The sequence below is a fragment of the Bombina bombina genome, chromosome 5, assembly GCF_027579735.1.
Source record: "Bombina bombina isolate aBomBom1 chromosome 5, aBomBom1.pri, whole genome shotgun sequence".
NCBI lineage: Eukaryota > Metazoa > Chordata > Amphibia > Anura > Bombinatoridae > Bombina > Bombina bombina.
In genome coordinates this window covers 1,165,186,819-1,165,330,997 of record NC_069503.1, presented here as the reverse complement: position 1 = coordinate 1,165,330,997, position 144,179 = coordinate 1,165,186,819, and the positions used below count along the sequence as shown (strand labels likewise).

The 144,179-nt window shown below is 39.5% G+C and overlaps 1 protein-coding gene across 1 annotated transcript; it reads right to left on the bottom strand.

Moving 5' to 3' along the window:
- Positions 1 to 73,548: 73,548 nt before the first annotated feature.
- LOC128661772 (fucolectin-1-like) lies at positions 73,549 to 139,377 on the bottom strand. Its single transcript, XM_053715992.1, has 3 exons — positions 139,302 to 139,377; positions 98,150 to 98,426; positions 73,549 to 73,711 (listed from the first exon to the last, which is right to left on the bottom strand). Exons 1-3 carry the CDS (start codon positions 139,375 to 139,377, stop codon positions 73,549 to 73,551), a joined length of 516 nt encoding a protein of 171 aa, XP_053571967.1.
- Positions 139,378 to 144,179: the final 4,802 nt, after the last annotated feature.

Sequence of the window (144,179 nt, the reverse complement as noted above, 5' to 3'; positions counted from 1 at the left end):
CAGCCACCCAGCACTTATATCTATTCTTCTTCACCTTAATTTTAATATAAAAAAAAAAAAGTTTAAATTTGTTTGATAGTGTAATCTAATATAATTTTCTATCCAGCCTGTGTGTTTTGCTGACATACAGAGCCTACTGTGTTTACTTGCTGCCCTCCCTAGTCTATTGTTGCCAATTGTTGCCAGCAATCATATTTCTTTTAACAGTATTGCAAAAATTGTCAATCATCACTGTTTTTACTGTCAGTAATCAGTCTCCTAGTGTCCTTGAATTGCATCTACCTCCTGCCTGCCAGCCTTTTGTGCCAGGCCGTCTTGCCAACTATTTACACCAATCATAATTTTTTGTCACAGTATAGTTACTAATTAAAATTAAAAAAATCTTGATTGTTGATGATCTTAATCCTCAGTTTGCTCGTGCCCTAGAATTGCACTTTTCTACTGCCTTCCAAGCCTGTGTGGCAGGCCTACTTGAAAAATATTTACACCAATCATATTTGTTGTGACAGTATTCTTAATAATTAAAAATTAAATTTTTTGGTAATAGTTGTTGTGAATCCTCAGTTTGCTGGTGCCAGTGAATTGCACTTTCCTCCTGCCTTGCAGCCTGCTGTGTGCCCGGCCCACCTAGCCAATTATTGCCAGCAATCATATTTCTTTTAACAGTATTGCAAAAATTGTCAATCATCACTGTTTTGACTGTCAGTAATCAGTCTCCTAGTGTCCTTGAATTGCATTTACCTCCTGCCTGCCAGCCTTTTGTGCCAGGCCATCTTGCCAACTATTTACACCAATCATAATTGTTGTCACAGTATAGTTACTAATTAAAATTAAAAAATTCTTGATTGTTGATCTTAATCCTCAGTTTGCTCGTGCCCTAGAATTATACTTTTCTACTGCCTTCCAAGCCTGTGTGCCAGGCCTACTTGAAAAATATTTACACCAATCTTATTTGTTGTCACAGTATTCTTAATAATTAAAAATTAAAATTTTTGGTAATAGTTGTTGTGAATCCTCAGTTTGCTGGTGCCATTGAATTGCACTTTCCTCCTGCCTTGCAGCCTGCTGTGTGCTAGGCCCACCTAGCCAATTATTGCCAGCAATCATATTTCTTTTAACAGTATTGCAAAAATTGTCAATCATCACTGGGGTCATTTTTTAACTCTTTTAGTGTAGACCTTTCTTTTCTTTTCAAGTATTTAGTTTTAAATAGGAATTATTTAGTTAATGATAGTAATTTTCATTTAGATTTATTTTAATTATATTAAAGTTAGGGGTGTTAGGGTTAGACTTAGGGTTAGGTTTAGGTTAATAACTTTAGTATAGTGGCAGTGGTGACGTTGGGGTAAATATTTTTATTTTAGTATTTGCAATGCGGGAGGTCCTCAGTTTAGGTGTTAATAGGTAGTTTATGGGTGTTAGTGTACTTTGTAACACTTTAGTTATGGGTTTTATGCTACAGCTTTGTAGTGCAAAACCCATAACTACTGACTTTCAGTTTACAGTACGGATCTTGTAGTTATGGGCTGTACTGCTCACTTTTTGGCCGGACAGGCAAACTCGTATTACTGGCGCTATGGAAGTCCCATTGAAAAAGGACTTTTTAAAAAGTGCGGTAGTTATGTTGCGTGACGGCCAAAAAAGTGTGCAGTACAGCTATACCTAAAAGATTCGTAATAGCAGCGGTAGTGAAAAAGCAGCGTTATGAGGCTTTTTTACTCATAACGCAAAACTCGTAATCTAGCCGAGTGAGATTGAGGAGGTCACGGAAGACATCGTTGACAAACGCCTGGAAGACTGCAGGGGCGTTACACTGCCCAAAGGGCATTATGAGGTATTTATAATGCCCTGATCTTGTGTTGAAGGTGGTCTTCCATTTGTGGACTGAGATGATACGGATCAGATTGTATGCCCCACGTAAGTCCAGCTTGGTGAAGAAGCGAGCATTCTGGAATGAGTTATAGAGTTCAGTGAACAAAGGAATGGGATAGCGATTCTTGATAGTGATGTTGTTCAAGGCCCTGTAGTCGATGCAGGGTCTGAGCCCACCATCGTTCTTACTGACAAAAAAGAAGCCTGCCACATCAAGAGAGTAGGAAGGGCAAATGAAACCTTTAGCTAGGTTCTCTTGGATATACTTCTCCATGGATTTGGTTTCAGCTTTGGAAAGAGGATAAGTCCTCCCTTTAGGAAGTGGGGCTCTGGGAAAGAGGTCAATTTTGCAGTCATAAGGACGGTGGGGTGTGCTTTTTTCTCAAACACATCTGCGAAGTCTGCATATACTGAGGGAAGGTTTGGAGGAGTCTGTATACTGGCTATGGGGATGGGGAGCAGAGGAGTTACTTTAGCAAGGCAAGAGTGGAAACAGGAGGTACCCCAGGAGGCCAGTTGTCCTTCAGCCCAGTCAAACTGTGGATTATGTATACAAAGCCAAGGAAGACCAAGGATGACAGGTTGTCCTGGGGAATGAATGACCTCGAACTGCAGCTGTTCGGTATGAAGGACTCCCACAGTCAGGTTCAGGGGTGCTGACTCAAAATGGATCAACCCCGAACCAAGGGGGGTGCCATCCAGAGTAGTTATTTTGAGACAATATCTTTTCTGCAGAAGAGGCAAGCCAGCTTGAATCATAAAATGGTGATCCAGAAAGTTTCCAGCTGCCCCTGAATAAATAAAGGCTTGAGTGTGGACAGTATTCTGAAGGAAGGTAAGGGTTACAGGTACCAGAATCCGAGAAGAGTGAGGGGATTTAGTAGTGATCATGCTTAGAGGTACCCCAGTGTTATCCCCTAAGCATTGGCTTTTCCCAGCCGAATGTCACAATTCTTTAGTTGGTTGGTGTTTGATCCACGAAAAAAGCATAGTCTCAATCTCCTTCTTCTCTGTCTTTCATACTCTGAGGGTTTGAAGGAGGAAAGTTCCATGGGTTCCTTTGTTGGGGTAACTGGAGCTGTTGAAGGGGTAGAAGATACTGCAGAAACCAGATGAATAGAAGGATGGGAGGGAAGGACCCTCCGAGTTTTGTCTCTCTCGGCTTGTCTCTCCTGAAAGCGAGAGTCCAGACTGATGCAAAGCATTATAAAGTCATCCAAAGAAGAAGGAATATCATGATAAGTGAGTTCATCCTTGATGCGTTCATGCAGACCCCTCCTAAAGGCTGCCTTGAGAGCACTGCCATCCTAAGTGGTTTTCAAGTGCCAAGGTGCGAAACTTGATGGCAAATTGTGCCACAGTTCTATTGCCCTGGCGGAGACCCAGGAGAGAAAATTCTGCAGAAGAGGTTCAGCCATAAGTCCCAAAAAACAGAAGATAATGCAGAAATGAAAGCATCAGCATCATGCAGGAGAGTGGAGTATGGTGTTTCAAAAGGGTAGAGACCCATTCTAGGGCCTTGTCTTTCAGTAAGGAAATGATAAAGGTAACCCTTGATTGGTGAGACTGAAAGATGCAAGGATCGTTACGGAAAATCCAGCCTGCACTGGTTAAGAAAACCCCTGCAATCAGTGGTACCTTCATATTTGTCAGGCAATGGTATCTGGGGAATGCTTCCAGAAGCAGGGGAAGAAGCCGCAGTTCTAGGAGCAGAGACTGGTGGTACAAAAACAGGAGCGGTATTCCTCGCTGCAACTAGTGCAGAGAGATGAGCGGTTATAGCCTCTAGTTTGGAATCCAGACTCTGCAACTGTGTGGTATGGGTTCCCAACATCTGTTCCTGAAGATAAAACGCTCTTACTACCTCATATGGCTCCATGGCCTAAGTATAATGTAATGCTTGTGGGATATTCCACTATCAGACCGGACTCAGCCAGTAGTCTTCTTATCCCAGCGTCAAGCTCAAATCATAGGGAATATCCCAGAGCAGAGAAAGTTCGCAAGATGAGGTAAGTGGCACTCACCATGGCAGGGTAGTCTTGGGTGGCAACAGGCAGGGAGTCAGAGCAGTCCAAGGGTAAACCACTAGGATGGTCAGGCAGGCAGGGTTTGGCAACAGTAAAGCAGTCTAAGGGTAAACCACTAGAATGGTCAGGCAGGTAGGTTTTGGCCACAGAGAGGCAATACAGAACAATAGGGGTTCAAGCAGAGTGGTCAGACAAGCAGAGATCAGCAGCAGTATATCAATCCAGCAATAAGGGGTTAACAGGCAGAGTGGTCAGACAAGCAGAGTTCAGCAGCAGTATATCAATCCAACAATTAAGGGGTTAATAGGCAGAATGGTCATACAAGCAGAATTCAGCAGTAGTATATCAATCCAGCAATATAGCAACAATAACATCCAGGAAAAAAGAAAGTAACACCTATACTTGGGCACAGGTGAATGTAAGTGAAGTCCTTACATAGCTGCAGGGTTCGCGCCACAGGAGGAATCCAGACCGGCATCAGGAAGGAGGGAGCGCGCGGCAATAACATCACGCCGCACGCAAACAGGAGCCAACTCCCCACTAGGCAAGAGCAGCAAATGCCGCGTCCCTAGCAACAGCTAGAGCAGTGCGGCGCAACAATTAGGGGTTTAGGAATAAAGATATGTCTTAATAAGACTGTTTTTCAGGTATTATATAACTGTAAACCCCTGCAGACTTTCATATGCAGAAAAGTTCCAATCATTACAACATCAATCTATTTCTTCAGGAAATAATTAAAGTGCGACCATTTTCCTTTTGCCTTTAGCACTCTGTAAACTAAAGAAGTCAGGACCATGTTCTGGGGGTTGTCAGGAAGTTTTATTTTTATTGTACAAAATCACAGTGAGGTATATGATATAGATAGATTCAGTCAGCCATAATCTTAGCGCGACAAATTATATTGGACCCCAATATGTATTAGACATGGTTACCTCAATACTATATGGTCTACCTGCTATGATCGCAGTGCTGCAGTCGCGGATGGCTAACAAGATGGCGCTCAGTGCGCTGTGGCGCTGCAACAGTTGCTCTGTCATGCTTCTAAGAAAGGGCTCCAATTTTATTTGTGTGTACAAGTAAGTGTTCCAGGGAAGTTTCGCTTAAATGTGCATAAATTTCATTCACTCTCGCCAACGTTTTAGCGTCCGTCCTGAGCCCCTCAGAGCTCCCTTACTGATTGGCCATGTTTCATCGTGGCTAAGCTCCGCCCCCTCATCATGCTTCTTCTTTAAGGGAAAAAATGTTTTTTTAACTTGGGGAGGTTTAAGTCTAGAAACAAGATAAATAATCATGCATAAAAATGTATGTCGCTTTCTACCATTGAAACTAATGAACTGCTTTATTCTTACAAAACTGTAGTTTCTGACTTTACAAGATGTAATTTCTGTTTTTACAAACTGTAATCTCTTCCTTTACAGGCTGTATTCTCTCACTTTACAGGATGTAATATCTCACTTTACAGGCTGTAATCTCTCACTTTACAGGATGTAATATCTCACTTTACAGGCTGTAATCTCTCACTTTACAGGATGTAATATCTCACTTTACAGGCTGTAATCTCTCACTTTACAGGATGTAATATCTCACTTTACAGGCTGTAATCTCTCACTTTACAGGATGTAATATCTCACTTTACAGGCTGTAATCTCTCACTTTACAGGATGTAATATCTCACTTTACAGGATGTAATATCTTACTTTACAGGCTGTAATCTCTCACTTTACAGGATGTAATATCTCACGTTACAGGCTGTAATCTCTCACTTTACAGGATGTAATATCTCACTTTACAGGATATAATATCTCACTTTACAGGCTGTAATCTCTCACTTTACAGGCTGTAATCTCTCACTTTACAGGATGTAATCTCTCACTTTACAGGATGTAATATCTCACTTTACAGGCTGTAATCTCTCACTTTACAGGATGTAATATCTCACTTTACAGGCTGTAATCTCTCACTTTACCAGATGTAATATCTCACTTTACAGGATGTAATATCTCACTTTACAGGATGTAATATCTCACTTTACAGGCTGTAATCTCTCACTTTACAGACTGTAATATCTCACTTTACAGGCTGTAATCTCTCACTTTACAGGCTGTAATCTCTCACTTTACAGACTGTAATATCTCACTTTACAGGCTGTAATCTCTCACTTTACAGGATGTAATATCTCACTTTACAGGATGTAATATCTCACTTTACAGGCTGTAATCTCTCACTTTACAGGCTGTATTCTCTCACTTTACAGGATGTAATATCTCACGTTACAGGATGTAATCTCTCACTTTACAGGATGTAATATCTCACTTTACAGGCTGTAATCTCTCACTTTACAGGCTGTAATATCTCACTTTACAGGATGTAATATCTCACTTTACAGGATATAATATCTCACTTTACAGGCTGTAATCTCTCACTTTACAGGCTGTATTCTCTCACTTTACAGGATGTAATATCTCACGTTACAGGATGTAATATCTCACTTTACAGGATGTAATATCTCACTTTACAGGATGCAATCTCTCACTTTACAGGATGTAATATCTCACTTTACAGGCTGTAATCTCTCACTTTACAGGATGTAATATCTCACTTTACAGGCTGTAATCTCTCACTTTACAGACTGTAATATCTCACTTTACAGGCTGTAATCTCTCACTTTACAGGATGTAATATCTCACTTTACAGGCTGTAATCTCTCACTTTACAGGATGTAATATCTCACTTTACAGGCTGTAATCTCTCACTTTACAGGATGTAATATCTCACTTTACAGGCTGTAATCTCTCACTTTACAGGATGTAATATCTCACTTTACAGGATGTAATATCTCACTTTACAGGATGTAATATCTCACTTTACAGGCTGTAATCTCTCACTTTACAGACTGTAATATCTCACTTTACAGGCTGTAATCTCTCACTTTACAGGATGTAATATCTCACTTTACAGGCTGTAATCTCTCACTTTACAGGCTGTAATATCTCACTTTACAGGCTGTAATCTCTCACTTTACAGGCTGTAATCTCTCACTTTACAGGCTGTAATATCTCACTTTACAGGCTGTAATCTCTCACTTTACAGGCTGTAATCTCTCACTTTACAGGATGTAATATCTCACTTTACAGGCTGTAATCTCTCACTTTACAGGCTGTATTCTCTCACTTTACAGGATGTAATATCTCACTTTACAGGCTGTAATCTCTCACTTTACAGGATGTAATATCTCACTTTACAGGCTGTAATCTCTCACTTTACAGGATGTAATATCTCACTTTACAGGCTGTATTCTCTCACTTTACAGGATGTAATATCTCACTTTACAGGCTGTAATCTCTCACTTTACAGGATGTAATATCTCACTTTACAGGATGTAATATCTCACTTTACAGGCTGTAATCTCTCACTTTACAGGATGTAATATCTCACTTTACAGGATGTAATATCTCACTTTACAGGCTGTATTCTCTTACTTTACAGGATGTAATATCTCACTTTACAGGATGTAATCTCTCACTTTACAGGATGTAATATCTCCCTTTACAGGCTGTAATCTCTCACTTTACAGACTGTAATATCTCACTTTACAGGCTGTAATCTCTCACTTTACAGGATGTAATATCTCACTTTACAGGCTGTAATCTCTCACTTTACAGGCTGTAATATCTCACTTTACAGGCTGTAATCTCTCACTTTACAGGCTGTAATCTCTCACTTTACAGGCTGTAATATCTCACTTTACAGGCTGTAATCTCTCACTTTACAGGCTGTAATCTCTCACTTTACAGGATGTAATATCTCACTTTACAGGCTGTAATCTCTCACTTTACAGGCTGTATTCTCTCACTTTACAGGATGTAATCTCTCACTTTACAGGCTGTAATCTCTCACTTTACAGGATGTAATATCTCACTTTACAGGCTGTAATCTCTCACTTTACAGGATGTAATATCTCACTTTACAGGCTGTATTCTCTCACTTTACAGGATGTAATATCTCACTTTACAGGCTGTAATCTCTCACTTTACAGGATGTAATATCTCACTTTACAGGATGTAATATCTCACTTTACAGGCTGTAATATCTCACTTTACAGGATGTAATCTCTCACTTTACAGGATGTAATATCTCACTTTACAGGCTGTATTCTCTCACTTTACAGGATGTAATATCTCACTTTACAGGCTGTAATATCTCACTTTACAGGATGTAATATCTCACTTTACAGGCTGTAATCTCTCACTTTACAGGCTGTAATATCTCACTTTACAGGCTGTAATCTCTCACTTTACAGGCTGTAAATCTCTCACTTTTACAGGCTGTAATCTCTCACTTTACAGGATGTAATATCTCACTTTACAGGCTGTAATCTCTCACTTTACAGGATGTAATATCTCACTTTACAGGCTGTAATCTCTCACTTTACAGATGTAATATCTCACTTAACAGGATGTAATTCTCTCACTTTACAGGATGTAATCTCTCACTTTACAGGGCTGCTAATCTCTCACTTTACAGGATGTAATCTCTCACTTTACAGGATGTAATATCTCACTTTACAGGCTGTAATCTCTCACTTTACAGATGTAATATCTCACTTTACAGGCCTGTAATCTCTCACTTTACAGATGTAATATCTCACTTTACAGGATGTAATATCTCACTTTACAGGCTGTAATCTCTCACTTTACAGGCTGTAATCTCGCACTTTACAGGATGGTAATATCTCACTTTACAGGATGTAATCTCTCACTTTACAGGATGTAATATCTCACTTTACAGGCTGTAATATCTCACTTTACAGGATGTAATATCTCACTTTACAGGCTGTAATCTCTCACTTTACAGGATGTAATATCTCACTTTACAGGCTGTAATCTCTCACTTTACAGGATGTAATCTCTCACTTTACAGGATGTAAAATCTCACTTTACAGGCTGTATCCTCTCACTTTACAGGATGTAATATCTCACTTTACAGGCTGTATTCTCTCACTTTACAGGATGTAATATCTCACTTTACAGGCTGTAATCTCTCACTTTACAGGATGTAATATCTCACTTTACAGGCTGTAATCTCTCACTTTACAGGATGTAATCTCTCACTTTACAGGCTGTAATCTCTCACTTTACAGGATGTAATATCTCACTTTACAGGATGTAATATCTCACTTTACAGGCTGTAATCTCTCACTTTACAGGATGTAATATCTCACTTTACAGGCTGTAATCTCTCACTTTACAGGATGTAATCTCTCACTTTACAGGCTGTAATCTCTCACTTTACAGGCTGTAATCTCTCACTTTACAGGCTGTAATCTCTCACTTTACAGGATGTAATATCTCACTTTACATACTGTAATCTCTCACTTTACATACTGTAATCTCTCACTTTACATACTGTAATCTCTCACTTTACATACTGTAATGTCTCACTTTACAAACTAGAATCTCTCACTTTACATACTGTAATGTCTCACTTTACATACTGTAATCTCTCACTTTACAGACTGTAATGTCTCACTTTACAAGATATCAATTTTCACTTTACAAATTGTAACCTCTCACTTTCCATACTGTAATGTCTCACTTTAAAGATTGTAATCTATCACCTTACATATTGTTACCTCTCAATTTACATACTGTAATCTCTCACTTTACATACTGTAATGTCTCACTTTACAGACTGTAATGTCTCACTTTATAAACTGTAATCTCTCACTCACATGCTTTAATTTCTCACTTTAAAAAACTGCAATTTCTCACTTTACAGGCTGTAATTTCACTTTACAGACTAAGGCCTAGATTTAGAGTTTGGCGGTAGCCGTGAAAACTAGCGTAAGAGGCTCCTAACGCTGGTTTTTACCGCCCTCCGGTATTTAGAGTTTAGTTACCGACACTCAAAAATCACCCAACGCACAAATCTCTACCGACAGCTCAAACCCTGTAGTAAACATATACCGACAAAATAAACATCCACGAATCACAAAACAAATATTACACAAACTACACTTACACTCATACAAACACAACACTATTTTTATTTTTATCATTTTATAATTTTTCATCCAAATACAAAGGATCAAAGTTGCGAGATCTCGGGTGTTATAAAAAAAAACAACACAAATCCAGTTTCCCATTGACTTACATTGACACACGGGAAAAGACCCTCATATAGCTTAATATAACTAAGAAGATTATCACAAACATACACTCATCGATGCATACAAACAATATACACCACATTACATACACAAACAAGTTTTTTTTAATAAAATGAACAAGATTTAGCTACTTTTTCACACAAGCTCATGACGTCACTCACTTTACGAGGAAAACCAGTCTTTGAAAAAAATATTGACCAAAATTTGGAGCCTCCATTGACTTCTATGGGGAAGACGTGCTCGTGCACGCGACAGACAGATTTCCATAACGCACGCAAATAGCGTAGACAAAAAAACTCCAAATACCAGCGCTAGAAATAGGAAAAAAATACATGCTTTTCTGCGTTAGACACAGCTATGATAAATACATCAAGAAATGACTATTTCCTTATGGTGGACTTATGGATTTTAATTATTGAATATTCACAACACCATTAAATTGTTTCACACTTTTAGATTACATCAACTACAAATCAACATCACTAGTAACAAATTTTTATTAAAAAAATATTACATTTAAACGGACAAAAAAAGTAATTAAACTTTTCTGGATTCACAAACAGTACACAATGGGAAACACCTCTCATTTACCTTTATCATTGCATTTCATTTATTCAACTCATATGCTTGCAGCAACTGCATATCTACATAGGCTTAACACATGATCAGTCATGGAAGCACATACATTATCTCACTTTACAGGATGTAATATCTCACTTTACAGGATGCAATCTCTCACTTTACAGGATGTAATATCTCACTTTAACAGGCTGTAATCTCTCACTTTACAGGCTGTAATATCTCACTTTACAGGCTGTAATCGCTCACTTTACAGGCTGTAATCTCTCACTTTACAGGATGTAATATCTCACTTTACAGGCTGTAATCTCTCACTTTACAGACTGTAATATCTCACTTTACAGGCTGTAATCTCTCACTTTACAGGATGTAATATCTCACTTTACAGGCTGTAATCTCTCACTTTACAGGATGTTACAGGATGTAATATCTCACTTTACAGGCTGTATTCTCTCACTTTACAGGATGTAATATCTCACTTTACAGGCTGTAATCTCTCACTTTACAGGATGTAATATCTCACTTTACAGGATGTAATATCTCACTTTACAGGCTGTAATCTCTCACTTTACAGGATGTAATATCTCACTTTACAGGATGTAATATCTCACTTTACAGGCTGTATTCTCTCTACTTTACAGGATGTAATATCTCACTTTACAGGATGTAATCTCTCACTTTACAGGATGTAATATCTCCCTTTACAGGCTGTAATCTCTCACTTTACAGACTGTAATATCTCACTTTACAGGCTGTAATCTCTCACTTTACAGGATGTAATATCTCACTTTACAGGCTGTAATCTCTCACTTTACAGGCTGTAATATCTCACTTTACAGGCTGTAATCTCTCACTTTACAGGCTGTAATCTCTCACTTTACAGGCTGTAATATCTCACTTTACAGGCTGTAATCTCTCACTTTACAGGCTGTAATCTCTCACTTTACAGGATGTAATATCTCACTTTACAGGCTGTAATCTCTCACTTTACAGGCTGTATTCTCTCACTTTACAGGATGTAATATCTCACTTTACAGGCTGTAATCTCTCACTTTACAGGATGTAATATCTCACTTTACAGGCTGTAATCTCTCACTTTACAGGATGTAATATCTCACTTTACAGGCTGTATTCTCTCACTTTACAGGATGTAATATCTCACTTTACAGGCTGTAATCTCTCACTTTACAGGATGTAATATCTCACTTTACAGGATGTAATATCTCACTTTACAGGCTGTAATTTCTCACTTTACAGAATGTAATATCTCACTTTACAGGATGTAATATCTCACTTTACAGGCTGTATTCTCTTACTTTACAGGATGTAATATCTCACTTTACAGGCTGTAATATCTCACTTTACAGGATGTAATATCTCACTTTACAGGCTGTAATCTCTCACTTTACAGGATGTAATATCTCACTTTACAGGCTGTAATCTCTCACTTTACAGGATGTAATCTCTCACTTTACAGGATGTAAAATCTCACTTTACAGGCTGTATTCTCTCACTTTACAGGATGTAATATCTCACTTTACAGGCTGTATTCTCTCACTTTACAGGATGTAATATCTCACTTTACAGGCTGTAATCTCTCACTTTACAGGATGTAATATCTCACTTTACAGGCTGTAATCTCTCACTTTACAGGATGTAATCTCTCACTTTACAGGCTCTAATCTCTCACTTTACAGGATGTAATATCTCACTTTACAGGATGTAATATCTCACTTTACAGGCTGTAATCTCTCACTTTACAGGATGTAATATCTCACTTTACAGGCTGTAATCTCTCACTTTACAGGATGTAATATCTTACTTTACAGGCTGTAATCTCTCACTTTACAGGATGTAATCTCTCACTTTACAGGCTGTAATCTCTCACTTTACAGGCTGTAATCTCTCACTTTACAGGATGTAATATCTCACTTTACATACTGTAATCTCTCACTTTACATACTGTAATCTCTCACTTTACATACTGTAATCTCTCACTTTACATACTGTAATGTCTCACTTTACAAACTAGAATCTCTCACTTTACATACTGTAATGTCTCACTTTACATACTGTAATCTCTCACTTTACAGACTGTAATGTCTCACTTTACAAGATATCAATTTTCACTTTACAAATTGTAACCTCTCACTTTCCATACTGTAATCTGTCACTTTAAAGATTGTAATCTATCACCTTACATATTGTTACCTCTCAATTTACATACTGTAATCTCTCACTTTACATACTGTAATCTCTCACTTTACATACTGTAATGTCTCACTTTACATACTGTAATCTGTCACTTTACATACTGTAATCTCTCACTTTACATACTGTAATCTCTCACTTTACATACTGTAATGTCTCACTTTACAGACTGTAATGTCTCACTTTATAAACTGTAATCTCTCACTCACATGCTTTAATTTCTCACTTTAAAAAACTGCAATTTCTCACTTTACAGGCTGTAATTTCACTTTACAGACTAAGGCCTAGATTTAGAGTTTGGCGGTAGCCGTGAAAACTAGCGTAAGAGGCTCCTAACGCTGGTTTTTACCGCCCTCCGGTATTTAGAGTTTAGTTACCGACACTCAAAAATCACCCAACGCACAAATCTCTACCGACAGCTCAAACCCTGTAGTAAACATATACCGACAAAATAAACATCCACGAATCACAAAACAAATATTACACAAACTACACTTACACTCATACAAACACAACACTATTTTTATTTTTATCATTTTATAATTTTTCATCCAAATACAAAGGATCAAAGTTGCGAGATCTCGGGTGTTATAAAAAAAACAACACAAATCCAGTTTCCCATTGACTTACATTGACACACGGGACAAGACCCTCATATAGCTTAATATAACTAAGAAGATTATCACAAACATACACTCATCGATGCATACAAACAATATACACCACATTACATACACAAACAAGTTTTTTTTAATAAAATGAACAAGATTTAGCTACTTTTTCACACAAGCTCATGACGTCACTCACTTTACGAGGAAAACCAGTCTTTGAAAAAAATATTGACCAAAATTTGGAGCCTCCATTGACTTCTATGGGGAAGACGTGCTCGTGCACGTGACAGACAGATTTCCATAACGCACGCAAATAGCGTAGACAAAAAAACTCCAAATACCAGCGCTAGAAATAGGAAAAAAATACATGCTTTTCTGCGTTAGACACAGCTATGATAAATACATCAAGAAATGACTATTTCCTTATGGTGGACTTATGGATTTTAATTATTGAATATTCACAACACCATTAAATTGTTTCACACTTTTAGATTACATCAACTACAAATCAACATCACTAGTAACAAATTTTTATTAAAAAAATATTACATTTAAACGGACAAAAAAAGTAATTAAACTTTTCTGGATTCACAAACAGTACACAATGGGAAACACCTCTCATTTACCTTTATCATTGCATTTCATTTATTCAACTCATATGCTTGCAGCAACTGCATATCTACATAGGCTTAACACATGATCAGTCATGGATGCACATACATTATCTCACTTTACAGGATGTAATATCTCACTTTACAGGATGCAATCTCTCACTTTACAGGATGTAATATCTCACTTTACAGGCTGTAATCTCTCACTTTACAGGCTGTAATATCTCACTTTACAGGCTGTAATCGCTCACTTTACAGGCTGTAATCTCTCACTTTACAGGATGTAATATCTCACTTTACAGGCTGTAATCTCTCACTTTACAGACTGTAATATCTCACTTTACAGGCTGTAATCTCTCACTTTACAGGATGTAATATCTCACTTTACAGGCTGTAATCTCTCACTTTACAGGATGTAATATCTCACTTTACAGGCTGTAATCTCTCACTTTACAGGATGTAATATCTCACTTTACAGGCTGTAATCTCTCACTTTACAGGATGTAATATCTCACTTTACAGGATGTAATATCTCACTTTACAGGATGTAATATCTCACTTTACAGGCTGTAATCTCTCACTTTACAGACTGTAATATCTCACTTTACAGGCTGTAATCTCTCACTTTACAGGATATAATATCTCACTTTACAGGCTGTAATCTCTCACTTTACAGGCTGTAATATCTCACTTTACAGGCTGTAATCTCTCACTTTACAGGCTGTAATCTCTCACTTTACAGGATGTAATATCTCACTTTACAGGCTGTAATCTCTCACTTTACAGGCTGTAATCTCTCACTTTACAGGATGTAATATCTCACTTTACAGGCTGTAATCTCTCACTTTACAGGCTGTATTCTCTCACTTTACAGGATGTAATATCTCACTTTACAGGCTGTAATCTCTCACTTTACAGGATGTAATATCTCACTTTACAGGATGTAATATCTCACTTTACAGGCTGTAATCTCTCACTTTACAGGATGTAATATCTCACTTTACAGGATGTAATATCTCACTTTACAGGCTGTATTCTCTCACTTTACAGGATGTAATATCTCACTTTACAGGCTGTAATCTCTCACTTTACAGGATGTAATATCTCACTTTACAGGCTGTAATCTCTCACTTTACAGGATGTAATATCTCACTTTACAGGCTGTAATCTCTCTCTTTGCAGGATGTAATATCTCACTTTACAGGCTGTAATCTCTCACTTTACATGATGTAATCTCTCTCTTTACAGGATGTAATATCTCACTTTACAGGCTGTATTCTTTCACTTTACAGGATGTAATATCTCACTTTACAGGCTGTATTCTCTCACTTTACAGGATGTAATATCTCACTTTACAGGCTGTAATCTCTCACTTTACAGGATGTAATATCTCACTTTACAGGCTGTAATCTCTCACTTTACAGGATGTAATATCTCACTTTACAGGCTGTAATCTCTCACTTTACAGGCTGTAATCTCTCACTTTACAGGATGTAATCTCTCACTTTACAGGATGTAATATCTCACTTTACGGGCTGTAATCTCTCACTTTACAGGATGCAATATCTCACTTTACAGGCTGTAATCTCTCACTTTACAGGATGTAATATTTTACTTTACAGGCTGTAATCTCTCACTTTACAGGATGTAATATCTCACTTTACGGGCTGTAATCTCTCACTTTACAGGATGTAATATCTCACTTTACAGGCTGTAATCTCTCACTTTACAGGATGTAATCTCTCACTTTACAGGCTGTAATCTCTCACTTTACAGGATGTAATATCTCACTTTAAAGGCTGTAATCTCTCACTTTACAGGATGTAATATCTCACTTTACAGGCTGTAATCTCTCACTTTACAGGATGTAATATCTTACTTTACAGGCTGTAATCTCTCACTTTACAGGATGTAATCTCTCACTTTACAGGCTGTAATCTCTCACTTTACAGGCTGTAATCTCTCACTTTACAGGATGTAATATCTCACTTTACATACTGTAATCTCTCACTTTACATACTGTAATCTCTCACTTTACATACTGTAATTTCTCACTTTACAAACTAGAATCTCTCACTTTACATACTGTAATGTCTCACTTTACATACTGTAATCTCTCACTTTACAGACTGTAATGTCTCACTTTACAAAATGTCAATTTTCACTTTACAAATTGTAACCTCTCACTTTCCATACTGTAATCTGTCACTTTAAAGATTGTAATCTATCACTTTACATATTGTTACCTCTCAATTTACATACTGTAATCTCTCACTTTACATACTGTAATGTCTCACTTTACATACTGTAATCTGTCACTTTACATACTGTAATCTCTCACTTTACATACTGTAATCTCTCACTTTACATACTGTAATATCTCACTTTACATACTGTAATCTCTCACTTTACAGACTGTAATCTCTCACTTTACATACTGTAATCTCTCACTTTACAAACTGTAATCTCTCACTTTACATACTGTAATATCTCACTTTACATACTGTAATCTCTCACTTTACAGACTGTAATGTCTCACTTTATAAACTGTAATCTGTCACTTTACATACTGTAATCTCTCACTTTACATACTGTAATCTCTCACTTTACAGACTGTAATGTCTCACTTTATAAACTGTAATCTGTCACTTTACATACTGTAATCTCTCACTTTACATACTGTAATCTCTCACTTTACAGACTGTAATGTCTCACTTTATAAACTGTAATCTGTCACTTTACATACTGTAATCTCTCACTTTACATACTGTAATCTCTCACTTTACATACTGTAATGTCTCACTTTACATACTGTAATCTGTCACTTTACATACTGTAATCTCTCACTTTACATACTGTAATCTCTCACTTTACAGACTGTAATGTCTCACTTTATAAACTGTAATCTCTCACTCGCATGCTTTAATTTCTCACTTTAAAAAACTGCAATTTCTCACTTTACAGGCTGTTATTTCACTTTACAGACTAAGGCCTAGATTTAGAGTTTGGCGGTAGCCGTGAAAACTAGCGTAAGAGGCTCCTAACGCTGGTTTTTACCGCCCTCCGGTATTTAGAGTTTAGTTACCGACACTCAAAAATCACCCAACGCACAAATCTCTACCGACAGCTCAAACCCTGTAGTAAACATATACCGACAAAATAAACATCCACGAATCACAAAACAAATATTACACAAACTACACTTACACTCATACAAACACAACACTATTTTTATTTTTATCATTTTATAATTTTTCATCCAAATACAAAGGATCAAAGTTGCGAGATCTCGGGTGTTATAAAAAAAACAACACAAATCCAGTTTCCCATTGACTTACATTGACACACGGGAAAAGACCCTCATATAGCTTAATATAACTAAGAAGATTATCACAAACATACACTCATCGATGCATACAAACAATATACACCACATTACATACACAAACAAGTTTTTTTTTAATAAAATGAACAAGATTTAGCTACTTTTTCACACAAGCTCATGACGTCACTCACTTTACGAGGAAAAACAGTCTTTGAAAAAAATATTGACCAAAATTTGGAGCCTCCATTGACTTCTATGGGGAAGACGTGCTCGTGCAGATTTCCATAACGCACGCAAATAGCGTAGACAAAAAAACTCCAAATACCAGCGCTAGAAATAGGAAAAAAATACATGCTTTTCTGCGTTAGACACAGCTATGATAAATACATCAAGAAATGACTATTTCCTTATGGTGGACTTATGGATTTTAATTATTGAATATTCACAACACCATTAAATTGTTTCACACTTTTAGATTACATCAACTACAAATCAACATCACTAGTAACAAATTTTTATTAAAAAAATATTACATTTAAACGGACAAAAAAAGTAATTAAACTTTTCTGGATTCACAAACAGTACACAATGGGAAACACCTCTCATTCACCTTTATTATTGCATTTCATTTATTCAACTCATATGCTTGTAGCAACTGCATATCTACATAGGCTTAACACATGATCACTCATGGATGCACATACATTACTTTTAACATTCACTCATACATGTGCATTCAAATGATGGGGGAAAAACACATTACATTCTCTATAGGAATCACAAAACACAACATATGGATTTTAATGTACTTTTAACATCATGATTCCATCACAATAAACCATTAGGAATTACGTACAAGAACAACATCATTACACCAGATTACAGATGTCACTTTATGGGAAGGAACAACAATGCCACACCGCTATATAGAAGTCAGCATATGTGGGACACAATCACAATATATACTTATATGTACATAACACGCATCACCCATCACGCAACCACAAAGCACACATTTATATTTTATTCAGCACACAATAACAATGTAGCACAATACAACAACACAATGAGGATTTCAGAACTACATAGGCAGGTTAATAATATCATGACGTCATTAGAAGATTCAACCATACACATCACAGATTCACGACTGTACCGCCCCTTTCTGAACTTTAACACTCAATACTACAATACAACATATACGTAAATAACAGTTTGGAACAGCATTATTAGGGAGATTTGAATGGGACAATTAATAAATATTGTCAGATCGCAAATCACTTATATATATAATACTACAGATGACAGCCGGAAGTTATTCAGTATTAGTGCCATTTTTATGGGACGCATACAATATTGACAGCTCGGCAATCACTTATATATACAACACTACAGATGGCAGACGGGAAGTTCTGAATAATTATTGCGATTTTAAAGGGACGCATACAATATTGACAGCTCGGCAATCACTCATATATACAATACTACAGATGGCAGACGGGAAGTTCTGAATTATTATTGCGATTTTAAAGGGACGCATACAATATTGACAGCTCGGCAATCACTTATATATACAATACTACAGATGACAGATGTTACTTTATCGTTTACAAACAATATTGCAGCAACATTGATCGATCACATTCGATGCACATTATACACAACTATGCACTTTCATTCATGTTAGCCTGGACGTGTGCTTGTTACTATAAGATCGCGTTTAAGAAATATTGATTACGCATATGAACATGCACTGTATGTGTGATATTTGACACTTTCACATTGAGATTCATTGGGGGAAAACAACATTTCAGCAAACAACAAAAAAAACGCCCACTGTGAAAGCATTCGCGCCGCTCACATACAAACAAGTGAATACAATTAGCAATCATTACAAACTCACTACCATTGGACTAATTGTACTATAAATCCCCCAAACAACATGGCCAAAGCATCACTTGTGATCCACATCAGATCAAGTGTTTACCTTGTTACGCTGTTTTCAAAGATGGATGATGACGAGGACATGGTAGACGCTGCTGGTGCTGCTATTGGCGAACTAGCTGTTGATCGAATCAGGCAGCCTCGGCGGCTCAGACTGAGACGAAGGGGTCGTCTGGTTCGAGGTCCTTGTGTCTACAGGGTGAGACCCACCTTGGAAAACATGAGCGACTTTGAGGTTTATGATAAGTATCGGCTCAATCGCGAACAGCTCATTGGCCTTTACGATCTTCTTAAACCTCATTTGGAGCCACGTATAAGAATAAGGACTGCTTTTCCCGCCATGAGTAAGATGCTAAGCTGTCTATACGTCCTGGCCTCCGGGAGTTTTCAATCCGGAGAACTGTACATGCATGGCCTGGCTCAAGGTACATTCTCTGTGGTGTTTGATAACTTTCTGGACGCCATGGTACGTATCAGTAAGCAATACATAGGATTCCCACAAAATGATGGTGATTGGAGGCGCCTGAAGCGGGAATTCTTTGATATTGCTCAATTGCCCAATGTCTTGGGAGCCATTGATTGTACCCACATTGCGCTGCGTGCTCCAATTGATGACTTGCCCTTCAGAAATCGCAAACATTTTCATAGCCTCAACGTGCAGTATGTTTGTGACGCTCAGATGAGGATTATGCATGTGTGTGCGAATTTTGCAGGAGCTTGTCATGATGCCCGCATCCTCTTTCAGTCGTCCCTGTGGAGACAGTTTGAGGAAAGACAAATGCCCCCTGGTTATCTCGTTGGTGAGTATTTGTGCACAACATGGTTAATTAGTTAGACAATTGCCACTGTAGTTTTAAAATGTTAGCGTCATGTTCAGCTATAGGATGCAATTTAACCATGTCATTGTCTCTTTCCGCTAATGTCTAGTTTTAGTTCAATGCAGATATGTAGCTTGTCTTACCTTAAATGCTCAGATAGAGAATGCAATGTAACCATTTAGTTAGCATTTTACACAAGGTTTGGTTTAGGCGAAATACGCATATGTAGCATGTCTTAGCTGAAATGGGAAGATATTAGCTAATGCAATTTAACCATGTCATTGTCTCTTTCCGCTAATGTCTAGTTTTAGTTCAATGCAGATATGTAGCATGTCTTACCTTAAATGCTCAGATAGAGAATGCAATGTAACCATTTAGTTAGCATTTTACACAAGGTTTGGTTTAGGCGAAATACGCATATGTAGCATGTCTTAGCTGAAATGGGAAGATATTAGCTAATGCAATTTAACCATGTCATTGTCTCTTTCCGCTAATGTCTAGTTTTAGTTCAATGCAGATATGTAGCATGTCTTACCTTAAATGCTCAGATAGAGAATGCAATGTAACCATTTAGTTAGCATTTTACACAAGGTTTGGTTTAGGCGAAATACGCATATGTAGCATGTCTTAGCTGAAATGGGAAGATATTAGCTAATGCAATTTAACCATGTCATTGTCTCTTTCCGCTAATGTCTACTTTTAGTTCAATGCAGATATGTAGCATGTCTTACCTTAAATGCTCAGATAGAGAATGCAATGTAACCATTTAGTTAGCATTTTACACAAGGTTTGGTTTAGGCGAAATACGCATATGTAGCATGTCTTAGCTGAAATGGGAAGATATTAGCTAATGCAATTTAACCATGTCATTGTCTCTTTCCGCTAATATCTACTTTTAGTTCAATGCAGATATGTAGCATGTCTTACCTTAAATGCTCAGATAGAGAATGCAATGTAACCATTTAGTTAGCATTTTACACAAGGTTTGGTTTAGGAGAAATACGCATATGTAGCATGTCTTAGCTGAAATGGGAAGATAGAGAATAAGATTTAACGAGATTATTCATTTAAAAAAAAAAAATTGTTAGTGGATTATCGTGTAATTTTTTTTATATTGGAATAAAAATAATATTTTGAGGATTCAGTTTTAATTATGTTCTGTTCATAATTTATAGGTGATTCTGGGTACATGAGCCGACCTTGGCTTATTACCCCCTTGCGTAGCCCGACTGATGTGTCTGAGGAGCGCTACAATAGGGCTCATAAGAGAACCAGGGTGGTGGTTGAACGGATGTTCGGGCTCCTGAAGATGAGGTTCAGGTGCCTGGACCGGTCGGGAGGAGCCCTCCAGTACAACCCAAAGAAGGTGGCTAAGATCGTTGTAGCCTGTAGTGTCCTGCATAATATTGCACAGCGGGCTGGGATGCTGCAGGGCGTCCAGGCGCACCCAAACCTCCTCAGAGATGAGGAGGATGATCCTGTTATAGAGGGGCCATTCCGGGACGAGGGGCTCAATGTCAGAGCAGAAATCATCAACCGCCACTTTAGACGGTAAATAATAGAAGTTAGACTGGAGTATTTTTAATAGATGTGAACTCTAGGGAAATGACAAGTAGAGAATTGTGCAAACATGTTAGGATTGTTCATCAAATGCTAAAAATGTGTTTCAATTATTAATATAGGTGATGCTCTGGTCATTGGGTCCTGTAGCGAGTCTTTGCCACCTGGTTTTTAAAGAGGACATCAGCTGGTAAGTATAAATGTATGGACTGTTGCTGGCATGAATTTTACACAAATACATCATATGGCATACATTTTAAAAACTAGTATTTAGTTTACACATTACTTAAAATGTACATACTCAGAAAGGGATCCTCTAGCATCAATATCCTCTAGCATGGCTATGGTTCAATGTCACACATTAGAGGTTCGTTCTGCTCAATATGACTCCTCTTCACACTTGATAGAACAGAACACAAGATGCTACACACGCTTAGTAAGCTAGTGACAGAAATTGATTCAGAAATGGGGGGTGGGAGAGGGGTACAGAACTGATTCACACACTTGTAGTAATATTTTTTTTTAAAAATGTTCTGCCATTAGGGAGTTGACTTAATCTAAAGACTGAAAGGGAAGAATTTGAAGCCTGACAGTGAAGATTGCCCAGACTGACAGTGTGAAAAAGCCAAGATTGAAATTAAAGTATACCAACGGGATCATGTCTGGCATTATATTTCCAATATGCTGACCTTGAAAACCATACAAAGACATGTTCACACAGTAAGTGCCAACTATTTGATAGAATAAGGCTGTGGAGGCATCCTATTGGAGACACTTATATATATATATATATTTTTTTTTTTAATGGTATTTCACAGTCCTCTATTTTTGAAGTGATGAATAAGACACCTATTGAAGATCAACAGTTTACCCCTGAATTGACTTTCAAAGACCATGCATTATCCAGGTTGGTGTACCAATGCATGCTAGTGAAGACTGTTGAATATTAGTAGCTTACATACATTAGTCATGTTTAGTTCATAATTAGATATTTAGACATCACAATCAGACACTTAGATGAATTTCTAATTTTTAGATTGGATTTTAATCCTCTATTTTATGAAGTGATGAATAAGACACCTATTGAAGATCAACAGTTTACCCCTGAATTGACTTTCAAAGACCATGCATTATCCAGGTTGGTGTACCAATGCATGCTAGTGAAGACTGTTGAATATTAGTAGCTTACATACATTAGTCATGTTTAGTTCATAATTAGATATTTAGACATCACAATCAGACACTTAGATGAATTTCTAATTTTTAGATTGGATTTTAATCCTCTATTTTATGAAGTGATGAATAAGACACCTATTGAAGATCAACAGTTTACCCCTGAATTGACTTTCAAAGAGCATGCATTATCCAGGTTGGTGTACCAATGCATGCTAGTGAAGACAGTTGAATATTAGTAGCTTACATACATTAGTCATGTTTAGTCCATAATTAGATATTTAGGCATCACAATCAGACACTTAGATGAATTTCTAATTTTTAGATTGGATTTTAATCCTCTATTTTATGAAGTGATGAATAAGACACCTATTGAAGATCAACAGTTTACCCCTGAATTGACTTTCAAAGACCATGCATTATCCAGGTTGGTGTACCAATGCATGCTAGTGAAGACTGTTGAATATTAGTAGCTTACATACATTAGTCATGTTTAGTTCATAATTAGATATTTAGACATCACAATCAGACACTTAGATGAATTTCTAATTTTTAGATTGGATTTTAATCCTCTATTTTATGAGGTGATGAATAAGACACCTATTGAAGATCAACAGTTTACCCCTGAATTGACTTTCAAAGACCATGCATTATCCAGGTTGGTGTACCAATGCATGCTGGTGAAGACTGTTGAATATTAGTAGCTTACATACATTAGTCATGTTTAGTTCATAATTAGATATTTAGGCATCACAATCAGACACTTAGATGAATTTCTAATTTTTAGATTGGATTTTAATCCTCTATTTTATGAAGTGATGAATAAGACACCTATTGAAGATCAACAGTTTACCCCTGAATTGACTTTCAAAGACCATGCATTATCCAGGTTGGTGTACCAATGCATGCTAGTGAAGACTGTTGAATATTAGTAGCTTACATACATTAGTCATGTTTAGTTCATAATTAGATATTTAGACATCACAATCAGACACTTAGATGAATTTCTAATTTTTAGATTGGATTTTAATCCTCTATTTTATGAGGTGATGAATAAGACACCTATTGAAGATCAACAGTTTACCCCTGAATTGACTTTCAAAGACCATGCATTATCCAGTTTGGTGTACCAATGCATGCTGGTGAAGACTGTTGAATATTAGTAGCTTACATACATTAGTCATGTTTAGTTCATAATTAGATATTTAGACATCACAATCAGACACTTAGATGAATTTCTAATTTTTAGATTGGATTTTAATCCTCTATTTTATGAAGTGATGAATAAGACACCTATTGAAGATCAACAGTTTACCCCTGAATTGACTTTCAAAGACCATGCATTATCCAGGTTGGTGTACCAATGCATGCTAGTGAAGACTGTTGAATATTAGTAGCTTACATACATTAGTCATGTTTAGTTCATAATTAGATATTTAGACATCACAATCAGACACTTAGATGAATTTCTAATTTTTAGATTGGATTTTAATCCTCTATTTTATGAAGTGATGAATAAGACACCTATTGAAGATCAACAGTTTACCCCTGAATTGACTTTCAAAGACCATGCATTATCCAGGTTGGTGTACCAATGCATGCTAGTGAAAACTGTTGAATATTAGTAGCTTACATACATTAGTCATGTTTAGTTCATAATTAGATATTTAGACATCACAATCAGACACTTAGATGAATTTCTAATTTTTAGATTGGATTTTAATCCTCTATTTTATGAAGTGATGAATAAGACACCTATTGAAGATCAACAGTTTACCCCTGAATTGACTTTCAAAGACCATGCATTATCCAGGTTGGTGTACCAATGCATGCTAGTGAAGACTGTTGAATATTAGTAGCTTACATACATTAGTCATGTTTAGTTCATAATTAGATATTTAGGCATCACAATCAGACACTTAGATGAATTTCTAATTTTTAGATTGGATTTTAATCCTCTATTTTATGAAGTGATGAATAAGACACCTATTGAAGATCAACAGTTTACCCCTGAATTGACTTTCAAAGACCATGCATTATCCAGGTTGGTGTACCAATGCATGCTAGTGAAGACAGTTGAATATTAGTAGCTTACATACATTAGTCATGTTTAGTTCATAATTAGATATTTAGACATCACAATCAGACACTTAGATGAATTTCTAATTTTTAGATTGGATTTTAATCCTCTATTTTATGAAGTGATGAATAAGACACCTATTGAAGATCAACAGTTTACCCCTGAATTGACTTTCAAAGACCATGCATTATCCAGGTTGGTGTACCAATGCATGCTAGTGAAGACTGTTGAATATTAGTAGCTTACATACATTAGTCATGTTTAGTTCATAATTAGATATTTAGGCATCACAATCAGACACTTAGATGAATTTCTAATTTTTAGATTGGATTTTAATCCTCTATTTTATGAAGTGATGAATAAGACACCTATTGAAGATCAACAGTTTACCCCTGAATTGACTTTCAAAGACCATGCATTATCCAGGTTGGTGTACCAATGCATGCTAGTGAAGACTGTTGAATATTAGTAGCTTACATACATTAGTCATGTTTAGTTCATAATGAGATATTTAGGCATCACAATCAGACCTAGATGAATTTCTAATTTTTAGATTGGATTTTAATCCTCTATTTTATGAAGTGATGAATAAGACACCTATTGAAGATCAACAGTTTACCCCTGAATTGACTTTCAAAGACCATGCATTATCCAGGTTGGTGTACCAATGCATGCTAGTGAAGACTGTTGAATATTAGTAGCTTACATACATTAGTCATGTTTAGTTCATAATTAGATATTTAGACATCACAATCAGACACTTAGATGAATTTCTAATTTTTAGATTGGATTTTAATCCTCTATTTTATGAAGTGATGAATAAGACACCTATTGAAGATCAACAGTTTACCCCTGAATTGACTTTCAAAGACCATGCATTATCCAGGTTGGTGTACCAATGCATGCTAGTGAAGACTGTTGAATATTAGTAGCTTACATACATTAGTCATGTTTAGTTCATAATGAGATATTTAGGCATCACAATCAGACAGATGAATTTCTAATTTTTAGATTGGATTTTAATCCTCTATTTTATGAAGTGATGAATAAGACACCTATTGAAGATCAACAGTTTACCCCTGAATTGACTTTCAAAGACCATGCATTATCCAGGTTGGTGTACCAATGCATGCTAGTGAAGACAGTTGAATATTAGTAGCTTACATACATTAGTCATGTTTAGTTCATAATTAGATATTTAGGCATCACAATCAGACACTTAGATGAATTTCTAATTTTTAGATTGGATTTTAATCCTCTATTTTATGAAGTGATGAATAAGACACCTATTGAAGATCAACAGTTTACCCCTGAATTGACTTTCAAAGACCATGCATTATCCAGGTTGGTGTACCAATGCATGCTAGTGAAGACTGTTGAATATTAGTAGCTTACATACATTAGTCATGTTTAGTTCATAATTAGATATTTAGACATCACAATTAGACACTTAGATGAATTTCTAATTTTTAGATTGGATTTTAATCCTCTATTTTATGAGGTGATGAATAAGACACCTATTGAAGATCAACAGTTTACCCCTGAATTGACTTTCAAAGACCATGCATTATCCAGGTTGGTGTACCAATGCATGCTGGTGAAGACTGTTGAATATTAGTAGCTTACACACATTAGTCATGTTTAGTTCATAATTAGATATTTAGGCATCACAATCAGACACTTAGATGAATTTCTAATTTTTAGATTGGATTTTAATCCTCTATTTTATGAAGTGATGAATAAGACACCTATTGAAGATCAACAGTTTACCCCTGAATTGACTTTCAAAGACCATGCATTATCCAGGTTGGTGTACCAATGCATGCTAGTGAAAACTGTTGAATATTAGTAGCTTACATACATTAGTCATGTTTAGTTCATAATTAGATATTTAGACATTACAATCAGACACTTAGATGAATTTCTAATTTTTAGATTGGATTTTAATCCTCTATTTTAAGAAGTGATGAATAAGACACCTATTGAAGATCAACAGTTTACCCCTGAATTGACTTTCAAAGACCATGCATTATCCAGGTTGGTGTACCAATGCATGCTAGTGAAGACTGTTGAATATTAGTAGCTTACATACATTAGTCATGTTTAGTTCATAATTAGATATTTAGACATCACAATCAGACACTTAGATGAATTTCTAATTTTTAGATTGGATTTTAATCCTCTATTTTATGAAGTGATGAATAAGACACCTATTGAAGATCAACAGTTTACCCCTGAATTGACTTTAAAAGACCATGCATTATCCAGGTTGGTGTACCAATGCATGCTAGTGAAGACTGTTGAATATTAGTAGCTTACATACATTAGTCATGTTTAGTTCATAATGAGATATTTAGGCATCACAATCAGACAGATGAATTTCTAATTTTTAGATTGGATTTTAATCCTCTATTTTATGAAGTGATGAATAAGACACCTATTGAAGATCAACAGTTTACCCCTGAATTGACTTTCAAAGACCATGCATTATCCAGGTTGGTGTACCAATGCATGCTAGTGAAGACTGTTGAATATTAGTAGCTTACATACATTAGTCATGTTTAGTTCATAATTAGATATTTAGACATCACAATCAGACACTTAGATGAATTTCTAATTTTTAGATTGGATTTTAATCCTCTATTTTATGAAGTGATGAATAAGACACCTATTGAAGATCAACCGTTAACCCCTGAATTGACTTTCAAAGACCATGCATTATCCAGGTTGGTGTACCAATGCATGCTAGTGAAGACTGTTGAATATTAGTAGCTTACATACATTAGTCATGTTTAGTTCATAATTAGATATTTAGACATCACAATCAGACACTTAGATGAATTTCTAATTTTTAGATTGGATTTTAATCCTCTATTTTATGAAGTGATGAATAAGACACCTATTGAAGATCAACAGTTTACCCCTGAATTGACTTTCAAAGACCATGCATTATCCAGGTTGGTGTACCAATGCATGCTAGTGAAGACAGTTGAATATTAGTAGCTTACATACATTAGTCATGTTTAGTTCATAATTAGATATTTAGGCATCACAATCAGACACTTAGATGAATTTCTAATTTTTAGATTGGATTTTAATCCTCTATTTTATGAAGTGATGAATAAGACACCTATTGAAGATCAACAGTTTACCCCTGAATTGACTTTCAAAGACCATGCATTATCCAGGTTGGTGTACCAATGCATGCTAGTGAAGACTGTTGAATATTAGTAGCTTACACACATTAGTCATGTTTAGTTCATAATTAGATATTTAGGCATCACAATCAGACACTTAGATGAATTTCTAATTTTTAGATTGGATTTTAATCCTCTATTTTATGAAGTGATGAATAAGACACCTATTGAAGATCAACAGTTTACCCCTGAATTGACTTTCAAAGACCATGCATTATCCAGGTTGGTGTACCAATGCATGCTAGTGAAGACTGTTGAATATTAGTAGCTTACATACATTAGTCATGTTTAGTTCATAATTAGATATTTAGACATCACAATCAGACACTTAGATGAATTTCTAATTTTTAGATTGGATTTTAATCCTCTATTTTATGAAGTGATGAATAAGACACCTATTGAAGATCAACAGTTTACCCCTGAATTGACTTTCAAAGACCATGCATTATCCAGTTTGGTGTACCAATGCATGCTGGTGAAGACTGTTGAATATTAGTAGCTTACATACATTAGTCATGTTTAGTTCATAATTAGATATTTAGACATCACAATCAGACACTAAGATGAATTTCTAATTTTTAGATTGGATTTTAATCCTCTATTTTATGAAGTGATGAATAAGACACCTATTGAAGATCAACAGTTTACCCCTGAATTGACTTTCAAAGACCATGCATTATCCAGGTTGGTGTACCAATGCATGCTAGTGAAGACTGTTGAATATTAGTAGCTTACATACATTAGTCATGTTTAGTTCATAATTAGATATTTAGGCATCACAATCAGACACTTAGATGAATTTCTAATTTTTAGATTGGATTTTAATCCTCTATTTTATGAAGTGATGAATAAGACACCTATTGAAGATCAACAGTTTACCCCTGAATTGACTTTCAAAGACCATGCATTATCCAGGTTGGTGTACCAATGCATGCTAGTGAAGACTGTTGAATATTAGTAGCTTACATACATTAGTCATGTTTAGTTCATAATTAGATATTTAGGACATCACAATCAGACACTTAGATGAATTTCTAATTTTTAGATTGGATTTTAATCCTCTATTTTATGAGGTGATGAATAAGACACCTATTGAAGATCAACAGTTTACCCCTGAATTGACTTTCAAAGACCATGCATTATCCAGGTTGGTGTACCAATGCATGCTAGTGAAGACTGTTGAATATTAGTAGCTTACATACATTAGTCATGTTTAGTTCATAATTAGATATTTAGACATCACAATCAGACACTTAGATGAATTTCTAATTTTTAGATTGGATTTTAATCCTCTATTTTATGAAGTGATGAATAAGACACCTATTGAAGATCAACAGTTTACCCCTGAATTGACTTTCAAAGACCATGCATTATCCAGGTTGGTGTACCAATGCATGCTGGTGAAGACTGTTGAATATTAGTAGCTTACATACATTAGTCATGTTTAGTTCATAATTAGATATTTAGGCATCACAATCAGACACTTAGATGAATTTCTAATTTTTAGATTGGATTTTAATCCTCTATTTTATGAAGTGATGAATAAGACACCTATTGAAGATCAACAGTTTACCCCTGAATTGACTTTCAAAGACCATGCATTATCCAGGTTGGTGTACCAATGCATGCTAGTGAAGACTGTTGAATATTAGTAGCTTACATACATTAGTCATATTTAGTTCTTAATTAGATATTTAGGCATCACAATCAGAAAAAGGAATACATATTATAGTTGATATAGAGGTATTTGAATGGACATGAAATATTACATTTATGTTCAGCATACATATGTATTATTGGGATGTGATATACATTATTATGTATAATTCAAAATTCTGATATTTAAATGTAATTTTTCTAACACAATATAATGGTGTATGTTTATTTTATTTAGTTTAAAATTTAAATCATAAATATCTTTATAAAATGTTGAACAAAGTTAGAGCAAAGACACAAGATGATTGTAAATGTATTTTATGAATATTTTACAACGTGTGTATTAACTTTGTAAAAATTTCTTTTTTAATTTCAGATTGTCATCTGATGACTTCCAGGAATATGTTTTTGTTTCAAAAAGTTTAAATTTTTTAAATGTTAATAATCCACATTTTATTATTAAATACACTCTTTTGAACAGATTATAATAAATATCAATATAATCTGTCAATAAAAACAATTTGACTCCCATGACTGGTAGTTGTCTATTTGACAAGCACATGCATAAGGTCAAATAATGCATTAATTTTACAAAATCCACTGATTCAGAGAATATTAAATTAAACTATCTTTTTTAAATTAATTGGGGAGTGAGATCCATCGATGCTTTTCTTTTGAAATTCTTAGATGTTCAAATAATTTCGGATATGTATTCAAAATTTGACATTAATTATTTCGTTTCACTTTTAAGAAGTGGAAGTGGTTCACTTACATTAAAGTGACAGTGTTGTTGAATGTAAAATTAATTTTATAAGATCTTGTATCTTCCTTAGGTATCTCAAAACATTATTCTATTAAATGTATCAATTTTTACATTTCTAAATGGTAGGTCATTTAACGTCATATTTTTCATAAGCTAGTTATTGGATGCCATGTTAATAGATTTTATTTTCTTGTGGAGTCATTTAAAGGGACATTTTCCTATAGTTATTAATATTATGTAGTTTTTAAAATCTTACCTCTTGGGTTTGACATCACATATGTATATATAATTTTCATTCCCCTTTAGTTTCTTTTGTCAATGTTAAATCAACATTCAAAATGTTTTGGTCCTTAAAGGGACATTCACAAAGTATATTGTGTCTTAATTTTTAAAAAATCTTATAAGAATTTAAACATATTTAGAAAGTACTATAGAATTACATTCAGTCTTTAAATATACTTTGAAAAATATACATCAATGCACATATCTTAGTCAATTACATAAGGCATCTATGTGCAACCAACAATCATAATCATCATCATCAAAATAGCCTATGTAGATATGTATTTAATCCAAGAATATATATAATTACAATCTAATTATTGAATAACAAAACATATTAAGGTGTTAAAATATTATAATCTTATCCAAAATGCATACATAACATATAGCTTAATGTCCCTCTAAGCTAAAGACTGCGAAATACATCCATTACAATATATATTTCAGGCAGTGTGTAAAACAATCCAGAAGTAAATATAAATATGCTTTACTCATATGTTATACTAATTTAGCAAAAGGAAGGTGCCTAGGTTTATGATTTTTCAAGCATTATTGTGAAATGTCTCTTTAAAGGGACATGAACCCAAAATATACTTAAAGGGAGACAGTTAAAAAATTATTGATTTATACATTCTGAATGAGTATTGTATTTTAAGCTACTTTTAAATTTGTCTCAGATTATCAATGTTCCTCGTGATGTTGCTATCATTATTTTAAAAATAAGGCATTAAATAGATAATTTATTTGCTTCAGTACTCTGGACAGAACTTGTTTTTTTTGGGTTGGATTAATTGATCCAACAATCATCAAGGACAACCCAGGTTTTTTTGCAAAAATTGTCCGTAATCTAAAATATCATTATTGATTTGAAAAGAAAAATAACAAGATATTTCTTAACATTTGAGAATCGGATTAAATTATAAAGTTGATTAACATTTCATGCCCAATCGGAATCACGAACGCTAAATTTGTTTGGACAGTGTCCCTTTAAGAGATTTAAAGAGTGTATTTACTTCTCTTCTTATCTTGACATACTTTGCTTGAAAAGCATATCGAGATAGGCTCAGTAGATGAAGATTGGTGGATGCACAGAGATGCCTTATGTGATTGGCTCAACCATGTGCATTTAAATTTCTTCTGTTGAGGATATCTAAATACTAAGATAAATTGAGTTACATTTTAAAGTCTAAAATTTTTTCCATCTCTACAGATCATTTGATACAATTGTTTGTTTGTAATGTCTATTTAAAAATAAAGACGCCATTGCACAATAACATATATGAGCACTTCAGACAAATACAAGCTCGAGGTTTATTTACTAATAACAAACAAACGTGTAGTTTAACATTTATAAACAGATTATCCAAGTTAATGACATTATAACCTGAATTTTTTATTTGAAAATAATTTTTTTAATGAAGTTAAAACATATATCATCACAACAAAAGCTCGCCCTAAGGCCAAAGTTACAACAAAGAGAGTAATACATTGTCTATCCAAAGGTATTATTGAGAAAGCAATATGCACATACAGCAAGAAAAAATACATTTCAAATCTGGTTATGAAGATAGACAGTATCTTAGGCGAGATAAAATAGAACTTCATTTTATATCATAACGTCAGCGTATGAACTCCACATTCTAATAGTATTTTACCTAAAACCAAAATATCAACCTGCGGAGAGTTAGCAAAAATATCAGCCACTCTTGGGCCGAGATATATAGGGGGGAAGGGGATATTCAGCGGGTAAGCACCGCTATACGCATAGGGAAAGGGGGTGGGGGGACGGAGCCATAAATAAATGTAAGTAGTATAGGGTACCTGGATATATCATTCCTTAAACTTTTATAGATTAACATTTTCAGCCGTGTAACTTATGGTCTAATACTAACCATCTAGACAATTACTGTCACATAGCACAATATCAGGGTCAACTGGGTCTCAGGCCACCATATAAGCAGGAATTGTGTATATAAAGTATAATAACCAACATTTTAAAGGGTGTGAAGTTAAAGAATGCCACTCTATATGCACCCATAAATGCGTATAAGCTGGTAAGTAAATCATGAAGCAGCCAATAAAAAAAAAAAAAAAAAAAAAGGGCCCGATCGTAGAGACCGTAGGCCTGTCAGCGGGGTTACTAAAAAAGACAAGTTCGAAATGTTCTTGGGGAGTTAGTCTACTTAGAAATAAACAGTGGGATATAGTGACATTCTAACACAAAATGGAGTAGCTAATTAAGGACTTCAGGCCACTCTGCTGGTTAAACATTAGCTTGCATCATGTGTAGTAATTCTACCTGGCACTGAAATAGAAGAGTTGTACATCTAAAGTTGGTGTGGTGTGTTCACATAGTTGCAATGTATCCAGTGGAGTGGGTATGGATGCAAAACAATATCCCTGTAGGGGCATCATCCCAACCTTCACCGTAATGCTCAAGGGCAGGGAGTCTATCTTACTCCAGCTTTTTGCATACCAATAAATGTTAAGTGCAATAGTCCCCCATGGTAATAAGAATAATAATAAATACAACTTCTAAAATAAACAGAATAATTTGTCTTAGACCTCAATATATCTCCAATGTCTCTATCATTCAATGCAACAGGCAGTTTGACTATAGCAGAAACATAAAACATACAAATAATAACAACCATCTAAATATGTCTTTCTTAAACTTAGAGTTTGTCAGTCTCAGTGTAGACTTAGACTGAAAAGAGTAATTAGTAGATATGATAGTGTAAAACAACTTGTAGATTGACTGATTGTATTTCAACATCATACAGGATCAGCCCTGTCAGAGCGCACCTAGTGCATGAGATAGCAGACAGCTGTGTCTAACACAAACAACTTTGCTTAATGTGGTACTCTGCAATATATAAGACCTCTTATGTAACCAGTTAATATAGGAGTACAAACAGTTTTGATGGTAGCACAAATTCTACTTGACGTTTATGTGTAATAGCGCCACCCTGAACAGTGGCATATATATAGAAAATGCATAGAAATTCAGTGCAATAAAGAGTTCTACTGTTGTAGTATATATTTAAAACCAGCATATCACTAGTTACAGGGAGTACAGAACAATTAGACCATAATACATGAGAATCAATCAATATAGAATTCTGACAGGGAAGGAAAACTATAATGAAGCAAGGTGACAATTTTAAACCCTGATAGGGACTATCAAGTTACACTTAGAATCTTCAGCAAATGTTGTGCATTTTGATGCTTCAAGTGATACAACAAAAATCAAAAAAAGAAAATTTATATTGTGTGTAAAACTAGCAGTATTAGACATATGTTCTGTAGGAGAATAAAACCAGATCCCTGATTATAAGTTGCACTTAGAGCTGCCTGTCTAATTGCAAATTTTATTTATATAGAGCAAATCCACCCAACCTAGGAGCCCCAGTTTACTGGCTACTATCAATAAGGTTACAGGCTATATGCAGTGTTCAATATCATGACATATGTTGCAGAGAGCCCTCTGTTTTTGTACCGGATATAATCACAAGTAATTGTGCAAACATTTCAGGCAATGGGATAAGAGCATTAAAAGGTGTATATCCCATGACTAAAAGGCATAAGTTTCAAAGCTACAACAATACATATAAGAGAAAGAATCCATGAGTATACATATAGAATCGCTAGATCTCTATGTCTTGGGGAAATGTGCCACATGTTCTCTCACAGACCGTGTAGAGGGGTCATAGCAGTGGGAGTAATGAGAGCTGGACAGGTTATAGAGTCGTGAAACTGCGGCTGGGCATAATCAAACGTGAGTCACACTCCAGCCCAACCTCACACTCGATTACCCCACTCCGGTTTTGTGGTCTGGTGACCAAAATGAAAAGACCCAGATAACGTGCTGTAATAGAGGGTAGTTCTTGCCCTGAGCGAGTGTCATGTAAGGTGAGGCTGGACATAAAGGTATAGGGCTGTTCAACTGTTCAGAGAGTTCAGCGTTGCTAGGGAGAGGTTTAACGAGGCAGATTGAGCTCTGAGATTCTGGAGTGAGGTATTTGATGCGGGGGCCTAATCGCGCTGTAGATCCACTTTGTGCCACTTTCCCTTGTTCCATCTTTTGCATTTCTGGAGCTATAGGACCCTTTATGCTAATACCTCCCAGTGCGAGGAGCGAAGTAAAAACACATTCAAGCATGTCTCCGCCGAGGGTAGCCAAGAGAGAGCGCTGTGTCTCAATTACCATGTAGAAGTCCCGGGTGTCAGGGGTCAAAGTGTAGGTAGTAAGGAAGGAGACCGGGTAAATGGCATTTGCGTGCTGCTGCTTGGGCCCAAGTGTGCTCACCTCCATAGACTGAAGCCTCCATGATGTCGGTATCGGACATATCTCAGCCGCATCTCTCCGCTGGTATGTCTGCGCGTGAGTCACAATCTCTCCCGGTTGTACATCCGCCCCAGTGGAAGCGGAGTCTTCTGAGTCTTCCTGCGGTAGAGCTTCCAGCAGTACAGGCCAGCCCGCCTCAGCCTTAGTTAGTGCTGCGGGTTCAGGTGTCGGCACAGGAAAAAGGAGAGCGCCATCTTGGAGACTGTTGGCGCCTCGTGTTCCAGTGAGACATTCTGAAATCTGGGCATAGTGGTAATCCAGCTTGTCACTCAATCCCTTTAGAGCCAGAAGTAGTGTAGGCTCCATATCTCTGCAGCTTTCGCCCATAGCGGATGATAATAAAGGACAGTGTTATAGATATTTTACAAATACAGCGCTGTTTGTATTCTGAGAGTCCATGCGCTTCTGCTCTTAGTTGCGTGGTGTATAGGCCGCAGGTTCAGCCATCGATTTTTCACTGCTTCCCAAGCCTCTACTAACTGTAGGCGATATATGAGACAGCCTTGTCTATTTAATTGAAAAGAGACTGAATTTAAATTAGAGTTTTATCTAGCTATAGCAGGAGCTCAGCTTAGGTACGTCTGCTCTTCTTGAGAGTTGGCTCCGCCCCCCTTATAACCTGAATTTGAACATTCGGAAATGTTGCGTGGGAAACGGATCTTGAAACACCAGATTTGCATCTTTAAACATTAGAGTCTAATGTCACGCAATAGCACACAATCAATTTTCATTATGAAATACATTTAATAGAGCAATGTCAATACTTCACAATAAGTCAAGAAATTGATTTTATGAACAATAAAGACATACAATATTAAATGTGTATTTGTATTAAAGAAACATACCGTTATTAAACCGAAAAATGTCTACAACATTTAATAATGTGACACTATTAGATTTTAAAGAGAATTTAAACATTAATATTTAACGGATCACGGATATTAAATCTGCGTCACACATATCCGCATGACAGGCCCATGAGTTACAAATAAGTCTACATGAAAAATGAAGTAACAGCACCACCAATCGGTATGTGTAAGGAAGTTACTAAGATATGAAACATTAAGGAACGGCCAATCCGAGTTCATCACACAAACACAACTTGAGTCAGGATGGTCTCACAGACATTCTAACAATATTTCAAACTTTTATCCAATCAGATGTACAGATAACTTGTCCCATGGTGCATCTCATGTTTACTTCACCATATAAAAGTCCATTACACGTTGCCATCTTTGTCAGTTCTCTAATGCCTGCAGGCAGTTATATATTTATAATATAAATATTTATATTAGACAACCCAGCAGGCATGTCACCTCCCAGGTTCACCAAGCAGGAGAGCGCTGCACTGGTCCACGCCGTCAAGAACTTTTATCCCCAGCTGTTTGGGAACAAGAGGAGGTCGACAGATGCGCCTGTTAAGAAGGCCCTCTGGGAGTCTATCACCAATGCGGTTAGATTGGTGTGTGACGTCCAGAGGAGCCAGGATCAGATCATGAGGAGATTCGGAGATATGAGGTTGCGATTGTCCAAAAAAGTCAACCTCATAAGGGAGTGGGTACAAGCCCGTAAAAGAGGGGGCCAAAGAAAGGCCCCGCTGAAACTCTACCTACTCCCTTATGAGGTGACTTTATGCGAGCTCCTCAATCTCCGGGTCCCCAAAAGATTTAGATCCTCGCCATCCTCGGCCTCCTCTTCTTCCCTCCCAGCTGCGGGATCTGAAATTCCTGACGCGGGGGCCAGGGCAGCTGCTTCTCCGTCCGGTGGCCTGGGAGGAGCCGATAGAGAATCTGAACCAGGTAACTATCCATCTTCATATAATATCTTAATATTTGATTATTTATTTAAAAATGTGTATATAGTCAGATCCTAAACCTATCCAGATCTCACAACATACACTACATATGATGTTTAGATATCTGATTTTAGATTAGTGACACATGAAATAGGAATGATGTTTCTTGCGCTCTACAGAATATGCGCAATGATCGCGAAAATGGAATTGCGCATCCACGTTAACATGGCTTTGCTGTAAGTGGCATTGCTTTATACATGTTGGTCAAATGATGGATGCGTTATTCCGCTTGGAATCATTGCACAATGATCGCGAAAATGGAATTGCGCATCCACGTTAACATGGCTTTGCTGTAAGTGGCATTGCTTTATACATGTTGGTCAAATGACGGATGCGTTATTCCGCTTGGAATCATTGCACAATGATAGCGAAAATGGAATTGCGCATCCACGTTAACATGGCTTTGCTGTAAGTGGCATTGCTTTATACATGTTGGTCAAATGACGGATGCGTTATTCCGCTTGGAATCATTGCACAATGATTGCGAAAATGGAATTGCGCATCCACGTTAACATGGCTTTGCTGTAAGTGGCATTGCTTTACACATGTTGGTCAAATGACGGATGCGTTATTCCGCTTGGAATCATTGCACAATGATCGCGAAAATGGAATTGCGCATCCACGTTAACATGGCTTTGCTGTAAGTGGCATTGCTTTATACATGTTGGTCAAATGACGGATGCGTTATTCCGCTTGGAATCATTGCACAATGATCGCGAAAATGGAATTGCGCATCCACGTTAACATGGCTTTGCTGTAAGTGGCATTGCTTTATACATGTTGGTCAAAATGAAATGTGAATTATTATATATGTGAAGAATACAGTATTCTTATTTTCAATAGTATACATAATAAAAAAAACAGAATCCAAAAAAAAAAAAACATATGCCCATCAATTGATGAGAATGAAATAACAACAATAAATAATTAAAGCTACAGTAAACAACACAACTGATTGAAAATAAGAGTACAGGATATATTTATCATGAATTTAATTGAGGAAACAATTAACTCGTGGGACTACCAAAAGATTAATAGTTTTTAATTGATTTGCTAATAATGTAAAGATTTTAAACATGGCATGATTTGTATTAATGATATCCAATCCTCATTTAATATATTACAGATCTGGATGTTGGTGCTGGATCTTCAAGCCAGGGCTTGTCACAGTATGGTATGTCTCATTTTAATTGACATTTGTCTTAGAAACATGGACAGAACATTACATACTAAATCCACATTGTTCAAGATTTATATGTATCTGCAAAATGGATTAATAAAATATTTACAAATAAGAATTTTTAAAAAATAAACAGAGGATTACATTGTAAGACTACTCTGAATTTTTTTCAAATTTAAAAGATCCCATCTATTCTGGATATCTTAATTTTAATGTAAGATTCTTTGAATGTCCAATTTATATTCTTCGCTTGTGTATTGCTTAATCTTCTTTGTATACATTTTTTAAAAACTCACACACTTTTGCATGTGATGTTTTTTTTGAGATATAGATTCCATTTTTGAAATTGATCATGTCATTTAAGGGACATGCCAACGAAATGTTACATAGAATGATTTTTAAACGTGATTTTATTGTTTTGTTTAAACATTTTATGATCTACATTGGTTCAGTCTATTGTTTTAGTTCTTCTAAAAACATATTGATTTTGGTTTATGTTAAACAATGCATTACTGGTATTATCCGGCTGTTTTTTTATGCCTAAATTTGCATTGGGTCAAAAGTTAAAATCATGTGTTGAGATAACAGTAGTACATAGTTTCAAAAAGTATACAATTACACATTTAGAGCTTCATGTAAAAAAAAATCAAAGGATATCCTTAAATAACATATTAGATGCATGATCAATCCCATTCATTACATCAACATATGGAGTAGAGAATTCATTAACACCAACATTGTCAAATCAATATAATTTTATATTAAAGGGATACTGAGCTAAAATTATTAATGTTGTCATTCAGATAGAGCATGCAATATTAATCAACATTTAAATATAATACTATAATCATATGTGAAATTTTCTATTGCTAAATGTGTTTTAAAATCAAGAATGTACGTTTATCTGCAGCTCAATTTTGGTTGACCAACCAGGGTTTTGATTGATGATTGGTGGATACCTTCAACAAACAATATTTATTGAATCCAATATTGCTTATCTGCCTTTAAGATTAAAATGTAGCAACATTCAAATTATAATAGGAATCAATGTGAAATCATTTTTAACAGTTTGAACAGTGAAATCAATGATTGAAATAAATCATGTCAGTGTCCCTTTAATAAACAATAGATTCATTCATCTTTACATTCTTTGGATTAGACAATATTGATATATAATTCACATATTCACTGTTGGAGTTACTTTATAGATATCAGCATACTCTAACAGCACCATGATTACATATTTGTACTAATCAATTTGGTTTTGTATTGTGATAAATATGTGTTGTGTCCTAAACAAGATTACTGTACATTGCACAAATGGCTCGATGTGCAACATGTCTTTGTTTATATTTGTCAACAGCTGATATTCAAAATGTGGTTTGTGTGTATTCTTTTAAGAACATTGATCAATGGGTATATTTAGATATGCAATAGCATCGTATGAGATGAGTTTGATGTCTAATATAGTCAGAAATTAAACATATGTTCAATACATCATTTTTAACAGAATCCCCTTGATTCAATCAAGCATTTTTTTTGTTTAATGACTGCTCTATTCTTCACATTTTCAAGTTGATTATTCTTAAAATTCGCTACAGATGTGATTTAGTGCTATCCCAAATGTGTTCACTAATATATATCTATATCATTCATAGAGAGAGTTGGTGTGGGGAGCCCAGAAGAATCCAGCACTGACACAGAGCCACCTTTGCGGTCTCCTGGTAAGTCCATTGACTCATTTATATGTCATTGAAGGTGTATTGGTAATCAATATTATGAGCATGATTCTGATGAAGCATAACATTTGAAACAAACATATAATTTACTCCTCTGATTATATATTAATTTTCTTGGAATATTGAAAGATTAAGAATTAAAACTTTATTAGTCTACACCTTTGTTATTCAGAAGATGTATAGCATATGTTTGTTTCCATGTTCATTTTTGACAACAGTCATCAAGTGATACACACATGAGAAATCTTAAATGTTCTATGTACTATGCTTTTATGATTTTAAAAATAATACAAACAATACATCGAAAATCTGAATCATTGAGAATAACAAATCTAATGTCATTTGTATGCTCCATCAAAATGATGTAAATCATAACTTTGGGTGTGTATATCTTTAATGCAACATTGATGTGTGTCTTTGATCAACAGTAACATATGTTATAATATCTGATCTTAACGTGTACACAACATGTTATGTTTTACAGAGATTGATTTAACATATGTGACGGAGGAGGAAGAGGCTGCCTTGGAGTCTGATGGTATGTGAAATATATCTATCATGTTTCCAACATGTTGCTTTATTGGAAATCATTTTATTGAAGACATTCAAAGTCTACAGCTTTTGCACTTTAAAAAGGAATATTATTTGTCTGGTCAAATACTCTACTGCCCCCTTTCTATATCAGGCAGCATGAAAATATGCTTGTATGTTTTTTTTTTTTTTTAAATTTATAATTCATGCCATCATTATGTCACATGCATATTCCAGGCCAAAACACAATAATAATGTTATAATTGTACAGACAGTAATTGATATTCATCTGAGTGCCTATATGCATACCATATCCTCATTTCATAATTGTTTAGAAATTCAAACACACTTCTAAGTATATTGAAAACATAATCAATTTGAAATGCGTTGATTTGATTTCATGATGTATGAGATGTTAATATATTTGGATTATTTTTTTCAGATGGATCCTCCACCTCTGGTCATCTGGTTTCCGCCCCTGCCCAGTCCCCTGCCCAGTCACAGACCCCTGCCCAGGCCCAGACCCCGACCACTGCCCAGGCCCAGACCCCTGCCCAGGCCCAGACCCCTGCCGGCCCTTCCCATTTGTCATCTCCTGTCCCTCCCAAAAAACGCCCCTTCCCTGTCCCTCCAAAAAAACGCCCCTTCACCCCCCTTCGCCGCTCTCCCCGTATTATGGGCTGTACAGCTGCCCAGACCCCAACTCACCACTCCCCAGCTGTACGGCCTACCCCGGAGCAGCAGCTCATCCCTCCCCAACCCAATCCCATCCCTCCCCAACCCAATCCCATCCCTCCCCCCTGTCTCAACCTTCATTGTCCTGGGTGTCGGATTGTCCTTCCCAGGCACAGCTGTAAGTATCATTCAAAATCAACATTATAAGATACTTAAAGGTACACTGAAGTCAAATTGTTTCTATTGTGATTCAAATAGAGCATGCAATGTTGATCAAATCTATAATTTACTACTCTTATGAATTATTCCTCATTCTCTTGCTATCTTTATTGAAACAAAGAAATGGCTAGAATTAATTTTAAATATAAAATAATTGTGGACATCATTTCTTTATTGTTGGATGAATGTATCCATCAACCAGCAGGGACAACCAAAGTTGATAAACAAATATGGCCTGCCCTATAAACCTACATTCTTGCATTCAAAATCTAGCTAGAGAATTCTAACATTTAAAGAATATGTGTAATTTTTTCATATTTGTAATGTCATGCTCTATCTGAATCAGTCAATTAAATATTTAGGTTCAGTGTCCCTTTAATTTGATATCACTACATATACCAGTCACCACTACTTGGATCCAACAATTTATGTACAAATGTTGATACATTATCTCTTGTCTAACCCAGTGGGAATGTAATGTCTTCAGGTTGCTATGTTTACACAGCTTGTCCTCAACGCCAAAATGTTTAAGGATAGGTGTGCCTACCACAGTATAATAAAAATATTTAAATTGCTAATGTAAGTACAATGTAAATCCTTTTACAAGATTTGATACACTCAAGCTGTATAAGTGGATCATCGAAAACCAATTAAAGGGAACAACATGTTTGAGTAAACTGTCCCTTTAATGATTTTGGTCTGTCTGAATAACATATTTAATGTGTAAAGAATCAATTTCAACAAATTGATGTAAAGAATGATTTGTCTTTATGATGACAATGTATCTTTGCTTATTTTTTCGTCTATTGTGTAATTATCCTTAATATTTGATTTATTCTTTATTTTAGGCTGTGACTCAGCATGGCTCATGCTAGAAGGTATAGCACGAGTAGAGCAGGCCGTGTTGAGGAACGCAGCTGTCCTGAGAGGGATGAACGACACCATGCAGGCCCAGCTCCGGGTTCAGGATTTGACTCTACGGCAGATCATGCTATTAAATTCAAGGCCTGAATCTGGAGCTGGACATGCACAGGACAATGAAGAGGATGACCAGTAAGTGGAGGATCTGGAGATGCTCCAAGGGCGCAGATAAGAATCCTCCGTCCACATGTTGATGTTTTTGTTATTGTTGCCATTTGGCCTTTTTTTAAGTTTATTGTTGTGCCTGTTGCACTCTTTTACCTTGTCATATGTCTCCAATGGGGCTATGCTGGCCTTTGGCAACTCTCTTCATGGACTGTGATGCACTCTATTACCTTGTCATATGTCTCCAATGGGGCTATGCTGGCCCTTGGCAACTCTCTTCATGGACTGTGATGCACTCTGTTACCTTGTCATATGTCTCCAATGGGGCTATGCTGGCCTTTGGCAACTCTCTTCATGGACTGTGATGCACTCTGTTACCTTGTCATATGTCTCCAATGGGGCTATGCTGGCCCTTGGCAACTCTCTTCATGGACTGTGATGCACTCTGTTACCTTGTCATATGTCTCCAATGGGGCTATGCTGACCTTTGGCAACTCTCTTCATTGACTGTGATGCACTCTGTTACCTTGTCATATGTCTCCAATGGGGCTATGCTGGCCCTTGGCAACTCTCTTCATGGACTGTGATGCACTCTGTTACCTTGTCATATGTCTCCAATGGGGCTATGCTGGCCCTTGGCAACTCTCTTCATGGACTGTGATGCACTCTGTTACCATGTCATATGGCTCAAATATTCCTTATTTTTACAAGATTATTTATAAACGTTGTTGATGTTTTCTTACATCCTAATAAAAGACATGTCATTGCACGATTCTTTGTCCTCAGTATTGATTTTATTGATTGAAAGATCTAGTTTATCTGGTTGATCCTTAAAGAGACCTACCAAAAATAATGGATTTTCAATAATCATATATGTAATACAATTGAAAATGACTTTAAGATTAACATCTCCAATGTAATTTTATTATTTGTCTTTATATATTTTTCTCAAAGCTTTATCATTGCCTGATTATGAGTAGCATAGTAATTCTTTTATATATGTATATATAGATTGTTATTTGTGTATATATGTATATTAAAATTTTCACATCCATGTGTGTATTTCTAAACTCTGCATGAATTGATGCACCTTTAACAAATGATCTGAGGATTGATACAATGATACAATCCCTGTAAAGTGTTCATTTTATTGAAATAGTATTGTCTCTGTGTATCCTCTTTTTAAAAATAAAAAATTCATGTCCCTTTAAGTGATGGTGAGCACAATTGTTAATGAATGTATTTCCATTTCTAAAGCGTTTTTGTCCTTTTTACATGAACAAGGACATATAATCTTATTAATAAACAATCTTATTGTAATGTTGACAGCACATGTATTTCATTTTCAATTCTATCTTATTGTAAAAGTGTAACCAAATAAATCTCTGTGTGTAATGCGCATATTTTAGATGAGGAATATTTTTCACCAAATATGTTAAAAAAATACTTCTACTCCCATATATGGCTATAGGTAGGCTGACCATATTTCAACTTGAATAAATGACACGTTTAATCAATACATGTGTCATTATTGTTATTCCAAAACAATCTAAACATATCTTAAAACATCAATGGCATATGTATTTCTCATGTGTATCTTTTAAATGTTAAAGATATACACCATAGCTATAGTTCAAGGGACAGTCAAATCCGAAAAGATGCTTCATGATTTCGTGACATTCCTAGATAGCAATCTAGACACATACTAGTTACTAAAATATAAATACGTTTCTTAGTGATATGCCAAGCTGTCAACTGAGTCCTTGTATTGGCTGCGGTTTTTCAGCGATCTCGGATGCGCCATGTTGCTTAAGACGTCACCTGCCAGGCTGTCCAATGATTCCTTGTATTGACTGACGTTCTTACGTGATCATGAATGTGCCTTTTATTGGATGGCGTTTTGACGCGATCAAGGAAGCGCCATGATAATTAAGACGTCACATGCAAAGGTAAAAAAACGTCTGATTGGATTACGTAGTCCCGCAATATTTGTTTGTGCACGTTAAACACGTTTGTGAATGAAGCCAATTTTAGAAACCTTGCGAATATGGATTTTTTGCATCATGTTACATTGTTGACCCGTAGCTGATAAAGACCACCACATTCTCTTTTGCTGGATGTCTGGTTGAATAAACGAACGAAAGCAAAATGTTTTCATGCATATGATATTTCGAGGCAAGTGCAAATCTCTATAGTCCATGTTGTTTAATATGTTTGTCAACAATATGTTCCTTTTTATGAAAAATGACAGTTGTGTTTAATGTTAAAGATATCTAATTCATAAATATGCGCTATTGTGTTAGAATCAAGTAATCAATATGCATTTATCTTTATCATATGCTAAATATATGATGCCGACTTCTTCTAAATGTAATTTCGTCTTATATTTTATTAAAGGTTCATTAGACACTCACATTATAAATCAAATTTTTTAATTTGGTCTCTAGTTAGATAGTCCATTGTTTAACAAATACACGTTTCATTTTGCTTCTGTTCAAATAAAATGTAAGTAATTTTCAGACTCCTCACCAAGCCTCTAAGTTTCATGTGAGTACCATCTCCAGCTTTCTCCTGTTTTGTGTAAAGGGTCTTTTCATATGTTAATGATGGTGTATTGTCTTGTTTTACGGTTGTAATGGGGGTTCATCTATATTTTCAATAGAGCTAACCCGATTTTCTTTGAAAGTGTTTAAAGCTTTGTAATATTGATATCAGTATATGTTAATCTTGTTGTTTCTAGTAGTGTCTATTACATACAGTTCTGTTAAAAAGATAGTATACTGTCCCTTTAATGCAAATGTTTATTTTTGTATCATGTATGAGTTCCACATTGGTTAATCTCCAAATATATTATTGTTAGCATATTTTCACCCCCCACTCCTCAAAGGACTTTAAACCATATTCATTGTTAAAACAAATGTCTTTATAAAAATAAATTAACCCAATAATGTCTCTTTAAGAAAATAGACTTTATTTAACACGTCAATATAAATCTTTTTTCAATATTTATTGTTTGAACAAGTACATGTAGATATACCAACAATCTGCAAATATATGTTAGCATATGTAATTTTGTTAAAGGGACAGTTTTTAAAACAAATCATGTTTTGCATTATTATAAAAGTGAATTTTGTAATTTCAATGATATCAAAGTTTTCTCACCAATTAATCATTTGTCTGTGTTTATTTTTATTTGCTAGCTAAACCTATGAGGTTCGTGTGCTCATTTCTTAGAGCTTGAAGAGTGCATTTAATCATTATGCAATTTGACCACTAGAGGGCATTTGTATAGCATTTGTATATCTAAAACCTTGGGCTCATACAGCATATTATTTACCATGTATTGATCATTGATGTCTAAAATGTTATGTCAGAACAACAAATAAGTGGTCATTTTTCAGAGTCATATATCCAAGGGTAAGCACATAAGTCACACGTATTTCTCCATGTTTTGTTTTTTCCAGCTTGATAATGCATAATACAGTGTATTCTTTGTAATCAATATTTTTTTTAATGTCCCTTTAAGCTGTGTTCTTGACATTCAAACAGTAATATGCCATCATGGATAATTGTAATGGTAATTTTGTTAGCGATTCGGGAAACAGTTTGGACATCACATCACAGAAACCAATCAATACCATGAACAAGGATAGGTATGTGATGTGGTTTTCACACACTTATAACCCACACTCTGCAAACAATCTGCCTCCATGGACCCGATTCCATAGAAGTCGATTATATACAGAGTGTGGTCCACAAGTGTATGAAAACCACATCATTACATACCTATCCATTACACATTAAATAAAAATAACATTAAACATGAAAGGAAATACTTACTTCCTCTTCCTTCCCCTCTTCCCACGGGGCTGAGGCTCTGGGAGGGTCAACTGCCGACTCCGACGAGTTCTCATTGGATATGTTGTGGGAAGAGTGGAAGGAAGAGTACTGGGACGACCAAGGTGAGGAGGAGGAGATGGCCCGGCAGGAGAAGATAGCCCGGCAGCAGGAGGCCCGGCAGGAGAAGATGGCCCGGCAGCAGGAGGCCCGGCAGGAGAAGATGGCCCGGCAGCAGGAGGCCCGGCAGGAGAAGATGGCCCGGCAGCAGGAGGCCCGGCAGGAGAAGATGGCCCGGCAGCAGGAGGCCCGGCAGGAGCAGGAGGCCCGGCAGCAGGAGGCCCGGCAGCAGGAGGCCCAGCAGCAGGAGGCCCGGCAGCAGGAGGCCCAGCAGCAGGAGGCCCAGCAGCAGGAGGCCCGGCAGCAGGAGGCCCGGCAGCAGGAGGCAGACCAGGAGGCAGACCAGCATGCGCCTCCCGTAAAATATTTAACATCTGTTGTTGTATATTAAAGGTTCTGTTTTGCCCTTCTTCTATTCGAGTAAGTATGTCTATTATTTTGTTTTGGCCTTCAATTATTTGGTTTTGTCCTGCAATAATTCTAGTTCGGCCTTCCATATTTTGTATCCGGGAGTTACGCATCTGGTCTATGTAGTCTAGTAGAACCCGCACCTCCGCTATTTCCTCTTGTTGTGCTTGGCGGGGTACCCGTGCACGGCGGGGTGCCCGTGCACGGCAGGGTGCGGGTCCTTGAGGGGCCTCTGGTTCCGCGACCTCCTCCTCTGCTTCCGGGGCCTCTTCGTCATGGGGGGCCTCTTCGTCATGGGGGGCCTCTTCCCTCCGAGGTGGATATTCATCCCCACCACTCTCATCCCGGGGTAAAGGAGGAGCCGGTATTTGCTGTGCTGCCTCCTCCCCAGACTCTGTATATTTGAAAAAGAAATAAATGTATATATTAGCATATTTCAAAATAAAGCTTTAAATGACTTAGCTTACGATACAATTACAAATGCAGCCTCATTAATCCACTTTGAAATCTAACAATCAATACGATTTCCGCATTTTCAAAACCGTGTTTGTGATATCTGTGGTCAATCTGAATGTTTTAGCGTTTGTTTTCAGTCTGTTTAAATGCACACCTAACCTATAGCCTAGATACTGATGTAACCGCAAAGTAATTGTGAATGCGTGTAAACAACGTAATAGCATTAATCTGATCCTTAAAGGGACATGAAACCCAATGTTTTATCTTTCATGATTTCGAAACATACAATTATAATAAACTTTCTAATGTACTTTTCTTATCTAATTAGCTTCATTCTCTGGATATTCTTTGCTGAAAAGCATATCTAAATATGCTTAGAAGCTGGTGATTGTTAGCTGAATATAGCTGCCTCCTGTGATTGGTTCACCGTGTGCATGGCTATTTCTTCATTAAAGTATATCTAAAGAATGATTCAAATTATGTAATATAAGTAAATTGGAATGTTTTTTAAAATTGTATTCTCTACCTTAATCATGAAAGTAAATGTTTGCGTATAGTGTCCCTTGAAATACATTTGTATGTTAGTTTATTCTTAAAAAAGCTTACCGTCAGATGAGAATTGCAGGTTCCCGGTATCAATTCCTCCGATACCGAATATATCCACCTCGGAGATGCTGGGACGCAACATTTCCTCCCATCGGCAGTACTCGATTTCAAGTGCAGGTCCGCCACCGGTTCCTGCGGCATGTCGGACTTCCAGGCTTAACTTTTTCTTGAGATCCATCTTGCAGTCCCGGTATCGATGTTTAATAGAGTCCATATCTCTGTTCCGGCCACCCACTGAATTGACTGCATTCCTTATCTCCTGCCAGAGCTTCCTCTTCTCAGTCGGGGTGGTCTTCTGATGCTGCAGCCTCCTATACCTGGCCATATAGGCTTCTACGAGGGCCTCCTTCTCCTCCATAGAAAACCTCGCCTCCCTAGTCGCCTTGGCCTTCCCCTGTGACGATGCCCTCTGTTTCCCGGACTGTGAAGCCCTACTCTGTCCGCCACTGGGCCCAGCCACTTGTTCATCTTGAACCAAGTGGCTGGGTCCACCCACCGCTTCCACCCCCGCTTCCTGCCCCCCTTCCTGCCCCCCTTCCTGCCCTGTTCCTCTCCCCCTCCCTCTCCTCCCCCCTCTACCTCTCCCCTGCCTGCCCTCCATCTCTTCCCTAAACTAAACCCCAACTAAGCAACCCAAAAGTGAGTGTGATCAAATGAAAGGGGGTCAAAATAAAGAACTAAAAAGACTAAAAAAGTGCTGAAAGTGTGAAAGGGATATAAATAAAAGAGGGTAAGGAGTATTTAAATTAACAAAATGAAGAAGACAAAAAGGAGGATATGTCAACTAAATGTAACTAGGGGATGGGATGGGGATGGGGTATGGGATAAGAGTAAATGGGATTACAGGGAATGGGAGTACAGGGAATGGGGTATGGAGTGTAGTATGAGAGGGTATGGGGTATAGAGTGTATGTAGTGTTATTGATAAGTGTATGTATGTATTGAATGTGTTTGCGTGTAAATGTGTTAAGTGTACAGAAAAAGCACTCGCTCGCTAACTCACACTACTACTAATTCTCACTAACTCACACTACTACTAATTCTCACTAACTCACACTACTACTAATTCTCACTAACTCACACTACTACTAATTCTCACTAACTCACACTACAACTAACTGTCACTAACTCCCACTACCTGACTCTCTCCCACTACCACTAACTCCCACTCACTCACGATAACACTAACAACTGACTCTCTCACACTAACTCACTCACAATAATGCACAAACTCTCTAATCTTAAACCTCCAATCTCCAAAGACCCACCAGCAACACAGTCAAAGAAGCCCTGCTTGTGTGTTGCTTATATACCCTGTGTAAATGTTTAATGATGTACCTATTTGCGTTGTAAATTGTGTTCAGGTGTGCATTATTAGCAATTATTATTTGTGCAATGTGTATTAGGTGTGTGAATGTGCGCATGCTCATTTTGAGTTATTATTTGTGGAATGTGTAGAATGCGATGATGTCATAGTGGTCATTTTCTCTAACATTGTCCAATAGTATTATGTTTAAATGTGATTTTGCGATGGTGTGGTATTAGTGAAGTGTTGTATATGTATGTTTGTCCTAATATATAGTGATATTGAATGCGATTATTTTGCTAGTTATGTATTTTTCTAATTATTCTTGTTGTTATTATGCGTATTTCCGCATCTTAAAGTATATGCGTATTCCGTGTATTTTATTAAAATAAAATTCCCCCCGCTTGTGAATGTGTAATGCTTGTGTGCTTTGTTTAGTGCTTGTTTTTGTGACTTTTGCGGCGTGTTATTGTTGTGCATGATGCGGTATGCGTCATATGACCGAGCTGTGCGTATTTCTCGCGAGATCAAGTGTTAGATGTAAAAAGCTTGTTTGTTTGCATTTCCATTGATCTCTATGGGAGACTGTCTAACGCGGGCAGGATTCCGCGTGTGCAATACACGCGTTAGAAGTATCGTTAGGAGGTTGTTTATAAACTCTAAATACCGGAGTCAAACAATGCTGTGCGTTAGACATAAACCACGCGTAGCTAACGCACCCCAACTACCGCCAAACTCCAAATCTAGCCGTTAGTTTTATAATCTATAATTTCTCAATTTACAGACTGTAATCTCTCACTTTACATACACTTTACTGTAATCTCTCACTTTACATACACTTTACTGTAATCTCTCACTTTACATACACTTTACAGGCTGTCATTTCTCACTTTACAAACTGTAACCTCTCACTTTACAAACTGTAACCTCTCACTTTACATACTGTAATCTCTCACTTTACATACTGTAATGTCTCACTTTACATACTGTAATCTCTCACTTTACATACTGTAATCTCTCACTTTACATACTGTAATCTCTCACTTTACATACTGTAATCTCTCACTTTACATACTGTAATCTCTCACTTTACATACTGTAATCTCTCACTTTACATACTGTAATCTCTCACTTTACATACTGTAATCTCTCACTTTACAGGCTGTCATTTCTCACTTTACAAACTGTAACCTCTCACTTTACAAACTGTAACCTCTCACTTTACATACTGTAATCTCTCACTTTACAGACTGTAATGTCTCACTTTACATACTGTAATCTCTCACTTTACATACTGTAATCTCTCACTTTACATACTGTAATGTCTCACTTTACATACTGTAATCTCTCACTTTACATACTGTAATCTCTCACTTTACATACTGTAATCTCTCACTTTACAGACTGTCATTTCTCACTTTACAAACTGTAACCTCTCACTCGCATGCTTTAATTTCTCACTTTAAAAATCTGCAATCTCTCACTTTACAGGCTGTAATTTCACTTTTCAGACTAATTTTTATAATCTATAATTTCTCAATTTACCGACTGTAATCTCTCACTTTACATACACTTTACTGTAATCTCTCACTTTACATACACTTTAGAGGCTGTCATTTCTCACTTTACATACACTTTACAGGCTGTCATTTCTCACTTTACAAACTGTAACCTCTCACTTTACATACTGTAATCTATCACTTTACATACTGTAATATCTCACTTTACATACTGTAATCTATCACTTTACATACTGTAATCTGTCACTTTACAAACTGTAATCTCTCACTTTACATACTGTAATCTATCACTTTACATACTGTAATCTGTCACTTTACATACTGTAATATCTCACTTTACATACTGTAATCTCTCACTTTACATACTGTAATATCTCACTTTACATACTGTAATCTCTCACTTTACATACTGTAATATCTCACTTTACATACTGTAATCTATCACTTTACATACTGTAATCTGTCACTTTACATACTGTAATATCTCACTTTACATACTGTAACCTCTCACTTTACAAACTGTAATCTGTCACTTTACATACTGTAATCTCTCACTTTATAAACTGTAATCTATCACTTTACATACTGTAATCTCTCACTTTACATACTGTAATCTGTCACTTTACATACTGTAATATCTCACTTTACATACTGTAATCTGTCACTTTACATACTGTAATATCTCACTTTACATACTGTAATCTCTCACTTTACATACTGTAATATCTCACTTTACATACTGTAATCTCTCACTTTACATACTGTAATATCTCACTTTACATACTGTAATCTATCACTTTACATACTGTAATCTGTCACTTTACATACTGTAATATCTCACTTTACATACTGTAACCTCTCACTTTACAAACTGTAATCTGTCACTTTACATACTGTAATCTCTCACTTTATAAACTGTAATCTATCACTTTACATACTGTAATCTCTCACTTTACATACTATAATCTCTCACTTTACAGACTGTAATGTCTCACTTTATAAACTGTAATCTTTCACACACAGGCTTTAATTTCTCACTTTAAAAAACTGCAATTTCTCACTTTACGGGCTGTAATTTCACTTTACAGACTAATTTTTACAATCTATAATTTCTCAATTTACCGACTGTAATCTCTCACTTTACAGGATGTAATTTCTCACTTTACAGACTGTAATTTCTCACTTTACAGACTGTCATTTCTCACTTTACAGGCTGTAATCTCTCACTTTACAAACTGTAATCTCTCACTTTACAAACTGTAACCTCTCACTTTACATACTGTAATCTATCACTTTACGTACTATACAAGATGTCATTTTTCACTTTACAAACTGTAACCTCTCATTTTACAAATAGTAACCTCCCACTTTCAATACTGAAATCTCTCACTTTACAAACTGTAATCTCTCACTTTACAAACTGTAACCTCTCACTTTACATACTGCAATGTCTCACTTTATATATTGTAACCTCTCAGTTTACAAACTGTAATCTCTCACTTTACATACTGTGGCCTAGTTTCCATTAATGTGGTAATGTTTGGAAACTGGTGGTAAAAACATTTATCTCCATTAAAGTCTATGGGGTATTTTTATGTTACCACCAGTTTCCAAACTTTACCACCTCAATAGAAACTAGGCCTGTAATGTCTCACTTTACATACTGTAATCTCTCACTTTACATACTGTAATGTCTCACTTTACATACTGTAATCTCTCACTTTACATACTGTAATCTCTCACTTTACAAACTAGAATCTCTCACTTTACATACTGTAATGTCTCACTTTACATACTGTAATCTCTCACTTTACAGACTGTAATGTCTCACTTTACAAGATGTCAATTTTCACTTTACAAATTGTAACCTCTCACTTTACATACTGTAATCACTCACTTTACATACTGTAATGTCTCACTTTACATACTGTAATCTCTCACTTTACATACTGTAATCTCTCACTTTACAAACTAGAATCTCTCACTTTACATACTGTAATGTCTCACTTTACATACTGTAATCTCTCACTTTACAGACTGTAATGTCTCACTTTACAAGATGTCAATTTTCACTTTACAAATTGTAACCTCTCACTTTCCATACTGTAATGTCTCACTTTACATACTGTAATCTGTCACTTTAAAGATTGTAATCTATCACTTTACATATTGTTACCTCTCAATTTACATACTGTAATCTGTCACTTTAAAGATTGTAATCTATCACTTTACATATTGTTACCTCTCAATTTACATACTGTAATCTCTCAGTTTACATACTGTAATGTCTCACTTTACATACTGTAATGTCTCACTTTACATACTGTAATCTCTCACTTTACATACTGTAATCTCTCACTTTACAGACTGTAATGTCTCACTTTACAAACTGTAATCTCTCACTCGCATGCTTTAATTTCTCACTTTAAAAAACTGCAATTTCTCACTTTACGGGCTGTAATTTCACTTTACAGACTAAGTTTTATAATCTATAATTTCTCAATTTACAGACTGTAATCTCTCACTTTACATACACTTTACTGTAATCTCTCACTTTACATACACTTTACAGGCTGTCATTTCTCACTTTACAAACTGTAACCTCTCACTTTACAAACTGTAACCTCTCACTTTACATACTGTAATCTCTCACTTTACATACTGTAATGTCTCACTTTACATACTGTAATCTCTCACTCACATGCTTTAATTTCTCACTTTAAAAATCTGCAATTTCTCACTTTACAGGCTGTAATTTCACTTTACAGACTAATTTTTATAATCTATAATTTCTCAATTTACCGACTGTAATCTCTCACTTTACATACACTTTACTGTAATCTCTCACTTTACATACACTTTAGAGGCTGTCATTTCTCACTTTACAAACTGTAACCTCTCACTTTACAAACTGTAACCTCTCACTTTACATACTGTAATCTCTCACTTTACATACTATAATCTCTCCCTTTACAGACTGTAATGTCTCACTTTATAAACTGTAGTCTTTCACACACAGGCTTTAATTTCTCACTTTAAAAAACTGCAATTTCTCACTTTACGGGCTGTAATTTCACTTTACAGACTCATTTTTACAATCTATAATTTCTCAATTTACCGACTGTAATCTCTCACTTTACAAGATGTAATTTCTCACTTTACAGGCTGTCATTTCTAACTTTAAAGGTTGTAATTTCTCACTTTACAAACTGTAATCTCTCACTTTACAAACTGTAACCTCTCACTTTACATACTGTAATCTATCACTTTACGTACTATACAAGATGTCATTTTTCACTTTACAAACTGTAACCTCTCATTTTACAAATGGTAACCTCCCACTTTCCATACTGTAATCTCTCACTTTACAAACTGTAACCTCTCACTTTACATACTGCAATGTCTCACTTTATATACTGTAACCTCTCAGTTTACAAACTGTAATCTCTCACTTTACATACTGCAATGTCTCACTTTATATACTGTAACCTCTCAGTTTACAAACTGTAACCTCTCACTTTACATACTGCAATGTCTCACTTTATATACTGTAACCTCTCAGTTTACAAACTGTAATCTCTCACTTTACATACTGTGGCCTAGTTTCCATTAATGTGGTAATGTTTGGAAACTGGTGGTAAAAACATTTATCTCCATTAAAGTCTAAGGGGTATTTTTATGTTTCCACCAATTTCCAAACTTTACCACCTCAATGGAAACTAGGCCTGTAATGTCTCACTTTACATACTGTAATCTCTCACTTTACATACTGTAATGTCTCACTTTACAAACTAGAATCTCTCACTTTACATACTGTAATGTCTCACTTTACATACTGTAATCTCTCACTTTACAGACTGTAATGTCTCACTTTACAAGATGTCAATTTTCACTTTACAAATTGTAACCTCTCACTTTCCATACTGTAATCTCTCACTTTACAGACTGTAATGTCTCACTTTATAAACTGTAATCTCTCACTTTACAGACTGTAATGTCTCACTTTATAAACTGTAATCTCTCACTCACAGGATTTAATTTTTCACTTTACAGACTAATTTTTACAATCTATAATTTCTCAATTTACAGACTGTAATCTCTCACTTTACAAGATGTAATTTCTCACTTTACAGACTGTAATTTCTCACTTTACAGGCTGTAATCTATCACTTTACGTACTGTAATCTCTCACTTTACAAACTGTAATCTCTCACTTTACATACTGTAATCTCTCACTTTACATACTGTAATGTCTCACTTTACATACTGTAATGTCTCACTTTACAAACTAGAATCTCTCACTTTACATACTGTAATGTCTCACTTTACATACTGTAATCTCTCACTTTACAGACTGTAATGTCTCACTTTACAAGATGTCAATTTTCACTTTACAAATTGTAACCTCTCACTTCCCACACTGTAATGTCTCACTTTACATACTGTAATCTGTCACTTTACATACTGTAATCTCTCACTTTACATACTGTAATGTCTCACTTTACAAACTAGAATCTCTCACTTTACATACTGTAATGTCTCACTTTACATACTGTAATCTCTCACTTTACAGACTGTAATGTCTCACTTTACAAGATGTCAATTTTCACTTTACAAATTGTAACCTCTCACTTCCCATACTGTAATGTCTCACTTTACATACTGTAATCTGTCACTTTAAAGATTGTAATCTATCACTTTACATATTGTTACCTCTCAATTTACATACTGTAATCTCTCACTTTACATACTGTAATGTCTCACTTTACATACTGTAATGTCTCACTTTACATACTGTAATCTGTCACTTTACATACTGTAATCTGTCACTTAACAAACTGTAATCTCTCACTTTACAAACTGTAATTTCTCACTTTACAAACTGTAACCTCTCACTTTACATACTGTAATCTCTCACTTTACATACTGTAATCTATCACTTTACATACTGTAATCTCTCACTTTACATACTGTAATGTCTCACTTAACAAGACGTATTTTTTCACTTTACATACTGTAATGTCTCACTTAACAAGACGTATTTTTTCACTTTACATACTGTAATGTCTCACTTTACATACTGTAATCTCTCACTTTACATACTGTAATGTCTCACTTTACAAACTGTAATATCTCACTTTACATACTGTAATGTCTCATTTTACAAACTGTAATATCTAACTTTACAAACTGTAATATCTCACTTTACATACTGTAATCTCTCACTTTACATACTGTAATCTCTCACTTTACATACTGTAATCTCTCACTTTACATACTGTAATATCTCACTTTACAAACTGTAATATCTCACTTTACATACTGTAATCTCTCACTTTACATACTGTAATCTCTCACTTTACAAACTGTAATATCTCACTTTACAAACTGTAATATCTCACTTTACATACTGCAATGTCTCACTTTACATACTGTAATCTGTAATTTTACTTTACAGACTAATTTTTACAATCTATAATTTCTCAATTTACTTACTGTAATCTCTAACTTTACAGACTGTAATTTCTCACTTTACAGGCTGTCATTTCTCACTTTACAAACAGTAATCTCTCACTTTACAAACTGTAACCTCTCACTTTACAAACTGTAACCTCTCACTTTACATACTGTACTCTCTCACTTTACAGACTGTAATTTCTCACTTTACAGACTGTCATTTCTCACTTTACAGGCTGTAATTACTCACTTTACAAACTGTAATCTCTCACTTTACAAACTGTAACCTCTCACTTTACATACTGTAATCTATCACTTTACATACTGTAATCTCTCACTTTACAAACTGTAATCTCTCTCTTTACAAGATGTAATTTCTCACTTTACAGACTGTCATTTCTCACTTTACAGGCTGTAATTACTCACTTTACAAACTGTAATCTCTCACTTTACAAACTGTAACCTCTCACTTTACATACTGTAATGTCTAACTTTACATACTGTAATGTCTCACTTTACAAACTGTAATCTCTCACTTTACATTTGTAATGTCTAATTTTACATACTGTAATCTCTCACTTTACTTACTGTAAACTGTCACTTACATGTTGTAATGTCTCACTTTACATACTGTAATGTCTCACTTTACATACTGTAATGTCTCACTTTACATACTGTAATCTCTCACTTTACATACTGTAATCTCTCACTTTAAATACTGTAATGTCTCATTTACATACTGTAATGTCTCACTTTACATACTGTAATGTCTCACTTTACATACTGTAATCTCTCACTTTACATACTGTAATGTCTCACTTTACATACTGTAATCTCTCACTTTACATGCTGTAATCTCTCACTTTACATACTGTAATCTCTCACTTTACATACTGTAATGTCTCACTTTACAAACTGTAATCTCTCACTTTACAAACTTTAATCTCTCACTTTACATACTGTAATCTCTCACTTTACATATTGGTGATATAACAAGTAATACAGCAGGTGATATAACAGGTGATACAGTAGGTGATATAACAAGTGATACAGCAGGTGATATAACAGGTGATACAGCAGGTGATATAACAGGTGATACAGCAGGTGATATAACAAGTGATACAGCAGATAATATAACAAGTGATACAGCAGGTGATATAACAGGTGATACAGCAGGTGATATAACAGGTGATACAGCAGGTGATATAACAGGTGATACAGCAGGTGATATAACAGGTGATACAGCAGGTGATATAACAGGTGATACAGCAGGTGATATAACAAGTGATACAGCAGGTGATATAACAAGTGATACAGCAGGTGATATAACAACTGATACAACAGGTGATATAACAAGTGATACAGCAGGTGATATAACAAGTGATACAGCAGGTGATATAACAAGTGATACAGCAGGTGATATAACAAGTGATACAGCAGGTGATATAACAGGTGATACATCAGGTGATATAACAAGTGATACAGCAGGTGATATAACAGGTGATACAGCAGGTGATATAACAAGTGATACAGCAGGTGATATAACAAGTGATACAGCAGGTGATATAACAAGTGATACAGCAGGTGATATAACAAGTGATACAGCAGGTGATATAACAAGTGATATAACAGGTGATACAGCAGGTGATATAACAGGTGATATAACAGGTGATACAGCAGGTGATATAACAGGTGATACAGCAGGTGATATAACAAGTGATACAGCAGGTCATATAACAGGTGATACAGCAGGTGATATAACAAGTGATACAGCAGGTGATATAACAGGTGATACAGCAGGTGATATAACAAGTGATACAGCAGGTGATATAACAGGTGATACAGCAGGTGATATAACAAGTGATACAGCAGGTGATATAACAGGTGATACAGCAGGTGATATAACAGGTGATACAGCAGGTGATATAACAGGTGATACAGCAGGTGATATAACAAGTGATACAGCAGGTGATATAACAAGTGATACAGCAGGTGATATAACAAGTGATATAACAGGTGATACAGCAGGTGATATAACAGGTGATACAGCAGTTGATATAGCAGGTGATACAGCAGGTAATATAACAGGTGATACAGCAGCTGATATAACAGGTGATACAGCAGGTGATATAACAAGTGATACAGCAGGGGATATAACAAGTGATACAGCAGGTGATATAACAGGTGATACAGCAGGTGATATAACAAGTGATACAGCAGGTGATATAACAGGTGATACAGCAGGAGATATAACAAGTGATACAACAGGTGATATAACAGGTGATACAGCAGGTGATATAACAAGTGATACAGCAGGTGATATAACAGGTGATACAGCAGGTGATATAACAGGTGATACAGCAGGTGATATAACAGGTGATACAGCAGGTGATATAACAAGTGATACAGCAGGTGATATAACAAGTGATACAGCAGGTGATATAACAAGTGATACAGCAGGAGATATAACAAGTGATACAGCAGGTGATATAACAACTGATACAACAGGTGATATAACAAGTGATACAGCAGGTGATATAACAAGTGATACAGCAGGTGATATAACAAGTGATACAGCAGGTGATATAACAGGTGATACAGCAGGTGATATAACAAGTGATACAGCAGGAGATATAACAAGTGATACAGCAGGTGATATAACAGGTGATACAGCAGGTGATATAACAGGTGATACAGCAGGTGATATAACAGGTGATACAGCAGGTGATATAACAGGTGATACAGCAGGTGATATAACAAGTGATACAGCAAGTGATATAACAGGTGATACAGCAGGTGATATAGCAGGGGATACAGCAGGTGATATAACAAGTGATACAGCAGGTGATATAACAGGTGATACAGCAGGTGATATAACAAGTGATACAGCAGGTGATATAACAAGTGATACAGCAGGTGATATAACAAGTGATACAGCGACTTCCGGTGGGCGGGCACGGCGAGAGGAAGCAGGTTTGCTGAGCTCCGTGTGTCTATGCTCGCAAACCTGTGCTTTTTAACGCCTAAAGTGCCCAGAAAACTGTAATCCTTGGCAGTACAACTAAGCGACACCTGCCCGGACAAGACTTAGTGAGGAGCGCTTCCGATCCGCTCCCCCGCCGGCAGCCGCATAGACAAGTAGTTGGAGTAAGATCGCGGTGGCGATCAGAGAGACCGGACCTCCTGCACCATCAAAAAAAGAGTAGGTGAGAAGCCGAATAGGCTGGGGTAACACAGAGGAGAGCCAAAACCGAGCTCTTAGAAGTCAGAAACTGACAAGGCAACTGGCCCTAACAGCCTAAGAACTGCGCAATAAACTAACGGCGGCCATCTTGGATATCGGCCCTATTCAAAAACCGTTAAGAGACACTATAAACATAACAAGTATACTGAACTGCTATTCTTTTTGGGGACTCAGTGGCCTTATTAACCCCCCCTCCTCCCAGGTTTATAACTTTCTACCACACGCTTGGCACAGAGAAAGATCGATCATTTTGCAGGGGAGCCTGCTCACCATAGAGTAGCTGTTAACACAGAGCCCAATAATGCTATCAGTCCTGCACAGATAAAACACACGTGGGAAGGAGATAAACCTGTAGCACAATAGTGTCCGACCTGCTGAAGAAGCAGATATCTAAGGAGTTAAACACCTTAACCTGAGACTGACTACCAACATCTCAAGTGTAAATTCTACTCAGGGGACAACAATAGACATGGCACACTAGACCGGAGCCAATTGTACCCCCCTCCCCATGCACAAACCTCCAGAAGCAGAATAGAAACAAACCCTCCTAGTCCTGGAAAAGAAGTTTAATTCTCCTACTAAACTATAATTACAGCAGAACCTTTGCTGTGAGCAGCCTGTATGCAAAAATACTATACTCCATACAATAAAAAGACTGACAACATGGCAGGAAGGCAAAAGCAAACAGAGAGACGCCAGAGAACCCAAACAGAGAACCAAGAACAGGCTCAGTCACTTCCAGAAACATCCATTATCACGACGCAGGACACACATCCTATTGTATCACAGTTGTCTGCGCTCTTCTTGCCTAAAATTGAACAATTGCAGACAGGAATGGATAGCTTGTCCGCAGACCTCAGGGCCTTCTCAACACGCCTAACTGCTGTGGAACAGAAAGCAGCGGAGGGAGAAGAAAGATACAGGGACACAACCTCCTCTATCACTACTCTCCAAAGACAAAACAAATTGCTGCAAGCCAAGGTAGATGACTTGGAGAACCGTTCAAGACGAAACAACCTCAGAATCGTCGGAGTGCCAGAGTCTATCCCCTCGGGGGCCTTAATGAACTTTGTAGAAACTATTCTCCCAGGCATACTCAAACTCCCATCTACGAGCATACCTTGCACTGCAGAAAGAGCACACAGAGTAGGAGCTCCCCAGCAGGAAGGTGCACCTAGACAGATAATGGTGCGCTACTTAAATTTCAGAGATAAAACGCTAATTCTCAGAGCGTACAGACAAAAGACACCTATTGACTTTGAAGGGAGGAAAATCTTCATCTTCCAGGACTATTCTGCAGATGTCTCAAAGAAAAGGAGAGAATTCACGCCTTACTGCAGAGACCTTATAGCTCAAGGTGAATCTATAGCACTCCTGTATCCAGCCAGATTGCGACTTCAAACGCCACAAGGTCCAAAGATATTTGAATCTCCGAAACACCTTCAACTATTTCTAGATCAAGCCAAGAGGCGTACAGATCGACCACGGCAGGTCCAACAAGAAGAAGAAGATGATACATGAAATAGGACAAAACCAAGCAGGATTTGGAATCTTTTACTCAGGACTATTTAACCTACCAAGACTGACTGGAGGGACATAATGCACAGAAATTGGTGCTGAACGCTGCATACATATCCTTTTCAAGAATGGGGAGGGGGGGAGGGCTTTTGGGATTTTGTGAAATTTGAACGTTGGAAAGTTTACAAGTTTAGTTACTGTTTAAAATTTAAACGATCCAGAATCAGCTGATATAAGTTAACAACTGTAGACAGAAGTAAGATAATATATATATTTGTTTACATCTACTGTACTAATTTATTGTTTAACCTTGCAGAGACCCGATCAGTAATAATACTACTACAAAACACCTCGATAGCTACATACGCTCTCCCCTGGGCAGCGGGCGGTAAGTGAGAAAGACAGAACCACTCTATTTCCCCCTACCACACTCTTACATAACCATAGCACACACCCCTTCAAGTTTCCTCATGAAACTGGTTTCTTGGAACGTTGGGGGCATTACGTCCCCCATCAAAAGAAAAACCATACTAAAATATTTGAGAAACCAACACACAGACATAGCAATCTTGGAAGAAACCCACTTGACTAACGCAGAACATCAGAAGCTAAGACAAGGATGGGTGGGAGAAGTTATCCACACCACGTATGAAGGGAAAAGAGCTAGAGGGGTTGCTATCCTCTTTAGAAAAAATCTAGACTACACTATAGTAAAACAACTGATAGATCCCGAGGGTAGATATGTGTTAACAAAAATCAAACTCAAACATAAACACATTATCATAGGAGGAGTCTATGGCCCGCACACTGATAAAAAGGACTTCTGGAGAACTCTCTGTACTATCGTAACAAAGTTTGCTGACTCTCCGATGATTCTGGGGGGAGACTATAATATAGCCCCTCAAACCCCAGCAGACAGATTCAGGGACCCTAACTCAGCAGCAAGACATAACACGACCTATAAAAATGCAAGGAGAGATTCCCTGATCTTGTCTAAATTTAAACACTCTTTAGCACTGACAGACATATGGCGAGATAAGCACCCAGAAGAAAGAAACTACACTTGCACCACCCCAGCCAAAGACACCCTATCCAGAATAGATCTATTCCTAACAACACACTCCTTGGGACAACAGATCACTAACACTACCATAGATGTCGCGACCATATCAGATCATGCCCCCATTAGCCTTAAAATTAATCTTATGCCAACTAGAGAGGGACCCCGTAGGTGGTTCTTCCCGACTTACCTGTACGGAGACATAAATTTCAAGAGATTTCTAGAGGGAGAATGGAAAACTTATATGACTCTTAACTCCACACACCGACATGACACCCTACTACTCTGGGAGGCCGGAAAAGCGGTAATGAGGGGTCTTATATCCTCCTACACAATTAGTAGGTCAAAACGTTTGAAACAAAAGAGTGAAAATCAACTAAGAAGGGTGATTAGCGCTAGGAATAAATATTTGAGAAACCCAAACCCAACGACGAAACGACACTACATTGACGCAAAAACACTTAGGGACCTGTCATTACATCAGAACACTGTCAGGGAGATGACAGCAATACAAGCAAACTTTTACAGACATGGAGATAAGACAGGTAAGCTCCTAGCTAGACTCACTAAGTTCGCCAAACCTAACAAGTACATAGGTGCCATCAAGGTGGGAAATGCTATTCACACTACCACACCGCAGATACAAGCTGCCTTCATGAGTTACTACAAATCCCTGTACAAAGAGGAAGCAATAGACAGAACACAAAAAACATCCTTCTGGGAAACCATACGCAACCCCACCATCTCAGAAGAACATCTAACTCTCCTTAATGCACCCATTTCAGAGACAGAAATAATGAAGGCCATAAACACCCTGCCCCTTGACAAGACCCCAGGTCCAGATGGACTACCAGGGGAATTTTACAAACTAGTGAAGGAAGAAGTGGTGACAACACTCACCACTCTCTACAATAAAATCATGAAGGGTGAGGAAGAGATCTCTACCCATTTCACAGAAGCTAACATCTGTGTGATTCCCAAAGAAGGCAGAGATAATTTACTTACCCAATCCTACCGCCCAATATCCCTGTTAAATCAGGATTATAAACTACTAACCAAAATCCTGGCGGATAGACTCGCAGTAGCCCTACCCTCACTGATACACCGGGACCAGACGGGGTTTGTGAAGGGTAGATCCTCGGTGTTAAACATTCGAAAGCTCCAATTTATATTGACCCACTTCTGGAACCATACCAGAGAGGGTGGAGACAAAGACATGGAAGCCTGCGCTTTGCTTATAGACGCGGAGAAGGCCTTTGACATGGTCCTCTGGGACCATCTTTTTAACACTCTAGATAAATTTGGTATCAAGGGCCTTTTTGCAACTACGATTAAATCCCTATACGCGAACCCCCATGCCTCAATCTTGATCAACGGAATTCCCTCGCCCCCCTTCCAATTGGGTAGGGGAACAAGACAGGGTTGTCCACTGTCGCCCCTCCTTTTCGACATTGCCATCGAACCCCTAGCAATCAAGATTAGGGCGGAGTCAGAGGGACTGTGGGTGGGTAAGGTCCAGTGCCATTTGTCTCTCTTTGCAGACGACATGATCCTATACCTACAAAATCCAAAGACAAACATCCCTCACGTCATGCACATCATACACCAGTTCAGCCAGGTCTCTGGCTACAAAATAAACACCGACAAGTCGGAGCTTGTTTGGCTGCTCCCGGGGTCACCCGGCGATGCTCTACCATACAGCTTTAAACAAGTCACCCATTCCTTCAAATACTTAGGAATCAAGCTATCCCGAAATCCTGGGGAATGGTACCATCTAAACTATCGCCCCCTAGTAAAAGAACTCCAGGAGACATTGCTCAGATGGGGTAAACTACCGGTAGCACTACCGGGTAGGATCGCGCTCGTCAAAATGATCATATTCCCGAAACTCCTATACTTGTTTCAGATGATACCTTACCACATTCATAAAGCAGACATACAATTACTAAACAAAGCAATGCTCTCCTTCATATGGGCAGGGAAAAAACACAAAATAAATTCTTCTAGACTAATGGCAGAGATCACCTCAGGAGGCTTGGCTGTCCCCAACCTTGTTGCATACTGTGAGGCAGCCCAAGTTAAATATGTACTGGACTGGTTGACAGAGAAAGCACACTTCACATTGCCAGAGCTTGAAAAGCAGGTCACGGCTCCATGGTCCTTGCAGGCACTCCCACATATGGCACCGACACACACACTCAAGATAGTTAAAAATTACCCACTTATATCCCAACCCCTCTCTGCTTGGTGGAAACTATGCAAAAGATCACGTTTCAACCCTACCTACACGAAATACCTCTCTTTGAGAGGTAACCCAGGATTCCCCGCAGGAATTGATTCCCCAGTGTTCGCCACATGGGAAACTAGGGGGTTGACCTCCGTGTCCCAATTGATAAATGGGCTGGACATGAAGGTTAGACCTTTTCAAGAACTACAAACCCAATTTGATCTGCCCCGCACACACCACTTTGCATATCTACAAGCGAGACACTACATCCAAGACTTACTACGACATACAGAACTTACTGACCAAAACTCAGACGTAAATAGACTGCTACATATGACAATGCAAGGTAATACATCTATCTCCCCAACTTACAGACTACACATGAAACCGACAAACGTAGCCACGATCACACACATCAGTGACACATGGACACGTACCCTAGACACTGAAATTACACCAGACGTGATACAACGCAGCATACAATATGCAAGAGGAGCAACTCTATCAGCGATTGCTAGAGAATCACACACCAGACTGTTACAAGCAGCATACATACCACCCAAAATCTTCAAAAAATGGAGACCAGAAGCAGAAGGTCACTGCAAAAAATGCAAAGCAGCAGATGCGGACTTGCCGCACTTGCTGTGGAACTGCCCTATGATACGGAAATTTTGGGGCATGATAACATACTGGATAAAATCCACGTTCCACACTGAGGTGATGGTCTCCCCCAGACTGGTAGTATTCCTAGAGATCCCAGCCTCAACACCTAACTCCCTAAAAAAAGTGATTACGAACATCATCCTACAAGCCAGGAAACTCATATTCAAAAATTGGTTGAGTCCAAGGACCCCCACACTATCACAACTTAAAGCAAGCACGCACAAACAGGTTACATACGAAGCAGCAGACACCCTAAAAGATGTACAGTTAAGAACCAGACCCTTCATGAAAAAATGGGAACCCTACATACACACTTTACAGATTGCTGTGCAAACACAGCTTTTATCCCCCCTCAGAAACACTGAAGTCTTATTAGAACAACATCTGAGAGGCAAATGGGGTTTTTTATATGAAGAGAAACATGAGAGATGAGGTAGTGGACATCTGTCCACAAAGTCTGTCTTTTCGCCGCTGCCCAGGGGAGAGAAAATGACCTAACAATAAGAAACTGCAAAGTTCTTAACGTGATCAGTGAAGAGACGAGATAAAGCTCGGCTCTGATTATTACTGTTTTGATTACTATTATCCTTATTTAGCTATTATTAAACGTTGTACTATTTGAAAGGGTTGGGTAAGGGAGGAGGGAGGTACGGGAGGAGAAAGAGAGAGGAAAAAGGAAAAGAGGGATCTACCATGGACTATTGCAGCAAAAAGACCAACCCCTAGGACGCAGATTGAAACTTTCTTTTTGCTTTGAGAGAAAAGACTCTGGGCGTACCTGCAGAGAGACTGTATGTAAGAACATCACTTGCAGCAAAGTAGACCCAGTATTGCAATGTAAACATTCAATTGTAACATGTTTTTGATTTTCCATGTTCTGTGACCTATGGGAGTGATATCTCCACATGGTAACCCTTGTTTGATAAATAAAAGTTTTAAAAAAAAAAAAACAAGTGATACAGCAGGTGATATAACAAGTGATACAGCAGGTGATACAGCAGGTGATACAACAAGTGATACAGCAGGTGATATAACAGGTGATACAGCAGGTGATATAACAAGTGATACAGCAGGTGATATAACAGGTGATACAGCAGGTGATATAACAGGTGATACAGCAGGTGATATAACAGGTGATACAGCAGGTGATATAACAGGTGATACAGCAGGTGATATAATAAGGTGATACAGCAGGTGATATAACAAGTGATACAGCAGGTGATATAACAAGTGATACAGCAGGTGATATAACAAGTGATATAGCAGGTGATATAACAGGTGATACAGCAGGTGATATAACAGGTGATACAGCAGGTGATATAACAGGTGATACAGCAGGTGATATAACAAGTGATACAGCAAGTGATATAACAGGTGATACAGCAGGTGATACAGCAGGTGATACAGCAGGTGATACAGCAGGGGATATAACAGGTGATACAGCAGGTGATATAACAAGTGATACAGCAGGTGATATAACAAGTGATACAGCAGATGATATAACAGGTGATATAACAAGTGATATAGCAGGTGATATAACAAGTGATACAGCAGGTGATATAACAGGTGATACAGCAGGTGATATAACAGGTGATACAGCAGGTGATATAACAAGGTGATACAGCAGGTGATATAACAAGTGATACAGCAGGTGATATAACAGGTGATACAGCAGGTGATATAACAGGTGATACAGCAGGTGATATAACAGGTGATACAGCAGGTGATATAACAGGTGATACAGCAGGTGATATAACAGTTGATATAACAAGTGATACAGCAGGTGATATAACAGTTGATATAACAAGTGATACAGCAGGTGATATAACAGGTGATACAGCAGGTGATATAACAAGTGATACAGCAGGTGATATAACAGGTGATACAGCAGGTGATATAACAAGTGATACAGCAGGTGATATAACAAGTGATACCAGCAGGTGATATAACAAGTGATACAGCAGGTGATATAACAAGTGATACAGCAGGTGATATAACAGGTGATACAGCAGGTGATATAACAAGTGATACAGCAGGTGATATAACAGGTGATACAGCAGGTGATATAACAAGTGATACAGCAGGTGATATAACAAGAGATATAACAAGTGATACAGCAGGTGATAAAACAAGTGATACAGCAGGTGATATAACAGGTGATACAGCAGGTGATATAACAAGTGATACAGCAGGTGATATAACAGGTGATACAGCAGGTGATATAACAAGTGATACAGCAGGTGATATAACAGGTGATACAGCAGGTGATATAACAAGTGATACAGCAGGTGATATAACAGGTGATACAGCAGGTGATATAACAGGTGATACAGCAGGTGATACAGCAGGTGATATAACAGGTGATACAGGCAGGTGATATAACAAGTGATACAGCAGGTGATATAACAAGTGATACAGCAGGTGATATAACAGGTGATACAGCAGGTGATATAACAGGTGATACAGCAGATGATATAACAAGTGATACAGCAGGTGATATAACAGGTGATACAGCAGGTGATACAACAGGTGATACAGCAGGTGATACAGCAGGTGATATAACAGGTGATACAGCAGGTGATATAACAGGTGATACAGCAGGTGATATAACAAGTGATAGAGCAGGTGATATAACAAGTGATACAGCAGGTGATATAACAGGTGATACAGCAGGTGATATAACAAGTGATACAGCAGGTGACATAACAAGTGATACAGCAGATAATATAACAAGTGATACAGCAGGTGATATAACAGGTGATACAGCAGGTGATATAACAAGTGATACAGCAGGTGATATAACAGGTGATACAGCAGGTGATATAACAGGTGATACAGCAGGTGATATAACAAGGTGATACAGCAGGTGATATAACAGGTGATACAGCAGGTGATATAACAAGTGATACAGCAGGTGATATAACAGGTGATACAGCAGGTGATATAACAGGTGATACAGCAGGTGATATAACAAGTGATACAGCAGATATAACAAGTGATACAGCAGGTGATATAACAAGTGATACAGCAGGTGATATAACAGGTGATACAGCAGGTGATATAACAAGTGATACAGCAGGTGATATAACAAGTGATACAGCAGGTGATATAACAGGTGATACAGCAGGGGATATAACAGGTGATACAGCAGGTTATACAGCAGGTGATATAGCAAGTGATATAGCAGGTGATACAGCAGATGATATAACAGGTGATACAGCAGGTGATATAACAAGTGATATAGCAGATGATATAACAGGTGATACAGCAGGTGATATAACAAGTGATATAGCAGGTGATATAACAGGTGATACAGCAGGTGATATAACAAGTGATACAGCAGGTGATATAACAGGTGATACAGCAGGTGATACAGCAGGTGATATAACAAGTGATACAGCAGGTGATATAACAAGTGATACAGCAGGTGATATAACAGGTGATACAGCAGGTTATATAACAAGTGATACAGCAGGTGATATAACAGGTGATACAGCAGGTGATATAACAGGTGATACAGCAGGTGATATAACAAGTGATACAGCAGGTGATATAACAGGTGATACAGCAGGTGATATAACAAGTGATATAGCAGGTGATATAACAGGTGATACAGCAGGTGATATAACAGGTGATACAGCAGGTGATATAACAAGTGATATAGCAGGTGATATAACAGGTGATACAGCAGGTGATATAACAGGTGATACAGCAGGTGATATAACAAGTGATATAGCAGGTGATATAACAAGTGATACAGCAGGTGATATAACAAGTGATACAGCAGGTGATATAACAAGGTGATACAGCAGGTGATATAACAAGTGATACAGCAGGTGATATAACAAGTGATATAGCAGGTGATATAACAGGTGATACAGCAGGTGATATAACAGGTGATACAGCAGGTGATATAACAAGTGATACAGCAGGTGATATAACAAGTGATACAGCAGGTGATATAACAAGGTGATACAGCAGGTGATATAACAAGTGATACAGCAGGTGATATAACAGGTGATACAGCAGGTGATATAACCAGTGATACAGCAGGTGATATAACAAGTGATACAGCAGGTGATATAACAAGTGATACAGCAGGTGATATAACAAGTGATACAGCAGGTGATATAACAAGTGATACAGCAGGTGATATAACAAGGTGATACAGCAGGTGATATAACAAGTGATACAGCAGGTGATATAACAAGTGATACAGCAGGTGATATAACAGGTGATACAGCAGGTGATATAACAGGTGATACAGCAGGTGATATAACAAGTGATACAGCAGGTGATATAACAAGTGATACAGCAGGTGATATAACAGGTTTGATACAAGCAAGGTGATATCACAAGTGATACAGCAGGTGATATAACAAGTGATACACGCAGGTGATATAACAAGTGAAACAGCAGGTGATATCAACAAGTGATACAGCAAGGTGATATCACAAGGATATAAGCAGGTGATATACAAGGTGATACAGCACGGGGATATAACAGGTGATATACAAGGGATTTAGCAGTGATATAACCATGTTGATACAGCAGGTGATATAACAAGTGATACAGCATAGGAGAATAATAACAAGTGATACATGCAGGGTGATATAACAGGTGATACAGCAGGTTATATAACAAGTGATACAGCAGGTGATATACACAAGTGATACAGCGGTGAAATAACAGTTGATAATAACAAGTGATACAGCAGGTGATATAACAGTTGATATAACAAGTGATCACAGCAGGTGATATAACAAGTGAGATACAAGGATTTAGCAGGTGATATAACCCAGTTGATATAACAAGTGATATAACAGGTGATACAGCAGATGATATAACAAGTGATACAGCAGGTGATATAACAAGTGATACAGCAGGTGATATAACAAGTGATACAGCAGGTGATATAACAGGTGATACAGCAGGTGATATAACAAGTGATACAGCAGGTGATATAACAGGTGATACAGCAGGTTATATAACAAGTGATACAGCAGGTGATATAACAAGTGATACAGCAGGTGATATAACAGTTGATATAACAAGTGATACAGCAGGTGATATAACAGTTGATATAACAAGTGATACAGCAGGTGATATAACAAGTGATACAGCAGGTGATATAACAGTTGATATAACAAGTGATACAGCAGGTGATATAACAGTTGATATAACAAGTGATACAGCAGGTGATATAACAGTTGATATAACAAGGGATTTAGCAGGTGATATAACCAGTGATACAGCAGGTGATATAACAAGTGATACAGCAGGTGATATAACAAGTGATACAGCAGGTGATATAACAAGTGATACAGCACGGTGATATAAGCAGTGAGACTAGCAGGTGGATATAACAAGTGATACAGCAGTGAGTATATCCGTGAACAGCAGGTGATATACACAGGTGATACAGCAGGTGATATAACAGGTGATACCAGCAGGTGATATAACAGGTGATACAGCAGGTGATATAAAGTTTTAGGATACAGCTGAGTGATATAACAGTTGATACAGCAGGTGATACTAGCAGGTGATATAACACGTGAATACAGCAGGCGATATAACAGTGTGACAGCAGGGACTACAGGTGATACAGCAGGTGAGTATAGCAAGTGGATACAAGCTAGGTGAATTAGACAACAGGTGATACAGCAGGTGATATAACAAGTGATCAGCAGGTGATATAACAAGTGATTACAGGCAGGTGATATAACAGGGTGATACAGCAGGTGATATAACAGGTGATACAGCAGGTGATATAAGCAGATGATACAGCAGGTGATATAACAAGTGATACAGCAGGTGATATAACAAGTGATACAGCAGGTGATATAACAAGGTGATACAGCAGGAGATATAACAAGTGATACAGCAGGTGATATAACAAGTGATACAGCAGGAGATATAACAAGTGATACAGCAGGTGATATAACAAGGTGATACAGCAGGAGATATAACAAGTGATACAGCAGGTGATATAACAGGTGATACAGCAGGTGATATAACAAGTGATATAGCAGGTGATATAAAAAGTGATACAGCAGGTGATATAACAAGGTGATACAGCAGGAGATATAACAAGTGATACAGCAGGTGATATAACAAGGTGATACAGCAGGTGATATAACAAGTGATACAGCAGGTGATATAACAAGTGATACAGCAGGTGATATAACAGGTGATACAGCAGGTGATATAACAGGTGATACAGCAGGTGATATAACAAGTGATACAGCAGGTGATATAACAAGTGATACAGCAGGTGATATAACAAGTGATACAGCAGGTGATATAACAGGTGATACAGCAGGTGATATAACAGGTGATACAGCAGGTGATATAACAAGTGATACAGCAGGTGATATAACAGGTGATACAGCAGGTGATATAACATGTGATACAGCAGGTGATATAACAAGTGATACAGCAGGTGATATAACAGGTGATACAGCAGGTGATATAACAGGTGATACAGCAGATGATATAACAAGTGATACAGCAGGTGATATAACAAGTGATACAGCAGGTGATATAACAGGTGATACAGCAGGTGATATAACAGGTGATACAGCAGGTGATATAACAGGTGATACAGCAGGTGATATAACAAGTGATACAGCAGGTGATATAAAAAGTGATACAGCAGGTGATATAACAGGTGATACAGCAGGTGATATAACAGGTGATACAGCAGGTGATATAACAAGTGATACAGCAGGTGATATAACAAGTGATACAGCAGGTGATATAACAGGTGATACAGCAGGTGATATAACAGGTGATACAGCAGATGATATAACAAGTGATACAGCAGGTGATATAACAAGTGATACAGCAGGTGATATAACAAGTGATACAGCAGGTGATATAACAGGTGATACAGCAGGTGATATAACAAGTGATACAGCAGGTGATATAACAAGTGATACAGCAGGTGATATAACAAGTGATACAGCAGGTGATATAACAGGTGATACAGCAGGTGATATAACAGTGATACAGCAGGTGATATAACAGGTGATACAGCAGGTGATATAACAAGTGATACAGCAGGTGATATAACAAGTGATACAGCAGGTGATATAACAAGTGATACAGCAGGTGATATAACAGGTGATACAGCAGGTGATATAACAAGGTGATACAGCAGGTGATATAACAGGTGATACAGCAGGTGATATAACAAGTGATACAGCAGGTGATATAACAAGTGATACAGCAGGTGATATAACAAGTGATACAGCAGGTGATATAACAGGTGATACAGCAGGTGATATAACAGGTGATACAGCAGGTGATATAACAAGTGATACAGCAGGTGATATAACAAGTGATACAGCAGGTGATATAACAGGTGATATAACAAGTGATACAGCAGGTGATATAACAGTTGATATAACAAGTGATACAGCAGGTGATATAACAAGTGATACAGCAGGTGATATAACAGTTGATATAACAAGTGATACAGCAGGTGATATAACAGTTGATATAACAAGTGATACAGCAGGTGATATAACAGTTGATATAACAAGGGATTTAGCAGGTGATATAACCAGTGATACAGCAGGTGATATAACAAGTGATACAGCAGGTGATATAACAAGTGATACAGCAGGTGATATAACAGTTGATATAACAAGTGATACAGCAGGTGATATAACAAGTGATACAGCAGGTGATATAACAGTTGATATAACAAGTGATACAGCAGGTGATATAACAGTTGATATAACAAGTGATACAGCAGGTGATATAACAAGTGATACAGCAGGTGATATAACAGTTGATATAACAAGTGATACAGCAGGTGATATAACAGTTGATATAACAAGTGATACAGCAGGTGATATAACAGTTGATATAACAAGGGATTTAGCAGGTGATATAACCAGTGATACAGCAGGTGATATAACAAGTGATACAGCAGGTGATATAACAAGTGATACAGCAGGTGATATAACAGTTGATATAACAAGTGATACAGCAGGTGATATAACAAGTGATACAGCAGGTGATATAACAGTTGATATAACAAGTGATACAGCAGGTGATATAACAGTTGATATAACAAGTGATACAGCAGGTGATATAACAGTTGATATAACAAGGGATTTAGCAGGTGATATAACCAGTGATACAACAGGTGATATAACAAGTGATACAGCAGGTGATATAACAAGTGATACAGCAGGTGATATAACAGTTGATATAACAAGTGATACAGCAGGTGATATAACAGTTGATATAACAAGTGATACAGCAGGTGATATAACAGTTGATATAACAAGTGATACAGCAGGTGATATAACAGGTGATACAGCAGGTGATATAACAAGTGATACAGCAGGTGATATAACAGTTGATATAACAAGTGATACAGCAGGTGATATAACAGTTGATATAACAAGTGATACAGCAGGCGATATAACAGTTGATACAACAAGGGATTCAGCAGGTTATATAGCAAATGATACAGTCTAAAATAATTAGATGACAAAACATAGGACTGTAATGAGAGTGAATTTATGTTTATTAAGTTATATTTCACATCCACCTGTCTTGTAGTGAATGAAATCATTAATTACAGTGCAGACAATTAGTAGTTTTTTATGGCATTACAGCTTCAGCTTTGTAAGCCACTGATCAGTGATGAATTGCTTCCTATGCACAATGCTTTATCTTCCCCTCTGGATAAACCTCCACTTCACACAGGTTCAGTATGTCTTCACGACCTGGTATGACCACGCTGACATAACGACCTACCATCCCATCACAGCAGAATGTGGTGACCAGTCCAGCTTCTGCTTCTGTGACAATACCACACCTGTAGAAAACAAGCAGTGCACTTCACATGAAATACATTTCACTTAAATCTCTGTGTTCCCAATAAGCCATTTAACTACTGGAGTGTAATTGAGTGTAATTGTTTGCAATAAGCTTCTGTTTTGCAAATCTAAATAATGCTGTATTATTTAAAGAAAATCAATGTAATCAGGATGTACTGCAATATGTCTATGTGACAGTAAGATTAATGTCACCCCCTCCCCCCCCCCACACCAGGAGTACATACTGCAGTTATCCTGAGATTGTCTGTGAATAGTGCAATGCTACAGTGACTCTCACATGTCACCCCCAGAGGGTCAGGAGACCAGGAGTACATACTGCAGGTATCCTGAGTTTATCTGTGTATAAGGCAATGCTACAGTAAGTCTCACATGTCACCCCCAGAGGGTCAGGAGACCAGGAGTGCATACTGCAGTTATCCTGAGATTGTCTGTGAATAGTGCAATGCTACAGTGAGTCTCACATGTCACCCCCAGAGGGACAGGAGACCAGGAGTGCATACTGCAGTTATACTAAGATTGTCTGTGTATAGGTCAATGCTACAGTGAGTGTCACCTCCAGAGGGTCAGGAGACCAGGAGTGCATACTGCAGTTATACTGAAATCATCTGTGTATAGGGCAATGCTACAGTGAGTCTCACATGTCACCCCCAGAGGGACAGGAGACCAGGAGTGCACACTGCAGTTATACTGAGATTGTCTGTGTATAGGGAAATGCTACAGTGAGTCTCAAATGTAACTCCCAGAGAGACAGGAGACCAGGAGTACATACTGCAGTTATACTGAGATTGTCTGTGAATAGGGTAAAGGCTGTGACACACTGCAAGCGATGCGGCGCGAGGCAAAGCAGCTGCTTCGCTCCGCGTCGCATCGCTTCTGAAGTTTAAATATTTCATCTCTGAGCGCTTAGCTACGCGACCTGACGCAGCAGAGTGCTCAGAGATGAAAAGGCAAGACACACTGAGCGCGCACAGCTGCATCTACACGCTGCGCGTCGCTCTGCTTCCAGTGTGTCACAGCCTTAATGCTACAGTGAGCCTCACGTCACCCCAGTGGGACGTGAGACCAGGAGTGCATACTACAGTTATACTGAGATTATCGGTGTATAGGGCAATGCTACAGTGAGTCTCACAGGTCACCCCCAGAGGGTCAGGAGACCAGGAGTGCATACTGCAGTTATCCTGAGATTGTCTGTGAATAGTGCAATGCTACAGTAACTCTCACATGTCACCCCCAGAGGGTCAGGAGACCAGGAGTACATACTGCAGGTATCCTGAGTTTATCTGTTTATAAGGCAATGCTACAGTAAGTCTCACATGTCACCCCCAGAGGGTCAGGAGACCAGGAGTGCATACTGCAGTTATCCTGAGATTGTCTGTGAATAGTGCAATGCTACAGTAACTCTCACATGTCACCCCCAGAGGGTCAGGAGACCAGGAGTACATACTGCAGGTATCCTGAGTTTATCTGTTTATAAGGCAATGCTACAGTAAGTCTCACATGTCACCTCCAGAGGGTCAGGAGACCAGGAGTGCATACTGCAGGTATCCTGAGTTTATCTGTGTATAAGGTAATGCTACAGTAAGTCTCACATGTCACCTCCAGAGGGTCAGGAGACCAGGAGTGCATACTGCAGGTATCCTGAGTTTATCTGTTTATAAGGCAATGCTACAGTAAGTCTCACATGTCACCCCCAGAGGGTCAGGAGACCAGGAGTACATACTGCAGTTATCCTGAGATTGTCTGTGAATAGTGCAATGCTACAGTGAGACTCACATGTCACCCCCAGTGGGACAGGAGACCAGGAGTGCATACTGCAGTTATCCTGAGGTTATTGGTGTATAGGGCTGTGCTACAGTGAGTCTCACAGGTCACCTCCAGAGGGTCAGGAGACCAGGAGTGCATACTGCAGTTATCCTGAGATTATCTGTGTATAGGGCAATGCTACAGTGAGTCTCACATGTCACCCCCAGAGGGACAGGAGACCAGGAGTGCATACTGCAGTATCCTGAGATTGTATCTAGTGCAATGCTATAGTGAGTCTCACATGTCACCCCCAGATGGACAATAGACCAGGAGTTCATACTGCAGTTATCCTGAGATTATCTGTGTATAGGGCAATACTACAGTGAGTCTCACATGTCACCCCCAGAGGGACAGACATTCAGGAGTGCACACTGCAGTTATCCTGAGATAATCTGTGAATAGGGCAATGCTACAGTGAGTCTCACATGTCACCCCCACAGGGACAGGAGACCGGGAGTGCATACTGCAGTACCCTGAGATTGTCTGTGTATAGGGCAATGCTACAGTCAGACTCACATGTCAGCCCAGAAGTACAGGAGACCCGGAGGGCATACTGCAGTTATCCTGAGATTATCTGTGTATAGGGCAATGCTACAGTGAGTGTCACCCCCACAGGGACAGGAGACCAGGAGTGCATACTGCAGTTATCCTGAGATTATCTGTGTATAGGGCAATGCTACAGTGAGTCTCACATGTCACCACCAGAGGGATAGGAGACCAGGAGTGCACACTGCAGTTATCCTGAGATTTTATGTGTATAGGGCAATGCTACAGTGAGTCTCACATGTCACCCCGAGAAGGACAGGAGACCATGAGTGAATACTGCATTTATTCTGAGATTATCTGTGTATAGGGCAATGCTACAGTGAGTCTCACATGTCACCCCCAGAAAAACAGTAAACCAGGAGTGCATACTGCAGTTATCCTGAGATGGTATGTGTATAGGGCAATGCTACAGTGAGTTTAACATGTCACCCCGAGAAGGACAGGAGACCAGGAGTCCATACTGCAGGTATCCTGAGTTTATCTGTGTATAAGGCAATGCTACAGTAAGTCTCACATGTCACCTCCAGAGGGTCAGGAGACCAGGAGTGCATACTGCAGGTATCCTGAGTTTATCTGTTTATAAGGCAATGCTACAGTAAGTCTCACATGTCACCCCCAGAGGGTCAGGAGACCAGGAGTACATACTGCAGTTATCCTGAGATTGTCTGTGAATAGTGCAATGCTACAGTGAGACTCACATGTCACCCCCAGTGGGACAGGAGACCAGGAGTGCATACTGCAGTTATCCTGAGGTTATTGGTGTATAGGGCTGTGCTACAGTGAGTCTCACAGGTCACCTCCAGAGGGTCAGGAGACCAGGAGTGCATACTGCAGTTATCCTGAGATTATCTGTGTATAGGGCAATGCTACAGTGAGTCTCACATGTCACCCCCAGAGGGACAGGAGACCAGGAGTGCATACTGCAGTATCCTGAGATTGTATCTAGTGCAATGCTATAGTGAGTCTCACATGTCACCCCCAGATGGACAATAGACCAGGAGTTCATACTGCAGTTATCCTGAGATTATCTGTGTATAGGGCAATACTACAGTGAGTCTCACATGTCACCCCCAGAGGGACAGACATTCAGGAGTGCACACTGCAGTTATCCTGAGATAATCTGTGAATAGGGCAATGCTACAGTGAGTCTCACATGTCACCCCCACAGGGACAGGAGACCGGGAGTGCATACTGCAGTACCCTGAGATTGTCTGTGTATAGGGCAATGCTACAGTCAGACTCACATGTCAGCCCAGAAGTACAGGAGACCCGGAGGGCATACTGCAGTTATCCTGAGATTATCTGTGTATAGGGCAATGCTACAGTGAGTGTCACCCCCACAGGGACAGGAGACCAGGAGTGCATACTGCAGTTATCCTGAGATTATCTGTGTATAGGGCAATGCTACAGTGAGTCTCACATGTCACCACCAGAGGGATAGGAGACCAGGAGTGCACACTGCAGTTATCCTGAGATTTTATGTGTATAGGGCAATGCTACAGTGAGTCTCACATGTCACCCCGAGAAGGACAGGAGACCATGAGTGAATACTGCATTTATTCTGAGATTATCTGTGTATAGGGCAATGCTACAGTGAGTCTCACATGTCACCCCCAGAAAAACAGTAAACCAGGAGTGCATACTGCAGTTATCCTGAGATGGTATGTGTATAGGGCAATGCTACAGTGAGTTTAACATGTCACCCCGAGAAGGACAGGAGACCAGGAGTCCATACTGCAGGTATCCTGAGTTTATCTGTGTATAAGGCAATGCTACAGTAAGTCTCACATGTCACCCCCAGAGGGTCAGGAGACCAGGAGTACATACTGCAGGTATCCTGAGTTTATCTGTGTATAAGGCAATGCTACAGTAAGTCTCACATGTCACCCCCAGAGGGTCAGGAGACCAGGAGTGCATACTGCAGTTATCCTGAGATTGTCTGTGAATAGTGCAATGCTACAGTGAGTCTCACATGTCACCCCCAGAGGGACAGGAGACCAGGAGTGCATACTGCAGTTATACTAACATTGTCTGTGTATAGGTCAATGCTACAGTGAGTGTCACCTCCAGAGGGTCAGGAGACCAGGAGTGCATACTGCAGTTATACTGAAATCATCTGTGAATAGGGCAATGCTACAGTGAGTCTCACATGTCACCCCCAGAGGGACAGGAGACCAGGAGTGCACACTGCAGTTATACTGAGATTGTCTGTGTATAGGGAAATGCTACAGTGAGTCTCAAATGTAACTCCCAGAGAGACAGGAGACCAGGAGTACATACTGCAGTTATACTGAGATTGTCTGTGTATAGGGTAATGCTACAGTGAGCCTCACGTCACCCCAGTGGGACGTGAGACCAGGAGTGCATACTACAGTTATACTGAGATTATCGGTGTATAGGGCAATGCTACAGTGAGTCTCACAGGTCACCCCCAGAGGGTCAGGAGACCAGGAGTGCATACTGCAGTTATCCTGAGATTGTCTGTGAATAGTGCAATGCTACAGTGACTCTCACATGTCACCCCCAGAGGGTCAGGAGACCAGGAGTACATACTGCAGGTATCCTGAGTTTATCTGTGTATAAGGCAATGCTACAGTAAGTCTCACATGTCACCCCCAGAGGGTCAGGAGACCAGGAGTGCATACTGCAGTTATCCTGAGATTGTCTGTGAATAGTGCAATGCTACAGTGACTCTCAAATGTCACCCCCAGAGGGTCAGGAGACCAGGAGTACATACTGCAGGTATCCTGAGTTTATCTGTGTATAAGGCAATGCTACAGTAAGTCTCACATGTCACCCCCAGTGGGACAGGAGACCAGGAGTGCATACTGCAGTTATCCTGAGATTATTGGTGTATAGGGCAATGCTACAGTGAGTCTCACAGGTCACCTCCAGAGGGTCAGGAGACCAGGAGTGCATACTGCAGTTATCCTGAGATTGTCTGTGTATAGGGCAATGCTACAGTGAGTCTCACATGTCACCCCCAGAGGGACAGGAGACCAGGAGTGCATACTGCAGTATCCTGAGATTGTATCTAGTGCAATGCTATAGTGAGTCTCACATGTCACCCCCAGATGGACAATAGACCAGGAGTTCATACTGCAGTTATCCTGAGATTATCTGTGTATAGGGCAATACTACAGTGAGTCTCACATGTCACCCCCAGAGGGACAGAAGACCAGGATTGCATACTGCAGTATCCTGAGATTGTTTGTATATAGGGCAATGCTACAGTAAGTCTCACATGTCACCCCCACAGGGACAGGAGACCGGGAGTGCATACTGCAGTATCCTGAGATTGTCTGTGTATAGGGCAATGCTACAGTCAGACTCACATGTCAGCCCAGAAGTACAGGAGACCCGGAGGGCATACTGCAGTTATCCTGAGATTATCTGTGTATAGGGCAATGCTACAGTGAGTGTCACCCCCACAGGGACAGGAGACCAGGAGTGCATACTGCAGTTATCCTGAGATTATCTGTGTATAGGGCAATGCTACAGTGAGTCTCACATGTCACCACCAGAGGGATAGGAGACCAGGAGTGCATACTGCAGTTATCCTGAGATTTTATGTGTATAGGGCAATGCTACAGTGAGTCTCACATGTCACCCCGAGAAGGACAGGAGACCATGAGTGAATACTGCATTTATTCTGAGATTATCTGTGTATAGGGCAATGCTACAGTGAGTCTCACATGTCACCCCCAGAAAAACAGTAAACCAGGAGTGCATACTGCAGTTATCCTGAGATTGTATGTGTATAGGGCAATGCTACAGTGAGTTTAACATGTCACCCCGAGAAGGACAGGAGACCAGGAGTGTATACTGCAGTTATCCTGAGATAATCTGTGAATAGGGCAATGCTACAGTGAGTCTCACATGTCACCCCCACAGGGACAGGAGACCGGGAGTGCATACTGCAGTATCCTGAGATTGTCTGTGTATAGGGCAATGCTACAGTCAGACTCACATGTCACCCCAGAAGTACAGGAGACCCGGAGGGCATACTGCAGTTATCCTGAGATTATCTGTGTATAGGGCAATGCTACAGTGAGTGTCACCCCCACAGGGACAGGAGACCAGGAGTGCATACTGCAGTTATCCTGAGATTATCTGTGTATAGGGCAATGCTACAGTGAGTCTTACTTGAAACCCCCAGAGGGACAGGAGACCAGGAGTGCATACTGCAGTTATCCTGAGATTATCGGTGTATAGGGCAATGCTACAGTGAGTCTCACATGTCACCCCCAGATTGACAAAAGACCAGGAGTGTATACTGCAGTTATCCTGAGATTGTCTCTGTATAGGGCAATGCTACAGTGAGTCTCACATGTCACATCCAGAGGGCCAGGAGACCAGGAGTGCATACTGCAGTATCCTGAGATTGTCTCTGTATAGGGCAATGCTACAGTCACACTCACATGTCACCCCAGAAGTACAGGAGACCCGGAGGGCATACTGCAGTTATCCTGCGATTATCTGTGTATAGGGCAATGCTACAGTGAGTGTCACCCCCAGAGGGACAGGAGACCAGGAGTGCATACTGCAGTTATTCTGAGATTATCTGTGTATATGGCAATGCTACAGTGAGTCTCACATGTCACCCTCTGAGGGACAGGAGGCCAGGAGTGCATACAGCAGTTATACTGAGATTGTCTGTGTATAGGGCAATGCTACAGTGAGTCTCACATGTCACATCCAGAGGGACAGGAGACCAGGAGTGCACACTGCAGTTATCCTGAGATTGTTTGTGAATAGAGCAATGCTACAGTAAGTCTCACATGTCATCCCAGAGGGACAGAAAACCAGGAGTCCATACTGCAGTTATCCTGAGATTGTCTGTGAATAGTGCAATGCTAAAGTGATTTCACCCCCAGAGGGACAGAAGACCAGGAGTACATACTGCAGTTATCCTGAGATTATCTGTGTATAGGGCAATGCTACAGTGAGTCTTACTTGAAACTCCCAGAGGGACAGGAGACCAGGAGTGCATACTGCAGTTATCCTTAGATTGTGTGTGTATAGGGCAATGCTACAGTGAGTTTAACATGTCACCCCGAGAAGGACAGGAGACCAGGAGTACATACTGCAGTATCCTGAGATTGTCTGTGTATAGGGCAACGCTACAGTCACACTCACGTCACCCCAGAAGTACAGGAGACCCGGAGGGCATACTGCAGTTATCCTGTGATTATCTGTGTATAGGGCAATGCTACAGTGAGTGTCACCCCCACAGGGACAGGAGACCAGGAGTGCATACTGCAGTTATCCTGTGATTATCTGTGTATAGGGCAATGCTACAGTGAGTGTCACCCCCACAGGGACAGGAGACCAGGAGTGCATACTGCAGTTATCCTGAGATTATCTGTGTATAGGGTAATGCTACAGTGAGTCTCACATGTCACCCCCAGAGGGACAGGAGACCAGGAGTGCATACTGCAGTTATTCTGAGATTGTCTGTGTATGGGGCAATGCTACAGTGAGTCTCACATGTCACCCCGAGAAGGACAGGAGACCATGAGTGAATACTGCATTTATTCTGAGATTATCTGTGTATAGGGCAATGCTACAGTGAGTCTCACATGTCACCCCCAGAAAAACAGTAAACAAGGAGTGCATACTGCAGTTATCCTGAGATTGTATGTGTATAGGGCAATGCTACAGTGAGTCTCACATGTCACCCCCAGAAAAAACAGTAAACAAGGAGTGCATACTGCAGTTATCCTGAGATTGTATGTGTATAGGGCAATGCTACAGTGAGTCTCACATGTCACCCCGAGAAGGACAGGAGACCATGAGTGAATACTGCATTTATTCTGAGATTATCTGTGTATAGGGCAATGCTACAGTGAGTCTCACATGTCACCCCCAGAAAAACAGTAAACAAGGAGTGCATACTGCAGTTATCCTGAGATTGTATGTGTATAGGGCAATGCTACAGTGAGCTTAACATGTCACCCCAAGAAGGACAGGAGACCAGGAGTGCATACTGCAGTTATCCTGAGATTATCTGTGTATAGGGCAATGCTACAGTGAGTCTTACTTGAAACTCCCAGAGGGACAGGAGACAAGGAGTGCATAATAGCAGTTATTCTGAGATTGTCTGTTTATAGGGCAATGCTACAGTGAGTCTCACATGTCACCCCCAGAGGGACAGGAGACCAGGAGTGAATACTGCAGTTATCCTGAGATTGTCTGTGTATAGGGCAATGCTACAGTGAGTGTCACCCCCAGAGGGACAGGAGACCAGGAGTGCATACTGCAGTTATCCTGAGATTGTCTGTGTATAGGGCAATGCTACAGTGAGTGTCACCCCCAGAGGGACAGGAGACCAGGAGTGCATACTGCAGTTATTCTGAGATTATCTGTGTATAGGGCAATGCTACAGTGAGTCTCACATGTCACATCCAGAGGGACAGGAGACCAGGAGTGTACACTGCAGTTATCCTGAGATTGTCTGTCAATAGAGCAATGCTACAGTAAGTCACACATGTCATCCCAGAGGGACACAAGACCAGGAGTGCATACTGCAGCTATCCTGAGGTTGTCTGTGAATAGTGCAATGATACAGTGATTTCACCCCCAGAGCGGCAGGAGTTCAGGAATGCATAATGCAGTTATCCTAAGATTATCTGTGTATAGGGCAATGCTACAGTGAGTCTCACATGTCACCCCGAGAAGGACAGGAGACCATGAGTGAATACTGCATTTATTCTGAGATTATCTGTGTATAGGGCAATGCTACAGTGAGTCTCACATGTCACCCCCAGAAAAACAGTAAACCAGGAGTGCATACTGCAGTTATCCTGAGATTGTATGTGTATAGGGCAATGCTACAGTGAGTTTAACATGTCACCCCGAGAAGGACAGGAGATCAGGAGTGCATACTGCAGTTATCCTGAGATTATCTGTGTATAGGGCAATGCTACAGTGAGTTTAACATGTCACCCCGAGAAGGACAGGAGATCAGGAGTGCATACTGCAGTTATCCTGAGATTGTATGTGTATACGGCAATGCTACAGTGAGTTTAACATGTCACCCCGAGAAGGACAGGAGATCAGGAGTGCATACTGCAGTTATCCTGAGATTATCTGTGTATAGGGCAATGCTACAGTGAGTCTTACTTGAAACACCCAGAGGGACAGGAGACCAGGAGTGAATATTGCAGTTATTCTGAGATTATCTGTGTATAGGGCAATGCTACAGTGAGTCTCACATGTCACCCCCAGAGGGACAGGCATTCAGGAGTGCACACTGCAGTTATCCTGAGTTTATCTGTGTATAGGGCAATGCTACAGTGAGTCTCACATGTCACCCCCAGAGAGACAGGAGACCAGGAGTACATACTGCAGTATCCTGAGATTGTCTGTGTATAGGGCAATGCTACAGTCACCCTCACGTCACCCCAGAAGTACAGGAGACCCGGAGGGCATACTGCAGTTATCCTGTGATTATCTGTGTATAGGGCAATGCTACAGTGAGTCTCACATGTCACCCCCAGAGGGACAGGAGACCAGGAGTGCATACTGCAGTTATCCTGAGATTATCTGTGTATAGGGTAATGCTACAGTGAGTCTCACATGTCACCCCCAGAGGGACAGGAGACCAGGGGGGGGTAGTTATCAAGCCGTCAACCTCAAATACGCTGCGTATTCCGCAGCGTATTTGTGGTGAGGCTGATACGCCTTAGTTATCAAAGGCTCGAGACCGGCAAAAGTAGAATTTTGTGACGTCAGCTTCGATCCGCCGGACTCAGTCCGACACAGATCGATTCTTACGTCACTCCAGATGTTCCGCACACAAGTGCGGCACATTCTCACTACTTTTGCTAGCTATCAAAAAACTAGCAGGTACGCTCGGCACTTTTACGGCCCAGCGTACCTGGTTTTCAAAGCGCCAGCCTGGAGGCGGCGGATCCCATAGGAATCAATGGGAGTCTGACCATAGCGAAAGTACAAGTTCGCTGCTGACAGACATCCCATTGATTTCTATGGGAGCTGTCTACACCTAACACCCTAACATGTACCCCGAGTCTAAACACCACTAATCTGACCCCCCCTACACCGCCGCAACTAAATAAAGTTATTACCCCCTAAACCGCCGCTCCCGGAGCCCACCGCAAGCTACTCTATACATATTAACCCCTAAACCGCCGCTCCCGGAGCCCACCGCAACTATAATAAATGTATTAACCCCTAACCCGCCGCTCCCTGAACCCGCCGCAACCTATATTAAATGTATTAACCCCTATCCTGCCCCCCCTACACCGTCGCCACCTATAATACATTTATTAACCCCTATCCTGCCCCCCACTACGCCGCCGCCACTGTAATAAAATGATTAACCCCTAAACCTAACCCTAACCCTAATGCCCCCTAACTTAAATATTAATTAAATAAATCTAAATAAATTAACTCTTATTAACTAAATGAATCCTATTTAAAACTAAATACTTACCTTTAAAATAAACCCTAATATAGCTACAATATAAATAATAATTATATTCTAGCTATCTTAGGATTTATTTTTATTTTACAGGTACCTTTCAATTCATTTTAACCATGTACAATAGCTATTAAATAGTTATTAACTATTTAATAGCTTACCTAGCTAAAATAAAGAGAAATGTACCTGTGAAATAAATCCTAACCTAAGTTACAATTACACCTAACACTACACTATACTTTAATAAATTATTCCTATTTAAAACTAAATACTTACCTGTAAAATAAACCCTAAGATAGCTACAATGTAATTAATAATTATATTCTAGCTATCTTAGGATTTATATTTATTTTACAGGTAACTTTGTATTTATTTTAGCTAGTTAGAATAGTTATTAAATAGTTATTAACTATTTAATAACTACCTAGCTAAAAGAAATACAAAATTACCTGTAAAATAAATCCTAACTTAAGTTACAATTAAACCTAATACTACACTATCATTAAATTAACTAAATAAACTACCTACAAAGAACTACAATGAAATACAATTACATAAACTAACTAAAGTACAAAAAATAAAAAAAGCTAAGTTACAAAAAATAAAAAATTAAGTTACAAACATGTTAAAAATATTACAACAATTTTAAGCTACTTACACCTAATCTAAGCCCCCTAATAAAATAACAAACCCCCCCAAAATAAAAAAAATCCCTACCCTATTCTAAATTACATAAATTTCAAAGCTCTTTTACCTTACCAGCCCTTAAAAGGGCCATTTGTGGGGGCATGCCCCAAAAAGTTCAGCTCTTTTGCCTGTAAAATAAATCATCTTCCAAGCCGGGTCTTCAATCTTCCTTCCGCCGACGCGGAACCACCTTCTTCACCGATGGACTACGACGAATGACGGCTCCTTTAAGGGACGTCATCCAAGATGGCGTCCCCTCAATTCCGATTGGCTGATAGGATTCTATCAGCCAATCGGAATTAAGGTAGGAAAATCTGATTGGCTGATGGAATCAGCCAATCAGATTCAAGTTCAATCCGATTGGCTGATCCAATCAGCCAATCAGATTGAGCTCGCATTCTATTGGCTGATCGGAACAGCCAATAGAATGCGAGCTCAATCTGATTGGCTGATTCCATCAGCCAATCAGATTTTCCTACCTTAATTCCGATTGGCTGATAGAATCCTATCAGCCAATCGGAATTGAGGGGACGCCATCTTGGATGACGTCCCTTAAAGGAGCCGTCATTCGTCGTAGTCCGTCGGTGAAGAAGGTGGTTCCGCGTCGGCGGAAGGAAGATTGAAGACCCGGCTTGGAAGATGACTTCGCCCGGATAGAAGACCTCTTCAGCGCCTCTTTGAAGATGACATCGGCCGGATCGAAGACTTCTTCAGCGCCGCCTGGATGATGACTTCATCGGATGGAAGATTTCTTCAGCGCCGCTTGGAGGATTAACTTCTTCCGCTCCGGATGTCCTCTTCAGTTCCATCGGTGGCTCGGCTGAGTGAAGACGACTCAAGGTAGGATGATCTTCAGGGGATTAGTGTTAGGTTTTTGTAAGGGGGGTTTGGGTTAGATTAGGGGTATGTGGGTGGTGGGTTTTAATGTTGGGGGGGGTTGTATTTTTATTTTACAGGCAAAAGAGCTGAACTTTTTGGGGCATGCCCCCACAAATGGCCCTTTTAAGGGCTGGTAAGGTAAAAGAGCTTTGAAATTTATGTAATTTAGAATAGGGTAGGGATTTTTTTTATTTTGGGGGGGTTTGTTATTTTATTAGGGGGCTTAGATTAGGTGTAAGTAGCTTAAAATTGTTGTAATATTTTTAACATGTTTGTAACTTAATTTTTTATTTTTTGTAACTTAGCTTTTTTTATTTTTTGTACTTTAGTTAGTTTATGTAATTGTATTTCATTGTAGTTCTTTGTAGGTAGTTTATTTAGTTAATTTAATGATAGTGTAGTATTAGGTTTAATTGTAACTTAAGTTAGGATTTATTTTACAGGTAATTTTGTATTTCTTTTAGCTAGGTAGTTATTAAATAGTTAATAACTATTTAATAACTATTCTAACTAGCTAAAATAAATACAAAGTTACCTGTAAAATAAATATAAATCCTAAGATAGCTAGAATATAATTATTAATTACATTGTAGCTATCTTAGGGTTTATTTTACAGGTAAGTATTTATTTTTAAATAGGAATAATTTATTAAAGTATAGTGTAGTGTTAGGTGTAATTGTAACTTAGGTTAGGATTTATTTCACAGGTACATTTCTCTTTATTTTAGCTAGGTAAGCTATTAAATAGTTAATAACTATTTAATAGTTATTGTACATGGTTAAAATAAATTGAAAGGTACCTGTAAAATAAAAATAAATCCTAAGATAGCTAGAATATAATTATTATTTATATTGTAGCTATATTAGGGTTTATTTTAAAGGTAAGTATTTAGTTTTAAATAGGATTCATTTAGTTAATAAGAGTTAATTTATTTAGATTTATTTAATTAATATTTAAGTTAGGGGGGCGTTATGGTTAGGGTTAGACTTAGGTTTAGGGGTTAATCATTTTATTACAGTGGCGGCGGCGTAGTGGGGGGCAGGATAGGGGTTAATAAATTTATTATAGGTTGCGGCGGGTTCATGGAGCGGCGGTTTAGGGGTTAAACTATTTATTTAGTTGCGGAGAGGTGCGGGATCAGCAGGATAGGGGTTAATAATTTTATAATAGAGGGCGACGGTATAGGGGGGCAGGATAGGGGTTACTAGGTATAATGTAGGTGGCAGCGGTGTCCGGGAGCGGCGGTTTAGGGGTTAATACATTTATAAGACTTGCGGCGGGGTCTAGGAGCGGCGGTTTAGGGGTTAGTAACTTTATTTAGTTGCGGGGGCCTCCGGGGGCGCCGGTATAGGGGGTAGAACAGTGTAGTTTAGTGTGAGTGCTTAGTGACAGGCTAGCAATAAAGCTGGGAAAAAGCCGAAGGGCAGCGAGATCGGATGAGTGATAACTGTCACAGTCCGCTGCTCATCGCCCCGCGGCTTTTTGACAGCTTTATTTGATAACTTAGGCGAACGTATTCAAGGTCCGCGGCGGCGAAGGTAGGCGAGCTTAGGCGGACGTATTGGGCCGGCGAAGCCAGAAAAGTAGACGGCTTGATAAGTAGCCCCCAAAGAGTGCATACTGCAGTTATTCTAAGATTGTCTGTGAATAGTGCAATGCTACAGTGAGTCTCACATGTCACCCCCAGAAAAACAGTAAACCAGGAGTGCATACTGCAGTTATCCTGAGATTGTATGTGTATAGGGCAATGCTACAGTGAGCTTAACATGTCACCCCGAGAAGGACAGGAAACCAGGAGTGCATACTGCAGTTATCCTGAGATTATCTGTGTATAGGGCAATGCTACAGTGAGTCTTACTTGAAACTCCCAGAGGGACAGGAGACAAGGAGTGAATACTGCAGGTATCCTGAGTTTATCTGTTTATAGGGTAATGCTACAGTGAGTGTCACCCCCAGAGGGACAGACATTCAGGAGTGCACACTGCAGTTTTCCTGAGATTATCTGTGTATAGGGCAATTCTACAGTGAGTCTCACATGTCACCCCCAGAGGGACAGGAGACCAGGAGTGCATACAGCAGTTATACTGAGATTATCTGTGTATAGGGCAATGCTACAGTGATTCTCACATGTCACATCCAGAGGGACAGGAGACCAGGAGTGTACACTGCAGTTATCCTGAGATTTTCTGTGAATAGTACAATGCTACTGTGAGTCTCACATGTCACCCCCAGAGGGACAGTAGACCAGGAGTGCATACTGCAGTTATCCTGAGATTATTGGTGTATAGGGCAATGCTACAGTGAGTCTCACATGTACCCCCCAGATGGACAAAAGACCAGGAGTGCATACTGCAGTTAGCCTGAGATTGTCTCTGTATAGGGCAATGCTACAGTGAGTCTCACATGTCACATCCAGAGGGACAGGAGACCAGGAGTGCACACTGCAGTTATCCTGAGATTTTCTGTGAATAGTACAATGCTACTGTGAGTCTCACATGTCACCCCCAGAGGGACAGTAGACCAGGAGTGCATACTGCAGTTATACTGAGATTATCTGTGTATAGGGCAATGCTACAGTGAGTCTCACATGTCATCCCAGAGGGACAGGAGACAAGGAGTGCACACTGCAGTTATCCTGATTGTCTGGTATAGGCAATGCACATGTCACATCCAGAGGGACAGGAGACAAGGAGTGCATACTGCAGTTATCCTGAGATTGTCTGTGAATAGAGCAATGCTACAGTAAGTCTCACATGTCATCCCAGAGGGACAGGAGACAAGGAGTGCACACTGCAGTTATCCTGAGATTGTCTGTGTATAGGGCAATGCTACAGTAAGTCTCACATGTCACCCCAGAGGGACAGGAGACCAGGAGTACATACTGCATTTAACCTGAGATTATCGGTGTATAGGGCAATGCTACAGTAAGTCTCACATGTCATCCCAGAGGGACAGAAGACCAGGAGTGCACAATGCAGTTATCCTGAGATTGTCTGTGAATAGAGCAATGCTACAGTAAGTCTCACATGTCATCCCAGAGGGACAGAAGACCAGGAGTGCATACTGCAGTCATCCTGAGATTGTCTGTGAATAGAGCAATGCTACAGTAAGTCTCACATGTCACCCCAGAGGGACAGGAGACAAGGAGTGCACACTGCAGTTATCCTGAGATTGTCTGTGAATAGAGCAATGCTACAGTAAGTCTCACATGTCATCCCAGAGGGACAGGAGACCAGGAGTGCATACTGCAGCTATCCTGAGGTTGTCTGTGAATAGTGCAATGCTACAGTGATTTCACCCCCAGAGGGACAGGAGTTCAGGAGTGCATACTGCAGTTATCCTAAGATTATCTGTGTATAGAGCAATGCTACAGTGAGTGTCACATGTCACCCCCAGAGGGACAGAAGACCAGGAGTGCATACTGCAGTTATCCTGAGATTGTCTGTGTATAGGGCAATGCTACTGTGATTTCAACCCCAGAGGGACAGAAGACCAGGAGTCCATACTGCAGTTATCCTGAGATTGTCTGTGTATAGGGCAATGCTACAGTGAGTCTCACATGTCACCCCCAGAGGGACAGGAGACCAGGAGTGCATACTGCAGTTATCCTGAGATTGTCTGTGTATAGGGCAATGCTACTGTAATTTCAACCCCAGAGGGACAGGAGACCAGGAGTGCATACTGCAGTTATCCTCAGATTATCGGTGTATAGGGCAATGCTACAGTGAGTGTCACATGTCACCCCCAGATGGACAAAAGACCAGGAGTGCATACTGCAGTTAGCCTGAGATTGTCTCTGTATAGGGCAATGCTACAGTGAGTCTCACATGTCACATCAAGAGGGACAGGAGACCAGGAGTGCACACTGCAGTTATCCTGAGATTTTCTGTGAATAGTACAATGCTACTGTAAGTCTCACATGTCATCCCAGAGGGACAGGAGACCAAAATTGCATACTGCAGTTATCCTGAGATTATCTGTGTATAGGGCAATGCTACAGTGAGTCTCACATGTCACCCCCAGAGGAACAGTAGACCAGGAGTGCATACTGCAGTTATACTGAGATTATCTGTGTATAGGGCAATGCTACAGTGAGTCTCACATGTCACATCCAGAGGGACAGGAGACAAGGAGTGCACACTGCAGTTATCCTGAGATTGTTTGTGAATAGAGCAATGCTACAGTAAGTCTCACATGTCATCCCAGAGGGACAGGAGACCAGGAGTGCATACTGCAGCTATCCTGAGGTTGTCTGTGAATAGTGCAATGCTACAGTGATTTCACCCCCAGAGGGACAGGAGTTCAGGAGTGCATACTGCAGTAATCCTAAGATTATCTGTGTATAGAGCAATGCTACAGTGAGTCTCACATGTCACCCCAGAAGTACAGGAGACCCGGAGGGCATACTGCAGTTATCCTGCAATTATCTGTGTATAGGGCAATGCTACAGTAAGTCTCACATGTCACCCCCTGAGGGACAGGAGACCAGGAGTGCATACTGCAGTATCCTGAGATTGTCTGTGTATAGGGCAATGCTACAGTAAGTCTCACATGTCACCCCCTATGGGACAGAAGACCAGGAGTGCATACTGCAGTTATCCTGAGATTGTCTGTGTATAGGGAAATGCTACAGTAAGTCCCACATGTCACCCCCTATGGGACAGAAAACCAGGAGTGCATACTGCAGTATCCTGAGATTGTCTGTGTATAGGGCAATGCTACAGTAAGTCTCACATGTCACCCCCTATGGGACAGAAGACCAGGAGTGCATACTGCAGTTATCCTGAGATTGTCTGTGTATAGGGAAATGCTACAGTAAGTCCCACATGTCACCCCCTATGGGACAGAAAACCAGGAGTGCATACTGCAGTATCCTGAGATTGTCTGTGTATAGGGCAATGCTACAGTAAGTCTCACATGTCACCCCCTATGGGACAGAAGACCAGGAGTGCATACTGCAGTTATCCTGAGATTGTCTGTGTATAGGGAAATGCTACAGTAAGTCCCACATGTCACCCCCTATGGGACAGAAGACCAGGAGTGCATACTGCAGTATCACGAGATTGTCTGTGTATAGGACAATGCTACAGTGAGTCTCACATGTCACCCCCAGAGGGATAGGAGACCAGGAGTACATACTGCAGTATCCTGAGATTGTCTGTGTATAGGACAAAGCTACAGTGAGTCTCACATGTCAAACGAGAGGGGCAGGAGACCAGGAGTGCATACTGCAGTTACCCTGAGATGTCTGTGTATAGAGCAATGTTACATTGAGTCTCACATGTCACCCCCAGAGGGACAGAAGACGAGGAGTGCATACTGCAGTTATCCTGACATTCTCTGTGTATAGGGCAATACTACAGTGATTTCACCCCCAGAGGGGCAGGAGTTCAGGAGTGCATACTGCAGTTATCCTTTGATTATCTGTGTATAAGGCAATGCTACAGTGAGTCTCACATGTCAAACCAGAGAGGCAGGAGACCAGGAGTGCATACTGCAGTTATCCTGAGATTGACTGTTTGTAACGTAATGGTACAGTGAGTCACACATGTCACCCCCAGAGGGACAGGAGACCAGGGTTGCATACTGCAGTATCCTGAGATTATATCTAGTGCAATGCTATAGTGAGTCTCACATGTCAACCCCAGATGGACAATAGACCAGGAGTTCATACTGCAGTTATCCTGAGATTTTCTGTGTATAGAGTAATGCTATAGTGAGTCTCACATGTTACTTCCAGAGGGACAGAAGACCAGGAGTACATACTGCAGTTATACTGAGATTGTTTGTTTATAAAATAATGGTACTGTGAGTCACACATGTCACCCCCAGAGGGAAAGGAGACCAGGATTGAATACTGCAGTATCCTGAGATTGTATCTAGTGCAATGCTATAGTGAGTCTCACATGTCAACCCCAGATGGACAATAGACCAGGAGTTCATACTGCTGTTATCCTGAGAATTTCTGTGTATAGAGTAATGCTATAGTGAGACTTACATGTCACCCCCAGGGGGTCAGGAGACCAGGAGTGCATATTGCAGTTATACTGAGATTGTCTGTGTATGGGGCAATGCTACAGTGATTATAACATGTCACCCCAGAGGGACAGGAGACCAGAAGTGCATACTGCAGTATCCTGAGATTGTCTGTGTATAAAGTAATGGTACAGTGAGTCGCACATGTCACCCCCAGAGGGTCAGGAGACCAGGAGTGCATACTGCAATTATCCTGAAATTATCTGTGTATATGGCAATGCTACAGTGAGTCTCACATGTCACCCCCAGAGGGACAGAAGACCAGGAGTGCATACAGCAGTTATACTGAGATTATCTGTGTATAGGGCAATGCTACTGTAAGTCTCACATGTCACCCGCAGAGGGACAGGCATTCAGGAGTGCACACTGCAGTTATCCTGAGATAATCTGTGTATAGCGCAATGCTACAGTGAGTATAACATGTCACCCCAGAGGTACAGGAGAGCAGAAGTGCATACGGCAGTATCCTGAGATTGTCTATGTATAGGGCAATGCTACAGTGAGTCTCACATGTCACCCCCAGAGGGACAGGAGACCAGGAGTGCATACTGCAGTTATCCTGAGATTCTCTGTGTATATGGCAATGCTACAGTAAGTCTCACATGTCACCCCCTATGGGACTGAAGACCAGGAGTGCATACTGCAGTATCCTGAGATTGTTTGTGTATAGGGCAATGCTACAGTAAGTCTCACATTTCATATCCAGAGGGAAAGGAGAACAGGAGTGCATACTGCAGTATTCTGAGATTTTATCTAGTGCAATGCTACAGTAAGTCTCACATGTCACCCCCTATGGGGCAGAAGACCAAGAGTGCATACTGCAGTTATCCTGAGATTGTCTGTATATAGGGCAATGCTACAGTAAGTCTCACATGTCACCCCCAGAGGGACAGAAGACCAGGAGTGCATACTGCAGTTATCCTGAGATTTTCTGTATATAGGGCAATGCTACAGTAAGTCTCACATGTCACCCCCTATGGGACAGAAGACCAGGAGTGCATACTGCAGTATCCTGAGATTGTCTGTGTATAGGGTAATGCTATAGTGAGACTCACATGTCAGCCCCAGAAAAACAGTAAACCAGGAGTACATACTGCAGTTATCCTGAGATTATCGGTGTATAGGGCAATGCTACAGTGAGTCTCACATGTTACTTCCAGAGGGTCAGGAGACCAGGAGTCCATACTGCAGTTATCCTGAGATTGTCTGTGTATAGGGTAATGCTACAGTAAGTCACACATGTCACCCCCAGAGGGACAGGAGACCAGGGTTGCATACTGCAGTATCCTGAGATTATATCTAGTGCAATGCTATATTGAGTCTCACATGTCAACCCCAGATGGACAATAGACCAGGAGTTCATACTGCAGTTATCCTGAGATTTTCTGTGTATAGAGTAATGCTATAGTGAGTCTCACATGTTACTTCCAGAGGGACAGAAGACCAGGAGTACATATTGCAGTTATACTGAGATTGTTTGTTTATAAAGTAATGGTACTGTGAGTCACACATGTCACCCCCAGAGGGAAAGGAGACCAGGATTGAATACTGCAGTATCCTGAGATTGTATCTAGTGCAATGCTATAGTGAGTCTCACATGTCAACCCCAGATGGACAATAGACCAGGAGTTCATACTGCTGTTATCCTGAGAATTTCTGTGTATAGAGTAATGCTATAGTGAGACTTACATGTCACCCCCAGGGGGTCAGGAGACCAGGAGTGCATATTGCAGTTATACTGAGATTGTCTGTGTATGGGGCAATGCTACAGTGAGTATAACATGTCACCCCAGAGGGACAGGAGACCAGAAGTGCATACTGCAGTATCCTGAGATTGTCTGTGTATAAAGTAATGGTACAGTGAGTCGCACATGTCACCCCCAGAGGGTCAGGAGACCAGGAGTGCATACTGCAATTATCCTGAAATTATCTGTGTATATGGCAATGCTACAGTGAGTCTCACATGTCACCCCCAGAGGGACAGAAGACCAGGAGTGCATACAGCAGTTATACTGAGATTATCTGTGTATAGGGCAATGCTACTGTAAGTCTCACATGTCACCCGCAGAGGGACAGGCATTCAGGAGTGCACACTGCAGTTATCCTGAGATAATCTGTGTATAGGGCAATGCTACAGTGAGTCTCACATGTCACCCCCAGAGGGACAGGAGACCAGGAGTGCATACTGCAGTTATCCTGAGATTCTCTGTGTATATGGCAATGCTACAGTAAGTCTCACATGTCACCCCCTATGGGACTGAAGACCAGGAGTGCATACTGCAGTATCCTGAGATTGTTTGTGTATAGGGCAATGCTACAGTAAGTCTCACATTTCATATCCAGAGGGAAAGGAGAACAGGAGTGCATACTGCAGTATTCTGAGATTTTATCTAGTGCAATGCTACAGTAAGTCTCACATGTCACCCCCTATGGGGCAGAAGACCAGGAGTGCATACTGCAGTTATCCTGAGATTGTCTGTATATAGGGCAATGCTACAGTAAGTCTCACATGTCACCCCCAGAGGGACAGAAGACCAGGAGTGCATACTGCAGTTATCCTGAGATTTTCTGTATATAGGGCAATGCTACAGTAAGTCTCACATGTCACCCCCTATGGGACAGAAGACCAGGAGTGCATACTGCAGTATCCTGAGATTGTCTGTGTATAGGGTAATGCTATAGTGAGACTCACATGTCACCCCCAGAAAAACAGTAAACCAGGAGTACATACTGCAGTTATCCTGAGATTATCGGTGTAGGGCAATGCTACAGTGAGTCTCACATGTTACTTCCAGAGGGTCAGGAGACCAGGAGTCCATACTGCAGTTATCCTGAGATTATCGGTGTATAGGGCAATGCTACAGTGAGTCTCACATGTTACTTCCAGAGGGTCAGGAGACCAGGAGTCCATACTGCAGTTATCCTGAGATTGTCTGTGTATAGGGTAATGCTACAGTAAGTCTCACATGTCACTTTCAGAGGAAAAGTAGACCAGGAGTGCATACTGCAGTTATACTGAGATTGTCTGTGTATAGGGCAATACTACAGTGAGTCTCACATGTCACCGACAGAGGGTCAGGAGACTAGGAGTGCATACTGCAGTTATACTGAGATTGTCTGTGTATAGGGCAATGCTACAGTAAGTCTCACATGTCACCCCCAGAGGAACAGTAGACCAGGAGTGCATACTGCAGTCATACTGAGATTGTCTGTGTATAGGGCAATGCTACAGTGAGTCTCACATGTCACCGACAGAGGGTCAGGAGACTAGGAGTGCATACTTCAGTTATACTGAGATTGTCTGTGTATAGGGCAATACTACAGTGAGTCTCACATGTCACCCTCTGAGGGACAGAAGACCAGGAGTCCATACTGCAGTTATCCTGAGATTATCGGTGTATAGGGCAATGCTACAGTGAGTCTCACATGTTACTTCCAGAGGGTCAGGAGACCAGGAGTCCATACTGCAGTTATCCTGAGATTATCGGTGTATAGGGCAATGCTACAGTGAGTCTCACATGTTACTTCCAGAGGGTCAGGAGACCAGGAGTCCATACTGCAGTTATCCTGAGATTATCGGTGTATATAGCAATGCTACAGTGAGTCTCACATGTTACTTCCAGAGGGTCAGGAGACCAGGAGTCCATACTGCAGTTATCCTGAGATTGTCTGTGTATAGGGTAATGCTACAGTAAGTCTCACATGTCACTTTCAGAGGAAAAGTAGACCAGGAGTGCATACTGCAGTTATACTGAGATTGTCTGTGTATAGGGCAATACTACAGTGAGTCTCACATGTCACCGACAGAGGGTCAGGAGACTAGGAGTGCATACTGCAGTTATACTGAGATTGTCTGTGTATTGGGCAATGCTACAGTAAGTCTCACATGTCACCCCCAGAGGAACAGTAGACCAGGAGTGCATACTGCAGTCATACTGAGATTGTCTGTGTATAGGGCAATGCTACAGTGAGTCTCACATGTCACCGACAGAGGGTCAGGAGACTAGGAGTGCATACTTCAGTTATACTGAGATTGTCTGTGTATAGGGCAATACTACAGTGAGTCTCACATGTCACCCTCTGAGGGACAGAAGACCAGGAGTCCATACTGCAGTTATCCTGAGATTATCGGTGTATAGGGCAATGCTACAGTGAGTCTCACATGTTACTTCCAGAGGGTCAGGAGACCAGGAGTCCATACTGCAGTTATCCTGAGATTGTCTGTGTATAGGGTAATGCTACAGTAAGTCTCACATGTCACTTTCAGAGGAAAAGTAGACCAGGAGTGCATACTACAGTTATACTGAGATTGTCTGTGTATAGGGCAATGCTACGGTGAGTCTCACATGTTACCCCCAGAGGGACAGAAGACCAGGAGTCCATACTGCAGTTTTCCTGAGATTATCGGTGTATAGGGCAATGCTACAGCGAGTCTCACATGTTACTTCCAGAGGGTCAGGAGACCAGGAGTCTATACTGCAGTTATCCTGAGATTGTCTGTTTATACGGCAATGCTACAGTAAGTCTCACATGTCACCCCCAGAGGGACAGGAGACCAGGAGTGCATACTGTAGTTATCCTGAGATTGTCTGTGTATAGGTCAATGCTACAGTGATGTCACCCCAAAGGGACAGGAGACCAGAAGTGCATACTGCAGTTATCCTGAGATTGTCTGTGTATAGGCAATGCTACAGTGAGTCTCACATGTCACCCTCCGAGGGACAGAAGACCAGGAGTGCATACTGAAGTTATCCTGAGATTCTCGGTGTATAGGGCAATGCTACAGTGAGTCTCACATGTTACTTCCAGAGGAACAGTAAACCAGGAGTGCATACTGCAGTTATCCTGAGATTGTCTGTGTATAGTGCAATGCTACAGTGAGTTTCACATGTCACACCAGAGGGACGGAGACTAGGAGTACCTACTGCAGTGATCCTGAGATTATCTGTGTATAGGGCAATGCTACAGTGAATGTCACTTCACCCCTAGAGGGAGGGAAGACCAAGAGTACATACTGCAGTTATCCTGAGATTGTCTGTGTATAGGGCAATGCTACAGTAAGTCTCACATGTCACCCACAGAGGGTCAGGAGACCAGGAGTGCATACTGCAGTGATCCTGAGATTATCTGTGTATAGGGCAATGCTACAGTAACTCTCACATGTCACCCCAGAGGGACGGAGACTAGGAGTACCTACTGCAGTGATCCTGAGATTATCTGTGTATAGGGCAATGCTACAGTGAGTCTCACATGTCACCCCAGAGGGTCAGGAGACCAGGAGTACCTACTGCAGTGATCCTGAGATTATCTGTGTATAGGGCAATGCTACAGTGAGTCTCACATGTCACCCCAGAGGGTCAGGAGACCAGGAGTACCTACTGCAGTGATCCTGAGATTATCTGTGTATAGGGCAATGCTACAGTAACTTTCACATGTCACCCCAGAGGGAAGGAGACTAGGAGTACCTACTGCAGTGATCCTGAGATTATCTGTGTATAGGGCAATGCTACAGTAACTTTCACATGTAACCCCAGAGGGACGGAGACTAGGAGTACCTACTGCAGTGATCCTGAGATTATCTGTGTATAGGGCAATGCTACAGTGAATGTCACTTCACCCCTAGAGGGAGGGAAGACCAAGAGTACATACTGCAGTTATCCTGAGATTGTCTGTGTATAGGGCAATGCTACAGTAACTCTCACATGTCACCCCAGAGGGACGGAGACTAGGAGTACATACTGCAGTTATCCTGAGATTGTTTATATATAGGGCAATGCTACAGTGAGTCACACATGTCACCTTCAGAGGGATAGGAGACCAGGAGATATAATGTAGTTATCCTGAGATTGTCTGTATATAGCACAATGCTTAAGTGAGTCTCACGTGTCACCCTTAGAGGGACAGGAGACCAGGAATGCATACTGCAGTGATCCTGAGATTGTCTGTGTAATGCTACAGTGAGTCATGTCATGATCATAATAATAAGACTGTTTAATGCTTTCTGTTCTCTAAGACTTACACTGGATTGTTGTTGTCTGGGGAGTCACCAACACGGACCTCAGCTCCTATCAGGCGTTGCCAGCAGCAGTCTTGTCTGTTCACAATAACCACAGCTCCAACTGTCCTGGGAGCATTAAAATCTAATCTCCACCAGGGAGAGGGCTCACTCCGAGTTAATATGCAGGATCCCAGTTTGTATACTCCTTCCCGGTTGCCATCATTGCCATGATGTGATACCCCCAGCCGGTGATACACGGAGCACTGGCTTGTCTTCCCTTCTGGGGCAAAATTCTTACCTAGCAAGAAAGATAAAAACCCAGGGGTCAAGTCCAGCAAAAGAAAGTGTGGGAACTCACCAAGAATTGCATCCCCCCTCACAATATATATTGTTTTTATATATACAAACACACACTGTATTTATATGTATATAATCCATACACTTTGGTTAATGAAAGCAAATTAAATCCAATGAAGAGTTGAATGGTTGCCTTTGGGCCTGAGAATTCTCCTCTGTCACATAGTCTCACCCACCAATAGTCCTATTTCTGCTGAGCGGGGCTAAACAACCCCAGAGTAAGCCACACATAAATGTAAGCACCATGTGTTACACACATCACAAGGTGATCATACAGCAGGACCGCTGTATTGTAGGAAGTGTTACTGCCCATTACTAGAGGATCTCACTATCCCTCTAACCAGACTGTGCTCCAGCTCCTCCCACCAGCAGCAGCAGTGTTAACTGAAGCATTTCTGTTCTCTGTCCAAAGGGAACTTAGTTACGCTTGCAAAAATAGTGCATGAACTCTATTCCCATGTGTTCCCGCTCAACTTGACCCCTGTAAAAACCTTTTCAGTTACAGACGATAAGGTCACATGAGATGGAAGGAAAATATTAGCCAGAGTTAAACGGGGAGAGACATCAGCAAGGCTTATCCAGGCAGAGACATCAGCAAGAGTTATACAGGCAGAGACATCAGCCAGAGATAAACGGGGAGAGACATCAGCAAGAGTTATAGAGGCAGAGACATCAGCAAGAGTTATACAGGCAGAGACATCAGCCAGAGTTAAACTGGGAGAGACATCAGCAAGAGTTATAGAGGCAGAGACATCAGCTAGAGTTATACAGGCAGAGACATCAGCCAGAGTTAAACTGGGAGAGACATCAGCAAGAGTTATAGAGGCAGAGACATCAGCCAGAGTTATACAGGCAGAGACATCAGCCAGAGTTATACAGGCAGAGACATCAGCCAGAGTTATACAGGCAGAGACATCAGCCAGAGTTATACAGGCAGAGACATCAGCCAGAGTTATACAGGCAGAGACATCAGCCAGAGTTATACAGGCAGAGACATCAGCCAGAGTTATACAGGCAGAGACATCAGCAAGACTTATACAGGCAGAGACATCAGTCAGCGTTATACAGGCAGAGACATCAGCCAGAGTTATACAGGCAGAGACATCAGCCAGCTTTATACAGGCAGAGACATCAGCCAGAGTTATACAGGCAGAGACATCAGCCAGAGTTATACAGGGAGAGACATCAGCCAGAGTTATACAGGCAGAGACATCAGCCAGAGTTATACAGGCAGAGACATCAGCCAGCGTTATACAGGCAGAGACATCAGCCAGAGTTATACAGGGAGAGACATCAGCCAGAGTTATACAGGGAGAGACATCAGCCAGAGTTATACAGGCAGAGACATCAGCCAGCGTTATACAGGCAGAGACATCAGCCAGAGTTATACAGGCAGAGACATCAGCCAGAGTTATACAGGCAGAGACATCAGCCAGAGTTATACAGGAGAGACATCAGCCAGAGTTATACAGGCAGAGACATCAGCCAGAGTTATACAGGCAGAGACATCAGCCAGCGTTATACAGGCAGAGACATCAGCCAGAGTTATACAGGCAGAGACATCAGCCAGAGTTATACAGGCAGAGACATCAGCCAGAGTTATACAGGCAGAGACATCAGCCAGCGTTATACAGGCAGAGACATCAGCCAGAGTTATACAGGCAGAGACATCAGCCAGAGTTATACAGGGAGAGACATCAGCCAGAGTTATACAGGCAGAGACATCAGCCAGAGTTATACAGGCAGAGACATCAGCCAGAGTTATACAGGGAGAGACATCAGCCAGAGTTATACAGGCAGAGACATCAGCCAGCGTTATACAGGCAGAGACATCAGCCAGAGTTATACAGGGAGAGACATCAGCCAGCGTTATACAGGCAGAGACATCAGCCAGAGTTATACAGGCAGAGACATCAGCCAGAGTTATACAGGCAGAGACATCAGCCAGCGTTATACAGGCAGAGACATCAGCCAGAGTTATACAGGCAGAGACATCAGCCAGAGTTATACAGGCAGAGACATCAGCCAGAGTTATACAGGCAGAGACATCAGCCAGAGTTATACAGGCAGAGACATCAGCCAGAGTTATACAGGCAGAGACATCAGCCAGAGTTATACAGGCAGAGACATCAGCCAGAGTTATACAGGCAGAGACATCAGCCAGAGTTATACAGGCAGAGACATCAGCCAGAGTTATACAGGCAGAGACATCAGCCAGAGTTATACAGGGAGAGACATCAGCCAGAGTTATACAGGCAGAGACATCAGCCAGAGTTATACAGGCAGAGACATCAGCCAGAGTTATACAGGGAGAGACATCAGCCAGCGTTATACAGGGAGAGACATCAGCCAGAGTTATACAGGCAGAGACATCAGCCAGAGTTATACAGGCAGAGACATCAGCCAGAGTTATACAGGCAGAGACATCAGCCAGAGTTATACAGGCAGAGACATCAGCCAGAGTTATACAGGCAGAGACATCAGCCAGAGTTATACAGGCAGAGACATCAGCCAGAGTTATACAGGCAGAGACATCAGCCAGAGTTATACAGGCAGAGACATCAGCCAGAGTTATACAGGCAGAGACATCAGCCAGAGTTATACAGGCAGAGACATCAGCCAGAGTTATACAGGCAGAGACATCAGCCAGAGTTATACAGGCAGAGACATCAGCCAGCGTTATACAGGCAGAGACATCAGCCAGAGTTATACAGGCAGAGACATCAGCCAGAGTTATACAGGCAGAGACATCAGCCAGAGTTATACAGACAGAGACATCAGCCAGACATACAGGCAATGGTGCTTTTAAGCTCCATTCTGCACCAAAAACATGCGCTGTTATTTGACGTGCTCATGCACACTTTCCCCATAGATATCAATGGGGAGAGCGGGTCAGAAAAAGGTCTAACACCTGTGATCGCGGAAAGAAAAGCTCTGTAACGCAACCCCATTGATGTCTATGTTGAAAATAAAAGTTACGTTTAAACCTAACACTCTAACATAAACCCTGAGTCTAAACACCCCTAATCTGCCGCCCCCGACATTTCTGACGCATGCCTACAGTTATTAACTCCTAATCTACCGCTCCCGATATTGCCGCCACCTAAATAAAGGTATTAACCCCTAATCTGCTGCTCCCGACATTTCTGACGCATGCCTACAGTTATTAACTCCTAATCTACCGCTCCCAATATTGCCGCCACCTAAATAAAGGTATTAACCCCTAATCTGCCGCCCCCGACATTTCTGACGCATGCCTACAGTTATTAACTCCTAATCTACCGCTCCCGATATTGCCGCCACCTAAATAAAGGTATTAACCCCTAATCTGCCGCTCCCGATATCGCTGCCACTATACTAAAGTTATTAACTCCTATTCTGCCGCCCCTGACATTTCTGACGCCTGCTTACAGTTATTAAAGGGACAGTTCACCCAAAAACTTTCTCCCCTTTACGTTATTTCCAATTATCCTTTTTACCTGCTAGAGTGTATTAAATTGGTTGCAAGTCGCACCTTTACTCATATTTCAGCATTTGAAATAGCTGATTTAGCTTGTGGTTTCCCAACCTATACTGAAAGTTTTGATACTGGAGTATATGCTATTGACAAGCCTAAGTAAACACAGCCAGCAGAAGAGATTACACCCTCAGTGGAGGGCATGATAGTTAAGTAATAAAATTATAATTTTCCATTGTTCTCTCTATGTATTGAGCTTTGGTGTTCCAGACAAATATAAGATAAGGAAGCTAGTCTGTGTACATGAAAGTGATAACATAATGAGATCTGATATTATCTGAAGCTCAACCCATTGTAATAGGCTGTGGTTTCAAAGCACAAAACCAGCTACTTCAGATACACAAATAAACCCCAAAATCCAATTTCTCAAATATTTTATACTCTGCAGTTGGTATAACAAGTCATTTAAAATACATTTATGGAAAAACAATTTTACAGTGTACTGTCCCTTTAACCCCTAATCTACCACTCCCGATATTGCCGCCACCTTAATAAAGATATTAACCCCTAATCTACCGCTCCCGATATTGCCACCACCTAAATAAAGATATTAACCCCTAATCTGCCTCTCCCGATATCGCCGCCACTATACTAAAGTTATTAACCCCTATTCCGATGCACCCCAATATTGATGCCACTATATTAAAGTTATTAACCCCTATTCCGCCGCTTCCCAAGATCGCCACAACTAAATAAAGCTATTAACCCCTAAACTTCTGGTCTCCCACATCACTACCACTAAATAAAACTATTTACCCCTAAACCGCCAGCCCCCCACATCGCAACAACTTAAATTAATTTATTAACCTAAAACTAACCCTAAACCTAACCCTAACGTAACCCTAACCCTAACACCCCCTATCTTTAACATAATTAAAATAGAGCTAAATTATAGTTACAATTATTAACTAAATAATACCTATTTAAAACTAAATACTTACCTGTTAAACAAAACCTAAGCTAGCTAACTAATAGTTATATTGGTGCTAGCTTAGGTTTTATTTTTATTTCACAGGTAAGTTTGTGTTTATTTTAACTAGGTAGACTAGTTAGTAAATAGTTATTAACTATTTACTAAGTACCTAGTTAAAATAAATACAAAATTATCTGTGAAATAAACCCTATGCTACCTTACACTAAAATCTAGAATTGCAAAAAATAAAAAAACACTAAAATTACAAAAAATTAAAAACCTACCATTACAAAAAAAACACGAAATAATCCAAAAAAATAAAAATTATTCCTATTCTAATACCCTTTAAAAAAAAAAAAGAAAACACCACAAAATAAAAAAGCCTAATCTAGAATAAACTACCAAGGGCCCTTAAAAGGGCTTATTGGGGGCCCTTAAAAAGGCCTTGTGTAGGGCATTGCCCTAAGTTAAACAGCACTTTTGCTACAAAAAACAAATACCCCCTAGCAGTATACTAACCCTAACCCCCACCCCCCAAACTACCAAGGGCCCTTAAAATAAAAAATCACACCCCCCCTCACTAACATTACAACACTAACCCCTGACGATCCACTTACAGTTATTGAAGTCCCGCTTGAACGATCTTCATCCCGGTGGAGAAGTTCTCATCCAGGCGGCGAGAAGTCTTCATCCAGACAGCATCTTCTATCTTGATCCCAGCGGCGCGAAGCGGGTCCATCCTAAAGACATCCGGCGCAGAGTATCCTCTTCATACGGTCGCCGATGTACACTGAATCTTCAATGCAAGGTGCGCGATCCAAGATGGCGTCACTTGCATTCCTTTTTCCTGAAAAATTTGAATCAGCCAATAGGAATTAGAGCTGCTAAAATCCTTTTGGTTGTTCAAATCAGCCAATAGGATTTAAGCAGCTCTAATTCTATTGGATGATTCATCATCCAATAGAATTAGAGCTGCTTAAATCCTATTGGCTGATTTGAACAGCCAATTGGATTTAAGCAGCTCTAATTCTGTTGGCTAATTCATCATCCAATAGAATTAGAGCTGCTTAAAACCTATTGGTTGATTTGAACAGCCAAAAGGATTAGAGCAGCTCTAATTCCTATTGGCTGATTCAAATTTTTCAGCCAAAAGGAATGCAAGTGACGCCATCTTGGATCGCGTACCTTGCATTGAAGATTCAGTGTACGGCGGCAACCGTATGAAGAGGATGCTCCGCGCAGGATTTCTTTAGGATGGACCCGCTCCGCGCCGCCGGGGATCAAGATAGAAGATTCCGTCTGGATGAAGATTGAAGAGGCCATCTGGATGAAAACTTCTCGCCGTCTGGATGAGAACTTTTCCACTGGGATGAAGATCGTTCAAGCGGGACTTCAAAAACTGTAAGTGGATCGTTGGGGGTTAGTTTTAGATTTTTTTCAAGGTTTTTTTGGGTGGGTTTTTTTTAGTTTAGGATTTGGGCATGTAAAAGAGCTAAATGCCCTTTTAAGGGCAATGCCAATCCAAATGCCCTTTTCAGGGCAATGAGTATCTTAGGTTTTTGTTAGGTTAGGTGTTATTTTGGTGGGTTTTACTGTTGGGGGGGGTCTTTGTATTTTTTTTACAGGTAAAAGAGCTGTTAAACTTATTGATAGTTTATTGTAGGCTAGGGTTTTTTTATTTTGGGTGGGCTTTTTTATTTTGATAGGGCTATTAGATTAGGTGTAATTAAATTACAGAAAATAACAAATGAAATGATCAAAAATAAAATATAGTGTTTGTTATTTTCTGTAATTTAGTCTTTTTTTGTAATTAGATACTTTTTAATTTTTAGAGTAGTGTTAGGATTTTTTTAATGTGTATTTAAGTTTATTTAATTGGTAGTTTAATATTAGTTTACTATTAATATTAGTTTAATTGCTAGTTAAAACTTACGGCTAGATTACGAGTTTTTGTCGGTAAGCTGTGCGGTGCTAACGAGCAGTTTCTGCTCACCGCTCACCTATAAACAACGCTGGTATTACAGGTTTCTACAAACCCGGCGTTAGCCGCAGAAAAGTGAGCGGAGAGCAAAATTTAGCTCCACATCTCACCTCAATACCAGTGCTGCTTATGGTAGCAGTGAGCTGGCTAAACGTGCTCGTGCACGATTTCCCCATAGAAATCAATGGGGCAGAGCCGGCAGAACACCTCACCAGAAACAGCAGTTATGAAGCAGCGGTCATAAAGACCGCTTCTCCATAACGCTGTCCGTTTGCTCTGAGCAGGCGGACAGGAATCGCCAGAAATGAACCCGATCGAGTACGATCGGGTTGATTGACACCTCCCTGCTGGCGGCCGATTGGTCGTGAGTCTGCAGGGGGGGCGTATTGCTCTCCACATTCAGCAAGGTCTTGCGGACCTGATCCGCAGTGTCGGATCAGGTCCACAAGACCTTTCATAAATAGGTGCCATTGTATCTAGCTTAGGGTTTATTTTTATTTTACAGGCAACTATGTATTTATTTTAACTAGGTACAATAGTTATTAAATAGTTATTAACTATTTAATAACTACCTAGCTAAAATAAATACAAAAGTAAATGTAAAATAAAACCTAACCTAAGTTACAATTACACCTAACACTACACTATAATTAAATTAAATCCCTAAGCTAAATACAATTAAATAAAATAAACTAAAGCTAAACTAAAACTAAAAAAATACAATACCCCCCAACATTAAAACCCACCACCCACACACCCAACCCTACTATAAAACCCACCCAATCCCCCCTTAATAAAAACTAACACTAACCCCTTGAAGATCACCCTACCTTGAGACGTCTTCACCCAAACGGGCCGAAGTCCTCAATGAAGCCGGGCGAAGTGGTCCTCCAGACAGGCAGAAGTCTTCATCGAAGCCGGGCAGAAGAGGTCCTCCAGATGGGCAGAAGTCTTCATCCAGACGGCATCTTCTATCTTCATCCTTCCGGTGCGGAGCGGGTCTATCTTCAAGCCAACCGAAGCGGAGCATCCTCTTCCTCCGACGACGAAGGAAGGTTCCTTTAAATGACGTCATCCAAGATGGCGTCCCTTAAATTCCGATTGGCTGATAGAATTCTATCAGCCAATCGGAATTGAAGGGGCGCCATCTTGGATGACGTCACTTAAAGGTACCGTCATTTAGTGTTAGTCGTCGGAAGGAAGAGGATGCTCCGCGTTGGATGTCTTGAAGATGGACCCGCTCCGCTCCGGATGGATGAAGATAAAAGATGCCGCCTGGATGAAGACTTTTGGTCATCTGGAGGACCTCTTCTGCCCAGATCGGATGAAGACTTCTGGCCGTCTGGAGGACCTCTTCTGCCCGGATCGGATGAAGACTTCTCGCCGTCTGGAGGACCACTTCTGCCCGGTTGGGTGAAGATGTCTCAAGGTAGGGTGATCTTCGAGGAGTTAGTGTTAGGTTTTATTAAGGGGGGATTGGGTGGGTTTTAGAGTAGGGTTGGGTGTGTGGGTGGTGGGTTTTAATGTTGGGGGGTATTGTATTTGTTTTTACAGGGGGCAATGCTCTGCAAAAAGCCCTTTTAAGGACTATTTGTAATTTAGCAGAAATTAGTTCAACACCTCTGATTGTAACAAAAATAGAACCCAATAATCGAAAAAACAGAAAGGCTGATGAAATAAGTGTTAAAACTTCACCTTTAATTGAAATTCCGTGAGTAAAAAACAAAGGCACAGCACACAGACCTGACTACCGCTGACGCGTTTCCTGCCCTATTGGGCACTTCATCAGAGCTACCTAACAGGTGTGTAAGGACTCCTTAAAAACAGGATGTAAGCCCTGCACACCTGCTGCATAATTAATTATAACAAAAAATGGAAATTTTGTGTGTATTGTGAAATAAACATCCAATCCAACGTGTAAAACAATAATAAACATTATGCATAATAAATAAACTTGAAAATATCGATCATAAACAAAAAAATATATACATTATTATACACTAAGACTATGCTTTCATATAAAATTGTATCATTCAATAGGCACATTAAAAACGATAGTACAATTCAATGTGTGGGGGATAACGATTCTTACTGTGACTAAATACATGAATATTCGTCAATTAATAACATCCCAGTGTACTGAAGTTAATTTAAACATGTTGAAAACATATAGTATGGAAATACTAAGAGGGAACTGATATTCTAATATACCTTAGTAAATAAACGATGTGAAATGTACATTGTATATACATATATTAGGTAACACATAGAGAGCATAAGCAGTTAAGTTTACCAATGTGTATTACATCATATAAAAGTCAAATGCTATAAAGTATAAACACATTCAAAAAACACATACTGCCTGCTCTCCGGGTGACCAAACTTGAATAGTTTATCACTAAGATTTTATATATAATCTGGGCGATATCAGAATTTATATCTATTATAAGATCCAGATCCTAGGTCTATGTATTGTCAATGAACAATTTGATGTCACTTATTTTATTAATACCAAAAGGAGCACCAGTTTTTAAAGTGTGAATCCAGTAAACTTCTCGTTTACTCAGTGCTGCATATCTATTGCCTCCTCTGGGTCCTAGTTTAACTACCTCAATCCCTTGGAATGTAAAACCAGCTGAACTATTTCCATGTAAAGCAAAGTGCTTAGCCACAGGGGTTTTGGGAATTTCTGCTTCCAGGGAAAGTAAATGCTCTCTTATGCGATCTTTGAGCATTCTAGATGTTAACCCTGTATATTGATAATTACAAGACTTGCAGGTCAAAAGATATATAACAAAAGTAGAAGTGCAAGTAATATGCTCTTTAATCTTAAATGTTTGTCCTGTACAAGTCGAGGTAAAAGTATCGCCACATGTGACATAGCTACAACTCTTACAAGGTCTGACATTGCATTTATAAAAGCCTGGTTTAGATGTTAACCAATTAGTTGACTGTGTGGTGTGTAAGCTCTTCTTGCTAAAATCCTTTCTAGCCATATCACCAATGGTTTTAGCTTTACGAGAGATAAAATTACATTTACTAGAGATGTGTTTTAGATCTGAATCCCTATCTAGGATTGGTAATCTATTCCTAATAATTCTACTGATGTCATCAAATTGTCTGCTATAAGATGTAATAAAATTCACACCATCTTTTAATCCAATATCTTTAACCTTATCTTTCAGTAGACTATTTCTATCAAAATTACTCACTTGTTCCGATATCTTCAACAAACTTTGTTCATCATAGCCTCTCTCTTTCAGTCTAATAGTTAGATCTTCTGCATGTTTCTTATAACTCTCTATGTTGCTACAATTCCTCCGTAATCTGATATATTGACCTTTTGGTATCCCCTTTTTTAAGTGAAATGGGTGGCAAGAATCTGCTCTAAGAATAGTATTACCAGAGATCTCTTTCCTAAAGACCTCAGTAACAATGCCCTCTGCACTGTGACTAAGTTTAACATCTAAATATGGTATGGCATCCTTAGAGTGACTAAATGTAAAACTTAAGTTAGCATCATTCTGATTTAGATATTGCACAAATTTAACTAAGATTCTATCGTCTCCACTCCATAATAAAAGCACTGTGTGCTGTGCCTTTGTTTTTTACTCACGGAATTTCAATTAAAGGTGAAGTTTTAACACTTATTTCATCAGCCTTTCTGTTTTTTCGATTATTGGGTTCTATTTTTGTTACAATCAGAGGTGTTGAACTAATTTCTGTTTACTTATCATTACAAACGAGGGCTTAGCAGGGGAGCCCTTCTCAACACCTGTGTAACAAGCCGTGATGCTGCTATGAACACAGGCAGTATCTGTGACTGTTGCTACAAATTGCGCTACTAAACAGTGAATATAACAGTTCCGTTTTCCTGGATCTCATCTGACATTGGATTTCATCTGACATTGGATTTCATTCTCAGAATCAAGTGAGTTTGTTATTGCTAGAACTGTCTAGCTTATGTTTTATTTATAACGATGAGTCTTGCGAATGTAAGGGGTTAACGGTCTTGGTAATCAATTGCAACAATCAACACAGGTTTACTACAATTGTTTCATAATTGGACAAAGCGATACATTGTTTCAGCTAGCACACACGAATATAATGTGCTGCTCATTTAACATTATTTTTTGCTTTTGATCCTTGCATTGAATTGCACAGCCCGAGCTGTCTGTTTGCATTTCTGATTTCGATATACACCTGCAGGGACTGTGATTCAATTGATTTAAGGCTTTAAATTGAAACAATTTGTTATCTGTATATTCTTATTTTTGGAGATTGACACATTTTCCAATAAGATATGGCTGCCCAGGATGAAAATAACAGAAAAAGACTGTTTGATAACTTATTTAAAGGCACAGCGCCAGACATTGATTTTAAAGTAGACTTGGGATCATTGTTTTCAAAAAAAGAAAAATTGCACATTAAAGAACTAAAATTGTGGTGGGACATTGAATTTTTAAGTTTGTATATCAAAGAGAAAAAAATTCCCAGAGGACTGAGGTTAAAAAAATTTCCGGCATTTCATAAAGAGTTTCCTCTATTCATGATGGAATGGAACCAAGCTCTTTCAGATTGTTCTATCATCTTAATGGAAAAACTAGTTACCTTTAAAAGAGAACAAAGGGACACAATACTGGGAGAACTGGATCAGCTGCAATTACAGCTAGATGTATTTAAGGAGGATTCGAAATATACTCCATTTGAAGAACAACTGAAGGAAACTGTGGACAAGACTGCAGAAGAATTATCTACTAATAAATATAAGAAGTATGGCAGAGATTGCAAAGATTATGATTTGGAAGTTGTTTATAATTGGAACACCACAAACAGAAATTCTAACAATAAATCCAGTAATAATGGCAAAAAGAAGAATGGCAAAAAGGATAAAGGAAAGAACAAAAAGGTCACTTTTACAAGTCTGGATACCATGGACTCACATAGTGAAAGCACAAATAGTGTGGCTTCTAGTACACCTAAGTTGACATCTACACCTATTAAAACAAAATCGAGATCTGAAGAAGAGATGGGAGCACGGCCAAAAAACGGGGAGGTGATATCACTATCAACAGAAGACAAGAGCAAAGTGCCTATCCCTTCGCAGGCACCAAGGTATCCAAGCCGTCAGAAATTCAAGAAGAACAAAAATTACAAGAACTAAAGATCATTAACCTTTCGGACCATCCATTAAATGAGTTTGAGAAAGTAGTGTTATCTAAAGGTCTGGGCTTTTCACCTACACAAGACTTTAATCTTTTTGACACCATTATGGATTTGAACAAATTTGTCCGTAAGATAACACTAAAGAAACACTTCAGCAAGGACCCAACATTGGGTAATGATGAGAGTCCACTAGATCCTCCTGTAACTATGTCTTTGAATGAAAAATGCAATTTCTCAGAGTTATGTGATATTGCTTCATTATGTGATCTTAATATGGATAATGAGAATGAGACAAATAAAACTAAACAACAGGTAGTTAAAAATTTAAAAAAAAGTACCTTTTATCCAGTAAATTCTCGTACAGACCTCATAGAGGTTTTTCATGCCATAGTAGAACAAGATTTAACAGAACTAGCTGAGAAGAATTTAAAAAGTAGTTCAAATAAACGTAGAAACTTAAATAAGAGGGAATGGAATGCTCTAAAAAAAATAACTAACAATAAAGATCTGGTGATAGTGGATTCTGATAAGGGAGGTTCAATTGTTGTTTTAAATAAAGAACAATATCTTAAGGAAGCTATGAGACAGCTGAGTGACACCGATACTTATAAAAAATTAACCTTTAATCCCACAGTCAAATTTCAAAGGGAACTTTCTTCTTTGTTAGATGATGGTATAGAAAAAAACATTTTCACTAACAGTATATGTGATACATTATATATAGAACACCCTAGAATCCCAATTTTCAAGTTCCTGCCTAAAGTACATAAAAGCTTAACCAATCCCCCAGGGAGACCTATTATATCTGCTATTGGCTCTCTGGGGGAGAGGTTGGGGGAATGGTTGGATGCACAATTACAGCCAGTTGTCCAATCTTTACCAGGTTTCTTACGTGACACCAAACACCTGATCAGGTCTTTGCAAGAATGTAAATGTGATACAGATTGTAACTTTGTAACAATAGATGCTGTGTCCTTATATTCTTGTATACCACACGATAAAGGTTTATTGGCTATGAAAGCTATGCTGTCTAAATACTCGAACTATGATTCAGGCCTAATAGAATTTATGTTGCAAGTAACCAGCTTTTTGCTACATCATAATTATTTTATTTTTGATGGCATGTATTTCCTACAGCAGAGAGGCACTGCGATGGGGGCTAAATTTGCCCCCTCGTATGCTAATCTCTATCTAGCTGAATTTGAGGACAAAAAATTGTTCAATGTTGCAAATCCATTTAAGAAGCATATCACCTATTATACACGCTTTATAGATGATATGCTTTTATTATGGAGTGGAGACGATAGAATCTTAGTTAAATTTGTGCAATATCTAAATCAGAATGATGCTAACTTAAGTTTTACATTTAGTCACTCTAAGGATGCCATACCATATTTAGATGTTAAACTTAGTCACAGTGCAGAGGGCATTGTTACTGAGGTCTTTAGGAAAGAGATCTCTGGTAATACTATTCTTAGAGCAGATTCTTGCCACCCATTTCACTTAAAAAAGGGGATACCAAAAGGTCAATATATCAGATTACGGAGGAATTGTAGCAACATAGAGAGTTATAAGAAACATGCAGAAGATCTAACTATTAGACTGAAAGAGAGAGGCTATGATGAACAAAGTTTGTTGAAGATATCGGAACAAGTGAGTAATTTTGATAGAAATAGTCTACTGAAAGATAAGGTTAAAGATATTGGATTAAAAGATGGTGTGAATTTTATTACATCTTATAGCAGACAATTTGATGACATCAGTAGAATTATTAGGAATAGATTACCAATCCTAGATAGGGATTCAGATCTAAAACACATCTCTAGTAAATGTAATTTTATCTCTCGTAAAGCTAAAACCATTGGTGATATGGCTAGAAAGGATTTTAGCAAGAAGAGCTTACACACCACACAGTCAACTAATTGGTTAACATCTAAACCAGGCTTTTATAAATGCAATGTCAGACCTTGTAAGAGTTGTAGCTATGTCACATGTGGCGATACTTTTACCTCGACTTGTACAGGACAAACATTTAAGATTAAAGAGCATATTACTTGCACTTCTACTTTTGTTATATATCTTTTGACCTGCAAGTCTTGTAATTATCAATATACAGGGTTAACATCTAGAATGCTCAAAGATCGCATAAGAGAGCATTTACTTTCCCTGGAAGCAGAAATTCCCAAAACCCCTGTGGCTAAGCACTTTGCTTTACATGGAAATAGTTCAGCTGGTTTTACATTCCAAGGGATTGAGGTAGTTAAACTAGGACCCAGAGGAGGCAATAGATATGCAGCACTGAGTAAACGAGAAGTTTACTGGATTCACACTTTAAAAACTGGTGCTCCTTTTGGTATTAATAAAATAAGTGACATCAAATTGTTCATTGACAATACATAGACCTAGGATCTGGATCTTATAATAGATATAAATTCTGATATCGCCCAGATTATATATAAAATCTTAGTGATAAACTATTCAAGTTTGGTCACCCGGAGAGCAGGCAGTATGTGTTTTTTGAATGTGTTTATACTTTATAGCATTTGACTTTTATATGATGTAATACACATTGGTAAACTTAACTGCTTATGCTCTCTATGTGTTACCTAATATATGTATATACAATGTACATTTCACATCGTTTATTTACTAAGGTATATTAGAATATCAGTTCCCTCTTAGTATTTCCATACTATATGTTTTCAACATGTTTAAATTAACTTCAGTACACTGGGATGTTATTAATTGACGAATATTCATGTATTTAGTCACAGTAAGAATCGTTATCCCCCACACATTGAATTGTACTATCGTTTTTAATGTGCCTATTGAATGATACAATTTTATATGAAAGCATAGTCTTAGTGTATAATAATGTATATATTTTTTTGTTTATGATCGATATTTTCAAGTTTATTTATTATGCATAATGTTTATTATTGTTTTACACGTTGGATTGGATGTTTATTTCACAATACACACAAAATTTCCATTTTTTGTTATAATTAATTATGCAGCAGGTGTGCAGGGCTTACATCCTGTTTTTAAGGAGTCCTTACACACCTGTTAGGTAGCTCTGATGAAGTGCCCAATAGGGCAGGAAACGCGTCAGCGGTAGTCAGGTCTGTGTGCTGTGCCTTTGTTTTTTACTCACGGAATTTCAATTAAAGGTGAAGTTTTAACACTTATTTCATCAGCCTTTCTGTTTTTTCGATTATTGGGTTCTATTTTTGTTACAATCAGAGGTGTTGAACTAATTTCTGTTTACTTATCATTACAAACGAGGGCTTAGCAGGGGAGCCCTTCTCAACACCTGTGTAACAAGCCGTGATGCTGCTATGAACACAGGCAGTATCTGTGACTGTTGCTACAAATTGCGCTACTAAACAGTGAATATAACAGTTCCGTTTTCCTGGATCTCATCTGACATTGGATTTCATCTGACATTGGATTTCATTCTCAGAATCAAGTGAGTTTGTTATTGCTAGAACTGTCTAGCTTATGTTTTATTTATAACGATGAGTCTTGCGAATGTAAGGGGTTAACGGTCTTGGTAATCAATTGCAACAATCAACACAGGTTTACTACAATTGTTTCATAATTGGACAAAGCGATACATTGTTTCAGCTAGCACACACGAATATAATGTGCTGCTCATTTAACATTATTTTTTGCTTTTGATCCTTGCATTGAATTGCACAGCCCGAGCTGTCTGTTTGCATTTCTATTTGTAATTTAGTATAGGGTAGGGATTTTTATTATTTTGGGGGGCTTTTTTATTTTATTAGGGGGATTAGATTAGGTGTAATTAGTTTAAAAATGTGTAATTATTTTTTTATTTTCTGTAATTTAGTGGGGGGTTTTGTACTTTAGTTTATTTTATTTAATTGTATTTAGTTTAGGGATTTAATTTAATTTTAGTGTAGTGTTAGGTGTAATTGTAACTTAGGTTAGGATTTATTTTACAGGTACTTTTGTATTTATTTTAACTAGGTAGCTATTAAATAGTTAATAACTATTTAATAACTATTGCACCTAGTTAAAATAAATACAAAGTTGCCTGTAAAATAAAAATAAACCCTGAGATAGCTACAATATAACTATTAGCTATATTGTAGCTAGCTTAGGGTTTATTTTATAGGTAAGTATTTAGTTTTAAATAGGAATAAATTATTTAATTGTAGTTATTTTATTTATATTTATTTAAATAATATTTAAGTTAGGGGGGGGGTGTTAGGGTTAGGGTTAGACTTAGATTTAGGGGTTAATACATTTAATATAGTGGCGGCGACGTTGTGAGCAGCAGATTAGGGGTTAATAAATGTAGGTAGATGTCGGCGATGTTATGGACGGCAGATTAGGGGTTAATAATATTTAACTAGTGTTTGCAAGGCGGGAGTGCGGTGGTTTAGGGGTTAATACATGTATTGAAGTGGCGGCGATGTCCGGTTCGGCAGATTAGGGGTTAAAAATTTTATTATAGTGTTTGCAATGTGGGGGGCCTCGGTTTAGGGGTTAATAGGTAGTTTATGGGTGTTAGTGTACTTTTTAGCACTTTAGTTAAGAGTTTTATACTACGGCGTTAGCCCATAAAACTCTTAACTACTGACTTTTAAATGCGGTAGGAGTCTTGACAGGAGAGGGTGTACCGCTCACTTTTAGGAAGACTCGTAATACCGCCGTTAGGAAAATCCCATTGAAAAAATAGGATACGCAATTGGCGTGGATTTGCGGTATTTTCGAGCCGCGAAAAAAAAGTGAGCGGTACACCTGTACCTGCCAGACTCGTAATATCAGCGGGCGTTAAAAAGCAGCGTTAGGACCTCTCAACACTGCTTTTTAAGGCTAACGCAAGACTCGTAATCTAGGCGTTTTTTTTAATTTGACAGGTAAGTTTAAATTTAATTTAACGTTAGGAGGCGTTAGGTTTAGGGGTTACTAGTTTAAATTAGTTTATTGAGATGTGGGGGGGGCTTTCAGTTTAGGGGTTAATACTTTAATGTATTATATTTCATTGTGGGGGGCTTTCAGTTTAGGGGTTAATAGGTTTATTATAATGGCGGCAGTGTAGGGCTTAATAACTTTAGTATAGTGGGGGTGATGTGGGCGGACGGTAGATTAGGGGTTAATAATATTTAAATAGGCCTAGATTTAGAGTTTGGCGGTAGCCGTGAAAACCAGCGTTAGAGGCTCCTAACGCTGGTTTTAGGCTACCGCCGGTATTTGGAGTCACTGAAAATAGGGTCTAACTCTCACTTTTCGGCCGCGACTTTTCCATACCGCAGATCCCCTTACGTCAATTGCGTATCCTATCTTTTCAATGGGATCTTTCTAACTCCGGTATTTAGAGTCGTTTCTGAAGTGAGCGTTAGAGCTCTAACGACAAAACTCCAGCCGCAGAAAAAAGTCAGTAGTTAAGAGCTTTCTGGGCTAACGCCGGTTCATAAAGCTCTTAACTACTGTACCCTAAAGTAAACTAACACCCATAAACTACCTATTTACCCCTAAACTGAGGTCCCCCCACATCGCCGCCACTCGAATTTTTTTTTAACCCCTAATCTGCCGACCGCAAAGCGCCGCCAGCTAAGTTATCCCTATGTACCCCTAATCTGCTGCCCCTAACCCCGCCGACCCCTGTATTATATTTATTAACCCCTAACCTGCCCCCCACAACGTCGCTGCCAGCTACTTACAATAATTAACCCCTAATCTGCCGACCTCAAAGCGCCGCCACCTACATTATAGCTATGTACCCCTAATCTGCTGCCCCTAACACCGCCGACCCCTGTATTATATTTATTAACCCCTAACCTGCCCCCCTCAACGTCGCCTCCACCTGCCTACACTGATTAACCCCTAATCTGCCGAGCGGACCGCACCGCTACTATAATAAATTTATTAACCCCTAATCCGCCTCACTAACCCTATCATAAATAGTATTAACCCCTAATCTGCCCTCCCTAACATCGCCGACACCTAAATTCAATTATTAACCCCTAATCTGCCGACCGGAGCTCACCGCTACTATAATAAATGGATTAACCCCTAAAGCTAAGTCTAACCCTAACACTAACACCCCCCTAAATTAAATATAATTTAAATCTAAAGAAATTAATTAACTCTTATTAAATTAATTAATCCTATTTAAAGCTAAATACTTACCTGTAAAATAAATCCTAATATAGCTACAATATAAATTATAATTACATTGTAGCTATTTTAGGATTAATATTTATTTTACAGGCAACTTTGTATTTATTTTAACCAGGTACAATAGCTATTAAATAGTTAAGAACTATTTAATAGTTACCTAGTTAAAATAATAACAAAATTACCTGTAAAATAAATCCTAACCTAAGTTCTAATTAAACCTAACACTACACTATCAATAAATTAATTAAATAAAATACCTACAATTACCTACAATAAAACCTAACACTACACTATCAATAAATAAATTAAATACAATTCCTACAAATAACTACAATGAAATAAACTAACTAAAGTACAAAAAATAAAAAAGAACTAAGTTACAAAAAATAAAAAAATATTTACAAACATCAGAAAAATATTACAACAATTTTAAACTAATTACACCTACTCTAAGCCCCCTAATAAAATAACAAAGACCCCTGTGGCAAACCTAGCCACTTCTGGACTATAACGTAAGAAAGGTTGTCTGTGACAGACCCTTCGGTCAGGACTGAAAGTGTTAACTTTATTTTCTAACCACAAGTGGCTGGCTCCAGCTACAATCTAATTAATGCTTAGCATTCTATTGTTTGATCACCCCCAGAGAGAAACGCCTAAGTGATAAGGAGAGTCAAGAGTGTCCTGTGGTTGAAGTGTTTAAGTAATATAATCCTATTGTATCATGTCAAGGGCGCTTCTCCCTTTTATCTAATGTACAACATTCTTTCCACCCCCATCTGGGGGGGGGGGGTCAAAAACCTGTATAAATCTGTATGCTGCCTTCAAATAAAGTGTTATTCTGTTTAAAACCTGAAAACTGGCTGGGTTGTGAACTGCTGATTCCCTATGCAGGACATTGTTCCCTGGTGTTAACCCTTGGTATCCGGTTGGTACCGTTACAATTGGTGGCAAGCGACGGAATGAACCTTATCGCCCAGAAGAGCAACTACACAAGCCAGTAACCTCAGGAAGAGGGGGATTACTACAATACTGACTAAGATGGAAGGAGTACCAGGGACCGAAGTGAATGGAGATGGATTATTCTAAGCTAAAGAGACAAACGTAAAAGGAACTGCTAGAAGCCAGGGGAAAGATAGGCAGCAGCAAACCCAAGGCTATATTAATTGCTGAGCTGATGGAGGGAGACAGAGCTCGCAGCGCTACGCCTCCAGCAGCCATGGAGGAGACCCTATACCAGAGGGAAATGAGGACCAGGCTGGAATTTTTACCCCAACCTGTACCACGGGATATGCTATCCGTGGTAATGGCAGATGTGCAGGAGTACGTGATGGCACACAGTCCGCGGAATGCATCCTCCCGAGCAGAATCCATTTTGGACGCACTCAGCAACCCAGTAAGACCCAAAATCCCATACCATGCATTTAAAATGTTTTGTGAGGAGAAGGATGAGATTGATGGGTATTTACAGGATTTTGAGAGACTGTGCGAGTTACATGATTTGGAGCAGTCCGTATGGGTGCCGGTGCTAGCAGGCAAGCTAGCCGGTAGGGCAGCGGAAGCGTATCGCGCTGTACCCAGGGAGGACAGCAAGGATTACGCTAAAGTGAAGAGAGCGATCTTGGAAAGATATGCCATTACCTCAGAGGCATACCGGCGCAAGTTTAGAGGCCTGCGCAAGCCAGAAAGAGATTCCCATGCAGAGTGGGCCCACAAGCTGGATCAAGCATCTCAGGGGTGGATACAGGCCAGCCAAGCTACCACCATGGAAGAATTGCGACAACTGATGCTGTTGGAGCAATTCTTTAACGGCTTGTCCCCAGAAGCCCAAGAATGGGTGAGAGATCGAAAACCCCTCACCTTAACCGAAGCAGCCAGATTAGCAGACCAGCATTTTGATGCCAGGAGGCACCATGGACTACAGCCTAACAACAGACGGGCTAATATACAATGCCACACCTGCAAGCAGTGGGGACATATGGCACGTGAGTGCACCCAAAATCGGAGCAGACAAGCTTGGAACCAGGTCAGACAGAACCTGGCCCCAAGGGCGGCTGCTCACCATTACCAAACGGAGCCAGCCGCTCATGAGGTGTTGAGCACCCAAGCCGAGGAACCCCTGGGAATTCTGCATGAGGTGATGTCGGTCCAGGGACTTCGGGATTCGGGAGCTACTTTAACCCTGATAGCTCCCCATTTGATGCTGGATACAGCACCCACTGGCGGATCCGTGGCAGTACGAGGGGCAGGGGGAGCAGTATACCGATTGCCCACTGCTAGAGTGGAGTACAGACCCCCAGTCACCCCAGCAGCTGCCAGTTACCAACCCCCAGCGCACCGCTATACCACACGGCCTCCGGCCACGAACTACCCTCAGAGAGCCCGGTTCAATTCGCGGGGCTACTCACAACCTATTCGGTGCTTTGGATGTAAGCAACTAGGGCACAAAAGACCAGAGTGTCCCCTAAATGCAGCGAATCAAGCACAGTCCTGGAGAAGACCCGCTGGCGGAATCCCTCATAAACCTCAGCCTGTGGCCCGCTACGTAGAGGCGCCAGAATGCTGGGGCAGCCTACATGAAGCAGACCCCGTGCAAGCTGCCCACCGGAATAACCGGCAACGGGTTAAAGTGAATGGGAAGGAGGTCAGTTGTCTACGGGATACTGGTGCTACCATGACCTTGCTTCAAGAGAACTTGGTGCCTGAGAAACAGCACACTGGAGACACTGTGGCTGTGAGGGTAGCAGGGGGCACTGTGTTCCGCCTACCTGTTGCCAGGGTACATTTGGATTGGGGAGTGGGCGCTAGACTTGTGAATGTGGGGGTCAAGAAGGACTTACCTGCTGATGTTCTCCTTGGAAATGACTTGGCCCCCCTTGTTTCTGCCTATGCTCCCATGGATCCCGCTAATGTTAACCCTGTGACTACCCAAGCCCAGTCCCTCCGGGAAGAGACGCTTCCATGTTTGGGGTGGGGGCAGTACTGAGCCAAGTTGGAGCAGATGGCGGAGAACACCCCGTAGCTTACTTGAGCCGAAAGTTGTTGCCCCGGACATCCCCAAGCCGATCCGTTGGGATCAGACTGTGTATGCCGGCTTGGTTCTGGGGGAGCATTGTGGCAAACCTAGCCACTTCTGGACTATAACGTAAGAAAGGTTGTCTGTGACAGACCCTTCGGTCAGGACTGAAAGTGTTAACTTTATTTTCTAACCACAAGTGGCTGGCTCCAGCTACAATCTAATTAATGCTTAGCATTCTATTGTTTGATCACCCCCAGAGAGAAACGCCTAAGTGATAAGGAGAGTCAAGAGTGTCCTGTGGTTGAAGTGTTTAAGTAATATAATCCTATTGTATCATGTCAAGGGCGCTTCTCCCTTTTATCTAATGTACAACATTCTTTCCACCCCCATCTGGGGGGGGGGGGGGGGGGGTCAAAAACCTGTATAAATCTGTATGCTGCCTTCAAATAAAGTGTTATTCTGTTTAAAACCTGAAAACTGGCTGGGTTGTGAACTGCTGATTCCCTATGCAGGACATTGTTCCCTGGTGTTAACCCTTGGTATCCGGTTGGTACCGTTACAACCCTCAAAATAAAAAAATGCCCTATCCTATTCTAAATTAATAAAGTTAAAAGCTCTTTTACCTTACCAGCCCTGAACAGGGCCCTTTGCGGGGCATGCCCCAAGAAATTCAGCTCTTTTGCCTGTAAAAAAAACCATACAATACCCCCCCCCCCCAACATTACAACCCACCACCCACATACCCCTAATCTAACCCAAACACCCCTTAAATAAACCTAACACTAAGCCCCTGAAGATCTTCCTACCTTGTCTTCACCTCACCAGGTATCACCGATCCGTCCTGGCATCCGGTGCTGAAGAGGTCCAGAAGAGGCTCCAAAGTCTTCCTCCTATCCGGCAAGAAGAGGACATCCAGACCGGCAAACATCTTCATCCAAGCGGCATCTTTTATCTTCTTCCATCCGGTGCGGAGCGGGTCCATCCTGAAGCAGCCGACGCGGATCCATCCTCTTCTTCCGGCGTCTCCCGACGAATGACGGTTCCTTTAAGGGACGTCATCCAAGATGGCGTCCCTCGAATTCCGATTGGCTGATAGGATTCTATCAGCCAATCGGAATTAAGGTAGGAATAGCCAATAGAATGCGAGCTCAATCTGATTGGCTGATTGGATCAGCCAATCGGATTGAACTTGATTCTGATTGGCTGATTCCATCAGCCAATCAGAATATTCCTACCTTAATTCCGATTGGCTGATAGAATCCTATCAGCCAATCGGAATTCGAGGGACGCCATCTTGGACCTCTTCAGCACCGGATGATGGATCGCCAACCCCCGCTTGGGTTGGATGAAGATTTTGGAGCCAGGACGGATCGGTGATACCTGGTGAGGTGAAGACAAGGTAGGAAGATCTTCAGGGGCTTAGTGTTAGGTTTATTTAAGGGGGGTTTGGGTTAGATTAGGGGTATGTGGGTGGTGGGTTGTAATGTTGGGGGGGGGTATTGTATGTTTTTTTTTACAGGCAAAAGAGCTGAATTTCTTGGGGCATGCCCCGCAAAGGGCCCTGTTCAGGGCTGGTAAGGTAAAAGAGCTTTTAACTTTATTAATTTAGAATAGGGTAGGGCATTTTTTTATTTTGGGGGTCTTTGTTATTTTATTAGGGGGCTTAGAGTAGGTGTAATTAGTTTAAAATTGTTGTAATATTTTTCTTATGTTTGTAAATATTTTTTTATTTTTTGTAACTTAGTTCTTTTTTATTTTTTGTACTTTAGTTAGTTTATTTCATTGTAGTTATTTGTAGGTATTGTATTTAATTTATTTATTGATAGTGTAGTGTTAGGTTTTATTGTAGGTAATTGTAGGTATTTTATTTAATTAATTTAATGATAGTGTAGTGTTAGGTTTAATTGTAACTTAGGTTAGGATTTATTTTACAGGTAATTTTGTTATTATTTTAACTAGGTAACTATTAAATAGTTCTTAACTATTTAATAGCTATTGTACCTGGTAAAAATAATTACAAAGTTGCCTGTAAAATAAATATTAATCCTAAAATAGCTACAATGTAATTATAATTTATATTGTAGCTATATTAGGATTTATTTTACAGGTAAGTATTTAGCTTTAAATAGGATTAATTTATTTAATAAGAGTTAATTAATTTCGTTAGATTTAAATTATATTTAACTTAGGGGGGTGTTAGTGTTAGGGTTAGACTTAGCTTTAGGGGTTAATCCATTTATTATAGTAGCGGTGAGCTCCGGTCGTCAGATTAGGGGTTAATAATTGAAGTTAGGTGTCGGCGATGTTAGGGAGGGCAGATTAGGGGTTAATACTATTTATGATAGGGTTAGTGAGGCGGATTAGGGGTTAATACATTTATTATAGTAGCGGTGCGGTCCGCAGATTAGGGGTTAATCAGTGTAGGCAGGTGTCGGCGACGTTGAAGGGGGCAGATTAGGGGTTAATAAATATAATATAGGGGTCGGCGGTGTTAGGGGCAGCAGATTAGGGGTACATAGGGATAATGTAAGTTGCGGCGGTTTACGGAGCGGCAGATTAGGGGTTAATAATAATATGCAGGGGTCAGCGATAGCGGGGGCGGCAGATTAGGGGTTAATAAGTGTAAGGTTAGGGGTGTTTAGACTCGGGGTACATGTTAGGGTGTTAGGTGCAGACGTAGGAAGTGTTTCCCCATAGGAAACAATGGGGCTGCGTTAGGAGCTGAACGCTGCTTTTTTGCAGGTGTTAGGTTTTTTTTCAGCTCAAACAGCCCCATTGTTTCCTATGGGGGAATCGTGCACGAGCACGTTTTTGAGGCTGGCCGCGTCCGTAAGCAACTCTGGTATCGAGAGTTGCATTTGCGGTAAAAATGCTCTACGCTCCTTTTTTGGAGCCTAACGCAGCATTTTTTTGAACTCTCAATACCAGAGTTATTTTTATGGTGCGGCCAGAAAAAAGCCCGCGTAGCTAACGCACCCCCTTGGCCGCCAAACTCCAAATCTAGCCGATAGTGTTTGCGATGCAGGAGGGCAGTGGTTTAGGGGATAATAACTTTAGTATAGTGGTGACGATGTCGAGGAGCGGTAAAATAGGGGTTAATAAATTATATTAGTGGCGGCGATATCGGGAGCGGCAGATTAGGGGTTAATAGGTTTAATATAGTGTTTGTGAAGCGGGAGGGCCTCGGTTTAGGTTTTAATAGTTAGTTTATGAGTGTTTAGTGTACTTTGTAGCAGTTTAGTTATGAGTTTTATGTCACAGCTTTGGAGCGTAAAACTCATAACTACTGACTTTAGATGGCGTTACGGATCTTGTCGTTTTAGAGTGTAACGCTCGCTTTTTAGCCTCCCAGAAAAATTCATTATACCAGCGCTATGGGGATCCCATTAAAAAACGTAATTTTTACGAGTGCGGTACTGACGTTGCGTTACAGGCTAAAAGGCTTGCAGTACAACTATACCGACAAGACTCGTAATGGCTGCGGTGCTGTTAGGCAGCAAATCAAACACAAGCTCAAACCACTGGTATAGATATGTGAGCTCTGTATTTAATTAGCTTTTGCAGAGACAGCGCTAAATCTTTTTATCTTAATTGGACATTTAATAATAAATTCTTTAAAACTGCTCTCTGCATTCACCATTAATATTCTAGATTCTGGCCTTTAAAGTCAGCAAAAATGCACAGTAGCACGCTACATAGCATACACTTACACATGCAGATACACACACACTATATAGCATACACTTATACACACAGATACACACACACTACATAGCATACACTTACACATGCAGATACACACACACTACATAGCTTACACTTATACATGCAGATACACACACACTACATAGCATACACTTACACATGCAGATACACACACACTATATAGCATACACTTATACACACAGATACACACACACTACATAGCATACACTTACACATGCAGATACACACACACACACTACATAGCATACACTTATACATGCAGATACACACACACTACATAGCATACACTTATACATGCAGATACACACACACTACATAGCATACACTTATACATGCAGATACACACACACTACATAGCATACACTTACACATTCAGATACACACACTACATAGCATACACTTACACATTCAGATACACACACACTACATAGCATACACTTACACATGCAGATACACACACACTACATAGCATACACTTATACATGCAGATACACACACACTACATAGCATACACTTACACATGCAGATACACACACACTACATAGCATACACTTATACATGCAGACACACACACACTACATAGCATACACTTATACATGCAGATACACACACACACTACATAGCATACACTTACACATGCAGATACACACACACTACATAGTATACACTTATACATGCAGATACACACACACTACATAGCATACACTTACACATGCAGATACACACACACTACATAGCATACACTTATACATGCAGACACACACACACTACATAGCATACACTTATACATGCAGATACACACACACACACTACATAGCATACACTTATACATGCAGATACACACACACTACATAGCATACACTTACACACACACTACATAGTATACACTTATACATGCAGATACACACACACTACATAGCATACACTTACACATGCAGATACACACACACTACATATCATACACTTATACATGCAGCATACACTTATACATGCAGATACACAGACACTACATAGCATACACTTATACATGCAGACACACACACACTACATAGCATACACTTATACATGCAGATACACACACACTACATAGCATACACTTACACATGCATACACACACACTACATAGCATACACTTATACATGCAGATACACACACACTACATAGCATACACTTATACATGCAGATACACACACACTACATAGCATACACTTACACATGCAGATACACACACACTACATATCATACACTTATACATGCAGCATACACTTATACATGCAGATACACAGACACTACATAGCATACACTTATACATGCAGACACACACACACTACATAGCATACACTTATACATGCAGATACACACACACTACATAGCATACACTTACACATGCATACACACACACTACATAGCATACACTTATACATGCAGATACACACACACTACATAGCATACACTTATACATGCAGATACACACACACTACATAGCATACACTTACACATGCATACACACACACTACATAGCATACACTTATACATGCTGATACACACACACTACATAGCATACACTTACACTTACACATGCATACACACACACTACATAGCATACACTTACACATGCAGATACACACACACTACATAGCATACACTTACACATGCATACACACACACTACATAGCATACACTTACACATGCAGATACACACACTACGTAGCATACACTTATACTTGCAGATACACAGACACTACATAGCATACACTTACACATGCAGATACACACACACTACATAGCATACACTTACACATGCATACACACACACTACATAGCATACACTTACACATGCAGATACACACACTACGTAACATACACTTATACTTGCAGATACACAGACACTACATAGCATACACTTACACATGCAGATACACACACACTACATAGCATACACTTATACATGCAGACACACACACACTACATAGCATACACTTACACATGCATACACACACACTACATAGCATACACTTACACTTACACATGCATACACACACACTACATAGCATACACTTACACTTACACATGCATACACACACACTACATAGCATACACTTACTCATGCAGATACACACACACTACATAGCATACACTTACACATGCATACACACACACTACATAGCATACACTTATACATGCAGATACACACACACTACATAGCATACACTTATACATGCAGATACACACACATTACATGGCATACACTTATACACACAGATACACACACACTACATGGCATACACTTATACATGCAGATACACACACACTACATAGCATACACTTATACATGCAGATACACACACACTACATAGCATACACTTACACATGCATACACACACACTACATAGCATACACTTGCACATGCATACACACACACACTACATAGCATACACTTATACATGCATACACACACACACTACATAGCATACACTTATACATGCATACACACACACACTACATAGCATACACTTATACATGCAGATACACACACACTACATAGCATACACTTGCACATGCATACACACACACTACATATCATACACTTATACATGCAGATACATACACACACACACTACATAGCATACACTTATACATGCAGATACACACACACTACATAGCATACACTTATACATGCAGATACACACACACTACATAGCATACACTTATACAGGCAGATACACACACACTACATAGCATACACTTATACATGCAGATACACACACACTACATAGCATACACTTACTCATGCAGATACACACACACTACATAGCATACACTTATACAGGCAGATACACACACACTACATAGCATACACTTACACATGCAGATACACACACACTACATAGCATACACTTACACATGCAGATACACACACACTACATAGCATACACTTACACATGCAGATACACACACACACTACATAGCTTACACTTATACTTGCATATACACACACACTACATAGCATACACTTACTCATGCAGATACACACACACTACATAGCATACACTTATACATGCAGATACACACACACTACATAGCATACACTTATACATGCAGATACACACACACTACATAGTATACACTTATACATGCAGATACACACACACTACATAGCATACACTTATACATGCAGATACACACGCACACTACATAGCATACACTTATACATGCAGATACACACACACTACATAGCATACACTTATACATGCAGATACACACACACTACATAGCATACACTTATACAGGCAGATACACACACACTACATAGCATACACTTATACATGCAGATACACACACACTACATAGTATACACTTATACATGCAGATACACAGACACTACATAGTATACACTTACTCATGCAGATACACACACACTACATAGCATACACTTATACAGGCAGATACACACACACTACATAGCATACACTTACACATGCAGATACACACACACTACACAGCATACACTTATACATGCAGATACACACACACACTACATAGTATACACTTACACATGCAGATACACACACACTACACAGCATACACTTATACATACAGATACACACACACTACATAGCATACACTTATACATGCAGATACACACACACTACATAGCATACACTTACACATGCAGATACACACACACTACATAGCATACACTTATACAGGCAGATACACACACACTACATAGCATACACTTATACATGCAGATACACACACACTACATAGCATACACTTATACATGCAGATACACACACACTACATAGCTTACACTTATACATGCAGATACGCACACACACTACATAGCATACACTAACACATGCAGATACACACACACACACACACACACACACACTACATAGCATACACTTACACATGCAGATACACACACACAACATAGCATACACTTATACAGGCAGATACACACACACTACATAGCATACACTTGCACATGCAGATACACACACTACATATCATGCACTTGCACATGCATACACACACACTACATAGCATACACTTATACAGGCAGATACACACACACTACATAGCATACACTTACACATGCATACACACACACTACATAGCATACACTTGCACATGCATACACACACACTACATAGCATACACTTGCACATGCATACACACACACTACATATCATACACTTATACATGCAGATACACACACACTACATAGCATACACTTACACATGCAGATACACACACACACACACATACACACACTACATAGCATACACTTACACATGCAGATACACACACACACACACACTACATAGCATACACTTACACATGCATACACACACACTACATATCATACACTTATACATGCAGATACACACACACACTACATAGCATACACTTACACATGCAGATACACACACACTACATAGCATACACTTATACACACAGATACACACACACATTACATAGCATACACTTATACATGCAGATACACACACACACTACATAGCATACACTTACACATGCAGATACACACACACTACATAGCATACACTTACACATGCAGATACACACACACTACATATCATACACTTATACATGCAGATACAGACACACACTACATAGCATACACTTACACATGCAGATACACACACACTACATAGCATACACTTATACATGCAGATACACACACACACTACATAGCATACACTTATACATGCAGATACAGACACACACTACATAGCATACACTTACACATGCAGATACACACACACTACATAGCATACACTTACTCATGCAGATACACACACACTACATAGCATACACTTACACATGCATACACACACACTACATAGCATACACTTATACATGCAGATACACACACACTACATAGCATACACTTATACATGCAGATACACACACACTACATAGCATACACTTACACATGCATACACACACACTACATAGCATACACTTGCACATGCATACACACACACACTACATAGCATACACTTATACATGCATACACACACACACTACATAGCATACACTTATACATGCATACACACACACTACATAGCATACACTTATACATGCAGATACACACACACTACATAGCATACACTTGCACATGCATACACACACACTACATATCATACACTTATACATGCAGATACATACACACACACACTACATAGCATACACTTATACATGCAGATACACATACACTACATAGCATACACTTACACATGCAGATACACACAAACTACACAGCATACACTTATACATACATATACACACACTCAAATACACAGAAACACACACTACATAGCATACACTTACACATGCAGATACACACACACTACATAGCATACACTTACACATGCAGATACACACACACTACATAGCATACACTTACACATGCAGATACACACACACTACATAGCATACACTTATACATGCAGATACACACACACTACATAGCATACACTTACACATGCAGATACACACACACTACATAGCATACACTTACACATGCAGATACACACACACTACATAGCATACACTTATACATGCAGATACACACACACTACATAGCATACACTTATACATGCAGATACACACACACTACATAGCATACACTTATACAGGCAGATACACACACACTACATAGCTTACACTTATACATGCAGATACACACACACTACATAGCATACACTTACTCATGCAGATACACACACACTACATGGCATACACTTATACATGCAGATACACACACACTACATAGCATACACTTATACATGCAGATACACACACACTACATAGCATACACTTACACATGCATACACACACACTACATAGCATACACTTGCACATGCATACACACACACACTACATAGCATACACTTATACATGCATACACACACACACTACATAGCATACACTTATACATGCATACACACACACACTACATAGCATACACTTATACATGCAGATACACACACACTACATAGCATACACTTGCACATGCATACACACACACTACATATCATACACTTATACATGCAGATACATACACACACACACTACATAGCATACACTTATACATGCAGATACACACACACTACATAGCATACACTTACACATGCAGATACACACAAACTACACAGCATACACTTATACATACATATACACACACTCAAATACACAGAAACACACACTACATAGCATACACTTACACATGCAGATACACACACACTACATAGCATACACTTACACATGCAGATACACACACACTACATAGCATACACTTACACATGCAGATACACACACACACTACATAGCTTACACTTATACTTGCATATACACACACACTACATAGCATACACTTACTCATGCAGATACACACACACTACATAGCATACACTTATACATGCAGATACACACACACTACATAGCATACACTTATACATGCAGATACACACACACTACATAGTATACACTTATACATGCAGATACACACACACTACATAGCATACACTTATACATGCAGATACACACGCACACTACATAGCATACACTTATACATGCAGATACACACACACTACATAGCATACACTTATACATGCAGATACACACACACTACATAGCATACACTTATACAGGCAGATACACACACACTACATAGCATACACTTATACATGCAGATACACACACACTACATAGCATACACTTACTCATGCAGATACACACACACTACATAGCATACACTTATACAGGCAGATACACACACACTACATAGCATACACTTACACATGCAGATACACACACACTACACAGCATACACTTATACATGCAGATACACACACACACTACATAGTATACACTTACACATGCAGATACACACACACTACACATCATACACTTATACATACAGATACACACACACTACATAGCATACACTTATACATGCAGATACACACACACTACATAGCATACACTTACACATGCAGATACACACACACTACATAGCATACACTTATACAGGCAGATACACACACACTACATAGCATACACTTATACATGCAGATACACACACACTACATAGCATACACTTATACATGCAGATACACACACACTACATAGCTTACACTTATACATGCAGATACGCACACACACTACATAGCATACACTAACACATGCAGATACACACACACACACACACACACACACACACACTACATAGCATACACTTACACATGCAGATACACACACACAACATAGCATACACTTATACAGGCAGATACACACACACTACATAGCATACACTTGCACATGCAGATACACACACTACATATCATGCACTTGCACATGCATACACACACACTACATAGCATACACTTATACAGGCAGATACACACACACTACATAGCATACACTTACACATGCATACACACACACTACATAGCATACACTTGCACATGCATACACACACACTACATAGCATACACTTGCACATGCATACACACACACTACATATCATACACTTATACATGCAGATACACACACACTACATAGCATACACTTACACATGCAGATACACACACACACACACATACACACACTACATAGCATACACTTACACATGCAGATACACACACACACACACTACATAGCATACACTTACACATGCATACACACACACTACATATCATACACTTATACATGCAGATACACACACACACTACATAGCATACACTTACACATGCAGATACACACACACTACATAGCATACACTTATACACACAGATACACACACACATTACATAGCATACACTTATACATGCAGATACACACACACACTACATAGCATACACTTACACATGCAGATACACACACACTACATAGCATACACTTACACATGCAGATACACACACACTACATATCATACACTTATACATGCAGATACAGACACACACTACATAGCATACACTTACACATGCAGATACACACACACTACATAGCATACACTTATACATGCAGATACACACACACACTACATAGCATACACTTATACATGCAGATACAGACACACACTACATAGCATACACTTACACATGCAGATACACACACACTACATAGCATACACTTACTCATGCAGATACACACACACTACATAGCATACACTTACACATGCATACACACACACTACATAGCATACACTTATACATGCAGATACACACACACTACATAGCATACACTTATACATGCAGATACACACACACTACATAGCATACACTTACACATGCATACACACACACTACATAGCATACACTTGCACATGCATACACACACACACTACATAGCATACACTTATACATGCATACACACACACACTACATAGCATACACTTATACATGCAGATACACACACACTACATATCATACACTTATACAGGCAGATACACACACTACATAGCATACACTTATACATGCAGATACACACACACTACATAGCATACACTTGCACATGCATACACACACACTACATATCATACACTTATACATGCAGATACATACACACACACACTACATAGCATACACTTATACATGCAGATACACATACACTACATAGCATACACTTACACATGCAGATACACACAAACTACACAGCATACACTTATACATACATATACACACACTCAAATACACAGAAACACACACTACATAGCATACACTTACACATGCAGATACACACACACTACATAGCATACACTTACACATGCAGATACACACACACTACATAGCATACACTTACACATGCAGATACACACACACACTACATAGCTTACACTTATACTTGCATATACACACACACTACATAGCATACACTTACTCATGCAGATACACACACACTACATAGCATACACTTATACATGCAGATACACACACACTACATAGTATACACTTATACATGCAGATACACACACACTACATAGCATACACTTATACATGCAGATACACACGCACACTACATAGCATACACTTATACATGCAGATACACACACACTACATAGCATACACTTATACATGCAGATACACACACACTACATAGCATACACTTATACAGGCAGATACACACACACTACATAGCATACACTTATACATGCAGATACACACACACTACATAGCATACACTTACTCATGCAGATACACACACACTACATAGCATACACTTATACAGGCAGATACACACACACTACATAGCATACACTTACACATGCAGATACACACACACTACACAGCATACACTTATACATGCAGATACACACACACACTACATAGCATACACTTACACATGCAGATACACACACACTACATAGCATACACTTATACAGGCAGATACACACACACTACATAGCATACACTTATACATGCAGATACACACACACTACATAGCATACACTTATACATGCAGATACACACACACTACATAGCTTACACTTATACATGCAGATACGCACACACACTACATAGCATACACTAACACATGCAGATACACACACACACACACACACACTACATAGCATACACTTACACATGCAGATACACACACACAACATAGCATACACTTATACAGGCAGATACACACACACTACATAGCATACACTTGCACATGCAGATACACACACTACATATCATACACTTGCACATGCATACACACACACTACATAGCATACACTTATACAGGCAGATACACACACACTACATAGCATACACTTACACATGCATACACACACACTACATAGCATACACTTGCACATGCATACACACACACTACATAGCATACACTTGCACATGCATACACACACACTACATAGCATACACTTATACATGCAGATACACACACACTACATAGCATACACTTACACATGCAGACACACACACACACACTACATAGCATACACTTACACATGCAGATACACACACACACACTACATAGCATACACTTACACATGCATACACACACACTACATATCATACACTTATACATGCAGATACACACACACACTACATAGCATACACTTACACATGCAGATACACACACACTACATAGCATACACTTATACATGCAGATACACACACACACTACATAGCATACACTTATACATGCAGATACACACACACTACATAGCATACACTTATACAGGCAGATACACACACACTACATAGCATACACTTACACTTGCAGATACACACACACTACATAGCATACACTTACACATGCAGATACACACACACTACATATCATACACTTATACATGCAGATACAGACACACACTACATAGCATACACTTACACATGCAGATACACACACACTACATAGCATACACTTATACATGCAGATACACACACACTACATAGCATACACTTATACATGCAGATACACACACACTACATAGCTTACACTTATACATGCAGCTACACACACAAACTACATATCATACACTTGCACATGCATACACACACACACTACATATCATACACTTGCACATGCATACACACACACACTACATAGCATACACTTATACATGCACATACACTACATAGCATACACTTATACATGCAGATACACACACACTACACAGCATACACTTACACATGCATACACACACACTACATAGCATACACTTATACATGCAGATATACACACACTACATAGCATACACTTATAGATGCAGACACACACACACTACATAGCATACACTTGCACATGCATTCACACACACACACACACTACATAGCACACACTTATACATGCAGATACAGACACACTACATAGCATACACTTATACACACAGATACACACTACTACATAGCTTACACTTACACATGCAGACACACACACACTACATAGCATACACTTACACATGCAGATACACACACACTACATAGCATACACTTATTCATGCAGATACACACACACTACATAGCATACACTTATACATGCAGATACACACACACTACATAGAATACACTTACAGATGCAGATACACACACACTACACAGCATTCACTTATACACACAGATACACACACACTACATAGCATACACTTATAGATGCAGATACTCACACACTACACAGAATACACTTACACATGCATACACACACACTACATAGCATACACTTATACATGCAGATACACACACACTGCATAGCTTACACTTATACATGCAGATACACACACACACACTACATAACATACACTTATACATGCAGATACACACACACTGCATAGCTTACACTTATACATGCAGATACACACACACACACACTACATAGTTTACACTTATACATGCAGATACACACACACTACACAGCATACACTTATACATGCAGATACACACACACTACATAGCATACACTTATACATGTTATACATGCAGATACACACACACTACATAGCATACACTTATACATGCAGATACACACACACTGCATAGCTTACACTTATACATGCAGATACACACACACACACACTACATAGTTTACACTTATACATGCAGATACACACACACTACACAGCATACACTTATACATGCAGATACACACACACTACACAGCATACACTTATACATGCCGATAGACACTACAAAGCATACACTTATACATACAGATACACACACACACTACATAGCATACACTTATACATGAAGATACACACACTACATAGCATACACTTATACATGCAGATACACACACACACTACATAGCATACACTTATACATGCAGATACACACACACATTACATAGCATACACTTATACATGCAGACACACACACACACACTACATAGCATACACTTATACATGAAGATACACACACTACATAGCATACACTTATACATGCAGATACACACACATTACATAGCATACACTTATACATGCAGATACACACACACTACATAGCATACACTTATACATGCAGATACACACACACTACATTGCTTACACTTATACATGCAGATACACACACACTACATAGCATACACTTATACATACAGATACACACAGACTACATAGCTTACACTTATAGATGCAGATACTCACACGCTACACAGAATACACTTATTCACACAGATACACACACACTACATAGCTTACACTTATACATGCAGATACGCACACACACTACATAGCATACACTTATACATGCAGATACACACACACTACATAGCATACACTTATACACACAGATACACACACACTACATAGCATACACTTATACATGCAGATACACACACACACTACATAGCATACACTTACGCATGCAGATATACACACTACATAGCATACACTTATACATGCAGATACACACACACTACATAGCTTACACTTATACATGCAGATACACACACATACTACATAGTTTACACTTATACATGCAGATACACACACACTACACAGCATACACTTACACATGCAGACACACACACACTACATAGCATACACTTACACATGCAGATACACACACACTACATAGCATACACTTATACATGCAGATACACACACACTACATAGCATACACTTATACATGCAGACACACACACACTACATAGCATACACTTATACATGCAGATACACACACACTACATAGCATACACTTATACATGCAGATACACACACACTACATAGCATACACTTACACATGCAGACACACACACTACATAGCATACACTTATACATGCAGATACACACACACACTACATAGCATACACTTATACATGCAGATACACACACACTACATAGCATACACTTATACATACAGATACACACAGACTACATAGCTTACACTTATAGATGCAGATACTCACACGCTACACAGAATACACTTATTCACACAGATACACACACACTACATAGCTTACACTTATACATGCAGATACGCACACACACTACATAGCATACACTTATACATGCAGATACACACACACTACATAGCATACACTTATACACACAGATACACACACACTACATAGCATACACTTATACATGCAGATACACACACACACTACATAGCATACACTTACGCATGCAGATATACACACTACATAGCATACACTTATACATGCAGATACACACACACTACATAGCTTACACTTATACATGCAGATACACACACATACTACATAGTTTACACTTATACATGCAGATACACACACACTACACAGCATACACTTATACATGCCGATAGACACTACAAAGCATGCACTTATACATACAGATACACACACACTACATAGCATACACTTATACACACATATACACACACACTATACAGCTTACACTTATAGATGCAGATACTCACACACAACACAGAATACACTTATACATACAGATACACACACACTACATAGAATACACTTACAGATGCAGATACACACACACTACACAGCATACACTTATACATGCAGATACACTACACACACACTACATAGCATACACTTATACATGCAGATACAGACACACACTACATAGCATACACTTACACATGCAGATACACACACACTACATAGCATACACTTATACATGCAGATACACACACACTACATAGCATACACTTATACATGCAAATACACACACACTACATATCATACACTTACACATGCAGATACACACACACTACACAGCATACACTTACACATGCAGATACACACACACTACATAGCATACACTTATACATGCAGATACAGACACACTACATAGCATACACTTATACATGCAGATACACACACACTACATAGCATACACTTATACACACAGATACACACACACTACATAGCATACACTTACAGATGCAGACACACACACACACTACATAGCATACACTTATAGATGCAGATACTCACACACTACACAGAATACACTTATACATTCAGATACACACACACTGCATAGCATACACTTATACATGCAGATACACACACACACTACATAGTTTACACTTATACATGCAGATACACACACACTACACAGCATACACTTATACATGCCGATAGACACTACAAAGCATACACTTATACATACAGATACACACACACACTACATAGCATACACTTATACATGCAGATACACACACTACATAGCATACACTTATACATGCAGATACACACACATTACATGGCATACACTTATACATGCAGATACACACACACTACATAGCATACACATATACATGCAGATACACACACACGCTACATAGCATACACTTATACATGCAGATACACACACACTACATTGCTTACACTTATACATGCAGATACACACACACTACACAACATACACTTATACACACAGATACACACACACTACATAGCTTACACTTATAGATGCAGATACTCACACACTACACAGAATACACTTATACACACAGATACACACACACTACATAGCTTACACTTATACATGCAGATACGCACACACACTACACAGCATACACTTATACATGCAGATACACACACACTACACAGCATACACTTATACATGCAGATACACACACACTACACAGCATACACTTACACATGCAGATACACACACACTACATAGCATTCACTTATACATGCAGATACACACACACTACACAGCATACACTTATACATGCAGATACACACACACTACATAGCTTACACTTATACATGCAGATACGCACACACACTACATAGCATACACTTATACATACAGATACACACACACTACATAGCTTACACTTATACATGCAGATACACACACACACTACATAGTTTACACTTATACATGCAGATACACACACACTACACAGCATACACATATACATGCCGATAGACACTACAAAGCATGCACTTATACATACAGATACACACACACTACGTAGCATACACTTATACACAAATATACACACACACTATACAGCTTACACTTATAGATGCAGATACTCACACACAACACAGAATACACTTATACATACAGATACACACACACTACATAGCTTACACTTATACATGCAGATACACACACACTACATAGCATACACTTATACATGCAGATACACACACACTACATAACATACACTTATACATGCAGATACACACACACTACATAGCATACACTTATACATGCAGATACACACACACTACATAGCATACACTTATACATGCAGATACACAGACACTACATAGCATACACTTATACATGCAGATACACATACACTACATAGCATACATTTATACATGCAGACACACACACACACACACACTGCATAGCTTACACTTATACATGCAGATACACACACACACTACATAGTTTACACTTATACATGCAGATACACACACACTACACAGCATACACTTATACATGCCGATAGACACTACAAAGCATACACTTATACATACAGATACACACACACTACATAGCATACACTTATACATACAGATACACACACACACTACATAGCATACACTTATACATGCAGATACACACACTACATAGCATACACCTATACATACAGATACACACACACACTACATAGCATACACTTATACATGCAGATACACACACTACATAGCATACACTTACACACACACACTACATAGCATACACTTATACATGCAGATACACACACATTACATGGCATACACTTATACATGCATACACACACACTACATAGCATACACTTATACATACAGATACACTACATAACATACACTTATACATGCAGATACACACACACTACATAGCATACACATATACATGCAGATACACACACACTACATAGCTTACACTTACACATGCAGATACACACACACACTACATAGCTTACACTTACACATGCAGATACACACACAAACACTTATACATACAGATACACACACACACTACATCATATTTTGGTTTCTGTATTTCATTGTATGGGGTCCTGGGGTTTGCAAGCACATTAGCTGGCAGTCTGAGGCTGCCACTGTTCGTATAAAACTGAAGGCATGGTAGTATTATCACCAGGGGTTAGATGTCATCACTACCAGAGGTTAGAGGTCACCATTACCTGAAGTCAGAGGGTATACAGCCTTCTTACTCCTGCTTAACACACACACCATTCCTATTCCACAGGGAATCTAACAGGTATCTAACCCTGGGAGAGAAAAGTCAGCTGCATCTGAAAATGGGTCCAATAGAATAAAAAAAAATGCAGGACAGTTGGCAAGCTTCCCAGGACAGTGGGACAGACCCCTAAAATCGGGACTGTCCCGTGAAAATCGAGACAGTTAGGGGGATTAGAAATAGGTACTCACCATTGATGAAGTCCGACGATTCATCTTCTTCCCGGCAACGAAAGGTCTTCTTCCAGACAGGTCCATCTTCATCCATCGCGGGTCCATCTTCTTTCATTTTCTGGAGGGGGGAAGCGGTCATCTGAGGCGCAGAGCTGTCACCAGCGGCGACGGTCATCTGCGATCGTCTGCCGCTCACTGAAGATTGAATGCAAGGTACCCCTTTTATATTGGGTTACCCTTGCATTCCTATTGGCTAAGAAAAATTAAATAGGATGATAGCTGCTTACATCCTATTGGCTGATTATACTCTTTTTAGGTATTTTTATTTTATTTTGGGGGTTGAGTGTGGGGGTTGTAATGTTAGGGGGTACTATGTATTTTTTCAGGGCAAAAGAGCTGTTAAACTTAGGGCAATGCCCTACAAAAGGTCCTTTTTTATTTTTGTAATCTTAGCTATTTTTTGTAATGTTAGATTTTTTTATTTTATGTAATTTTAGATTTGTATTTTTTTTGTATTGTTAGTTTTATATTTTAGTTTAAGCTTAGGTTTTATTTTTTTCACAAGTAAGTTTTTATTTATTTTAAGCTAGTTAGTATATTGTAACTTTATTTTAAATTTAAGGGGTGTTAGGTTCATTTAGGTAGTCGCGATGTGGGTGGATGGCGGTTTAGGGGTTAATAGTTTATTTTAGTAGTAGCGATGTGGGGGGACTGCGGGCTAAGGGGCATATCTATCAAGCGCCGTATGGAGCTTGAAGCCCCATGTTTCTGGCGAGCCTTCAGGGTTAGGGTTATCCATAACCCTAACCTTATCTCTTCAGGCTCGCCAGAAACACCAGTTATGAAGCAGCGGTCTAAAGACCGCTGCTCCATAACCTGTCCACCTGCTCTGAGGAGGCGAATCTACAGGGGGCGGCGTTGCACCAGCAGTTCACAAGAGCTGCTGGTGCAATGCTGAATTCTCCGCATTCAGCGAGGTCTGATTGGAACAGCCAATAGAATGCAAGCTCAATCCTATTGGCTGATTGGATCAGCCAATAGGATTGAACTTCAATTCTATTGCGTGATTGCATCAGCCAATAGGACTTTTCCTACCTTAATTCCGATTGGCTGATAGAATTCTATCAGCCAATCGGAATTGAAGGGACACCAACTTGGATAGCGTCATTTAAAGGAACCTTCATTCTTCAGTTGGACTTCATTTGAAGAGGATTCTCCGTGTCAGCTGGCTTGAAGATGGACCCGCTCCGCGCCGGATGGATGAAAATAGAAGATGCCGCCTGGATGAAGAATTCTGCCCGTCTGGAGGACCTCTTCTGCCCGGATTCGATGAAGACTTCTGCCCATCTGGAGGACCACTTCGCCCGGCTTCATAGAGGACTTTGGCCCGGTTGTGTGAAGACGTCTCATAGTAGGGTGATCTTCAAGGGGTTAGTGTTAGGTTTTATTAAGGGGAGATTAGGTGGGTTTTAGAGTAGGGTTGGGTGTGTGGGTGGTGGGTTGTAAAGTTGGGGGTATTGTAATTTTTTTTTTTACAGGTAAAAGAGCTGATTACTTAGGAGCAACGCTTCACAAAAGGCCCTTTTAAGAGCTATTTGTAATTTAGTATAGGGTAGGGATTTTATTATTTTGGGGGGCTTTTTTATTTTATAAGGGGGATTAGATTAGGTGTAATTAGTTTAAAAAACTGTAATTATTTTTTTATTTTTTGTAATTTAGTGTTTGTTTTTTTTGTACTTTAGTTTATTTTATTTAATTGTATTTAGTTTAGGGATTTAATTTAATTATAGTGTAGTGTTAGGTGTAATTGTAACTTAGGTTAGGATTTATTTTACAGGTACTTTTGTACTTATTTTAACTAGGTAGCTATTAAATAGTTAATAACTATTTAATAACTATTGCACCTAGTTAAAAAAAATACAAAGTTGCCTGTAAAATAAAAATAAACCCTGAGATAGCTACAATGTAACTATTAGTTATATTGTAGCTATCTTATGGTTTATTTTATAGGTAAGTATTTAGTTTTAAATAGGATTAATTTATTTAATTTTAGTCATTTTATTTAGATTATTTTAAATTATATTTAAATTAGGTGGGGTTAGGGTTAGACTTAGGTTTAGGGGTTAATAACTTTATTATAGTGGCTGCGACGTTGGGGGCGGCAGATTAGGGGTTAATAAATGTAGGTAGGTTGCAGCGACATTGGGGGCGGAAGAGTAGGGGTTAATAAATTTAATGTAGGTGTCGGCGATGTTGGGGGCAGCAGATTAGGGGTTCATAGGTATAATGTAGGTGTCGGCGGTGTCCGGAGCGGGAGATTAGGGGTTAATAATATAATGTAGGTGTCTGCAATGTCGGGGTCGGCAGATTAGGGGTTAATAAGTGTAAGATTAGGGGTGTTTTTAGACTTGGGGTTCATGTTAGGGTGTTAGGTGTAGACATAAATTTACTTTCCCCATAGGAATCAATGGGCCTGCGTTAGGAACTGAACGCTGCTTTTTTGCAGGTGTTAGGTTTTTTTCAGCCGGCTCAGCCCCATTGTTTCCTATAGGGAAATCGTGCACGAGCACGTTTAGCCAGCTCACCACTACCGTAAGCAGCGCTGGTATTGAAGTGAGATGTGGAGCTAAATTTTGCTCTCTGCTCACTTTTCTGCGGCTAACGCTGGGTTTCAGAAAACTCGTATTACCAAAGCTGTCTGTAGGTGAGTGATGAGCATAAACTGCTCGTTAGCACCGCAAGTCTTACCGACAAAAACTCGTATTCTAGCCGTATGTTTTCTGACAGTATGCTGATGACACTCAGATCTACCTCTCCAACCCTGCTCTCTCTCCCTCTGTCCTTTCTCATGTCAGCAACTGCTTATCTGGTATTTCTTCCTGGATGGCCTCTCACCACCTAAAGATTAACATGTCCAAGACTGAGCTCCTTCTTATCCCCCCCTTAAGCTCTACGCCGACTTGTGACTTCTCTATCCCTGTTGACGGCATCACCATTTCCCCATCGCCCCAAGTCCGCTGCCTCAGAGTTATATTTGACTCAAATATATCCGTCGCCCCCCCCCATATCCAATCCCTTTCTATATCCTGCCGCAACCATCTATGCAACATTTCCAAGATTCGACCTTTTCTGTGCGCTAACACCACAAAACAAATAATCCACTCCCTTGTTATTTCCCGACTTGACTACTGCAATAACCTACTTACTGGCCTTCCTCTTTCCCGCCTCTTCCCCCTTCAATCCATCCTAAATGTCTCAGCCAGGCTGATCCACCATTGCCGTCGCTCTGTATCTGCTGCACCTCTCTGTGAGTCCCTTCATTGGCTCCCCATTCACAGCAGAATCAAATTCAAAATTCTCACCCTTACATACAAAGCGCACACCAACACCGTTCCCCTCTACCTATCCTCTCTAATACACAAGTATACTCCAGCCCGTCCACTAAGATCCAACAATGACCTGCTCCTTGCATCCACAACTATCACCTCCTCTCATGCTAGACTGCAGGACTTCTGTCATGCAGCACCTACCCTCTGGAACACTCTCCCTCATGTAGCACCTACCCTCTGGAACACTCCCTCATGCAACACCTACCCTCTGGAACACTCTCCCTCATGTAGCACCTACCCTCTGGAACACTCTCCCTCGTGCAGCACCTACCCTCTGGAACACTCTCCCTCGTGCAGCACCTACCATCTGGAACACTCTCGCTCGTGCAGCACCTACCCTCTGGAACACTCTCCCTCATGCAGCACCTACCCTCTGGAACACTCTCCCTCATGCAGCACCTACCCTCTGGAACACTCTCCCTCGTGCAGCACCTACCCTCTGGAACACTCTCCCTCATGTAGCACCTACCCTCTGGAACACTCTCCCTCGTGCAGCACCTACCCTCTGGAACACTCTCCCTCGTGCAGCACCTACCCTCTGGAACACTCTCCCTCATGCAGCACCTACCCTCTGGAACACTCTCCCTCATGTAGCACCTACCCTCTGGAACACTCTCCCTCATGTAGCACCTACCCTCTGGAACACTCTCCCTCGTGCAGCACCTACCCTCTGGAACACTCTCCCTCATGCAGCACCTACCCTCTGGAACACTCTCCCTCGTGCAGCACCTACCCTCTGGAACACTCTCCCTCATGTAGCACCTACCCTCTGGAACACTCTCCCTCGTGCAGCACCTACCCTCTGGAACACTCTCCCTCGTGCAGCACCTACCCTCTGGAACACTCTCCCTCATGTAGCACCTACCCTCTGGAACACTCTCCCTCGTGCAGCACCTACCCTCTGGAACACTCTCCCTCATGTAGCACCTACCCTCTGGAACACTCTCCCTCATGTAGCACCTACCCTCTGGAACACTCTCCCTCATGTAGCACCTACCCTCTGGAACACTCTCCCTCGTGTAGCACCTACCCTCTGGAACACTCTCCCTCGTGCAGCACCTACCCTCTGGAACACTCTCCCTCATGTAGCACCTACCCTCTGGAACACTCTCCCTCATGTAGCACCTACCCTCTGGAACACTCTCCCTCGTGCTGTCAGGCTTTGCTCTAATCTTTCTTCCTTTAAATGCTCCCTGAAGACTTTTCTGTTCAGGGAAGCCTACCACCCAACTCAATAATAAATTAATTTCACTTACCTAACATTTCCCTCATCCCTGCATTAACATCTTTCTCAATCTTGCAGCCCTCACCTCCTGTTTCTCAACCTCCTACCCTTCTAGATTGTAAGTTCCCACGGGAATAGGGCCCTCAATCCCTCCTGTATGTGTTTGTACATTTTGTCCTGTATCTTACAAGTCTTGTATTGTTTTATTTAAATGAAATGTATCCATGGACAGCGCTGACTAATATGTTGGCGCTTAATAAATAAAGTATAATAATAATAATA

Bases quoted from the DNA above. Each gene is read 5' to 3' on its own strand.
- LOC128661772 (XM_053715992.1), bottom strand. From the start codon at position 139,377: ATGGATGAAGATGGACCTGTCTGGAAGAAGACCTTTCGTTGCCGGGAA. The intron at 98,427-139,301 runs GTGAGTACCTAT...CTTTCTTGCTAG, and splicing joins ATCGTCGGACTTCATCAATG to GTAAGAATTTTGCCCCAGAA. The intron at 73,712-98,149 runs GTAAGTCTTAGA...TGTTTTCTACAG, and splicing joins CCAGACAACAACAATCCAGT to GTGTGGTATTGTCACAGAAG.